The 144,179-nt window shown below is 39.4% G+C and overlaps 1 protein-coding gene across 2 annotated transcripts; it reads left to right on the forward strand.

Annotated features, from left to right (window-relative positions):
• The first annotated feature begins 18,449 nt into the window (after window positions 1-18,449).
• Window positions 18,450-96,087, forward strand: LOC124796251 (saccharopine dehydrogenase-like oxidoreductase). 2 transcript variants are annotated; one of them, XM_047260352.1, is made up of 10 exons: window positions 18,450-18,597; window positions 40,347-40,526; window positions 47,121-47,308; window positions 49,608-49,737; window positions 51,237-51,292; window positions 66,526-66,656; window positions 66,740-66,977; window positions 73,305-73,472; window positions 84,702-84,796; window positions 95,783-96,087. In XM_047260352.1, exons 1-10 carry the CDS (start codon window positions 18,498-18,500, stop codon window positions 95,886-95,888), a joined length of 1,392 nt encoding a protein of 463 aa, XP_047116308.1. In that variant the 5' UTR covers window positions 18,450-18,497; the 3' UTR covers window positions 95,889-96,087. The 2 variants fall into 2 exon arrangements, with proteins under 2 accessions (XP_047116308.1, XP_047116309.1); XM_047260353.1 differs by lacking the exon at window positions 18,450-18,597 and adding an exon at window positions 18,777-18,911.
• Window positions 96,088-144,179: the final 48,092 nt, after the last annotated feature.

Raw genomic sequence — 144,179 nt, forward strand, 5'->3', positions numbered from 1 at the left:
ATCATTTACAGGAAAAGTTGAACCCACTGGACGGGGCACGCGCTCAGTATTCTGTTTGCAGCCGCCCATGACGTTTCTTACAGGAATACATCAAATGCGTTTCGGTAAGACTTTATTTGTTTTGCATTTCTTTGCCATTCTTTTAGTGATTCTAATTTTATTCGATGGCCCCTTTTTTGGTCATTTTCTCAGCGTCCCGTTTTTATGATAACTACTATTTAATATCTCTGTTGTTCCTTAAAGTCCCTTTTTCCTGATTTTACAACTTTATTATTCTTGTCGTAACCGACGTGGCTCGCGACATACTTTAGAAGCTCACGCTCATATCAGAGGCAAAGCGGAATTTTGAGGTCATTTCTTGGTACGCAAGCGGCTGCGCACAGGGGTGAAACAGCTACGGGTTCAAGTTCAGATTTTTCAGGTCTCTTTGGTGGGAGACAGTACAAAATGATTCAGATTGCTTCATCGCATGATAGCAAGGAACATGCAGAAAAGCACAGACACTGGTTTTATTAAAACATAGATGAGGCTTACTAGATTCTGCAGATAAAATAGGGTATACACGGTAATGCAACGTACTACAGACCACGCAACAAGGAAGTGCAAGACTATTGTTCTAACCGAACCTTTTATGTTCAAATATTCTTCACAATGTAAGTTACATACAGACGAAAACATGAAGCAATGGAAACCAATAACCGTAGTCCAGAGATACATACAGACAAGCTTTTGCGAATCCTCCTTAGTGCACACAGTTAAATGAGTCTGACTGCTCAGCTTACATAACAAATGCTGTACGCTCGTTCCTCCTACGCCATTGTAGCTAGATTTCTCTAATTCTGCCGAACTCTTGAAATCTGCCTCGTTTGGCGTTTAAGTGCATCTGCATTTGGCGTTCGAGGCTGTTTGCTTGTAGCCGATACTTGACTGCGTCTATTTTTATCTCCAATTCGAATTCCGTGCGCGTCAATTGATCTGTTTCTCAATGCGTGTGACCTCTTAATGGACTGACGCAAGCTAGCACACTGCGTGCGCTACCTAAGTTACAGAACTTACAGCTAATATCCGTACTTGCATGATATTTTTTCTGGCAAATCTTCATGATTCGGTCATTACATTCTTTTTAGGGCTGATCTTTTTATGGCCGTCTTCTTCTCTCGGCCTGTTTTAAATTTTGCCTTTCGTCACTATTTCGACAAATTTATTAAAACCTGACTGGGAATGATGGGACGTCCAACGCACACTACTTGTTCCCGAAAATGTTCTTAAAATAAGTAAACTGCTAGGTTTAAATTTTCTTTTGTCAGTTACGAATTTTATGTTGTTGTAGTCTTCAGTCTTGAGACTGGTTTGATGCAGCTCTCCATGCTACTCTATCTTGTGCAAGCTTCTTCATCCCCCAGTACCTACTGCAACCTATATCCTGCTTAGTGTATTCATGTCTTGGTCTCCCTCTACGATTTTTACCCTCCAGTGCTAAATTTATGATCCCCTGATGCCTCAGAACATGTCCTACGGACCAGTCCCTTCTTCTTGTCAAGTTGTGCCACAAACTCCTCTTCTCCCCAATTCTAATCAATACCTCCTCATTAGTTATGTGATCTACCTATCTAATCTTCAGCATTCTTCTGTAGCACCACATTTCGAAAGCGTCTATTCTCTTCTTGTCCAAAGTATTTATCGTCCATGTTTCACTTCTATACATGGCTACACTCCATACAAATACTTTCAGAAACGACATCTTGACACTTAAATTTATACTCGATGTTAACAAATTTCTCTTCTTCAGAAGCGCTTTCCTCGCCATTGCCAGTCTACATTTTATATCCTCTCTACTTCGACCATCATCAGTTAATTTGCTCCCCAAACAGCAAAACTCCTTTACTACTTTAAGTGTGTCATTTCCTAATCTAATTCCCTCAGCATCACCCGACTTAATTCGACTACACTCCATTATCCTCGTTTTACTTTTGTTGATGTTCATCTTATACCCTCCTTTCAAGACACTGTCCATTCCATTCAACTGCTCTTCCAAGTCCTTTGCTGTCTCTGACAGAATTACAATGTCATTGGCGAACCTCAAAGTTCTTATTTCTTCTCCATGGATTTTAATACCTACTCCGAATTTTTCTTTTGTTTCCTTTACTGGTCGCTCAATATACAGATTTAATAACATCGGGGAGAGGTTACAACCCTGTCTCAGTCCCTTCCCAACCACTGCTTCCCTTTCGTGCCTCTCGACTCTTATAACTGCCATCTGGTTTATGTGCGAATTTTATACCACGTTACATTTTCTTTTCCCTAGATTCTTCCATTTCTGGAAAAAGAAATAATTTTATTGCTCTCGTGAATTATTCTCCTTTATTTAGTTGTACTTGAAGGTGCAACTCTATCGTTTTGAAACCATTAGTACTACTAAAGTATCATACAATAGCTGTGCACGGTTTATTTTCAAGACTATAGCTTTTTGTTGGCTAGAGATTACCCATAGGTACAGCAAATAGCTACCGACAGATAAAAAAGGCAACATTGCATTGATACCGACAGCAAACACTTCTCACAGTGTCAGTGTGTTTAGGATGCGTCCACAGCAGTACATCAGTCTTTTCTCGCCAGCAGTCTGTGAGTCGCCTTGTCTCGTCAGACCATGCATGTGCTGCAGTGTCCCCTCTCTTAAATGTACTGCTTAAATTAAGTAAACTGATACCGACAGCCTTTAGTACCCACTCCCCCAACATCGCTAACCCCATTTTGGGTCGCCAGCTTCACTATAAATAGTTCGTCCCGTGAGGCAAGGGAAGTCATTCTAAACGGGAATCATTGGTGCCTCTGTCAGTCCCGAAGACCCATCGTTCGTTCATAAGGATCGTCGAATCTTGGAGAACCAGCCCAGAAATGTAGACACTATACAAGTGTAACGTCTGTATTTCCGACTGTACAAGTATAGCGTATCATCATGTAAAAAGATTACAGCGGACACTGTAAAAGATACAACGGCGCGTAGGACACATAACACCTACGAACAGAGAGACTAACTGTTAGTGGGACATGGCAATATGAAAATGAAAAGGGCTTTATTTACATCCTTTAATAACCGTCTCCATCCTTTTACACTTTAGTATATATTGAGATAAACCGCTTCGGTTACTAAAAGGCTTTTATTTTTCCAATATCACGACCGATTTCGGGTAAACAGATGCCCCTTACCAGGATAACATTACTGGAAACTAGTGTAATGGCGAAGGTGCATAAAAATTTAAAAAAAACATATGGTGAGACAAACATCACATTGACTGTTTTAAAAACTACAAATTTGAAAAAGTGTACTATAAAGTAAACCACGGTGTGGTACGTCGCATTGTATCAGTTATTAGGCTTTCTTCCTGTTCCATTCACGTATGGAGCGCGGGAAGAATGATAGTTTGAATGCCTCAGTGCGTGTTGTATTCTAATCTTATCCTCACATCCCTATGTGAGCGATACTTGGGGGTTGTAATATATTCCTAAAATCATCATTTAAAGCCAGTTCTTGAAACTTTGTTAACAGACCTTCTCGGGGTAGTTAACGCTTATCTTCAAGAGCCTTCAGTTCAGTTCCTTCAGTATCTCTGTGACCCCCTGCCACGGGTCAAGCAAACCTGTGGACATTCGTGCTGCCCTTATCTGTATGCGTTCAATACACCCGTTAGTCCTATTTGATATGGGTCCCACACACTTGAGCAATATTCTACAGCTGGCCTCACGAAAGATTTGTAGGCAATCTCCTTTATAGACTGATTGCACTTCCTCAGTATTTTACCAATAAACCTAAGTCTGTCACCTGCTTTGCCCACAACTGTTCCTATGTGATCATTCCATTTCATATCTGTACAAAGTATTACACCCAGTTATTTGTATGATTTGACTGATTCCGGTAGTGACTCACTGATATTACAATGATAGGATACTATGTTCTTTTGTTTTGTGAAGTGCAAAATTTTACATTTCTGAATATTTAAAGCAAGTTGCCAATCTTTTTTCAATCTTTGCACCACTCTGAAATCTTATCAAGATCTGACTGAATATTCACGCAGCTTCTTTCAGGCAGCACTTCATCACAGATAACTGCATCATCTGCAAGAAGTCTGAGCTTACTATTAATGTTGTCTGGAAGGTCACTGGTATACAACAAGAACAGCCAGGGTCCCAGCCCACTTCCCTGAAACACGCCTGAAGTTGCTTCTACATCTGACAACGTCTCTCCTCCCAAGATAATACGATGCGTCCTCCATACCAAAAAGTCCTCAATCCAGTCCCAAATTTCAGTTGATACCCCATATGACCGCACTTTAGACAGTAAGCATGGATGTGGTACTGAGTCAAATGCTTTTCCAAAATCAAGAAAACTGCATCTGCCTGACTGGCTTGATCCAAAGCTTTCAGTACGTCATAAGAAAAATGCGAGTTGGGTTTCACATGATCAATGTTTTCGGAGTCCATGCTGGTTGGCACCGTGGAGATCGTTCTATTGAAGATACCTCATTATATTTGAGCTCAGACTATGTCAAGGATATTGGACGATAGTTTTGTGCATCATTTCTACTACTATTCTTGTAGAAGGGTGTGACCTGTGCTTTTTTCCGAGAAATGGTCACGGTTTTTTGTACGGCGGATCTACGATATATTATAGTTAGGAGGGGGACCAACTCAGCCGAAAATTCAGTATAGAATCTGATAGGAATGCCATCGGACCCTGGAGCTTTGTTCAATTTGATCGTTTTCAGCTGTTTCTCAACACCACCGACACTGATACTTATTTCATTCATCTTTTCATTGGTACGAGGATTAAATTAGGGCAGTTCTTCTGGATTTTTCTTTATAAAAGAACATTTGAAAACGGAATTACGCATTTCACGTTTTGCTTTGTTATTCTCAGTTTCAGTGCCTGTCTCATTCGCTAGGGACCGGACACTAACTTTGGTGCTACTCACAGTCTCGCCGCTGCCCGCTACGGTAAACAGCAAGCTAGTAACACGTATTTCGTATCTGAGGAATACGCACGACCTTCCGTGTAAGTTTTTAACTTTTCATTTGTATTATTTATTGTTAAATATTTAATAGTTATTAGTAATTTAAAGTAGTGTACATGGTGAATTTACACGTGTCTCGAATCGACAATGAAATTAAACTAAATTGTATGTGTCAGAGACGCGCGATCTTCAATGCTTGTATCACGTTATTTATTCAGCTTCGTTTCATATTTATTTCTTAGGTACTATGGGAGACCAAGAGATGTATAATTTAAATAATCCTTAGGATGTTGAAGTTGTGATAAATGCAATTCTGTGTGATACTGACTATTGGGATGATCAGGACAACAGATTTATAGAGGGCAGTGACACTGATGAAGAGGAGCACGTATTGGAAAGAGATGGAAATTCTGATAAGGAACTGAGTGCTCAGTCCAGCTCGGAAGACGACGAAGATGAGAGCACCAACTCGACATTTCAAGCTGTTCAAAGGAAAAATAAAAAAAATAATCGAGGTTTGGTTATGGCAAAAAAAGCTAAGGAACAAGCAAAGATGAGGTAAACAAAATATTTTACTTCATCTGTCCAGAGTAATTGGACCTGCGAAAATCTTGATTAATATTCTAGATTCATGGAAATGTCTTCTCTGACACAATGTATTGTAGAAAATACAAACAAATGTATTCTGACAATACAAGATAACTATTCTCGTTCAAATGACGCTCAACATACAGACACAGTGGAAATGAAAGCCTTATTCAGACTAGTTTATCTCACTGGAATGTACCACGCGAATCGTCTGAATCTCGACGACAAATGGCGGATGGATGACTTCCTAACAGTAATGAGTATAAAAAGATTTCAGTTTTTAAGATTTATTCGGTTTGATGATGTGGAAACAAGAGGAGAACAAAGATAAACTGGCCGCCTAGCTCCTATAAGAATTATTTTTGAAGATTTCGTTGTGAACTGCCAAAAATGACATTCACTTGGTGAAAATGTCACAATCGATGAAAACTCGAGGCTCTTCGAGGTAGATGCGGTTTCATACAATATATGCCAAACAAACAAGCAAATATGGCTTAAAATTTTGTGCTATAGTCGACTCTCGGCTATTTTATACATACACAATGAAAATAGACGCTGGAACCCAACCAGAAGGACCATTTAGTGTAAGTAATAAACCTTCCGACGTTGTGAAACGGTTAGCCGCACCCATTTTTTACAGTGGGAGAAATATCACGGCCGTCAGTTTACGGATTACTATTTGGTAAATGAATTGGCATTAAAAAAATTTCATACGTTGGCACTTACGTAAAAATCAGCCTCAAATTCCTCCAGAGTTCACAGCGACCAGAAAACGAGAGCCCCACTAAAGTCTGTTTGGTTTTCGCAAAGAGGCAACATTTGTTTCAGATGTGCCAAAAAGTACAAGAATGTTTTGTTGATATCCAGCCTTCTCAACGATGGAAAAATCGATGAAGGAGCAGGTGATTTCAGGGAACCAGAAATTATTACTTTTTATAATCACACAAAAGGAGGCGTTGGTACTGTCAACAAACTTCGTGGGTCTTGCGAGAAACACAGAGCGATGGCCTCTGGTGGAGTTTTTTTCGATGATGAACGTTGCTGCCATAAATTCATTTATAATCTGGAAAGGAAACACCAGCAATAATCTCAAGAGAAGAAAATATCTCAGATATCTTTCGAACGAACTTGTGCAGGAACATTAAAAGGAGAAGTACTGAAGTAACAGGAGACCTCCGTGCATAAGTTTTAAATGTGCCGCACACAGAAGATGATCACCAACAGCAACAAAGAAGAGGAAAAGATTATCAACCTCAGGAGCTTCTGAAGAAAAGATGTAGGCCATGTTTAGTCAGTAAGAAAACGAGAATCACCCGTTTCAAACGTGAAATATGTGGACAGTTTAGTTGTTTACAGTATTCAAGAAATGTTTGCAATTATTGTATTTCAGATTCTAAATAATCACCCGTTTCAAATGTGAGATATATAGATGGTATGTTTTGTTTACACCATTCAAGAAATGATGCATTCATTGTATTTCAACTTCCAAATAACTTTAGTATATTGAGAAACCAAAATTTCAAGCACAATCCTGTATAAATTTGACATTCGTGCACGGAAAGTAAGTATTAGTACCTCGATAGGCTGTGGGAAGAAAATGTGTGTTTTGAAACATAACTTTTGTTTAAATATTTTTTACCTTGCTTTTGTTTGTATAACCCATTAATAATACCTAATATTACTTTTAAGATAAAAATTTAATTTTTAAAAAGACATAAAGTTTATTAACAACAAGTGGTATCAGCGAGATACGCGTGACCACCTTTGTCCGACTAGAAGGCGCGCCTATTGGAAGGTTGATAATTCTGGGTGCAACTTGATATAAACAATGAAGAATTGGTGCTTTGATATTCTATTGTAATGTGTGCGAAATTCCCCTTCTGTACCAAGCAATGACATCATTTTTCAGATCCACCCTCTTTTTTGCATTGTTTTCCACTTCTGTCTTCCTCCTCTAGTATACAAGCTATTCCTACAAGCTGTAAACCACATGAGTCCAATAAATGTCATTTTCACAAAAATGCGGATTCCAGCATCCATTTATATAAGCTACCAAGTTGTGTATGTGCACTTCCTGTGTAAAAACATTTGAGAATGTAAGACCATAATCTCCACAAGAAAACGATTGGAAACCGTTGTTGCCTACGACATTGTTAAAAGTCTCTGCATGCCTGCATCCACACCCTTGCCGTTTGTCGTAGTTCAAATTCTGCCGATAGTTGTCACATTAAACCCCTGTAGTTTAAAGCTGGAATTATATGATTCCTGTGTATGCTGCGAATCTTATAAGTGATATTTTTCTGGTGGATGTTTAATTTTGCACTTGAACAGCTGTGAAAAGACAAGAAGATTATTAGTAAGAAAGTTGTTATATAACAATCGATTTCAGACATTCACAATACATTTTTAATATGAATTACTATTACTGTCATCACAAAAGGTATATGGGGCCAAAATGTATGTATTTCTGACAAGAAATCCAACATTAAACACTTTAAGTATACATTAAATATATTAACTGAAAAATGCAAATAGTGAGGTAAGGTACAATTTACTGAATGCCAAAAAGCGTCTTAGTTCTGATTTGTCACCTGCTAGTTGAATAAAATGGTTTCTGTCAAAAATCACAGCATCTGTCCACCATGTGTGTCATGCGAATAAAAACGTATTCTTACAATACAATACACTACGTGTATGTAGATATTTAATAAGGTTGGAACTACATCGCTCATTGTAGAATCACAAGTCTTCCTTTTCTGTACATTTATTGCATGACAATACTAACACATACAGCCATTAAACGACTGATCAGGAAAGAATAAATAGTGGTCTATTTTTGAGTTACACTGTGTAAAAAGGAAGACTCAAAAGTGCTCGAAATTTCATTCCATAAATTTCCAGCAAATGACGACTTGCTTGAAAAATGAGTGAAGGCAATATCACCACAGGGACCAGAAGAAAACAGTATTTGCCAGCCTTCCAAAACATCGGCAGCATGTAATCAGCACTTTGAAGATAGCTGCTTTAGTATTTCTACCAAGACTAGGAAACTTCTTTCCAACTATATCTCAACAATGTTCCCTGGATACTCATCAAGAATATTCACACAGAAAGCAAAATTACTTCAAGGCTTTCTTCGATGTGCACAAAACTAGTCTCGGGCATATCCCCCAAGCTGCACCTGATCATGTGACAATGAAAATTGCAGGTGACATCACCAGCCATGTTCCCAATAAAGCAGAGGTGGGAATTCAAGTAGATATGTCTTGTAAGAGTCACCATTTTTGTAATAGGAACATGGGGAAGTATTATTCATGAGTCATTGCAAGAAAAAACATAATCATAGCTACACAGCATGTAAAAAATACAACACTAATGGTAAAACTCCAAGCTATAAATAAAAAAATCAAAAGCGGATGAAACGTATCATGTTCTACTACGATCCACTGAAGGAAAGAACATGAAACCTATATTTCTATTAGAACAGTTAAAAGCATTTGGAAAAAAGAAAGTCTAGAATAGCAAAGAAGTTATATCGAGTTTTGTTCTCTGGCAAAGAAAGTCTCCAAAAAGATCTGCATCCGACAGAGAAATGGAAATCTTGCACCTGCCCCATAAAAACGCTTTGAAATAAAGTGCCTTGACGGATTTTATGGTCAGAGAGGAATTACCGAAAACATGCGGAAGAGATTGAAAACTGAAACTGAGGAAGGCCCCTAGTGTCTAATGGACAAGAGAAAGTAGGTTCATTAAGAATTGACAGAATGTCTATTCAAGCAAAATTAAGCAACTTGACCAATGACACAGTACAGATGAACTTAATGATGAACCTCTCAGGATGGTGAAAAGGTGTAAAACAGTCTGCTACATTTTGTTTTCAGAGCATTCTCAACTAAATACTGATTACCTATGCCATTCTACTACTACAGCAACTTAAATGGGCTTCTGTTACATGCAAAGAAGCTGCAGGTAATCGTTGCGGTTGATGACACAGGATTTCATGTTTTGAGTATTCAAGAGTTAATGCAGCAGAGTTTGAGAGGATGTGTAATGGCTCAATTAGACCAGAAATAACTCATCCTTTAGATCAGAATCGTAATTTGTTTTTATGTTATGCTGAAAGCTAAATATAATAAAAAATATTTGCTCATAATTTCTAGACAGAACAGTCAGAATAGATAGGAGACACATATGTGAAAAAAATGTTATAGCTCTCAACAAACTACAAAGTAACCTCGTGTTCAGATCAGTATGTAATTTAACCAGAGAAGTGGTGTATCCACCTAATTTGCAAAAAACTGATGTCAAATGGGCAAAGTTGATGTTTTCAGAATTCATCAGAGCTGCTCATGAACCCTGCACTTCTGTTGCAAGTGAATATTGTCCTGATAACCAAAGTCCTCAACCTACTGTGGAATTCTTGAAAATAATACACAGATGGTATGACTTTCACTATATATGCGGTACTATATATCAATATACTGCTTCATACAACCACGACAAACTGCTCTTCTTTGCAGTAAGTGATGACCGAAGTTCATCGCTCACCAAAACGTTTCTTGCTTGCATGAAGAAATACAGGAATCTGGATGAAGCAGATAACAGGATTTTAGTTTGGAGACGTTTAATGCCATTATCATCACAACAGAATCGGCAGTAGGATACATGCAATATTAACTGAAAATAGGATTTCACGAAGTGTTGACAAGGAACTTTGCGAGTGATGACACTGAGTTGCTTTTTTAGTCATCTCAGGCAACTTAGAGGCTTCAATGATATGACAGATGCGTGTTCCTGTATGCAAGCAGTAGAGACATCAGCCAAATCTGGTCTGTTATGAACATCTTTGCATGCAAGTGTGGAAACCTCCCCCCCCCCCCCCCATTCATTCTTCTGAAAAAATGCTTCATAGGGTATCATCTTCAACACTGATATCGGTGCAACAATTGTCTGAGTCTGTGTTGGAAATACTTAGTCGACCATAGAATAGTAAGAACTCTTTATTTTGCATACTTTTTAGATATTGTTTCCAACATTTTATAGTCATGAAAAGAAAAAACATTGTCTAGTCCTAATACATGAGGAAATTATTTTCAGATTAACATAAGAGTGATATTTATAGTATTGATACTAAATCTGTCATCAGCATATTGCTCAGTTGTTTCTTCCACTTTGTGATACACTTTATTTATTCATTTCTTTATTTCAGCTTTCCACATGATGACAAAATCAGCCTCTGTCACTTTTGAATGTGGCTATCTCGTAAAAGTTGTAGAAGAAAAAACGACGTATTATGACTGTAGTGACATGTTAACTACATATAATAATTGTTCACCACTGAAGATGTGAATAAAAACACGAGATCATGGTGGGCTATGATATTTCTCACTTGTGCAGCTGGTAGTCGATTTCTGCACAAGTACTATAAGGTACCTTATCTGCCTAAAGAAAATCTCTAAGCTCACTTTTAGTTAATGTTGGAAGAAAAGTAACACAGAACCATCTTTGCACAAAACGACTTGTTGCAAGCAATTAACTAGGAACATCCTGAAGATATAAACACATGAGTGCATACTCAGATTTTTGTTTCATTTGCTTTATGGTTGTTATACTGTGCACTATCAGCAGTTTAAAAAAAAAAGAGTGAACTCATATGGAGCAACAAAGATAGGGTTTCAAATTATAGTCAGTGTTATGTAGGAAGGTGGACCAATTTTCGGCCGTTCTGCACATCTCACTCCATTAACTGTTTGCAACCAATAAAATTAATTTTCTTTCTGTGCTGCTAGCTGCGCGTTACAATTATAATCCATTTCACATATGAAGGCGCTTCTGCACAAAGAGATAGAACAATATGGTAAAGTTTGTGTGTGGCGGCATAGGCCATGCAAATAATTTCCAGGCTGCCAGACCAGATTGCTACTGACAATAATCAGATTCGTTTGTCTATAATACATCGTATCATGTGTTCAACTGTATGAGGGGATTCATAAATTGTAAAAACGACTTCGATCAATCATCTACATAAGAGACATGCTAACGTCATTTCTTCCCCTGCTCCACAGCTACTGTGACCTGTCAGAAGGTGAGAACAGATGATGCAACATTGTTAACATGTCAAATACAATTTTTGTCAAACAGGCGAAAGTTTAAAGACAAGGTAATCGAAAGTGGCTACAATATTTGTTATTTTAGTGCAAATTGGAGTGTATTAAATGTAAAAATGTAATAAACAACAAAATTAACTTCAAACCCAAACTGAAATCATTATATTTGCTTAACTTCTGCTTCTATTCGATAGAATTTTTAAAAATATGTAGTTTTATAATGCTCATGAATGGGTGTGTTTGAGTGTAGTTGTATGCGAATCACTGTGCTAAAAAGGAATTACTGCTAGCAAAGACTAAAGCAAAAGACTATCGTGTAAATTGTGTGAATGTGATATTTTTAACGACAATTATAGCGTAAACTAACTCAGTCAATATTATGGAGAGATCGCATTTATGATCCATGAAACAAGCAAGCAACTAACTATCTTTTTGAGAAAATCTCGAGTGAACGTTGCCCGATAATGCCAAAACAACCAATGTCTCGAGAGGTAACCCCCTCCCCCCCCCCCCCCCCCACCCCCATCATTTTAAGGAATTTTTCAGTTTGTGCACTGAAAATGATGGTGGGTTGTCAGAGATATTTATGAACGCAACCAGACGAATTCTCGCTACTTATTGGAGGGTAGTGCACTCTGAATAAGGCTTCAATTTCAGAAATACCTAGCGGATTCTCCTTGGACAATATGTTGCCAATTATAGTTATATCACTCTTAACAAGTTAATGTCTGCATACTTCTTAGCAAGGCGCCTGTATCCATAGGGAAAGGGTCCCCCTACCCCAGTCTCAGGGAAAGACAAAAATGTAGGGCGCAATTTAAAAGTCGATATATGCAGACTTTCAACAGGGTCGGCACTGAGGGTTTTCTTATTGCTGCTTAAGTCGCTATGCGTCGTACAATCCCCCTCCCCTCATCTGGATCCCCCCCCCCCACAAACTATTGTATGGGCACTCTTGCTTCTTAGGGTACAAATTTCCAATCAATGAAGGCTAGATAGTTCTCATATACTATTTAGGCAACTCATATGTTCTTTAAACCATGAATTTCGAAAACGATGAACTGTTATTACCTCACATTGTTCCAAAGTTTACAATGTAACACGATCAGCAATGTACTCGAATCTGTGTCTGAACTTTATGATTACAAATTAACAATGACAGCTCCGAGGTCTGTATCCATCTTCATTTCAAATTAAGTTTATACGTTTTGTTGCATGACTTGTATAAATTAACGAGCTCCAGGAGTTCGGCACATGTCTGGTTTATGATGTGCGGAATATTTTTTTATATTTTTGAACCAGAGTACAATATTCGCTTTTCTCATTTTTATATTTGGTGTTGTCACTGCAGCAGCTGAGTGATAACGCATTGTCCATTACAATGACTGGCTTTAGAGTAAGGTATGTCAACAACTGTACAGTTAACCGCTTTATGAAACTGACAGTGCTCATTACCGAATGGCAGTCACTGCTGTTTTCTTACATTTAATGCAAGTTTTGTCAGGAAAAAAAGCAGAAGAAAAGCCAGCATACACAGTAATTACCAAGAACTTTTTCGTATGAGAGCTTTAGAACCACCAGCACCATTACTCATTTTCCAGCACGTTCCCTTCAACAGACTGTGATCCATCCATGTTTCATCAATATAATGCAGTGTTAAACTACCTTTTTCTCTTATTTCCTGCACCTTTCTCATCAATCTTGGCTCGTGCCACAGCTATGTCACTTCTTTTCATTAGAAACTTTCTTCCATCATTACTTCTAACATATATGAAACCACCAACTTTTAATTTCGTTACATTGATGGAGCATTTGCTTTGAAGCCCATTTTCTCGTACAAGTTTTTGTGACGTCGCATATTCATCATACATATGCATTTCAAACATGGAGTGCTTTAAAATATCCTTGCCAAAGCCACCCATTTGTGGTATAAGAGTTTTGAGACAAGAAACCAACTTTTCTGACGTTTCTACAGCTCTGTTACTTTTGTTTACTATTTGTTTATACTACATTTGGCGATTCATCCTTCTGCAACTTGTTCTTGTCATCAAAATGTTAACCATAAGAGTCCCGCTTTTAGTTTCACGTGTGAGAAAATTATAAACGCTGTAAATAAAGCTCTTCGCCAGCTTGTGAAGCACTTCACATATATTGCAGTCACCTGACGTATTTATGTGGAAGTCAAACTAACACAATTACGACACACTTTCACAGCTACACCGCTACAAGAAAATAATGTCGGTCTCTGAATTAATAATTCAGTTAGACTGTGAATGAAACTGAATCGTCGAGAAATCGAAATCATGTAGGAGAGAGATTCTTGACATCTATAGTCTGTGTCATGTAGGAGGGCAGCCCAATTATTAGCCATTCTGTGCATTGCCACCCATTAACTGTTTGCAGTCAATAAAATTCATTCTTTTTTTGAGCGCCTAGCCACACATTAAAACCAAATGGCTAGGATCTCTCTCCCACATACTGTGTTGGTTTCAAACATGTTAGAGTAATGATAGAAGAAAGTTTTTAATGAAAAGAAGAGACATAGCTGTAGCAGGAGCCACACTAGTGAGAAAGATGCAGGAAATAAGAGAAGAAAGCACTTCAATAGTGTATGACCTTGATAAAGCATGGGTGAATCACAATCAGCTCAGGAAGACCTGCTGGAAAATGAGTGATGGTACTGGTAGCTTTAAATTTCTCAAAGGGAAAAATTCACGGTAATTGTTGTGTACATTGGTTTTTCTTCTGCTTTTGTTTCTGACAGAAAACTTGTATTTAAGTGTAAGAAAACAGCAGCGACTGCCATTCAGTAATCAGCACTTTCAGTTTCAAGAAGCGGTTCACTGTACAGTTCCAGCCAGAGCTTACCCTAAAGTTGGTCATTGTAATGGACAATGTCGTTCATCATTCAATTGTTACAGTGATAACACCAAGTACAAACATCAGAAAAGCGGATAGTGTGCTCTGGCTTAAAAATAAAAAATATTCTGCACATTATAAATCTTGCAGTTTATTAATTTATACAAGTCATGTGACAAAACATATGAACTTAACTTTGTTGCGCATGATGTGGCACATAATTTTACATTTACCCCCTCGCCACTGCCATTATAATCCGATTGAATTAGTTTGGACACTGTTTGAAGGTAATGTGGCAGGAAAGAGCAAAAGAGAGACACTTGAGTGTCAAACAACAGACAACATTTCCCATTCAGCACTGGCAGATTTCTGGCGGCACACTGAAAGAGGACTTCGATAGGAAGGTGAAGATGGATATAAGCCTTGAACCTATCATCATAAATCTGTAATCATAAATTCGGATGTAGACTCAGACGGCAGTGCAGACAGCATTACACTGTAGACTTTTGAACAAAGTATGTAATAATAGTTCAGCCTTTTCAAGATTCATGGTTAAAAAATGTTTTTGTTTGTGAACATATCAGTTGTATGTATATATGAAAACTTTCTAGCTTTTATTGATTAGGAATTTATAGCCTAGGAAGCAAGAGAGTCCATATGATAATTTGTAGGAGGGGATGGTCAAACTGGGGAGGGGAGGGGATATGAAATATGTTTAATACTTTGGAAGTCCAATGACGACTTGTAAATAGCCATAAAAACACTTTGTAGTACCGACTTTTAAATCATACACTACATTTTTTCCTTTCCATGAGTGCTGGGTGGTGGGGGAGGGGGGGTGGACCTTGCTAAGAAGGATGCAGACATTAAATTGATATGTGTGACATAACTATAATTTTCAACATATTGTCCAAGGAGAAGCAGCTTGGTAGTTCTGAAATTTTAGCCTTTTCCAATGTGCACTATACTCTGATAATTTGATATTTCGCGAGAATGTGGCCACATACATTTGTAAAGATCTCTGATGTTTCGACAGGTAAGCACGCGCCATTTTCAGCACATAAGTTAGCAAATGTATTAAAATGACAAAAGGGGGGGGGGGGGAAGTGCATTACCTTTTGAGATATCGATGGTTTTAGACGTTATCAAGCAGCATTCCCTCGAGATGATATTCGCAGGAGGTGGTTAGTTGCTTGCTTGTTTCATGGATCATAAATGCGGTCTCACACTGTAATGTCGACTGAGTTAGTTTACACTATAGTACACATTAAAAATATGACATGCTCACCGTTTACGCGACACAGTTTTGCATTAGTCTTTGCTAACAGTAATTGTTTTTCATACGCAGTGACTTACATGTAACTATGCTCAAACATGCCCACACATATGCATTATAAAATTACACTTCTTTTTTTAAGTATTCTGTTGAGCAGAAGCAGTTGTTAAGCAAATATAGTGATTTCAGTTTATGTTTGAAGTTAATTTTGTTGTGTATCACGTTTTTACCTTGAATAAAGTCCAATTTGCACTAAAATGACAAATATGTAACCAGTTTCGATAACATTGTCGTTAGACAATCGTCTTTTTGAGAAAAAAATTGTTTGATATCTTAACAAAGCTGTATCATCTGTTCTTACCTTCCGACATGATGCAGAAGTTGTGGAACAGCGGAAGGAACGTCGTCAGTACGTCTCTCATGTGGACGACTGATTGAAATTGGTTTTAAAATGTATTATTCACCTAACAGATTTGAATCTATAATATGACTTTTGTGTAGGCAAACGAACGAGATTTTTGTCAGCAACAACGCGGTTTGGTGACCCAGACATTGTTTTTGGCTGCTATATGCTGCCACACTCACCCAAACATCGTCACCTCCACAGTACCCTGTTGATTCATCTCTCTGTAAGGGAGTGTCTTCCTACGTGGCATGGACTACAGTACAATATTATCCTGCAGTTTGTCTGTATTTCATATTAAACTAGTCTCAGTGAAATACTATACAAACTGTAATGCTAGTGCCTCTGTCGAAATAACAGAGATTTCCAATATTATGCCATTTAGACGCATAATAAAGCTCAGGGAAATAAAGTGATATGTAGCGGTCGTGTCGGAACTACAGGGGCAGTGCCAACTACGACTCCAAAAATCAGCTCGATACGGAGGCCTTAGGCCAAGGTAACATTGAAATGGCGGGACCACAGACGTCTGTTTCGCGCAACGTCCATGTCAACAAATTGAGCAATTCACACAGAGATAGCGTGTGGTGCCGCGTCGCTTAGTCGTCCCCACCACGACCTTTTGTAGCCCCGAATGGTGCATTTGGTGCGTTTTAGGACTTAAGTTGCTGCATACGAAATATGGCTAACATTTAGCAACTGTTTTTAACGATGGAAGGAGAGCGCTACCCCTTTCTAGCTCCAAGTAAATAAGTGACGTTTGGCTGTAACGCGCAACATTCGACGTTATGGCCGCTGAAAGCGGATTTATGGCTCATGTTTCTCTATCTTATGTGATTTATGAAGTCAGTTAAAATCCCATTTTAAGTTAATATTGCATCAGGTGCAGAAGATACGGAAAAATTTAACACTAGTCCTATTGAAATTAGGCTAAACATTAGCATTACGTCTTCCATCCTCAGTCAAAGGGTTTTGCCAAACATGTGTAAATCCACTATTCACTTGTACTTGCTCACAGAAATTCTGCTTCTCAGTTGAGTCACACTGTCACAGTCCACGTATGGATTTCTTCTTGGCACTTTTAACTTATCGTATGAGATAGCGAAAACTGTAATTTTATCTATCGGTAGAGTTCATTTCCAGCAGCTCTCGGATTCTTCAATGCTTTGACAAATTCACGGTTACAAAAGAACCATTGCAACAATATTTTCGTCTGATTAAGACTACGTATTCTGATCCATTCATACCGCGACGTCCCGCGTCTTTGACAGCGTCACTTCAGTGTGAATTTTTCACGTTCTGTCCGTGCCATGTCCCGAACTCGCCACCGCCATGCGTCCGCGACACGCCTTTTCTGTTTTTTTTTTCTTTATTGAATTTCGATTCCCCCCCTCCCCTCCCCCCCTCCGGAGGATGGCGAAAAAGTTGTGAAGAAAAATAAAAAACAAAGAGGTCAGTGATCCTGATTAAAAACACTTAGGAAATAGGCAGGCACAATTTAAAAACACGGCGACAGTGTGGTTTTTGTTCGCAGCAGCGTAAAAAGGGGACGCACAACACTGAACACTCACGGAAAACACTGCACTATATAGTACAAAGGCATATGGATATGGGGAGGGGGGGAAGGGGCCTTTTCTGTGTGAACTGGCGCTTACGTATTTCATTGAAGGAAGTGGGCGCTATAGACGATCAAGGTCTCCATGTGACGGACTATGTGAATACACTCTGACGTGACGGTCAATGTGATTTGACCTTAACATGGTACTTTCAGATTAACTTTGTTTTATAGAGAAATTTTACAGTCTATACAGCATACAACGTGAGTTTTGAAAATGATTGATCTTGATTAACCTTTAAAATCCAAATTCCTAATATCTGATTTTACTGAAAATGCTTCAATTCCGAAGCAATGATTTCATCTTTAATAATGCGTCATCTATGTGAAGTCTGCAGTTAAGCCACAGAGGATATAGTTACAGACTAAGGCTTTACTGTACTGAAAAAATATGGATTACATGAAGAGCGGTGATCCAGACACATTTCTCTGAAGAAGATTTAAAATTATTTGTTCCTTGTATTTTGTATTCTGTACATTTATGTTTCTAATTCGTTTATTTAAACTAGTGACATATCTTCTTATTGTTTCCAGTCCGTGAGCTCAATACTAGTATTGAGCTCACAGCTGGCTTTTACAGTGGTTAATGTGATTTCATACGAATTCTCAATAACTAAGAATTGGAATATGTGCAGAAATAATGTCTTTACTGCTTCTTCGATCATGTGGACAGCATATTACTTTAAGAAGTGAAACTGTGTTCGGAAGATTAAAACAGTTGCAATCCGTTATGAAATATGGTAAGATATACTTGTTTAATTATGAAAAAAATGCTAGGAAGATACAAGTTTTCTGTTTTCTAATTTAAATACTGTGTTTTAGATATTTCCAAGATTTTCAATTCCTTTATTGGCCACTGGATAATTTTTTCGGTGACATTAGCTTTACTTACGTTGTGAAGAGTATAATCTCTGAGATTGCAACAGGTGCTGTGTAGTGTGTACATTGTGGATGAGGTCGTAGAATCGCAGTTATTGACAGTTGGGTTGACGCACTGGTGACGCGAAGTGTGAACACAATTTGTACTTTGACGTCGGTGACGTGTAAACAAGCGGTGCGTATTTATTTTCAGAACATTTCTGTGGAAATAATTCTTCGTGACAAAGACAATACTTATTATGACATTGGTGCGGCTTGCTATATATGTGTTGTACGTAAAGCCGGTAATCAAGTAGATTCGAGTTTTCTCTGTAATTTTAGCTTTTTGGGTATGATTGTTTATTTAGCAGTACAGGTTTTAATCATTTGACGAATTATATTAAACAATTTATTTTCACGTGCTTCTAGTTTGGCGATATCCATCAGAACGTAAGGCATTAACACTGTCGCAAACAACAGTCTCCTGTGTTTAGGAGAGGTGAGCTTTCGCCAAATATACGCAACGCCGGTGACAATTTGTGTCATATGTAATTGTCAGTGCTTGTGCAGCACATAGCATCATAGACTTACTTTGCGTCTTTTTTTTGTCAGTTGTGTTGCACGAAATAGTTCCTGCAAAGTAAACCCGCAGTTAAATACCAAACGAAGTGGCGCAGTGGTAATGCACTGGATTCTATTTAGAGAGTAAAATCCCTTCACGTTGTTTCCCTAGGTCGCTTAACCTAAGGTAGGCACCGGTATAATTCCTTTGAAAATGACGCAACCAATTTCCTTCCCAGTTGTTCCCTATCAGGGTTTGTGCGTTTTCCCTAATCTCGTCGTGGACGGTACGTTCAACCTTTGTCTTCCTTCGAACCGGATAGAATTTTTATTACTGTAGAGACCTGGAAAGTCACATGAGGCGTTACAAGCGACAATACAATTACGTTCGTCTCTCTCTCTCTCTCTCTCTCTCTCTCTCTCTCTCTCTCTCTCTCTCCTCTCTCGAATAGTTATTGTTTTTTGTCATTACGTATGACAGAGTATTGCATTATTTTTAATACGTGCATTGTGTTACTATTTACAGACCGCATTCCAGTTTTCAAAGTACGTTAATACATATCACTTTCTTGTCCTCAATTAAGAATTCATCAACTTCTTAGGGATGTAAGGACTCGGGAATAAAATCATCTGATTTTTATTTTGAACTGTTGATGTGATAGCTCCCTGAAAAACAAATGTGTGGCAATGAGTATAATTGATTTATTAGCAAAACAGTTTTTTTTTAGTTGTACAATGGAATGATGCCAGGTCACAATTATTTCTGGTACTGTTTTTAAGGCATATGTTGTATTGCTGGTGTCTTCAATGCGTCTTCTTCACGAGAATTGTGCTGCAAAAATGTCAGAGTGATGTTAATGATATCTGGATGGCATGCTGTTATATTATCCTCAGATACATTGCTTGCATTCTTTCGGTGGTCCCACATACTGCCACTGTATGATATGACTATATTTAGGCACAATAGACAATTTTCATCTCTGGATGCGAACACAAAGGTGAAAATATACTGCTGTTAATTTCTCTCAGACTACCACTTGTTCTGTGTTATCCCAAGGAAGTTTAGAATTGGTGGTTATCTCAAGGGAATTAACAGCCCTCAATCCTTATTACACGTAATATTTCAATCGTATGCCATATTTTGATTGATTCATAGGAAGTTTTCATTCCACTAAGCTTCAACATTGTCAGTGGTTTGATCTGTTTCATATTTCAACTTCTCTGTTGTTTCTGATGTTATTCAGACAGCTGTATCTGAGAGTAAATGACTACAAGTAGATGGTCCTATTTTTATGTGGCAAGCCATTACTATAAATAATACTGGGTCGAGTAAAAACATGTAAGGAATGTCCACACGTGCTTGCAAGTGGCCAGATTCTGTACCGTTAACAATAACTAAGTTCAGTCTACTATTTAAATACATCTTTACTAATGCAACGGTGTTTCAATATTTAAGTGATACCACTGCAGTTCATTTTGTAATGTCTTGGGAGAGTGTCACTAGCTTTTGCCAAATCAAAAAAGTCTGCTCTGAACCAATGTTTGTTCTCTAGTTGATTAATGCACTATGACAAATGACACAGCAGCCCTAACAGCACCCGTACCTTATCTAAAACCAAGTTTTCAGTAAAGATCTGGGTTTCCCTTCATTTATGTTTAATTTGGTTGCTGTAGTATTTGGAGGAGGAGGGGGAGGGGTAAGTCTTACATTCTATTTAGTCTAGTCATTCAGATTTTTGGAAGAGTGACTTTCTAAAAGGGGGCTGTTTTCGCTGTTCAGTGTCTGCTACTTGATATGTTCCCATGTTCCGTGGATCATTTGTGCAAATAGTATTGCAGTGAAATGGAATCAGTCATTTGACATTCATTTTTACCCATTTTTCTTCTGGTTCTGTAACAATATTAAACATTGTTTCTTCTGAACTACTTTGAACTATTTAAACAAACTTCAAGAGGGGATAAATGTAGGCTACTGTGAAGTAGTAGTCAAAATGCATAACTCCTTAAACAGGTGATCATGTGTTTGACCAATGAACATTTTCTTTCTTAAAGCTGATCTACTCCAGAACATTATTGCTTATGACATCATTGAATGAAAATACTCAAAATATGTCAACTTACTAATTTGTCTCTCCCCAAGATTTGCAGTGATTCTAACAAGGGAACCTCGCCATCGCACCCCCCTCAGATTTAGTTATAATTTGGCACAGTGGATAGGCCTTGAAAAACTGAACACAGATCAATCGAGAAAACAGGAAGAAGTTGTGTGGAACTATGAAAAAAATAAGCAAAATATACAAACTGAGTAGTCCATGCACAAGATAGACAACATCAAGGATACTACGAGCTCAGGAGCGCCGTGGTCCCGTGGTTAGCGTGAGCAGCTGCTGAACGAGAGGTCCTTGGTTCAAGTCTTCCCTCGAGTGAAATTTTACTTTCTTCATTTTTTCAAAGTTATGATCTGTCCGTTCGTTCATTGACGTCTGTGTTCACTGTAATAAGTTTAGTGTCTGTTTTGCGACCGCACCACAAAACCGTGTGATTAGTAGACAAAAGGACGTGCCTCTCCATTGAGAACTGAAAACATTTGATCGCAACGTCATAGGTCAACCGATTCCTCCACAGGAAAACACATCTGATACATTCTATACGACACTGGTGGCTGCATGTGCGTCACATGACAGGAGTATGTTATCAACCCACCTAACTTGTACACTTGGCGAATGGGTAAAAAGATTCTTCTACCTTGCCCACTTTAGGTTTTCTTGTGGATGTGATAATCACTCCCAAAAAAGTGATGAAAACATAAAAGTTTGTCACATAAACCGCAACAAATGAATGCAACAATTTCAGTCGCACAGTTTTCCCTATGCTCTGTCAAAACATATGTTTTTAAGTTTTCAAATTTTTCAGTGTGTAGACCGTCAAATCCTGCATATGTCCAAGCAAATCTGAACATGTCCTGGAATTTTGGAGAGCAAAGTTGATTATGTGTGAGTGCCGGAACTTTGATAATTGACACATGATCACATAAACAATACTGCTGTGTGTACCTGTGCAGCTTTGCAAAATAATTGTCTGGAAAAAAAATTAAGCTTTTCACTCGAGGTAAGACTTGAACCAAGGACCTCTCGTTCCACAGCTGCTCACGCTAACCACGGGACCACAGCGTTCCTTAGCTCGCACTATTCATGATGTTGCCCATCTTGCGCATGGACTACTCAGTTTGCATATTTTACTTATTTTTTTTATAGTTCCACACAACTTCTTCCTGTTTTCTCAAGTGATCTGTGTTCAGTTTTTCAAGGCCTATCCACTGTGCCAACTTATAACTAAATCTGATGGGGATGTGATGGGGAGGTTCCCTCGTAAGTGCAAATGTGGCCGAACTAATTTGTCTCAAGAGATCAAGAATGTGTTTTTTCCACATTAAATTCTTATCAGTAGATACCTAAAAATTTTGGCATTCCCACCATGGTTATTATTTCCTCGCCACAAATTACACTTATCATTGGTGCAGTATCTCTAGATGTGTAATACTGAATATGTTGTCTTTTTGAAGTTGAGGGTGAGGCTATGTGCAAAAAACCACTCAGCAATCAATAATACTCTTTGAAGAACATTAGTTACCATTTCTTCTTTTGCTATGTATGTATGCGAGCATGGATTGATTACAGTACTAGTGTTATCTGCAGAAGTTACTTATTTGCTGCACAGTATTTTCAATGGAAGGTCATTTAGATGTATGAGAAACAGTAGTGAACCTAAGATTGAGACCTATGGAGCTCCATAAATGATTTCTCCCCAGTCAGAAGAACCTCCCCTGCTTACATTGGTTGAGTTGTTACATATAACTTTCTGCATTCTTTTAGTTGGATATGATACTTGAAAAAAGCCAACTCTCTCTCTCTCTCTCTCTCAGTGCCTGATACAAGTTGCTCAAATATTTGCACACATTTCATACAGGGTGTTTCAAAAATGACCGGTATATTTGAAACGGCAATAAAAACTAAACAAGCAGCGATAGAAATACACCGTTTGTTGAAATATGCTTGGGACAACAGTACATTTTCAGGCGGACAAACTTTTGAAATTACAGTAGTTACAATTTTCAACAACAGATGGTGCTGCAAGTGATGTGAAAGATATAGAAGACAACGCAGTCTAAGGGTGCGCCATTCTGTACATCGTCTTTCTGTTGTAAGCGTGTGCTGTTCACAACGTGCAAGTGTGCTGTGGACAACATGGTTTATTCCTTAGAACAGAGGATTTTTCTGGTGTTGGAATTTCACCGCCTAGAACACAGTGTTGTTGCAACAAGACGAAGTTTTCAACGGAGGTTTAATGTAACCAAAGGACCGAAAAGCCATACAATAAAGGATCTGTTTGACAAATTTCAACGGACTGGGAACGTGACGGATGAACGTGCTGGAAAGGTAGGGCGACCGCGTACGGCAACCACAGAGGGCAACGCGCAGCTAGTGCAGCAGGTGATCCAACAGCGGTCTCGGGTTTCCGTTCGCCGTGTTGCAGCTGCGGTCCAAATGACACCAACGTCCACGTATCGTCTCATGCGCCAGAGTTTACACCTCCATCCATACAAAATTCAAACGCGGCAACCCCTCAGCGCCGCTACCATTGCTGCACGAGAGACATTCGCTAACAATATAGTGCACAGGATTGATGACGGCGATATGCATGTGGGCAGCATTTGGTTTACTGACGAAGCTTATTTTTACCTGGACGGCTTTGTCGATAAACAGAACTGGCGCATATGGGGAACCGAAAAGCCCCATGTTGCAGTCCCATCGTCCCCGCATCCTCAAAAAGTACTGGTCTGGGCCGCCATTTCTTCCAAAGGAATCATTGGCCCATTTTTCAGATCCGAAACGATTACTGCATCACGCTATCTGGACATTCTTCGTGAATTTGTGGCGGTACAAACTGCCTTAGACGACACTGCGAACACCTCGTGGTTTATGCAAGATGGTGCCCGGCCACATCGCAAGGCCGACGTCTTTAATTTCCTGAATGAATATTTCGATGATCGTGTGATTGCTTTGGGCTATCCGAAACATACAGGAGGCGGCGTGGATTGGCCTCCCTATTCGCCAGACATGAACCCCTGTGACTTCTTTCTGTGGGGACACTTGAAAGACCAGGTGTACCGCCAGAATCCAGAAACAATTGAACAGCTGAAGCAGTACATCTCATCTGCATGTGAAGCCATTCCGCCAGACACGTTGTCAAAGGTTTCGGGTAATTTCATTCAGAGACTACGCCATATTATTGCTACGCATGGTGGATATGCGGAAAATATCGTACTATAGAGTTTCCCAGACCGCAGCGCCATCTGTTGTTGACAATTGTAACTACTGTATTTCGAAAGTTTGTCTGCCTGTAAATGTACTGTTGTCCCAAGCATATTGCAACAAACGGTGTATTTCTATCACTGCTCGTTTAGTTTGTATTGCCGTTTCAAATATACCGGTCATTTTTGAAACACCCTGTAAATGTCCAGATTGACACAATATGTATTTGCCCCAGGTTTTATGTTACTCATGGTTTGCATCTTAACAGATCGGGTAAGTAACTGATAGCCAAACAAATTGTCAACATTGTTACAACAACAGTAAAAGCAGCTATACCAAGGACAGTATTGGTAGCAACAATATCACCAATCTCACAATCACCTGCAACAGCAGAATAATCTTCATAACTGGTGTCAAGTAAGGAACACCACCTTCAAAACCCTACAGCTGATACATCATCAACCACATTAGTTGCAAATTAAGAATCACCTGAGGATAAGCCAGCACCTCCACCAAGTCCAATAAAAACACCAGCATCTGTAGCAAAAGCAGCACCAACAGTGGTAACAGCAGCAGTACCATCAAAAGGAGGGAAGAGTGCTATGGTAGGGGAAGAAATTAAAAGTAAAAGAAACAGGGTCAACTATTGTGCACAGGAGGAAAATAGTGCTGTCTGACAGTTTGAGCTTTTACCTGCCATGTTTCCAATGGGTGTGAACCATTCACCACCTTGGCTTCTTGCAGTGGCCAGTGTTCATCTTAGACTTCATTTGCTTCCTAAGGAAACTCTACTCTGGGTTTGATCTATCACTGTGTCTCAACATTTACACACAACTTGATGATAGCACCTTTATGTACACTGATGGGTGTAACACACTATGGCGTTGGTTATGCCTTCATCATTGACACTGACCGTTTTCAGTATCGGCTTCAGGAACATTGCTCAATATTTACAGCTGAGCTCTTTGCCTTTTATGAGGCCATGCATTACATCCAGTGACACAGGCTTATTAATTGTCGTATGCCCCAATTATCTGTCCCCTTCAGAGTGTCTGTGTGTTGTACACAGTCAATTCCTTAGTGCAAGGGGTCCAAAAAAGCTTCCACATGCTCACTTTTGATGGACCTGATGTGATTTTTGTGGGTGCTTGGTCACTTCGCTCTGACAAACAAGGCTGCAGTCCTCCTACCTTGGCCCTCTAGCTCTTCCATTCCTTCGAATGATCTCCATATTGGCATCTGTTGACGTCATTTGTTAGATGGTGATCTTCCACCACTGTGTGCTCATTGTCATCAACCTTTGATGGTCTGGCCATTTTTTAAAAACCACTTACATTCTAGTGTATGCCTGCTATCTGAGTTACCAGCCATGTCAGTGAATGATACTCAGGCTGTCAACCGCATTTTACTTTTTACCCATTGTAGCAATATGGCAAAGGACATTTAATCTCTAGTTCAGGATCTCCACTGTCTCTACAGTGTATTTTGTGGACCTTCCTCCAAGAGGAAGATCCTTGTTCTTGGTTCCCTTGCCCCCTGTCAATTTTGGTTAACATGTAGTCATTTTTAACTTCTTTCTCGTATTAGTGTTCTAAGGTTGACATGGGCACTAGTGACCTCAGTTGTTTTTGTGTCCTAAAACAAACCCAAAACAGTTTGGTTTTTTAGTCGTAGGCAGAAGGAAGGGTAAACACACAAGGTAAGTGGTTTGTGTGAAAATAATATATTGAGTAATGGAATTACTAATTTAGACACTGGTATAAAGGTGCCATCTGTATTACAAAGGACTACATAAACAAATCTCAGATAGATACACATCCAATGTAGCTGACAGGAGAATCGCTGGAAAAGGTTTTGAAGTTAAAGTACTTCACCAAAATGTGCAATATGCCTCCATTAAATCAAATGAAATTGATGTATTATTAGCTACTGAGATGCCAAACATTTTTATAGCGGCAGAGCTACAGGAAAATAAACTAATCTGAAAGTACCGGGTGATAAATTTGAAAACTGAATAAATCACGGAATAATGAAGATAGAGAGGTACAAATTGACAGACATGCTTGGAATTACATGAGGTTTTATTAGAACCAAAAAAATACAAAAGTTCAAAAAATGTCAGACAGATGGCGCTTCATCTGATTAGAATAGCAATAATCACCATAACAAAGTAAGACAAAGCAAAGATGATGTTCTTTACAGGAAATGCTCAATATGTCCACAATCATCCCTCAACAATAGCTGTAGTCGAGGAATAATGTTGTGAACAGCTCTGTAAAGCATGTCTGGAGTTATGGTGAGGCATTGGTGTCGGATATTGTCTTTCAGCTTCCCTACACATGTCGGTCGATCACGATACACTAGAGACTTCAGGTAACACCAAAGCCAATAATCGCACGGTCTGAGGTCTGGGGACGTGGGAGGCCAAGCATGACGAAAGTGGCAGATGAGCACACGATCATCACCAAATGACGTGCAAGAGATCTTTCACGCGCCATCTGTCGGACATTTTATGAACCTTTTTTATTCCCCTAATAAAACCCCATGTCATTCCAAGAATGTGTGTCAATTTTTACCTCTCTATCTACATTATTCCATAGTTTATTAAGTTTTCAAATTTATACTGACTTTTTGATCACCCGGTATATAAAATATGGCACATTATTGTAGAAGTAAGAAACAAAAGTGATGGTGTAGCTATGTGTACTGAGATGACAAGTCATAGAATATCTCCTAATATTGTGTTGGACCTCCTTTTTGGCCGGCGTAGTGCAGCAACTCAACATGACATGGATTCCACAAGTCACCGAAAGTCCTCTGGAGAAACAGTCATGCTGCCTCTATAGCAACCCAGAACTGCAAGAGTTTTGCTGGTGCAGGATTTTGTGCACAAACTGACCTCTCAATTGTGTCCTACATCAGGAAGTCTGGATGGCCAAATCATTTGGTTGAATTGTTTGGAATGTACATCAAACCAAACAAATGGTGTCAAAGTAGCTGAACATTTCCAGTCAATGATTGATTCAGTTGGACCAGAGAACCCAGTCCAATCCATGCAAACACAGCCCACACCATTATGGAGCCACCACCAGCTTGCATAGTGCCTTGTTGACAACTTGCATCCATGGCTTTATGGGTCTGCACTACTCTGGAACCCTGCCATCAGATCTTACCAACTGAAATCAGTACTCATATGACCGAACCACGGTTTTCCAGTCCTCTAAGGTGCAACCGATATGGTCAAGAGCCCAAGAGTGTCATAGGCGATGTCTGTTGGGCTCTTAACAAAGGTATTCACATCAATCACCTGCTGCCATAGCGCATTAATGCCAAATTTTGCCACACTATCCTAATGGGTACATTTGTTGTACATCCCACATTGAGTTTTGGTATTATTTCACATGATATTGCTTGTCTGTTAGTACTGGAAACTCTATGCAAACACTGCTGCTCGTGGTTGTTAAGTGAGCGGCATCAGCAACTACGCTGTCCATTCAGAAATGGAGTGCCCTATGCGTCTATCTCCAACTATCAGCCCACATTCAATGTCTCTTAAGTCCCATTGTGTGGTTATAATTACATCAGAAACATTTTCCTTGACTTACTGAGTATGAATGACAGCTGTGCCAATGCACTGCCCTTTTATACCTTGTGTACACGATACTACTGCCATCTTTATCTGTGTGTATTGCTATTTCGTGACTTTTTTCAACTTTGTGTATGTTGATGGTAATATAATTGATGGTACTGCATATCATATACTTAACTGTACAGAACTAGTGATTGAAGCAGTAGCTGCTAGGAAAAAAGTGTGTTGTGCTGTGTCTGTATCACTCACCAATCTCAAGAGTGGATAGTTTCCTCTTTGAATTTGAGATATTACTAGGCAGACTTACCAAAGAATTCACTTTTTTAATGGTAGATGACTTTAATATTAATGACAATGAGGGGGAATATTTGTGCAAGAGCTTCCTTGTTATCTGAAGCTCATTCAACCTGCAGACACACAGAAAAAGTCCAACATGATGTACAGATACTGTACACACTATTATATGTTGTGTAATCACTAACATATCAGAGAACATATTGAATTTACAGTACATGAACACGATAATTGCTGACTATTATGGCCAATCAATTGAAGTGCATGGTAATGTTACAATGAAGGTATAGTGATAGAACTGAAGCAGACCAGACCAGGAAACCTGTCTTGGAAGTTTCACTGAAAACAGAAAACTGGGAGAAGATTATAGTGAAAAAATTAGAAGAGTCGGAAAAATTTTCTGTGAAACTAAGTTATTTTATAAATATTAGCTGTCCAAAAGTACCTAGTAAAGTACAAGAAAAGCTCAGTAAAAACTAGATCACAGCAAAAATTTGGAGTAGGGAAGAATTAAAAGAAGCATATAAATATTAATATTAATCAGGAGGATAAATGTTTAGTGAATGGTGGGGTCTGTAAAGACATGAAGCAAGCCTACAGCAGTTCTATAAGGGAGAGAAAAGCCAGCTCTTATAAACATATAATAAAAACTTTGTCAGATATCTCTAAAACTGTGTGGGCAGAGGCAGGTAAGAGACAAAATACCAGCTCATGTTATCACACTTAACAAAGGAAGGAACACAACTAAAAGATCGATATGAAGTATGTGAAATTTTCAGTCAGTACTACATGGCTGTAGTGGATGGATTGGTCAAAAACCAAAACACTGAAGTAGTAAATAATATAAAAACTCCAGAAAATTAACAGGTTGTTTATTCCTATCACCTACAGATGAGTCATAAGCCATAACTAAATACTTAAAAAGGCAGATGGATTGGATGGCATATCTCTTTAAAGTATTAAGCATATTTCTAAATACCTAACAAAACCTATCATGTTCCTTATAAATCAAATACTGCAGGAAGGGATATTTACAAATTGCTTAAAGAAAAGCAAAGTAATCCTTCTATATAAAAGAGGAGACGAAGGGAATTCTGGCAAATACAGACCTATCAACATCACATCTGTTCTGTTGAAAATTGTAGAAATAGTCATAAAGGATAGAATAGTAAACTTCATAGAGAAACATAAAATGATAAGTAGGGCACAGAATGGTTTCAGAAAAGGCCAATCTACAAATACAACTGTTGTGTACATAGTTCCGCGTAGTCAGCACGTACACAACTTTCCCACTATAGCGCGCCCCGCTAAGCACAACAGCGCAGGCGTAGCGTTCGTCCATCTCTGCACTAGGAGATGGCACTGCCTAAGAGACGGACCAAATTCTGCTTCCGCCGGTCCGCGTATTAATATGTAATGCAGCCTATGAGATCGCTGCAAACGTAGAACCTTTTCTCCTCACGGATCACACTTGCGCAGTGATACCTGAACGCGCGAGGTATTATAACGAGTGTACAGACCTCCGATTAGTCAGTCTGCATTTCTTTGCACCAGTCTGCATTTATCTGCACCTGTCTGTTACATTAGTCTCCACCAGTCTATAGTCAAGTTTCAGTTTGCACCTAATAAGATTACCGTATTCCTGTACATAGCCATGAAGATAAATGAATAGACACTTTGTCAAGTATCAGAGGTATGTGAGAATAAGATTAACGTACCAAGACCAAAGGAACTTCAGATTGTCAATTGTAAACAGCATCCAGAATCAAGTTACCTAATGTCTATGCTTTTTATTATTTTAATAAATGTGTGTGAAAATTAATCAAGTTCTGTTTAAAGTTGGTCACCGTCAATCTGCTACTCTAAGCGTGCAATTGGCATTTCTATCGTCTGACCTAACGGCAGAAGATAAACACGCCACGATAAGACCACGAGAGATATCACTCACAATACAAATGTATTTTGTGATTCGTTTCTGAATCATGTACCGAGTGAGGTGGTTATGCCTCTTAATGTACGGGACACGCTTTTGTGAGGACTGGGCTTTATTACCTGCCCAACCATCTTGATGTGGGATTTGCATGGTTTCGCCTTGTTGCTAAGGTGAATACTGGGATGGTTCCTTTGAGTAAGCCATTTCCAACTTCTTGCCTTATCCTCCCCTTACCCTATCCTACTTTGTTAACTTTTTATACATATGCTAGCGAACATGGAAATGCTCTGCAATTGCTAAATGTGTGTGGGGAATTTTATATGCATCCTAATCTCCTTCTTCTCTCTGTCCATCTCCTCCTGCCATCCTCCCCCCCTTTGTCCTTCTCACCATCTTCCTTAGCTCTTTGTCCATCTTGTCCCCCTCCCTCCCAATCTTTCTCCATCTCCTCCTTCCCCCTCTTTCTACTCATCTCCTTCTTCCCCTTCTCTCTGTCAATTTCCTTCTCCTACACCTCTCTGCCCACCTCACCTTCCCCACTCTCTCTGACCTTGAGCCTTGTTTATTGTTATTGGAATTGAAACCTTGACTAGGAAAAGAAGTCACTTAACATTAATGGGTAAATTGGTTGGGATCATTAATGTAAGGGCTACAGGAGAGACCTCTTCAGCTGCTAGATCTGTGAGAATAGCAGCTTTAATGACTGTATTGCTCATATTTTTAATATATGAATGGGTAGTATTGCAGTTTTGATGCAATTGTATCCATTTTAGTGTTTATTGCCCGTCTGTCATTCTTATGGTTTTCTCCTTTCTTCCACCTGTGTTTTGTAAGTCTCGATTATTTTACTCCCACCCTTGTGGAATTATTTTAATTGGAACGAGGGCCTGATGATGTAGCAGTTTGGTCCCTCCCCCCTCTTTCAAACCAATCAACCATGGACTCAGGCTAATGTCTGAAGTAGTTATGGAGGGAATTGACACCATGAATACTGCAGGTCTGTCCATAAATCCGTAAGAGCATGATGGGGTGGATATCCCTTCTGAACAGCACATTACAAGGCATCTCAGATAAGCTCAACAGTGTTCATGTCTGGGAAGTTTGGTGGCAGTGGAAGTGTTTAAACTTGGAAGAGTGTTCCTGGAGCTGCTCTGTAGCAGTTCTGGACATGTGGTGTTTCACATTGCCCTCCTGGAATTGCCTAAGTCTGTTGGAATGCACTATGGACTTAAACAGATGCAGGAGATCCGACAGGATGCTTACATATGTGTCACCTGTCAGTCGTATTTAGATGTATCATGGGTCCCGTATCCCTCCAACTACACATGCCCCAACCATTACAGAGCCTCCACCAGCTTGAACAGTACCCTGCTGACACACAGGGTCCGTGGTTTCATGATTTTGTCCTCTTAGCTGTACACGTCCAGCTGATTGATAAAATTTGAAACGAGATTCATCCGACCAGGCAACTGTTTCCAGTCAACAGTCCAATGTCAGTGTTGATGGGCCCAGGCGAGGCAAAAAGCTTTGTGTCATGCAGTCATAAAGGGAACACGAGTGGGTCTCCGGCTCCGAAAGCCCATATCAATGATATTTTGTCAGATGATTCAGACACTGACCCTTGTTGATGGCGCCACATAGAAATCTGTAGCAATTTGTGAAAGGGTGACACTTCTGTCACATTGAACGATTCTCTTCAGTCATCGTTGGTCCCTTTCTTCATGATCTTTTACCACCCGCAGAGATGTTGGAGATTTGATGTGATACCAGATTCCCGATATTCACGGTACACTCATGAAATGATCATATAGGAAAATCCACACTTTATCACTACCTGTGTCCCATCGCTCATGCGCCAACTATAACACCACATTCAGATGCGCTTAAATCTTGATAACTTGCAATTGTAGCTGCAGTAACAGATTTAACAACTGCCCAAGACACTCGTCATCTTATGTAGGCATTGCTGACTGCAGCACTGTATTCTGCCTGTTTACATCTCTCTGTGTTTCAATACGCATGCCTGTACCAGTTTCTTTGGGACTTCAGTGTAAATTGAGCAAGAACATAACATGATTTTTGCTAACAATGTTTCCTCCTTATGTATTATATATATTTATTTACCTCATACATTGAAAAATTAGTATCCTATGTCTGTCAGTGTTTATTAGAGCAAACTATAAAAAATTGAAGTAAATTGGTCAAGAACTTTTGAAAAATTTTGATAACAACTTTTCTCTGATAAATAGTATGAATATATTTACATACCACATATTTTTAAAAAGTAGTACATATCTGTCTGTTCATCACTTTTGTGCAAAAATCTGTAGTAATTTTGTCAAGTACTTTTTGAGATTGTTGTGAATCTTTCCCATTTACATATTCTATACATAGTTACACATTGTTTCTATTTTAAAAGGGTGTAGCATATGTGCATCTGATTGTTTATTGGAATATCATGTAAAATTTTTAAGTAAATAAATCATGAACTTTGACGTTTTTGGTAACAACGTTAAACTAAAACTTCTCTTTGTATAGTAGTATAGATGATATGTCTTCAATGTCTGACATGTTCGATGTTATTGTACTAAGTGGTCTATGGATAAATAAATAAATAGACCTGTCAGACTTTTTATTGTGTGTTCAGAGTCCTGTTAGAAAAATTAAACCACTATGGCATAAGAGGCCGAGCAAACAATATTATCAAGGCCTTTACTGAAAATAGGCAGCAGTTTGTAGAGATAAAATATAAATAGTTTTATGTCTGCCTGGAGAGGCAAACATAAGTTGGAATTGGTAGCAGGTCGTGACCGGGGTGTGATGCAAGATCTGATGACCGAGAAAGATTAGTCTCCAAGTAAGGCACCAGCGATCAGGAAGCTTACTTATCCTTATTCTCCACTCTGAAGCAGGCACCGTCTATTGCTCTCGTAGCAAGTAGCTAGATAATTAAGTTCACAATACAATTCACAAATCCACAGTGCAATTCCAATCATAGCTAAGTTCTAAGCACAAGGTTGTCATATAAGATCTATACAATAACAGTTAAATATTAACACAGCTAGTGAGCAAGAGCGAGTGGCCGTGTCGTCAGGTCTGTGCTCCTGTTATATCTTGTGGCCATAGAGGGAGCTGCAGGCAAAAATTATTGAATGGCCCGACGTCTTCAGCTGGAGATAACACCTCGAACCTACGGCGGCCGTGACTTGAAGCTAAGGCTGACCACCGCGCATGTGCGGCCGGTCTGAGCTGCCTCAGGGCTTGCGTGATTCGTTTAGGTCTGCGGACATAGCAAATGGGGCAGCTGATGGGGGAATGTGCTTTCAACATTCAAAGAGGTAAAACATGGTGTACCCAGAGTTGGGTGTTGAGGCCATTGCCATCTATTTTATATGTAATTGATATGCCAGAATGTGTAAATGAACACACATGTTGATGACATACTTCAACTAATTATCAGTAAATGTGCAGATGACCTTGAAATGAGGACATATTTAGAGGTGGATAGGGCTTCAAATATTTTGGGGATCCAAACTTTTTATAAATGGAAGTACGGGGGGCGTTTGAAAAGTCTGTGCAAAAATAACAACTGCTTACGTGTTTGGGGTAAACCTTTATTATTTTTCGACAGTGTCTCCTTTCAGACTTACACACTTCGTTCAACGCTGTTTTAATTTGTGGATCCCTTCCGAATAATAGAAATGGTCAAAGTGTGAAAAATAGCTATTAATTGCTGCAATCACCTCCTCATGTGACTAAAATCTTTGTCTCGCCAGCCATTTCTTCAAATTGGGGAACAAATAGTAGTTCGAGGGAGCCAAGTCTGGAGAATAAGGGGGATGTGAAACAAGTTGGAATACTATTTCCATTAATTTTGCGACCACAATTGCTGAGGTGTGTGCTGGTGCATTGTTGTAATGGAAAAGGACTTCTTTGCGGTCCAATCGCCAGCATTTTTCTTGCAGCTCAGTTTTCAGATGGTCCAGTAACGATGAATAATATTCACCTGTAATAGTTTTACCCTTTTCCAGATAGCCAATAAGGATTATCCCTTGCGGATCCCAAAAGACAGTCGCCATAGCCTTTTTTGGTGCAGATTCTCCCTTGGTAACCCATTGTTTTGATTGTTGTTTGGTCTCAGGAGTATGGTAATGTATCCATGTTTCATCCACAGTGACGAAACAATATTTAAAGTTCTGCTGATTCTTCCTAAATAGCTGCAAACCATCCTTGCAACACTTCACACGATTCCGTTTTTGGTCAAGCGTGAGCAATCGCGGAACCCCTCTTCCGGATAGCTTTCTCCTGTCCAAATATTTATGCAAAATATTTTGTACCCATTCATTCGAGATGCTCACAGCACTAGCAATCTAACACACCTTAAATCTTCTGTCGTCCATCACCATATCATGGATTTTATCAGTGATTTCTGGAGTCATAACCTCCACATGGCGTCCAGATCGTTCAGCATCACTTGTACCCATATGGCCACCCTGAAAATTTTGAAACAGCTTACAAACTGTTCTAATTGAAAGTGCAGAGTCACTGTAATGTTTATCAAGCTTATCTTTAGTCTTCTGAAGTGTTTTGCCTTTCATAAAGTAATGTCGAATCACCACATGAAATTCTTTTTTCATCAATTTTTTTGACAATCACTCAACTTCCTTGATTCACATGGATGCCAAACACAAAGAAATAGACAAATATGGCTGAAACTTGGTGTGCGTTCTTTCCAAAGATGCTACTAACTAAACACGACCTCAATACATGCTGGTGGTGCCATCTCTTGGACTTTGCACAGACTTTTCAAACGCCCCTCGTAAAACAACTTTCATGAGAACACAAGCAAATAGGGCAGTCAAAGCAGATGATCTAGATATCAAGCTTTGGGGATTAAGGTATTTCAGAAATTCGTTGCAAAAAGTCTCTGGGATTGATGGACAGTTTCATGACAAGGAAGATTCATACTGATAAAACGTGTTCAAAAATTAGCACAGATATATTTCTCGTGAGAAAAATGTCACAAACTGTTGATCAAGATGCTTTACTAACAATTTATTGTGGACTAATTTTCCTGCATACCTCATACTCCAGATCCTCTTGATCCCCCCCCCCCATGAACCATGGACCTTGCCGTTGGTGGGGAGGCTTGCATGCATCAACGATACAGATAGCCGTACCGTAGGTGCAACCACAACGGAGGGGTTTCTGTTGAGAGACCAGACAAACATGTGGTTCCTGAAGAGAGGCAGCAACCTTTTCTGTAGTTGCAGGGGCAACAGTCTGGAGGATTGACTGATCTGGCCTTGTAACACTAACCAAAATGGCCTTGCTGTTCTGGTACTGCGAACAGCTGAAAGCAAGGGGAAACTACAGCCATAATTTTTCCTGAGGGCATGCAGCTTTTCTGTACGATTAAGTGATGATGGCGTCCTCTTGGGTAAAATATTCCAGAGGTAAAATAGTCCCCCATTCAGATCTCCGGGCGGGGACTACTCAAGAGGACATCGTTATCAGGAGAAAGAATACTGGCGTTCTACGGATCGGAGCGTGGAATGTCAGATCCCTTAATCGGGCAGGTAGGTTAGAAAATTTAAAAAGGGAAATGGATAGGTTAAAGTTAGATATAGTGGTAATTAGTGAAGCTTTTGACAATGTTGACTAGAATACTCTCTTTCAAATTCTGAAGGTGGTGGGGGTAAAATACAGGGAGCAAAAGGCTATTTACAATTTGTATAGAAAGCAGATGGCAGTTATAAGAGTCGAGGGGCATGAAAGGGAAGCAGTGGTTGGGAAGGGAGTGAGACAGGGTTGTAGCCTATCACCGATGTTATTCAATCTGTATATTGAGCAAGCAATAAAGGAAACAAAGGAAAAGTTCGGAGTAGGTATTAAAATCCATAGAGAAGAAATAAAAACTTTGGGGTTCGCCGATGACATTGTAATTCTGTCAGAGACAGCAAAGGACTTGGAAGAGCAGCTGAATGGAATGGACAGTGTCTTGAAAGGAGGGTAAAAGATGAACATCAACAAAAGCAAAACGAGGATCATGGAATGTAGTCGAATTAAGTCTGGTGATGCTGACGGTATTAGATTAGGAAATGAGACACTTAAAGTAGTAAAGGAGTTTTGCTATTTTGGGAGCAAAATAACTGATGATGGTCGAAGTAGAGAGGATATAAAATGTAGACTGCCAATGGGAAGGAAACCGTTTCTGAACAAGAGAAATTTGTTAATGTCGAGTATAGATTTAAGTGTCAGGAAGTTATTTCTGAAAGTATTCGTATGGAGTGTAGCCATGTATGGAAGTGAAACATGGACGATAAATAGTTTAGACAGGTAGAGAATAGAAGCTTTCGAAATGTGGTGCTACAAAAGAATGCTGAAGATTAGATGGGTAGATCACATAACTAATGAGGAGGTATTGAATAGAATTGGGGAGAAGAGGAGTTTGTGGTACAACTTGACTAGAAGAAGGGATCGGTTGGTAGGACATGTTCTGAGACATCGAGGGATCACCAATTTAGTATTGGAGGGCAGCGTGGAGGGTAAAAATCGTAGAGGGAGACCAAGAGATGAATACACTAAGCAGATTCAGAAGGATGTAGGCTGCAGTAGGTTTTGGGAGATGAAGCTTGCACAGGATAGGGTAGCATGGAGAGCTGCATCAAACCAGTCTCAGGACTGAAGACCACAACAACAACAATATCTGTGTTGGACAATGCAGATAGTATACACACAGGTACACTACTTAAACTGCAAAAGAAAGTTATTAGGTGTGTCGGAAACCTTTCGCTGCACAAGGTGTACAGAAACATACCACATGTATGCAGACAGACTTAAGGCAAATGACAAAGAATCTGAAATAGCTGGATGTATATTTTATAACAAACTTTCAAGTAGTATAAAGAACTTCAAAACACTGTCTGCTTTCAAACAAAAACCAAGGTGTTATCTGGTCCCAGCGTGTTGTTACAGTGTAAAGGGGTTCCTAGATAAAAGTATAATGGTGTAAAGTTCTTACATGCTATTATACAAAATTATTAAATATGAGATTCTTCTGCAAATGTTGTGTAAATAATGCAAAGACATTGTGCTGGGCACTGTATCTACGCACAATTGTATATACCTTTCTTAACTCTGATTCTACACTGTGTAGGTATGTTTGTAATCTTATTTATATTGTATAAACTCGAAATTTCTTGTACAAATACCTGAAGACTAGTGTATACCTTTTTTATATACATACCAAATACTTGGTTACACATCCATGCATATCATTACATATTCAATATCAAAACCAAAAGTGATCAAAGGATGGATGGATGGATGGATAGATAGTAAACATTATACATTGGTTTATTATAACATCAGTTTCATAAAACCTCAGTTTAACCAGGATAATATTGTGATTTATGCCGTCAAGTGCCGTAGATAGGTCACAGCAAATACCAACTGATGTATTTTGTTATTTGGTGAGTGAATGTGAAAATGGAATTTTCAGGTGCAACTTTTATGAAATCCAAACTGTGATTTACTGAGGATCTTACTGTTGTGCAGTTAAGATGTGTTCTGGAATACATGACCTCAAAAATTGTGAAAAATGTCATATGGAAATGAGTCAGTAGTTATTTAGATTTCTCCTACCACCTTTTTTATAGAAGGGTTTAACAATGGGATATTTCAATCTCTCTGAAAAAGTGTGCTGAATTAGTGCTGCATTACGTATTCCAGAAAAGAAAGTGCTTATTATATGGAAACAAGTGTTCAGTGTTCTGTTGGAAACTCCATTAAATCCAAATGAGCTCTTATTTTTGAGAGAATACGTAATTTTGTTAATTTTAGAAGTGTGTGTGACACCACACAAATTTTCTCCTGAACTGTTTGCCCCCATATTTTCTGCTATATTTGAGAAATAATTAATAAACATATCCACTACCGGTGACTGACCATTTATAGCCATTCCATTTAAATTAATACTCCTTACGAATGTTGAGGAACTTCTGTAGTGTGTAACTACTGCAAGATCTTTACTTGTTCTTGCCAACAGATAAAATTCCCTTTTCTGTTCACAAGTTCCATAGCTTTTTTTACATAGCTGTTTGTCATTTCCAAGTAGTATATGTGGAAAGCCATTTTCAAATAGTAATATGAATTTATCATGGAAAAGACTAAATTTAATATCAGGATTTGGTCCATTAGCTATGAATGTCATACCAGATAACTTCTTGTAAACTATTCTTAAAAACATTTGTGCTGGAGTCATTAATTATTCTTACATTTCCACGGAGGTGTATCTATAGTGTGTTATCCCAACAATGCAACATGGTCAGCAAGAGCATTTGTTATTGGGTGTACACCTATTTTCTTGTTTTGAGCTTCATCAGAGAAAATATTATCAATTATAATTTCCAACCATCTTTCTCCACCAATGTTGGAAAGTTAATTAATGAGATCAAATTGTAGAATCCAAATAAGGTATCCAGATCATTTTCCCTATTAGAATCCTTTAGAAAATCTAGAGCGAAATCACTGTGAACTGTTAGACACTTGCTGCTGTCTGACAGCTTGCATAGTGGGGAATCCATATTCCTCATAAATATTGTAGTTCAAAATTTCGTAGTGGGGATCTATAATATATAGTTACAATTAAAAGTTAACTAATTTTCAGTATTAATCCACAAGCATACACTTATATGCGCTGATCAGTACAAAATCTACTTGTCTCTGTATTTTTGAACCTGTGTTCTGGCTTGATATGTGTAACAAATCTTCCTCTTCCCGTGTTAGTTTTACCTGAATAAGACACTAGGTCATAATCTTTTGCATTTAACCTTGTGTTTATGTGGTGCTTAAACAGGCATGGGATATCTAGCTTCTCAGAGCCCACTGAATTTTCCAAACAGGCAGAAGCTCTTCTACCTTACTATTCAATCCTTTAATATTCTGATGAAGTAAGCTAACCTTACTTCTGTGTGTATTCCTTGTGGGACTCTTCTGTTCTAACTTATTTCACAAGAGGGTGCCTGATTCCTGACTCAAACCTTAAAAAGAAAAAAAGTTTCCCCTCGGTCGCCATCAGCCATAGGTATATTTGACTTTGTATTGCTCCCATCCACCCCACCTCACCCCCTCTCGTACATTTTCTACAAGAAGTTCAGCTAACACATCTTTCACTCTATTATTCAAGTGTATACCATGTCCATTATAAGCCCATCTCAGATTGTAGCCAACAGCACTGCACTTGAGAAATTTCAGGCAGTAGCAGCTTGCTCAGCTCTGTGATCACAAGGCTCACAGCAGTGTTAACACAGCACTGATCATGATGATGTAGGACTACCACAAGACTCAAAACTTGTGTGTGAAGCTGCTGCTCCTATTCCATCCAGGTTACCTGTAATGCTATTGTTGATAATAATTTGATAGTGTCTTACGGTATACTAACTACTGTACATGGTAGCCAGGCTAGCCATTTAAATCGCAACAGTACCCAAAAATAGTTCCCAATTGAAATATCATCAATGGATAATCATACAACTTGTAAGTTTTTTTTACAGTAAGTATGCTGTGTAGAACAATTATATAGGCAAGATGTGCTGGACCAAGACTCGAACTCGGGACCTTTGCCTTTTGCGGGCAAGTGCTGTACCAACTGAGCTACCCAAGCACGACTCGTGCCCCCTTCCTCACAGCTTTACTTCTACCAGTACCTCAGCTGTGAGGACAGGGCATGAGTCGTGTTTGGGTAGCTCAGTTGGTAGAGCACTTGCCCACGAAAGGCAATGGTCTCGAGTTCGAGTCTTGGTCTGGCACACAGTTTTAATCTGCCAGGAAGTTTCATATCAGCGCACAGTCCACTGCAGAGTGAAAATCTCATTCCAATTATATAGGCATTTTGTTAAACAACTATTAGTTTTCTAATGTGGTAATGAAACTTTTCAGGAATGTCTACAGAAGACAGAAGACTAGACCTGGTTGTATTTGGTGCCAGTGGATTTACGGGAAGATATGCTGCTGAGGAAGCTTTCAGATTATCAAAAGACAAGAATTTTACATGGGGAGTTGCTGGAAGGAGTGCGACAAAACTACAGCAAGTTTTAAAAGATATCAGTAAAAAGACAGGTAAATGTATTTTGTTAACTTATTGTGACATTTCCTCTTGTTGCTGGTGTATAATTCTGCCTTATGATTTATACATACAAAGGCACAAACACTTCTGCTTCTTTTCAGTTATTTAACTTCTGGTATATTATATATTGAAAGTAACTTTTACCTTAAGTTGCAGAATTCAGTAGTTGATGGCTTATATTTTCAGGCCTTCAGTTGCCAGAAAAATATTCTTACTAAATGGCATTTAGTGTAATTGTTTTCAATTGTTTTTAAAGTAAATTAACATTCACAATTGGTGACATTCCCCAGCAAAATGAAAGATGTATTGGGAAACTGTAATGGTCAAATACTAATAAAATTTGTTTTGGAAAATTATCATAGAGATAACGATTTTTAAGGTTGTGTAACTGTATGTGAATGTCTTATATCTGAGTATGGCTTGTATCATCACATAAAGTGTAAACCTATCAATCCATAATGTTTCTTCAATAGTAGCGGGTACAGTACAGGTGGAATGTGATGTCTTTACATGAGAATGTTTTACTATTGTTGTTCAGATATATTGGGGAAAGGGGGGCGGGGGAAGCTGTTCCATGGTGCTCATGTATTTAAATCCCACCGCTTGAGAATGAAACATCCCACTTTTAATTTGCTGCAAGGAACAGTTGCTTTTACTGCTTTGCTGTCAAGTACATGAGAGCTGTTTTGGTGGCCATAATGATGGCAGTGAAAGTGATTCTCTGTGTCATTGAAGTGCTGTTGTTCTTGGTATAGTCTCTAGACAGTCAGTTACAAGTTTTTTTTTTCCTTATTTATTAGGAAATCTATTTCTTAACATTTGCCGTGTGAGAATGAGCATTTATTTAGTGGGGGTTACTCACCTGTAAGTATGTAATTATCTCATCTATGTATAAATTGTATTGACAGCTGCTGCTGTACTGCATACCAAAGCCCTCCTTGCCACAAAAAGAAAAATGGCAATGATGAAAATAACGTAGATGTGTGATTTGTTACATTTGTGGTAAATGTGCTGCATTACTTACCAGCCACATAGCCCTCCTGCCAGAATCATCTATCAGTCAGCTGTTTTATTTGAATTATAACTTTACGCTGATACAATAGCTCTCTACTTAGCAATCGTATACAACCGCTCGCTCACCGATAGATCTGTACCTATAGATTGGAAAATTGCGCAGGTCGCACCAGTGTTTAAGAAGGGTAGTAGGAGTAATCCATTGAACTACAGACCTATATCATTGACGTCGGTTTCCAGTAGGGTTTTGGAGCATATACTGTATTCAAACATTATGAATCACCTCGAAGGGAACGATCTATTGATACGTAATGAGCATGGTTTCAGAAAACATCGTTCTTGTGCAACACAGCTAGCTCTTTATTCACACGAAGTAATGGCCGCATCAACATGGGATCTCAAGTTGATTCCGTATTTCTAGATTTCCGGAAAGCTTTTGACACCGTTCCTCACAAGCGACTTCTAATCAAGCTGCGGACCTATGGGGTATCGTCTCAGTCGTGCGACTGGATTCGTGATTTCCTGTCAGGAAGGTCACAGTTCATAGTAATAGACGGCAAATCATAGAGTAAAACTGAAGTGATATCAGGTGTTCCCCAGGGAAGCCTCCTGGGACCTCTGCTGTTCCTGATGACCTGGGTGACAATCTGAGCAGTTCTCTTAGGTTGTTCGCAGATGATGCTGTAATTTACCATCTAGTAAGGTCATCCGAAGACCAGTATCAGTTGCAAAGCAATTTAGAAAAGATTGCTGTATGGTGTGGCAGGTGGCAGTTGACGCTAAATAACGAAAAGTGTGAGGCGATCCACACGAGTTCCAAAAGAAATGCGTTGGAATTCGATTACTCGATAAATAGTACAATTCTCAAGGCTGTCAATTCAATTAAGTACCTGGGTGTTAAAATTATGAGCAACTTCAGTTGGAAAGACCACATAGATAATATTGTGGGGAAGGCTAGCCAAAGGTTGCATTTCATTGGCAGGACACTTAGAAGATGCAACAAGTCCACTAAAGAGATGGCTTACACTACACTTGTTCGTCCTCTGTTAGAGTATTGCTGCGTGGTGTGGGATCCTTACCAGGTGGGATTGACGAAGGACATTGAAAGGGTGCAAAAAAGGGCAGCTCTTTTTGTATTATCACGTAATAGGGGAGAGAGTGTGGCAGATATGATACGCGAGTTGGGATGGAAGTCATTAAAGCAAAGATGTTTTTCGTCGTGGCGAGATCTATTTACAAAATTTCAGTCACAAACTTTCTCTTCCGAATGCGAAAATATTTTGTTGAGCCCAACCTACATAGGTAGGAACGATCATCAAAATAAAATAAGAGAAATCAGAGCTCGAACAGAAAGGGTTAGGTGTTCGTTTTACCCGCGCGCTGTTCGGGAATGGAATGGTAGAGAGATAGTATGATTGTGGTTCGATAAACCCTCTGCCAAGCACTTAAATGTGAATTGCAGAGTAATCATGTAGATGTAGATCATTTGTCACCCAACAGAAAATGGATAGATTACAGGTCTAACAGTAACACATTGCATTGATCATAGAACAAATGTAAAGATGTTCAGCTGTGGATTTAAGCACTTGGTTGGGAGCAGGTAGTTCTTGGAATAATAATACATGTAAGTGAAGGCTTGTTTATTCACTTGAATTACTTTCTTTGCGTGTTCTCAGTGGGGCCTCATTTCAAATAAAAGTTCAGTTTTCATAAACAGTGGCTGAATGCCACTGTAAGTTGTTAGCCAGAGCACTGCTGGAGGTAGTATGCCTTGAAGAGGAGACTAAATTGTTACTGCTAGTTTTAATGGCATGGCAAAATTTGTAACTTCCATTCTGTTGCTAACAGTGTGGGCTGGGGCAGTAGTATGGCTGTGAAGGAGACTAAAGAGATGTAAGTGAAATAAAAAGGCACTTGTATGTACTTTCGGCTATGAAGACTTTACTGTCTGAAGCCATTCAGAAAGTTGTTACAGTAGACTTGAAGATGTCCATTAGCTATATGAACATAATTGCTATATGAGCACTGTAGGAAGGATAAGCTGTTGAAAAGTGCCAAAGAAGAAATATTAGTAATACTGGATTTGGAAATTGTAGTGATAAACTCAATTGGCTGGTTACGGGTTGCTTTTCCCTTCTACATTTGAAAGAGGTGGTGGCGGGCACACAGATACAGTAGATGAAATTGTTCAAAAATGAAACATATTCTGTATATATCTTTGTTAATTACATATTTTTCTCATTGCCTTTAGTATTCTTCAAATAAATTACCTCCTTATAAAGATCTGTTCTTCCTCTGCAAAGACCAGTATATTAAAAAAAAAAACCTGTAAAGATGGCCCAGTAATTGGCCAGAACCACTTTATCTAATGAAGCGTGAATAACGCCAGAGTAAAATGTTTGGAGCATCTGTCACAAAATAATAATGGATATAAGTTGTCAGAACAAAATATGAATCACTTCTTAAGAGCACAGTAGTCACTTTTGCAAAGTGGTGTGGAACTGGTACCAAGCAGCCATGTGATCTGTCCACCGCTGATGTAAAATGTATCTATGAAGTGGCATTTATGTGCCGGTTAGTTGTATAGAATTGGTTCAGTGAGTGGGTCGATGTGGAGATGTAAGAATGGCTGAGAGGAGATATCATATTCGGATGTGCCCGTAGCCATAGCATGAATGAAATTGTCTGATTTATTGGTCTGTTAACATGGCCTGTCCCAGTTGTTCAAAAGGAATGGTGTACCACTCGCAGCCATGTAAAATGGCCTAAGAAAACACACACACACACACACACGCACGCACGCGCACACACACACACACACACACACACACACACACACACACACACACACACACACACACACACACACACACAGAGAGAGAGAGAGAGAGAGAGAGAGAGAGAGAGAGAGAGATTGTAACTGGTTGTGACCAGAGATGTCATGATTTGTCAGTGACAGTTCATTTCACACCGAACAATTATTGCTATTGTCAGTGAATGCAGGTCCATCTTAACCTGTTCCTAAGGAAACATTGTGAAGGCGAACTGCATGCAATCAACATTTAGAGTTGGCTGCCTTGCAAAAGGCCATTTCTCACTGTGTCACATAAAGCTGCACGCCTTTAATGGGCTGAGCAATAAAGAAACAGGACAGGACCTGACTGAAGGCATGTAGCTTCGTCCAGTAAGTCATGATTGTGTGTCTCTTCAAATGCTGCAAAGAGTTGAGTGCACGGATGGCTCAGTAAGGCATTTAACCTGCTGTGTGTGGGGTGGGTATGATGTCTGAATCTTCGGTGTACCGTGACTTGGGCCTTTCATCATGTTTGGAGACTAGCTATTACCCTTTCTTCTGTCTTTGTGGCGAGTATGCTGTGGACACATCCATCTTCAGAGATGACAGCTCTCTTCACTGGTTTCCATGTGTATGTTCATGGTAAGGTGAACTTGGGTACTCTATTGCCTTTTGAGTGGCTTGCCAAGTCACCTGATCTTAATCCTATGTCTGTTTGAACAGTGTATGAAATGTTGCAATCAACATCTCTGCAATTTGGTAGCTATATTGTGTCTAATCATAAAGTGGCTTCAGCTGAATATAGCAGACCTTAAGAAACTTGTGGACACTCTTTCTCACTGAATCTAGGTTGTTATTGAGGCTGCAGATGGTTACATGGTGTGGTGGTGGTGGTGGTGGTGGTGGTGGTGGTGGTGGGGGGGGGGTGCAGGCTAATAGTATGTGTGTTGTTTTTATAACAATGTTAGTAATACTGGATTTGGAAATCGCAATGATAGACTCAATTGGCGGGTTATGGGTCGCTTTTCCCTTCTACATTTGAAGTGATGGTGGCAGACGCATAGGTTAAAAAGAATAATTGGTAACTACTTACAGGCTCCTGTGAGCCATCTGAGTGCACTCCTGACATCAACTATTTCAGTCAGATTCAGAGACCTCTTTACCCAAGCAATTAATTGAACTTTTGTCTGTTAGAAAGTCATCTACCCCAGCAGAACAATCAGCTTGGACATAGTCAGGGAAGAAGATACTGTTACATTAATTCATGATATTGTGGACTCCAGTGAATCACCCAACTCCTGCACTGTAGCAAATGGCACCTCAAACAAGTCTTCAGAATGGCACTTTGTGATGAGTAATTTTGAAACTGTGTACCATGTCCCATCTTACACCAAAGTATGCAATGATTTTACCAAACAAAACAAAGCTCAAATGGTGTCTTTATGACATTATATTCTAAACTTCACTGAGATGATATGGATGTGATAAATTGTGTTTTAATATCTTCGGATTGCAATCATATTTGCTGCAAGGGAGTAGCCTTGTTCTTTACAGCTGTAGTAGGCTATTGAAAAATATTGACACTAATTTTCAGTGATTGTTTAATTTTTCTATTTCCATATTCAGGTGTACTTAATTTTTGGGACACTTATGTGAAAGCCATTTAAGGACTTTGTTTCCTGATGATATCAGTACAATATTAAATTTCAGATTACTAGCCTGGTGTCACAGTAAAGGTAGTAGATTTGCGGAGGATGTAGACGTAAATATTCATTATTTTTAAGAGGATATTGACCTCTTGTCAACCGTATTTACATATTTTGCGTGACATGCATTTGATAAGTATGTAAAATCAAATTTACATATTTTGCATGACATGCATATGATAAGTATGTAAATACAGTTGACAAGAGATCAATATCCTCTTAATGTTAAGGAATATGCATTGACACTCTTCAATGGCTGTTACCTGACAAAGGGATAATAGCCAAAATTACAATCATAAATAAATAAATTTAATAGCATTCCAGCCAGAACAGATTGTCATTTCTAAAATATAGAAATAGCACACTTTTTATTCCATAGTTTGCTGCAAAGCATTGTTATGGGCCTCAGATTTGTATTTTACTCAGAGAGGAAATTGCAGTAGCTTTCAGCTAGCAATTTGCTTGGAACACAGACAATAAGCGACAGGATCAAGCAATGTCGGAACCCAGTGTAATCGCGATGAAGAACTGCAAACATTTGTTGGGATAATGTAATTATTTGTGTTCGTCCATTCTTTACTGTAATCGCACCCACCTTTCATTTTGTTAGTCTTTCTTTTTTCTGACTCATCAGTGTTTCTTTTTTTAATATATATATATTTTTTTGGGGGAGAGGGTGGGGAGTCTTTCCGCTCTCGGGATTGGAATGACTCCTTACCCCCTCCCTTAAAACCCACATCCTTTCGTCTTTCCCTCTCCTTCGCTCTTTCCTGACGAAGCAACCATTGGTTGCGAAAGCTAGAATTTTGTGTGTCTATCGACCTGCCAGCACTTTTGTTTTATATACTAACCTGGTCATTATTACTTTGTTCTTTTATTGTTTTAATACATTACTCCATGTAGATGATGGGACGTGTTATTTAGGAAGGATATATCATTATTGAATCGTAAAGAAGTGAGAAAGATGAAGTTCCAAACATTGTGTTTGTTTCTGTAAGTTAGATTTATTAATTTTGCACTTTTCTGTTTTTGCCGAATGTCACTATCACACATGTTAATAATTGTTACTGTAGGTGCAGACTTGTCGGAAGTACCAGTCATAGAAGCAGATGTGAAGGATTTTGAGTCTCTGCTTCGTCTAGCCTCGAGAGCTCATGTGATCGTTAACTGTGTGGGCCCTTACAGATTTTATGGTGAACCAGTTGTGAAAGCTTGTATTGAAAGTGGAGCACATCAGGTTGATGTTACTGGTGAACCTCAGGCAAGTAAAATATTTCCATGAAATGGAACTTCTTATCAGATATCTATAGGATAGGTTATCGGATAGAATAGGCATTAAGCTGGAAACCACTGTACAGTGAAGGCCAGTGACTAGCTGAGATATTCTCCCAAAGCTCCAACCTTTGCAGACGTAATATTTGCATTCCATTCACATTTTTTTTACCAACTTCTTAAGTCTTACAACAGGGATTTAAAAGTGAAGAACTATGCAGTGGATATTTGTACATATTACACATTTACTGTAGCCCTTAGTACTCTTCTGTGCATTGTATTCTGTTGTTTACATTTCAGTGGTTCGTTCAAGTCTTATGGTATTTATCTGGTTACAAGATGAGGTTTTTCCTAAATTTGTCACTCAAAAAATACAGGGTTGTCTTACATTCATAGCTTAAAACTTTTGCTGCTGAGGTCACATTTTTACATTGCTTAAGAGTATGTAGGGGTCATCTTACATTTGCAATTGAAGTTCTGGCTGCTGACGTCATATACAGATTTATTTTGAAAAATTCAGAAGGGCAAGAGTCAGCAGATTATATTTGCACTCAAACAGGCTCAAGATTTCCAGATACACCTGATCACTCTATACAGAATCAATGTTACTCGAACAGTCACATGACATTTGACTTACATGGTGCTAGTGCAAGGAATATGTGAGAAACTGTGAACTAGCTACTACAACAATCTATTGCTCTGCTTACAATTTGACAATTTTGTGAAACACAGGAGGAAATAGAATTTAGTGCTATTGTATTAGAGAGTCTTGTTGTATCTGAACAGGTTTGCAACAAAAGGCCTCATACTAAGAGATTGTATTGATGTATCAAAGTGATGTGCAAATGAGAAATTCAGTCACTGTTAATTCGGGATAAAATATTACCAGCTTTCAATCAGCTTTAGAATACGATGGTCATATTAAGATAAAATAAGAAGGAAAATTAATCCAGAATGAAATGTATAACAAATGAAATAAATTATATTACAATGACTGATTGTTGTCATGAGAATAATTACAGCGGCAAGACCCATAATAGAGATACTACCATAAGGCATCACGAGATACTACCATAAGGCATCACTAGATCACAAGATGAGAATAAGTTCAAAAATTGGACTGTATCGTTATCGTGAGCTGTTCTTTATGTATTAGTTGCTGTTATTACTTACGACTTGCACCCTAGAAAATATTGCAGTCCCTCTCGCACTTGCTCAAGCACAGCACTATGGAAGGGTTGCAAGGGGAACAGTGATACCAGCTTGACCAAAATCTAGATGAGAATGGGGAGGGGAGTATGAGTGGGCTGCAAATTATGTCATGTTGCCAACAGTGGGAATCTATACAGTGTACTTCAGTTTTTTAGGAAAATCGACCATGTTAAAACTGCTGTTTGCTTGAATGGATTTATAGTCAGCATTGAATTGACTTTAAAATTGGACAACAGTCTTCATTTCTGCACTAGACAGTAAAAGTCTAGATAGGAGCCAGTGGAATACTTAGCAGTTTCATGCTGCAATATCATCGACAGTCACTGTGATGTATGATGGGAACGAAAGGGTGTGTGTGGCCCTATGCAGCCAATGAGTGAGCAGCGGACAGACAATAAGTTTGGAAGTGAGATATATTGTCTTATCCTCACATCAGCACAGAAGCGAAATATGATACATATTCAGACAGAAACAGCTGTGTTCTCACATGCCACAGTAACCACAGCCTCAAAAATCACTACATATTCAGAAAAGAGGGCCAAATATTTGCAACAACAAAGACATGAATTTCATAGCTGTGATATTAGGATGATGATGATTAAAAACAGTGATGCCAAAGACGGTAGGGTTAATAAGTGATAAATGTAGAAAAGAAGTCATCAAATTAATGTAAAGCATTTCTTATCATTTATTTCATTTCTCGCTGTATTGTAAAAATGTGGACAATACATACATGGCCTAAATTTAGAGTAGGTGAAGTGTTAATTTTTTCATTAGATTCTTTGTCAATAAAATGGTTTGCAATTTGGATTAGCCAAAATATGTTAAAAATAATTTTTTCTCAAGAAGCCTCTGAAAAAAGTGGGTTGTCTTATAATCAGGGCCTTCTTATACTTGGGTAAATATGGTATTTTTGAAATGTCCTTTCCCCAGGGGAAGTTTAGAAAGTTGTATACTTCTTTTCTGTACCTTAGGTATTCTTCTGTAGATAATCACATATTTATAATTCTTTGAACTCTGTGTTCGACTATTAAATATGGGAGTTTTAATGAAATGTTTCTTTCTTTCTGAAACAGTATATGGAAAGAATGCAGCTAGACTACAACAAGTCTGCAGAAGAGAAAGGTGTTTACATTGTAAGTGCTTGTGGTTTTGATAGCATTCCAGCAGACATGGGTGTTGTATTTTTGCAAGATAAATTTGGAGGTATATACACAGTATAATTCTTATGGTCTAAAATGTAAAATTTTAATTCACATCCACTTTGCATTCTGTAGTGTTTGTTTGCCCATTTTATTTTTAATTTTTACTTCATAGCTTTCTAAATCAGGGACATTTACCATTTCATAAAATTGAAAATAATTGTTACACAGTATTTCAGACTTACTTTCTAATGTGGTAATCTGTTTGTATGTGGAACTAAAATGCTCCAGTTGTAGATTTTTGGTGACAAACTCAAGCTGTAAATAAAATAACTGTTTAATATAAACATATTTAGAAGCCAATGATACCTGTCTGTTGTTTCAGATTATATTTTTATGTAGGTTATTAAGCATTTTTACATGATGTTAGTTGTTTGAAATAGATTAGGGTGACATCATGGGATTTAAAAAGGAAATCTTTTTCAGTGTATTGGTTAGTTCCTGGTGGATGATTTTGTTATTCTTTGAGTCATTTGTTTGATGGTGGATAGAAAAGACACACATCAAATTCCTCCCCCCCCCCCTAAAAAATATTCGCTCTTAAAAGTTTCATTTCCATTTTCTCAAATAATGTTAGTAAACTATTACAGGACCTCTAATCTTACTTTTGAGCCAATAAAAATGAAATAGTTTTCTTATTACATACTGAACTCATCCTTAAGAATTATTTTGTCGTTATCATCTTGAAGGTAAAAATTAAATCACAGAACGTTTTTTTCATCACAAAGAGTGATTAACTGTATTTTGAAATGAGATTTCATGAAATGTAAAGTGGGGACTTCTTATTCAGAATGAAAGTAAAATAGAATGACTCCATTAGTCTGAAGAGGGTTTGATACACATCTGTAATGTAATTGTTGAATACTGCAATTACTGCTTATTGCTGTCACATTTCGTTATTTATTATAACTGCAATTTTAAGCAGTCCTCATTTTAAAGAAAATATGCACACAGGCATAAAGACAGTTGCTATTCCAAACTTCAAGCAAGTGGGAGCTGTGAAAGTGGCTGACCTGGAAGCAAACTGAAATAGTTTTAAAATAAATTTGTTCACTCTTGACTTGTTTTTGAATTCTGTACTCCAATGACTCCTGAATGCTGCATAGTCTCCACCATCCCTCCCTCCCCTCCCTCCAATCGCCTCCCCTCCCTCCAGTCGCCTCCCCTCCCTACTTTCCTTTGTGCTTGTACTCCAATGACTCCTGAAGAGAGCAAATGAAGTTTCTAATTTTGCTTATGTGGGATGTTGACATGGTGACACCCATGAAGTATGCGTGTTTATATATTTTTCTCATTTATTAATCACATCTTATCTTCATGTAGACTGTACAGCTTGCATAAAGATCTTCATATTTCACATAACTATGTTTGGATCTTTTCCACTGGCAGCAAAAGAACTTTGTTATTGATTTTCAATTCAGGACAGTACCAGTATATACTTTCATTATTTTAAATTTAATATGGTACATGTATTTACATTTACTTTTTGTTTTCCTTTTTTAGGTGATGTCAACTCTGTGGAAGCATACCTAGAGTCTAAACTTGATTGTGCTCCAAAGGTATACTATTCGTTTTTGCTGAAATATATTTAGTTTCTCTATGTTAATATATTGCAGTTTTGTAACATGTAAGTTACTAAATTCAGCTTTTAGTCAAGTCGTTTCTCCTTTTAGCCCTTAGTTCTCAATTTATTTTCTAATTTATGTATCACAGCAATTTTGTTTCCTTGACATCTAGTTTCAAAGATCACCTCGCACTGCAAGATAAGGGGCATTTAATTATAAATATTTGGACTAATAGTATTGCTATTGGACAAATAAATGGTTCCTACCTAGACATTCATTAGTTACCTCCTCCTCCTCCTCCTACTACTACTACTACTACTACTACTACTACTACAACTACAACTACTACAGACACCTAAAACTTAGGGCAAGACATTTACATCTGTTAGTCTCTGTCAGTGTCCGTTGATGTTTGAAATTTGCCCTTTAACTGTACATGGGAAAAGACTGGCATCATTTGGCTTTATAGTAACATTTTAGTTGAGGGAAACATTGCAACCAGTTGTTGGGTGATGAGACAGCTTTACAGGCTTAGACAGTCATATTGTTGGGAATTGGCAAGGTAATAAATAATATACACAGAGAAGCAGCATTCTTGAAAAAATGCACTTTGATCAAATCATAATGTATTATTAATCACAACCTTCAGTATATTCTACATTTGTGTACTCAAGGCCATAGTTTGCAACTTAATTTTCTGAAATCAATTACCATAATAAAGAAATTGTGGCATATGGTGTACAAAAGCTTTAGCTGTCTGCTTTCCTACAAATTGGAAAAGAATATAGCTGGGATGTTTGTCACCTCTTTTGTGCATGTACTTTCATGGATAGTTTACCCAGTAGTATAAGGATATTGATCTTACGTGACCACATTGTTGATCCTTTTATTGTGTTTTCCTGAGATCATATAAAGCAAATGGTTTACTTTCTAAAACCGGAGTATTGAATTTGTGTGTCTAGGATATATGAATTTACTGATTTCATTTTGCTTGTTCAAAACTTAATGACATTGCTTTGCTTCTTTCAGTAGGTTTTATTTATATTTTTACTAGGAAAAAGAATGTATTAAGTTTGCTTTATGATGTGAGTGGCTAGTCATTATATTTTGATTTTGTTTTGTTTATGAATAAAAAAGTCTAGAAAATGGTAGTCTTTCTGGATAAACAAGAATGGTTAAAAGATTGAGAACTATATAGTGTTAAGAATCCAATCAATGTCATGAATTGAGACTTGCTGTAGCTTGAGAATATCAGGCTTGAACTTGCTCCTTGCAAAAGTGGGGCACGATGTAATTCTGATAAAGAGCACCATGAATTGTCTCGCTCCTCAGAACATTTAATTAACAGACTTGGTTACCTATCTCCCTTTCAACAAATCATCATAGAAGCGTAAATTTTAATTGGAATTGGCACAGATGAGCGAGTTTTTATACACCAAATTAATTTAACATTTTGCTTCAACACTTCGAGCACGGCGCCCATATGCCATACGGGTGTGCTCAGTGGGGCGTTGCCAGCAGTGCCCATATCCCATAGGGGCGAGCATCTACCAGCCACCTGAATGTCATTTAGTGCCTTGCGGAAGCTGTTTCCTCGCTTGGTGTGGAGATGTTCATTTTTTTGGTGCCAGAGGTCAGCACTTACTATCTCAGCCTAGTGGCAACTGAGAAAAGTACAAGATACGAGTGTTTCGAAGTTCATTCACGCATGTTTATAAAGGTAAAAATGGCACTTATCAAGCTGACAAGAGTTTGATATCTTGGATATTTTATATGGGGATCTGCGCTCAGAAATTGAAGACTGACAGAGAGGATACACTCTCTCCAGAAGAAAGTAAGAGTGCTGATTCAGTCACATGTCTATTTCAGTTTCTGTAGAGTGAGTAGTTTATTCCCGCATTTTGTAGTGTAAGCATTGCTCACTACTTCTTTTCCATTTCTGATGTTTGACTGTTGATGTACGCATTTATTTCATGTAGACTGTGGTACAGACCATAAGTCACCATCTGTGGTACTGGTACCTGGCCATATGCCTATCAATAAGGAAGGACAGCAAGATTTTTGTTGCCCTTGGCAGCTACAACTGGTACCTGGTTATGGGATACTTGATCGATAATACAGACAATTAAATTTGCGTTCTTTCGTACACAAATAATTCTTTAGAATGTACCCCTTATGAACACTGACATAAAATTTATAAATAATGCCTACTTATGACATTAAAGAAACAAATTTTTTTAGCCCTTTACTAGCTTTTTCAGTTATGAATGCCTTTACCTAAAAGGGAAGAGCACGACTTGGGAAATTCAGTTTGGAATGAGGCTTGATTGGCTTGTAGTTTGCCTAAAGGGTGGTATTTTGTAACAGTTGTAAAACGCCCTGGCCAGCCAGTTCCCAGAAAAAAGGTTTAAAAGTTTTATTCTCACTTTATATACTAATTTAATAAACACCTGAATTGTGTAAAAATAGCTCATTGGAAGCACGCTTGATTTTTAATTTGCTGATCTGTGATCAAGCCTAGCTTTTTAATTTTTTTATTTAGTAATAATTAGAAGTAGTTTTAAAAAATGAATAACCAAACCTACTGGAAATTAAGGCATCAATGATTTTATTTTATATATGATGCAATGAAATGAGTTAAAATTAATATTGTGTTTTAAAATAGTTAAGTAGTAGTACACCCATTTTTTAGAGGAGAGGTAAATATTAATACAGTACTGTTCACATTAAAAATCGTTAATATTGCCAAAAACTATTATTCATAAGATCTAACAAATTATTGCATTATATATAAAATAAAATCATTAATGCTTTAATTTATAATAATTTTGGTTATTCATTTTATTTAAAATCCTTCTAATTATTACTAAAGAAAAAAAAAGGAAAAATTCGACGGAAGCTGGGATTTTGCCTGGATGAGCAGATTAAAAATAAAGTGTGTTAACAATAAGCTATTTTCACACAGTTTCAAGCGCTCATTAAACTATTATATAAAGTACAGGTAAAACTTTGAAGCCTTTTTTCTGGCGACTGGCTGGCCAGTGCATTTGAGTACTGCTACAGGATAACACCCTTTAGGTATATTACAGGGCAACCAAGCCTCATTCCAATCTGAATTTCCCAAATTGTACTATCCCCTTTTTTGTAAAACACATGTCCCAACTAATTGTGAAACAAGAAAGCAACTCGGTAATTCAAACAACTCATCTTCAGATAGCTTTGTTGGGCTACAGAGAACACACACAGAATTGAGAGGGAGAGGACATTTTCTCCTGATCACAATAAATTTTCTCTCAAACAGAACAAGTCCCATTACATATAATGTGTTTATTACCATAACAAGAGGAGGAGGCACATATCAACCTCCCACTTCCCCCGTCACCTTCTTTCATTTGTATCTACAGAAAGTGCTTAAAGGAATGAAAGGAAGGATGAAATCCATAAAAAGCTCACAATTGATTTTAGTGTAATCACAAAATGGTTTTAGTCTAATTAGAATAATGAAGTATAATCAAACAGCACTATTCTAGATATACATCCCTACATTCTGAAAAACACTACATTGAGTTATTGTAAAGGGGTAGTAATACATCATGACACCTCAGTTGAAATCAGTGAATTAAAAGAATGAAGGAATGTTTGAACTAAGAAATATCACAAATGAAATGAAAGGAGACCAGGAGAATACAATCAATGTTTTACTTGCGGTTTCTTCACTGGAACATGCTGGAGTACATAAATAAAAGATTTTTTGTATGTGAAATACCGCAGTTAATTCCTGTTCCATTGCTTATCTACAAATAATAATTCTTTGCCCATATGACCTTGGAATGTAAGGGCCTATTGGTGTTCAGTAAATCTAAAACTGGAGGGAATGTATTGTGCCTAATTTTTTAGAGAAGCCATCTGGTATGTACAATGAGGCAACACCATCACCTTAGTCAATTTATTTGCAGAAATAAGTAGAAAGTGGGGCACAGTAAGTTTCCTTATACAAACGTAGGGCATTAATGTTAAGTCCTGACACCTGCAAACTATCGGAAAGTAATTCATTGTCTCCAAGTATCACCTGAGACAGCTGATAGAAATGTTAACGTTATGCGGACTAGTGGTTCCTTGCATCCAAAGCAATATTTGGTAGCTTCAGGTGAAGCAAAAAATCATTTTACACTAGTTCTGTTATGCCCTCATGAATTTGCAGTAAACAGAATGAGGAAAATCACTTAGATGACTCTTCTCCTGCAGTGAAGCAATGGTGGATACAGGAATTGTGTGAAGGAATCGGAACTCTGTAATACAGAACATGCACACATATGAGGGTACTAAAGACATTCTTCAGTTATATAAATTTGGGCCAAGGATTATTGTCTCCAAAATAAGGCTGACATCACTGGCAACAGAACTGAAGGTGGAATGGCTATTTCTGTACAGGTCTAATTTCACTCCATACTAACTGCCCTTATTACAGATGTGCAAGCAGTTTGTGACAGTTCATTTTCCAATTAATCAAAATTTGATTTATATTGATGTCGTTACTAAGTTCTCTTCAATCCGTCCCACACAGTCTTCCTTGTACTTTTTGACTATAATGTGCACCATATGTAACATGGCTCAAGATCTACTTCTTCAAGGGGTTGCATTGTGAACGAGCTCATAATGTGTAGGGAAGTGTGTGTTCTCTGTAATGGACAAAATGTAAACTTTCAGTCATATTACACTCTCCTGCCTTCACTGACACTGCTCATTTGGAAGTTAGCAGCAAATTGTCTTCCAGTTATGACTTCCCAAACCGGATACAACTAAAATATCAAGCATGGTCCAAAATGAAGCCAACTGGACACTTAACAGCCAACTGTATGCTGTGGCAGTGTCCAGGAGTGAATTACTCATATTATAACCTTAATCCACTATCTCACTCGTGTATGTATGTCAAAGACATCTGTTGACTGAGTAACGTCCTTTGTGATCAGGTGGAGGCTCGCAACTCTGTGCAAGTTGAAGTGCTGACCACTTGCTGATAATCTTGCAATTATTCTGGTGATACAGACCAAATGTCATGAATCATTAATACAAGTAAAAATAAAGTGTGACTGAGTTCCTGAATTCCATAAATCTTTCCACAAGCTTGGCATTAGTGTGAGGACCATTGGCAGCATTTGATTTCTAAGCATGGTGGGAAATGCCCAGTTTCTATGTGATATGGAACTTGTTGTGTAACATATCATTATGGGGAAAATGATGTTATGCAGTATCTGTCAGACCAACAAATGATGGTTTGCAAAATTTGAAAGCATTTGTTTTGTTAGTAAAGTAATTTATAATCGCGTACAGTTCAGAAATTTGTTTCTTAATTGTGCATGTACAGGGGTTTGGATGGATGCAAAGTGCCTGCAAGACAGGATGATGACAGCAGCTTTATTACACTTTGTGGCACCTTCTGCTCTGGCAATTTATTGTGTGCTACAGTGCCCTGGCTTGGAGATGTGCTTTGAACAGGAGTGCTTTGAGCCTAAGCTCACAGAAGAGAAAGCTTAATCAAGACACAGAAATAAAAATAAGTGATCGTAATCTAAACATACTATCACACAAAAGTTAAAACACTTCAGACTATGCTCTCCAGACAAACTGTAGTGGCATAGTGCAGGCCATGGCTGTATGTTGTTTCACACCAATAATCACCATTGCCTGTCTGGATCCAGTCTACTGACAACACAGAAAAATTGCTGAGGGTGGCAGTTGGGACATTTCATCCAACAACTGAGCGACTTGCAAATGCCCTTTGTCTGCTTAAGGTGTAGCTTTGGCATGATCAGTTGCTCCTGACATGGCACCTGATAAAGAGAAGTGCGTTGCTTCATGTTGTTATACTTACTAGGATGGAAAAAGGAATTATCCTTGCACTGTTCAGCTGACTCTAGAAAACAGGACAATTCCATGCCATGTACAGAGCCAGCATAATCCTTCTGAAAACAGCAAAGCACTATGTGTGTGTGTGTGTGTGTGTGTGTGTGTGTGTGTGTGTGTGTGTGTGTGTGTGTGTCATAATGCTGTATTGGAAAGACTTTTGTGCAGGTGGTTATCTGTTGTTTTGTTTATTAGTTTTTTCAGTGGTATCCTTATACTATTGATAACCTGGTCTGCTAGAGGCAGATGTCAGACAAGATCTCCTACACATTGTAGGTGTTGGCTATGTTATCATTTGGCAACACAGAATCCTCTGACAGTTTCCCGTGTTTATAATGACTTCTGAAATGTTGCCAAGACAGGAAGGATAAGTCAGGGAAGGCTTTTCAGACTTTTTTTGACAGAACAACAATGTCCCCTAATGGTCACTACTTTTGCCATTGCCTCCATTGCATAATATTCACAATAAGAATGCCAGTATCATTTGTAATTTTCTCCTTCTACAAGCCTGCAACATCGAGCTAGTTCAAACTGCCATGGAAGTCATTGACAGAGTGAACTGCACATTTAAGCTAAAAGTTCTTGGCAATTGTATGTGGATCAGCAGGATCTGGTCATCTGAAGGTCATACTTGCTACCTACCAAGAGGAGATATTATTAGTAGTTACAGACAAACACTATACCAAGCATCTGTCTGGAGGCCTTGTATTACACAATTTCCCATCTTGTGTCAGTATTACACATTGTTGTCTGATATACAAGCAGTATTCAACCTGTTCGAGCACCCATCAATTTAAATGACTACCATAAATTGCTAGACTCATTGGGATCTACATCTATACTATGCAAACCACAGTGAGGTGCATGGCAGAGAGTCCATCCCATTGTACTGGTTATTAGAGTTTGTTCCTATTCCATTCACCTATGGAGTGCAGGAAAAATGATCGTTTGAACCTCTGTGTTATTCTCATGATCCCTGTGTGAGCGATACGCAGGGGTTGTAGTATATTCCTAGTGTAATCATTTAAAGTCGGTTCTTGAAACTATGTTAACAGACTTTTTCAGGATAGATCACATCTGTCTTCAAGAGTCTGCCATTCCAATTCCTTCTGTATCTCTGTAACACTCTCCCATGGATTAAACTAACCTGTGACAATTCGTGCTGCCCTTATCTATGTACACCCAATATCCCCTGTTGGTCCTATCTGGTAGGGTCCCACACACTTGAGCAATGTTCTAGGATGGGTCGCATGAGTGATTTGTAAGCAATCTCTTTTGTAGACTTATTGCAGTTCCCCAGTATTTTACCAATAAACCAAAGTCTACCACCAGCTTTACCAGTGACTGAACCTATGTGATCATTCCAACTCATATTCCTGGAAAGTGTTACATGCAGGTATTTGTATGAGTTGGCCAATTCCAACAGTGACTCATTGATATTGTAGTCATTTTGTGAAGTGCAAAATTTAACATTTCTGAACATTTAAAGCAAGTTGCCAGTCTCTGCACCATGTTGAAATCTTATCAAGATCTGATTGCGTATTTATGCAGCTTCTCACAGATAGTACTTCATTATAGACAACTGCAACATCTGCAAAAAGCCTGATTTTACTATTAATATTGTCTGCAAGTCAATATACAGCATGAACAGCAAGGGTCCAACACACTTCCCAGGAGCACATCCAAAGTTACTTCTACAATTGACGATGACGCTCCATTCAAGATAACATGCTGTGTCCTGCCCACCCGAAGGTCCTCAATACAGTCACAAATTTCATTTTATACCCTATATGATTGTACTTTTGAGAATAAACATAGGTGTGGTTCTGAATCAAATGCTTTTTGGTAATCAAGAAACACTGCATCTATCTGGTTGCCCAGATCCAAAGCTTTCAGTGTCTCATGTGACAAAAGTACGAGTTGGGTCTCACATGATTGATGTTTTTGAAAACCATACTGGTTGGCATTGAGGAGGTAATTCTGTTCAAGATACCTCATTATGTTTGAGCTCAGAATATGTTAGAAGATTCTACAACAAATTGATGTCAAGGGTATTGGATGGTAGTGTCATGTATCACTACTACTACTGCTGCTGCTGCTGCTGCTGCTGCTGCTACTACTACTACTACTACTACTACTGCTACTACGCCTCTTCTTGTAGGCGGGTGTGACCTGAGCCTTTTTTGAATAACTGGGCATCGTTTTCTGTTCAAGGGATCAACGATAGATTATAGGGAGAAGAGGGACTAACTCAGATGCAAATTCAGAATAAATCTGACAGGAATTCCAGTGGGGTCTGGAGCTTTGTTCATTTTTAAAGATTTCAGCTGTTTCTCAACACCACTGACACTAATAGTTATTTCATTCATCTTTTCAGTGGTTATTGTTGTTGTTGTTGTTGTTGTTGTTGTTCTGATCTTCAGTCCTGAGACTGGTTTGATACAGCTCTCCATGCTACCCTATCCTGTGCAAGTTTCTTCATCTCCCAGTACCTACTGCAACCTACATCCTTCTGAATCTGCTTAGTGTATTCATCTCTTGGTCTCCCTCTACGATTTTTACCCTCCACGCTGCCCTCCAATGCTAGATTTGTGATCCCTTGATGCCTCAGAACATGTCCTACCAACCGGTCTCTTCTTCTCGTCAAGTTGTGGCACAAACTCCTCTTCTCCCCAATTCTGTTCAATACCTCCTCATTAGTTATGTGATCTACCCATCTAATCTTCAGCATTCTTCTGTAGCACCACATTTCGAAAGCTTCTATTCTCTTCCTGTCCAAACTATTTATCGTCCATGTTTCACTTCCATACATGGCTACACTCCTTACAAATACTTTCAGAAACGACTTCCTGACACTTAAATCTATACTCGATGTTAACAAATTTCTCTTCTTCAGAAACGCTTTCCTTGCCATTGCCAGTCTACATTTTATATCTTCTCCACTTCAACCATCATCAGTTATTTTGCTCCCCAAATAGCAAAACTCCTTTACTACTTTAAATGTTTCATTTCCTAATCTAAAGCCCTCAGCATCTCCCAACTTAATTTGACTACATTCCATTATCCTCATTTTGCTTTTGTTGATGTTCATCTTATATCCTCCTTTCAAGACACTGTCCATTCTGTTCAACTGCTCTTTCAGGCCCTTTGCTGTCTCTGACAGAATTACAATGTGATCCGCGAACCTCAGTTTTTATTTCTTCTCCATGGATTTTAATACTTACTCCGAATTTTCCTTTTGTTTCCTTTACTGCTTGCTCAATATACAGATTGAATAACATCGGTGATATGCTACAACCCTGTCTCACTCCCTTCCCAATCACTGCTTCCCTTTCATGCCCCTCGACTCTTATAACTACCATCTGGTTTCTGTACAAATTGTAAATAGCCTTCCGCTCCCTGTATTTTACCACTGCCACCTTTAGAATTTGAAAGAGAGTGTTCCAGTCAACATTGTCAAAAGCTTTCCTTAAGTCACAAATGCTAGAAACGTAGGTTTGCCTTTCCTTAATCTTTCTTTTAAGATAAGTTGTAAGGTCAGTATTGCCTCATGTGGTCCAATATTTCTACGGAATCCAAACTGATCTTCCCCAATGTCTCCCTCTACCAGTTTTTCCATTCGTCTGTAAAGAATTCGTGTTAGTATTTTGCAGCTGTGACTTATTAAACTGATAGTTCGGTAATTTTCACATCTGTCAACACCTGCTTTCTTTGGGATTGGAATTATTATATTCTTCTTGAAGTCTGAGGGTACTACGCCTGTCTCATACATCTTTCTACCAGATGGTAGAGTTTTGTCAGGACTGGCTCTCCCAAGGCTGTCAGTAGTTCTAATGGAATGTTGTCTACTCCCGGGGCCTTGTTTCGGCTCAGGTCTTTCAGTGCTCTGTCAAACTCTTCACGCAGTATCGTATCTCCCATTTCCTCTTCATCTACATTCTCTTCCATTTCTATAATATTGTCCTCAAGTACATCACCCTTGTATAGACCCTCTATATGATCCTTCCATCTTTCTGCTTTCCCTTCTTTGGTTAGAACTGGGTTTCCATCTGAGCTCTTGATATTCATACAAGTGGTTCTCTTTTCTCCAAAGGTCTCTTTAATTTTCCTGTAGGCAGTATCTATCTTACCACTAGTGAGATAAGCCTCTACATCCTCACATTTGTCCTCTAGCCATCCCTGCTTAGCCATTTTGCATTTCCTGTCGATCTCATTTTCGAAACGTTTGCATGCTTTTTTGCCTGCTTCATTTACTGCATTTTTATATTTTCTCCTTTCATCAATTAAATTCAATATTTCTTCTGTTACACAAAGGTTTCTATTAGCCCTCGTCTTTTTATGTACATGATCCTCTGCTGCCTTCACTACTTCATCCCTCAAAGCTACCCATTCTTCTTCTACTGTATTTATTTCCCCCATTCCTGTCAATTGCTCCCTTATGCTCTCCCTGAATCTCTGTACAACCTCTGGTTCTTTCAGTTTATCCAGGTCCCATCTCCTTAAATTCCCACCTTTTTGCAGTTCCTTCAATTTTAATCTGCAGTTCATAACCAATAGATTGTGGTCAGAGTCCACATCTACCCCTGGAAATGTCTTACAATTTAAAACCTGGTTCCTAAATCTCTGTCTTACCATTATATAATCTATCTGATACCTTTTAGTATCTCCGGGATTCTTCCATGTATACAACCTTCTTTTATGATTCTTGAACCAAGTGTTAGCTATGATTAAGTTATGCTCTGTGCAAAATTCTACCAGACGGCTTCCTCTTTCATTTCTTAGCCCCAATCCATATTCACCTACTATGTTTCCTTCTCTCCCTTTTCCTACACTCAAATTCCAGTAACCCATGACTATTAAATTTTCGTCTCCCGTCACTATCTGAATAATTTCTTTTATATCATCATACATTTCGTCAATTTCTTCATCATCTGCAGAGCTAGTTGGCATATAAACTTGTACTACTGTAGTAGGTGTGGGCTTCGTGTCTATCTTGGCCACAATAATGCGTTCACTATGCTGTTTGTAGTAGCTTACCCGCACGCCTTTTTTTTTATTCATTATTAAACCTACTCCTGCATTACCTCTATTTGATTTTATATTTATAACCCTGCATTCACCTGACCAAAAGTCTCATTCCTCCTGCCACCGAACTTCACTAATTCCTACTATATCTAACTTTAACCTATCCATTTCCCTTTTTAAATTTTCTAACCTACCTGCTTGATTAAGGGACCTGACATTCCACGCTCCGATCCGTAGAACGCCAGTTTTCTTCCTCCTGATTACAACGTCCTCTTGAGTAGTCCCCGCCCGGAGATCCGAATGGGGGACTATTTTACCTCTGGAATATTTTACCCAAGAGGATGTCATCATCATTTAACCATACAGTATCAGTGGTATGATGGTTAAATTGGGGCAGTTCTCCTGGGTTTTCCCTTGTAAAGGAACATTTGAAAATGGGATTAGACATTTCAGCTGTATCTTTGCTACTTTCAGTTTCAGTTCCTGTCTCATTTTCTAGGGACTGGACATTGACTATGGCCACTAACAACCTTTACATACTACCAGAATTTCTTTGGGTTTTGTGAAATGTCATTTGACAATATTCTGCTACGTTACTCATTGTGAAGGCATCACCCATTGCTATCTTGACAGTGAAACACATTTCATTCAGCATCTCTCTATCTATAACTTAACCTTTTACACATGTTATGCAGTAACCTCAGTTTCTTTAGAAGATTATTTATGGTGAGTGTATGCCATGGAGGTTTCCTTCCATTATGAATTGTTCTACTGAGTACATATCTATCCAGTGCATGGTAAACTATTCTTTTAAACTTGAGTAAGAGTTCTTCTTACATGCTCCTAACCTGTGCTGGAAGTTCCTGGTTCCTCATTGAGACATGACATTACTGATTTTTTTTATTTTTTATTTAGTTTACTAAACATATATATCTTTCTGCTTGTTTTATTAGTCTTTCGTACTTTGGTAATCATTGTTGCCACAACCATATCATGGTCACTGATACCAGTTTGGATGTGGACATCCTCAAAATGGTAATGCCTGTTTGTTGCCGTTAGATCCAATATACACTGAAGGGCCAAAGAAACTGTTAAACTTGCCTAATATTGCATAGGGCCCCCGCGAGCACGCAGAAGTTCTGCAACATGACATGGATGGACTTTACTAATGTCTGGGATAGTGCTGGAGGGAACTGACACCATGAATCCTGTAGGGCTGTCCATAAACCCGTAAGAGTATGAGGGAGTGGAGATATCTTCTGAACAGCAAGTAGCAAGGCATCCCAGATTTGCTCAATTATGTTCATTTCTGGGAAGTTTGGTGGCCAGCAGAAGTGTTTAAACTCAGAAGAGTGTTCCTGAAGCCACGTAGCAACTCTGGATATGTAAGGTGTCACATTGTCCTGCTGCAATTGCCCAAGTCTGTCGGAATGAACAATGAACATGACAGGTCACCTGTCAGAGTTGTATCTAGACATTTCAGAGGTCTCATATCACTCAAACTGCACATGCCCCACACCATTACAGAGCCTCCACCAACTTGAATAGTCCCCTGCTGACTTTCTGGGTCCATGGATTCATGAGGTTGTTTCCATACCTGTGCACGCCCATACCCTCGATACAATTTGAAATGAGACTCGTCCGACCAGGTAACACGTCTTCAGTCAACAACAGTCCAATGTCGATGTTGACAAGCCCAGGCAAGGTGTAAAGCTTTGTATCATGCAGTCATAAAGGGTACACGAATGGGCCTTCAGCCCCGAAAGCCAATATTCATGATGTTTTGTTGAATGGCTCACACGCTGACACTTATTGATCGCCCAGCATTGAAATCTGCAGCAATTTGCAGAAGGGTTGCAATTCTGTCATGTTGAATGATTCTCTTCAGTCATTGTTTGTCCCATTCTTGCAGGATCTTTTTCCGGATGCAGCGATGTCGTAGATGTGATGTTTTACCGGATTCCTGATATTCATGGTACACTCATGAAATGGTCATACGGGAACGCTACCTCAGAGATGCTGTGTTCCATCACTCATGTGCCAACTATACGACCATGTACAAACTCACTTAAATCTTGATAACGTGTCGTAACAGCAGTTACTGATCTAACAACTGTGCCAGACATTTTTTTGTCTTGTATAGGCATTTCTGACCATAGCACCGTATTCTGCCTGTTCACATGTATCTGTATTTGAATATGCATGCCTATATCAGTTTTTTTGGTGCTTCAGTATATTTACGTCATGGGTGGGGTTTGTAACTATCTGTTCTAGTTAGTTTTCAGAGAAGGCACTTAGTGCTCACCACTAACAAAATTGTAATTTTTCCAATTAGTTGTTGGATGATTTAAGTGTCCACCAACGATTACAGTATGTTTGGGGAACTTACGTTCAGCTGAACTAAGGTTTTCTCTAAGTTTTTGGTTACGCCAGGAGGCTCCAATTATCATTTTATGCGCACCTATGATACTGATTCTTGCCCAACCAATCTCACATGCAGCTTCAATTTCTATCTCTGTGGATTTAAGTTTTTTGTCTGTGACACACACCACCTCCATTTCCCATTTGTTTAGCCTTGGGTACACACTTAAATTTTCTCCAAAAACCTCACTGGTGTCAATTTTGGTTTAATACTCTCATCTGTGGAAGGCATTTCTTTCGATCTTACATGGATACTTCTGAATTTCCTATAGCTATTGTTATCGGGAATGGTTGGAGATGTGCCTAATATGAAAAATCCTTGTGTGCAGCCCACATACAGCCTCTATATGCAAAACCTCACCTATTTAGGGGAACCTTACAGTTCTCAAGCCTATGGCACAAGTCAAGGAAGTTGCTGCCTACCTTGGTCACAGAACTTTCAAAGTCTCTGGTTCAGTCCTTCCACTCGATTCAGAACCAAATGGCCACAATCACTTTTGAGGACAATGTTGCAAATTGTGAGCTTAACTGAAACTCCATGTGCAAGCCTGGTCTTCTCAACCTTCTCTGCTTCTCTGCTTCTCTGCCAGTTGCTGGAATGGCCCAGGAATGACTTCGGAGCCCAGACGACGGGCATCATTTGTTTCAACATGTGCCACAATCTGCAGTTGGTTGCACACTGTTCCCTCAATGGGTGCTGGAAAACCCTCTTCAACATGTTGTATGAGGTCCCCAGTTTCAGTGGAAGACAGCACCTCAAACTAGTTAGTTAAGGGGGATTAGTACAACATCCTGAGTCTGTGCAAAAGTGGCATTGGTGTGCATTGTATCTTTGTCCTTGCACACGAGTGACTGCTGTTGGTCATAATCAGTTGTTTGACATCCACTGCTGGAAAAAGCTACCTCCAATGTCACCCTCCTCTACACGATAGGACAAACTGTGGTTGGAGTTATGACAGTTAACATTATTCGACAGATAGCAGCTTCAAAGATATTACATTTTGACTCAATTGTAAGCAAAAACTGCTTTCACACAAAGTATTTATCACCTATTGGTTGATGTACAGTGTAATTTTTATCAATCGGTCTGCCTATGCTTGCAGACCATGTATATATCTTAAGTGAATTTGGGAGGGACAGAGGAGCAGAAAACGTACATGCCTTTCCCTACTCCTGCTCTCCCCTCCCCAAGACTTTGAAGTGGGGGTGCACAAGTGCCCCTTCTGTCCCACCATGGTGATATGCTGTTGCACTGGTATCATCATTAGTCATCATTTATATTAAATTACAACCTATATGGAAATAACAGTAATGAAGTGGAGTGGTATACCCATCCCAGGAAATGTACGTATCAACTGTTTCAGTTTTCTGTAACGGAACAAGGACTTCCGTGTTATTTTCTTTAAAGCACAAACTGCACTTCAGAAGGCCCATGACTTGCCACCACATCTGCTTGATGGCTGCCTGCTGACCCTCAATTTTGTGAGCTTCAAGACTGCTGACCATCAATTCCACAAGCTACCAAACTGCTTCACAAACTCAAAGGTGCAGGCCTTTGGGCCAATCGACGTCCAGAGAATTTCCTGTTAACCCTCCAGACCACCACCCACCTATCTGGATTAAGGGAAGATGACCTTATCATATCCAGGTTGAAGAATAACCCCCGTCTCCCGGGAAACAGAAAACTAGAACTGCTGTTCACTGTAGCGACCAGCACTAACCGACGGGAGTAATCTGAAATAATGTGTTACCTCATGTATCTGATCCCTCAAGTTTACCGCTTTTTCTGTTAGGGACCCTCTGAAATTAATTTTTTGCGTCAATAAATTCTTTATTTTATAATGTAACATTGAATCAAATTTGGTATTTCTTTTCAGGGAGCTTCAATTCACTATACTACATGGGAATCAGCTGTTCATGGAATAGCCAATTATGGAGAACTTCGACCTCTACGGCAGAAGCTTTTTCCTAACAGATTACCAAGGTTCTCTCCAAGAATGAAACGCCGGTAACTATTTATATAAATTTTTCATAAAAGATTTCATTGTATTGCCTTTGTTTTTATACTTTCGAATTTTTTTCTTCTTGTAGGGTACTGCCACACAAACAGACTGGTGTCAATGGTTGGTGCTTACCGTTCCCTGGAAGTGATCGCACTGTCGTCTACCGTTCCCAGAGACATTTTTATGAGCATGATAAGAAACGCCCTATACAGTTTGAAGCATATGCTGTATTTCCATCGTTAATAGTTTCATTTCTTGTGATAATGGTGGCTTTCGTATTTGGTATTTTGACCAGATTCAAGCTTGGTGTCAAATTACTGCTTGATGTAAGTATTCATCTAATAAAGTCAATGAGACTTTCGCATAATGACACTATTAATTGTTGCTGTTTCTGGGTATTAGAAAGTTAGTGGAACAAACCCTGAAGCACTTGCCATATCACAGTTATCAACTGCCCTTGTCTGCAATCATATAAGTGTGTGGTACTGTGTCTTTAATTTGTTTTCATGTACATGATAGAAAGTAGAGCAGACAAAATCTGAAGCTAAATTGGAATATCATAATGTTTCAGTTGGCAAGGTACTAATGAAGATATTGTGCCCTCATTTTCCTCCTCCTTCACAAATCTCACCTGTTCAAAAAAATATGACACAATAAAATCATTTTAAGGTCATTTGTAGCTGAATTTCTGTGAATAATTAGCAGCTTCAGCTAATTCCTTAATAGACTAAAACTGTTTGCCTCATGCGAACTCAAATCTTTGTGCAACATGAAAAAATTTCAATCTCCAGTACCTCTCAGTCTGCAGCTTGTAATCTCGCAGTCGCATTCTCACTCCCCGAGCACAGGGTCCCGGGTTCGATTCCCGGTGGGATCAGGAATTTTCACCTGCCTCGAGATGACTGGTTGTTTGTGTTGTCCTCATCATTTCATCATCGTTCATGAAAGTGGCAAGTTTGGACTGAGCAAAGGTTGGGAATTTGTACCGGTGCTGATAACAGCGCAATTGAGTGCCCCAAAAACCAATCATCATCATCCAGTACCTCTCTTTTACACTTGACGTTGTTACATGATATGCAAGAACCATTTTATAAATAGATTTCATTGCACTGTTCAGTTTATTTTCTAATTTTTTTTTTTTTAGGACGCTGCCATCTGTATTCACTTCCTATTTCTGTTTGAAATGTATTGTGAAGGTACATAAATTCTTACTTCTGGATTATTAATTTTCATGTCGACACGTAGTCTGAGGCAAATTATGAGAGTTTTATTTGTGGGTGACAAGTTGGTTCCACTGTCAGAAAAGTGAGTTATATGCAACTTCATCAGGAAAATTTTCATTTGCTCCTTCTTACTTTCCTTCTGCATATTACGTAGGCCCTAACAACCCTGCTTAATAATAATTGTCTGGTTTACTATGATGTGTTTTATCACATCAATCACTATTCTTCCAGAGATTGTGGATGCTGAGCTACATTCTTTGCTGTATGCCTGCTTAGTGTGTATCAAGGTAAAATTTTATTGCATCATAGAATCAGTTCATGCAATGCCAGTGAATGCTTCCAGATGTTCTTCATAAGTCAGACGTATTGATGCATTACTTCTTGGCTTTCTGAAGTTTCACTAGTGGTCATCCACTTGAGGAATCTGTTATGCTCTAAAATTATTTCATCTGAACATGCATATCACAGCACCTAATTAAATGTTGAGAGTCACTTTATTTGCAATGGAACACACAAAATTTATGTAAATAATAGGCTCTAAGATGAAAATAACAAGATCATATGCACACAAAAGTCCTGTTCCAGATAACTAAGTATTAAGAGTGTGAGTGAATATGAGATAACAAACAGCTATCAAATGTGCTACAGGTAAGGAAGTTCTCAGTAAGTATGTAAGGAAGTGAGAGGATATACATGGAAAATTGAACACCAATTGGGTATCACTTCTGTTAGAAATTACTGTTATCACTTCCTAGAGGATAAGCAGGAGTAGAAGAAGAAAGACTCTTTGCTCAACACATAACAAATAATGAAAGGATTGCGCTTTCTGAAACACTGATTTGTATAAAATTGTAACTTACAGTTACGAAGAGAAATAAAAAGAGAGTAAAGTATAAGATGGACTGTGCGTGTAGTGATCTGATCATTTTAATTTAAAATGTTTGTTTGGTCAGTAAATAGTTCTGATAGGTAAATTACCCGGGACTGTGTGTGTGTGTGTGTGTGTGTGTGTGTGTGTGTGTGTGTGTGTGTGTGTGTGTGTGTGTGTGTGTGTGTGTGTGTCGGGTCATGTCTGTTTTTAGCAAAGGCCTGGTTGGCCGAAAGATTATTTTGTGATAGTCTCTTTGTTGTTCCTATCTGCAACTCAGCATCATCTTCACTATATGGCGGATAGCAACTATCCTTTTCATAACATTGTTACATTCCATCCTTAATTTTTTAAGGCTCTAGATTTTTGTTTCAGCCACTTGATAGTAATGAACAATGTTAATAATGAAATGGCAAAGAGTCTGCTATGTGTAACAAGAATATATAAAGTTTCAGCCATGTAAGATATTCTAAAGGGATACAAAACACTTCATAATTTAGTGGGAAAGCAACTTCCTATGCCAGCAGCACATGTGAATAGTGTCAAATGTCTTATGGTGTGCTGACAGCAGTTTATGTTCAAATTAAGACTCCAGATGGCTTTTTTTCACACTACAGTGAAATAGTGATTGATCAGCAACATAATATCTCAGAACAGAACTTTAAATTATGCTAATGCTTCTTTTCCCCCAAAAGCTTTATCTATGTATGGTTGCAAAGTTTCTTTATTTGATTTGATTAGATTTAATGGATTTAATATAAATCATGTCTTTCTTTCAATAATTTGTCTATAAATATACTGTAACCAATGGGTATATTTTCAACATAATACTGAAAAACAAAGAAATAAGACAAATTATGGTCACATGTTACTTCAAAGATAAGGTGTCAGTAACTGACACCAAAATGGCAGAAAATAACACTAAAATTGTTAAAAAAACACTAAATCAAACAATGGAAAATCCAGGATGGAATGTAACAATACAAGAGAAGGAAAGTTGCTACTCACCATATAGCGAAGATGCTGAGCCGCGATAAGCACAATAAAAAGATTGATTGTGTGAATCTTTCTATTGTGCCTATTGCGGCTCAGCATGTCCACTACATGGTGGGTAGCAACTTTCCTTCTCTCCATTGTAAAAAAACACTAAAATTGTTAAAAAATGCCAAAATTGGCAATTAAATAAAATATTATTTTCTGTCCTTTCTTCTCAGAAGCAACATATGTATGTAGTATGCTGTCGCAACAGACAAGGAAAAAGTTTTTCTTTGAGACCTTAACCTCTGAGTCGTAAATAACTGTATTTCTTCAATATGACAGTTTCTGGCTATGCTAAACATAACTACTGGCAAGTCAGTTTGTAATTCTGTAGTGAAGTGTAATGTGACAGAACCTCCACAGTACAATGTTGATCAAGTCTACAACATTTTTATCATCAGAGGCTAGCAGGGGATAGGGGAAGGTGGGTGGTAGGAAGGAAAGAAGAAAAAGCTGACAGTCTTGCATATTCTCCATTTGCAGATTATATTGTGAGCTGCACCTACTAGTCCATATCGAAATGTGCAGTTTGGAGTGTCAGTATATAATCTTTATCGCATAGAAGGCTTTGGACTTTTAACTCTATTGTTCCAGAGATCACGAAGAGAATTGTAACACTTCCATGCTGTGTGTGTTCATATTTTTTAAATGACTGTTGTGTGCACCAACATGAAAGAGTATACAGTCATATTGTATGGTGTACATGAAAGGGTTTTCATAGCAACAAAGTCACTCTGGGTATGGGCCGATCGTCATCAGGTACTGATATTGGAAATGGAAATGTCGTGTGGCTAGGGCCTCCCGTCGGGTAGACCGTTCGCCTGGTGCAGGTCTTTCTATTTGACGCCACTTCGGCGACCTGCGCGTCGATGGCGATGAAATGATGATGATTAGGACAACACAACACCCAGTCCCTGAGCGGAGAAAATTTCCGACCCAGCCAGGAATCGAACCCGGGCCATTAGGATTGACAGTCTGTCACGCTGACCACTCAGCTACCGGGGCGGACAGGTACTGATATTAACATGATGGTTGGTTTGGAAATTAATCATGTACCACAGACATAAAATTCTGTGGAGAATGTGCGGTCATTTTCCATTAAATAAGCATTACTACCTTGACTGAAAATGTATCTGCAAGAATGGGATGTCGCGCAAAAATAAGCAAAGGACCCATCCCATACTGGATTCCGCTACATGAGACGTACTTATGGGTGAACATGAAGTGCTAGACACTTCAGTCAGATAATGTTTGTCAAATTGGAAGTGTACATTAGGTGTAGGATGTCATATGCTGTATTTTAAGTGTGTGTCAGTTTTCTATATTTAAACTTTCCTTGGTTGTTATTGTTATTAACTTAGGTGAAACAATATACACTTTGTAACATAGTTTCCGTTACGAAGTTTGGTCTATGGCTATACAAGGCTCCCAAAAAATACAAAAACTCAAGATCATTCAGTGCGAAAATGACCGGAAAGAAATCTAACTCTAACTTCCTAACCAGCCAAATATGTTTCATTGAACTCTTTGGTAACCAATCTTCTATTTCGGTTATGTGAAGAACATACATTCTCTCTGTGTCAAAAACACTGTTTTTTGCATGCGGATATTTCTGTTTACTTCCTGATTAAATTTCATTAAGTCTCTAAGGAGGAGGTACATACTCAAAAGTGTACTTATCCAACATCCACAGGAGGAAAACTTCATGTTCAGGAGAGAGAGAGAGAGAGAGGAAAAAAAAAAAAAACCCATGGAAACTTTACTTAAAAAAATATGAGTAGTTTCATAATGTTAGTTACATCTTGAGGTGAAGTCCTGAATACAAAGAAACCATGAAATAATACCAAGAAGTGACAACTGTGGATTAAAAAAGTTAGATCATTGTCAGAAATGTCTGAAGGCAAGTAATACAAAATGTGACAATCGGTACTTACAGTTACCCATGATGCTCGAGTAGAGTTGCTGTTAAACTTTACCCAATTCCTAGAATTTAATTCAATTCTAAAAACAGTGTCACAACCCACAACAGGCTAATGTAGACAGGGGCTCAATAGCTGGAACCTAAAAAGGAATATAAATGAACTATTAAAGTATGGTACAGTGGAGGAAATGGAAGAAAACAGAGGAAACCATATCGTGTACTAGTGTATCAGTGAGTACAGGACAGTAGTGAGTACAGGGCAACACCGCAGCTGACTGCAAACTAATGCAGAAACTTATGATGGGCCACTAGACACGTGGTGCATGCGCAGAAGAGATAAGACTGACTCATTGTGAGAAAAATATAAGGAATCAGGTGCGCACAGGATTATAAAGGCAAATACTTGCAATAGAAAATATGAAGTAGATTCTCTGAAAAGACCCATACAGGGGGGACAAAGGAAGTGGCAGTGCACAAACAGGTAAATAGTTTGGGTTATCCACTGAGATAGTCAAAATTATCCAAGATCTATTTATGTTTCATTTCATCTTGGTATTGAGAGTATGACTAGGAGATTGCTTGAAGGCATGCTAAATCTCTTTCTAGAACATTTAGAACATTGCCCTTAAATTCCCTATGTAACACTGAATGGGTGGATGAAATACTAGGAACAGTCACCCGTCTCAGAAAAATGGGTACCTAAAGCTAAGTTAGAGCCTGCGCCAGATGAATGTTTCCCTAAATCTGACCCATCTGGCTGATATATTTGTACAGGCAGTCATTATGCGTGATTCTGTAAACCCCCAGAGACTAAAAAGTATCATCCCTCATTTTGTCACCATGTCTGAATCTCTGGCTGTTATTCCTAGGAATGAAATGTGCTGGGACAATCTTGAGTCGAAAGCAGTTTCTCAGCATGAGATGAAATCCTACCATAGTATGGAACTCTTAAGATACAAAACCATCTGAAGGGTACATGTACTTAATGGAACTATTGTAATTAGACACTCTTGCCAGTCCAAGGATGGAGTTGAGAAACCTTTAAGTTTCTTAAGAATGCTTGTATTAGTATCCTATACAAAGTCATTTCCTGATATTATTTCACAGTTTGTTTCTATTCAGGTTTTAGGCTGATAATGTAACAAACATTACAAAAGATGTCATGCTTTTTAAATAAAGTAACCATTCAGCTGCAGGGCTGTTTTTTACTCAACAGAAAGTGTATTGATAAAAGTGAAACTATGAAATTTGAATGATAAACAAAAATGCTGCAATTATGTAGAAAAAAAGTGAAGCACCAAAACCAAATTAAAATAAATGCAAACAATGAATATTGAGTTAAACAAGTCATCTTCCTTCAAATATAACCAAAGTGAGGGGAGAACAATATGTAGTAGTATCTTGAAGTAAGCAAAACAATATCAGGGTGCAATTTTAGTGAAAATTTTTTGTCACTGCTGTGAAATTTAATTTTATCATAAATGTAAATATGTTCTAGGCTCCGGATTTTTGATTACTGCTAATATTATCACATTATTTACTTTTCTAAAATGGTTATTTCACACAACTACATTTAAACTCAGTGTTTGTACTTTGTTTCTAGTACCCAAAAGTATTTTCGTGTGGTTTTGTAAGTCACGAAGGCCCAACTGAAGAGATGATGAAAAATACTCATTTCAAATTTACACTTTTTGCTGAAGGATGGAAGGAAAAATTATCAGAGCCAACAGATCAACATGCAACGCCCATGAACAAGAAAGTAACTGCCCAGGTACAGTAATGTAGCACTGTTGTTTACAGTAAGAAAAGTTCTGACAGAAAAAGAGCGAGTGCACACACACACACACACACACACACACACACACACACACACACACACACACACACACCTTTATTCTTTAAATTGTTATTTGTTTATATCCTGTCAGGACTTTCTAGTGTCATATGAATGTGCTGTATCATTGTTTTTAGTATAAAAATATGATAACCAGTTTCATTTAAATATTTGTTTGAAAAGAATGGAATTCTGTTATTATTTAATCAATAACTGCCTAAAAACTTTTGTGTTTATTTATTTATTTCGTGTTCTGGTGATCCGTTTTGCAAATATATCACAGGTTTGTTGCAGTTACCTTCTATGGCATTATGTAAACAGTGCCAATCAGTTTTAAATTAAAGTATCCTCAACTTAAATTTTATTATGGAAAATAAATATTGTAGAAATAAATCTATAATGGAAAAATATTTACGTTTACGAAAGTAAATGGACATGCCCACAAATAAGGATTTGGGAATGCATCTGATTCTTAAAAGTACATGGATACTAGACTTCGTCATTCAGGAACCCTTTTGTAGCATAAAATGACCCTTAAGAATCCACTAAACACTTAATTTTATGAAGGACCAGGGGCATTAGCAGTTCTAATGCTGCTGAAATGGGGGCCCCCTTGTGAAACATACTAAGATTTGCAAGCTTGTAATTGATAACATATTTTCTTTTAGTATCATGGCTGATACACCCTATTACCTTCAAAAAGGGGGTTTCCTCCCCTATGAACCACACCAGGGAGAATATTTAATATGCAGTGGATGTGAGGATTTAAAGTTCTGTAGAAAGATTTTTGCACATGGCTGTAGAGTAGACTCCACTCAGGATCCTTATTGCTCATTTCTGTGCATATAGCACTTTTCTAGCTGATGGTTGATTTCCCCAAAATGATTCCATGTGCTATAATAGCATGACAGTAACCATAAGAAGCTGATTAAATAGTTCCCAGCTGGCCGCAGTGGCCGAGCCGTTCTAGGCACTACAGTCTGGAACCGTGCGACCGCTACGGTCGCAGGTTCGAATCCTGCCTCGGGTATGGATGTGTGTGATGTCCTTAGGTTAGTTAGGTTTAAGTAATTCTAAGTTCTAGGGGATTGATGACCTCCGATGTTAAGTCCCATAGTGCTCAGAGCCATTTGAACCACATTTTTACAGGATCAAATTATGCACAAACTGGAAGTTGCAGGATGCAGTCTTTTTACACAGATCCAAGATTTGGTTTGTTCCTTCATCTTTAGAGCTTGTGTGAAACTGAACAATGTAGTGGCTTTCAGAGTATGTATGCAGGTGTAAAAAATTTATTTTTGTGTGATTGACAGAGGGATCAATTTTATTAAACCAGTTCACAATATTCCTAAAAACCATATTAGCTGACACCTCAAGTTTGTGTAATGAATTATCAATTACTAGCATAGTCTTACCATTAAAAATGATGAATTTACAATAGTCTTTACAGAGAGGTGCATCATTAATGAAAATAGTAAAAGCCAATGGATCCAGGACTGAGCTCTGTGATGTGATATGACATTATTTCATTCCGGTATCGAAATACGTTTTAGAATGTCCAGTGCAGCTTTCTGCTAGAAAGGTAGAAATAAAGGCATTTCCATGCTGCTCCAATTATACCAAAGTATGTACCATTGTGTAAAAGTATTTAGTCACTTGACACAGACTTTCGTCTCCAAAACATTGACAGAAAATGCAAATATCACACATTCTTTTGATAGCCGTTTCTGAAATTCTAAATTATTTTCGCTGATGACACTGTAGTTACTAAGGTGCTTCACAATTGTGCCATGCATTAGTCTCTGAAACCTTGGAAAAACTTAACAGTAGTGAGATTGGCCAATAGTTAGCAGTATCTGCCTTATCTCTCTCTCCTTAAACAATAATTTTTGCAACTGTATACTTAAGCATTTCAGGAAGTATTCCTTGCTTAAGTGATGCATTGAAAATATGACAAAGGATTTTACTTACATGGTTGTAGCAGTAGTTTAATAATTTACTATATAGGGTGGTCCATTGATAGTGACCAGGCCAAATATCTCACGAAATAAGCATCAAACGAAAAAACTACAAAGAACGAAACTCGTCTAGCTTGAAGGGAGAAACCAGATGGCGCTATGGTTGGCCCGCTAGATGGCACTGCCATAGGTCAAACAGATATCTACTAATTTTTTTTTTAAATAGGAACCCCCATTTTTTATTACATATTCATGTACTACGTAAAGAGAATGTTTTAGTTGGACCACTTTTTTCGCTTTGTGATAGATGGCGCTGTAATAGTCACAAACATATATAAGTATGTGGTATCACGTAACATTCCGCCAGTGCGGACGGTATTTGCTCCGTGATACATTACCTGTGTTAAAATGGACTGTTTACCAATTGCGGAAAAGGTCGATACCGTGTTGATGTTTGGCTATTGTGGTCAAAATGCCCAACGGGCATGTGCTATGTATGCTGTTCGTTAATCCTGGACGACATCATCCAAGTATCCAGACCGTTCACCGGATAGCTAAGTTATTTAAGGAAACAGGAAGTGTTCAGCCACATGTGAAACATCAACCACGACTTGCAACAAATGATGATGCCCAAGTAGGTGTTTTAGCTGCTGTCGCGGCTAATCCGCACATCAGTAGCAGACAAATTGCGTGAGAATCGAGAATCTCAAAAACGTCAGTGTTGAGAATACTACATATAAATAGATTGCACCTTTTCTATGCACCAGGAATTGCATGGTGGGGACTTTGAATGTCGTGTACAGTTCTGCCACCGGGTCCAAGAGAAAATACGGGACGATGACAGATTTTTTGCACGCGTTCTGTTTAGCGAAGAAGCGTCATTCACCAACAGCAGTAATGTAAATCGGCATAATATGCATTATTGGGCAACGGAAAATCCACAATGGCTGCGACAAGTGAAACATAAGCGACCTTGGTGGTTTAATGTATGGTGCGGCATTATGGGAGGAAGGATAATTGGCCTCCATTTTATCAATGGCAATCTAAATGGTGCAATGTATTCTGATTTCCTACATAATGTGATTTCCTACGTAACGTTCTACCAATGTTACTACAAGATGTTTCACTGCATGACAGAAAGGCGATGTACTTCCAATATCATGGATGTCCGGCACATAGATCGCGTGCGGTTGAAGTGGTATTAAATAGCATATTTCATGACAGGTGGATTGGTCGTCAAAGCACCATACCATGGCCCGCATGTTCACTGGATCTGACGTCCCCAGATTTCTTTCTGTGGGGAAAGTTGAAGGATATTTGCTATTGTGATCCACCAACAATGCCTGTCAATATGCTTCAGTGCATGTGCGAACATTACGGAAGGCGAACTACTCACTGTTGAGAGTAATGTCATTACACGTATTGCCAAATGCATTGAGGTTGACGGACATCATTTTGAGCATTTATTGCATTAATGTGGTATTTACAGGTAATCACGCTGTAACAGCATGCATTCTCAGAAATGATAAGTTCACAAAGGTATATGTATCACATTGGAACAACCGAAATAAAATGTTCAAATGTACCTATGTTCTGTATTTTAATTTAAAAAACCTACCTGTTACCAACTGTTTGTCTAAAATTGAGAGCCATATGTTTGTGTCTATTTCAGCGCCATCTATCACAAAGCGAAAAAAGTGGTCCAACTAAAACATTCATATTTCTTTACATACTACACGAATATGTAAAAAAGAAGGTTCTTATTTAAAAAATCGCAGTTGATATCCGTTTGACCTATGGCAGTGCCATATAGTGGGCCAACCATAGCGCCATCTGGTTTCCCCCTTCAAGCTAGACAAGTTTTGTTCTTTGTAGTTTTTTCATTTGACACTTATTTCGTGAGATATTTGGTCCGGTCACGATCAATGGCCTACCCTGTACAAGTTGTCAGGTTTGGTACATTTTTTATTTTTCAGGTATTTAATGATTCTTTAAATTTCCTTTATAGTTGACTGTTCTTACTATGATCTGTTGTACTGTACTAAATACACTGGTTTATAGAAAATTCATGGCTTGATTTATGTAGCCTTGCAACTGTACTAAATACACTGGTTTATAGAAAATTCATGGCTTGATTTATGTAGCCTTGCAATCTGTTTGTAATGTCACTGTTAAAAAATGTTTGCTGAATATATCAGCAACTGTTTTTGTATCAAAAGTTGAACCTCATTTTTTAACACATTATTATTTGGTTGATTTCTTGTCTGTGTGCAGTTCAAATTTTGCAGATAATTTTAAATTAATTTCCTGATGAGCTAGAGACTTGATATTTGAAATATATCTCAGAACTGGATGACAGTGCAATATCAACTCGTTTTCTTGCCTGTCTGATCCACTTAGTTCCTACAGGGGTGAGATGGGGGATGAAAAGGATTGCAGGACTGGCTTGCTGTGTGGGTAGTATTGGAATGCATTCCAGACATTTTCTGTGTGTTAGGCTTTTGCTCTTGGATCACTCGCTTGAACATTGTTATTCTGTTGTGCCATCTCCATTGTCCATTTTCCTCCTGTTCCCACTTGGCTAAATGCTGTTGACAGCCTCTGGCCAGTTAGTCTGTCTCTGCTGGTTCTTTAAGTTGTTCCCAATCCTTGGCAATTTCTGGTCACAATATAATAATAATATTAATAGTGCATTAGTGACCATTTTTATGTCTGTGGTTGAGGAGAAGGCACCTCATGCAAGCTTCATTTAGAGAAGGAGAAGCAAGAACAACAAGGGAATCTTCAGCAGGAACCAGAAGCAAATAAATCCCCAAGATTAGCCAAATGGTGTAGGTGAGCTAAAGGAAGTTTCTTGACTTCCTAGTGATGCACTTAGTCATGCTCAAATAAGACCAACTGAGACTACTGAAGCACCTATATCTCAGCTGGAATGAGGTATATTGAGACACTCTGAATTACAAGCTAGACAGACAAGTCAGGGATGTGAACAAAACTATGAAGTCAATATGAGGTGTATGCTCAACGGGAAGCTGTTGAGGCAGATTTTCACTCTACCATAAACAGGTTTTGTGACAAGATCTTTGCTATATGCCAGAAAAAATGTTGCCCTAATCAGGTAGTGAAATAATGTCTGTCTGCACCAAAGACATACTTAACACTGAAACTTGCCACTATAATTTATTTGCTTGTTTGCCATTGAAGGAATAAACACTTGAAGAGCTCAAAGATGCGCATTAGAGTATCTAGCTACCAGGTGATATTCCTGATGAAATCGCAGTACTAACTGAACCAGGATGGCATTTGTTTCAACATTCCATTCCATACATCAAAGCAGTCAAATTTTCAGCCAGATATACTAAATACAGTTTCAAAGGAAATGCAATATTCTCAAACTCTTCCATAAACAAATAGGCAATAATAGGTGATAATGGGCTTCCCATCACAACTCAGCCTGTGTGATCATAGCACTGGTCATTGAGTAAAAAGTAAGTGGAAGTCAACATGTGTCACAATAGGTTTGTTAATTCATCACGAACCTAACCGCGGTTAACCATAATGAATGAGAGGGACAAGAGTGGCAGGAGAAACCACATCGAAACAAGTGACAAAAAAAGGTGACACGACATTTGCCATCTTCTGAATGCTCTGTGTCAGTGAATTGAAGACACCCCCCCATCAATTGGGGCTATTGATGTCGACATTGCTAACGAAGGCTTGTACTGATTTGGATTTGGGTAGAATAATTCACACATATCCTATTCGAGCACAAGTTGATGCACATAACAAAGCTGTCTTTGAACAATATCAAGGGCAAGGAGTGTGAACTTCAGAAATGCGTGATCAGGATGTGCTAGTGAATACAACAAGAAATACTGACAATGTATGCTTGGACAACATTGTATTAGGTGTTATAAGCAAGCCCGGATGATTACAAAAGAAGTTAAAAATTTTCAGTGGAATGAGAGTTAAGCTTTGCTCAAATATTAACATGAAATAAGGAGTTGTGAATGGTGCGATGATTACTGCCACCGAAACTGTTTGGTCTTTATCCTATCGTGATCAGATGTATGACACCAACATTCCATCTGTTCGTATCTACATTGGCAGAGATGGAATTGATTTAATCAGTCCACAATCAATACAGTTTTAGGCACTCCGAAACTTAAGGATGTGTAGTGAACCAAGCTGTTTTAAACCTTTCTAAAGGCCAGGAATATGTTGCATTAAGTTGTGTCAGCACATTGGATGGATTACGAATAGAGCGACAGCTATGGAAAGGATATATTGCTGCTCACCGTAAAGATGACACCTTGAGTTGCAAATCGGCACAACAAAAAGACTATTACACATTAAGCTTTTGGCCAAAGCCTTCATCAGAATCCACACAAGCAAGAATATTTCACACACATATGACCACTATCTCTGACTGCTCAGGCCAGTCTGGCCAGAGCAGCCAGAGATAGCAATCGTGTGTGTGAGATGTGCTTGCTTGTGTGATTGTGTGCGTTTTTTTTCTTTTCCGGTGAAGGCTTTGGCCAAAACCTTAATGTGTAATATTCTTTTTGTTGTGCCAGTCTGCAACTCAACGTGTCATTTTAGTGGTGAGTAGCGGTATGTCCTTTCCATAATTGTTGATATTCAAACCTGAACTTTCCATTATGAATAGAGCAGCTAGATTGTTCAAGAATAAAGATTACAATGTTACTAACATTTGTTTTATTTAAAAAGCTTTCAGAGATTTCACAATAAAAAAAGTGGAGGTATTACACCCTGGTACTGTGAATAAAAAAGGAGCATCAACATTGTCTGGGTGTAAAAGTCACTGTCTTGTTGTGAAAAGTACAGCATTTGTTGTGGAAAAATTTTGCCCATTTGTTTTCAGTAAGAAATCACATTTACTTTAATCTTTCATTTTTGTTTTAAGTATCTCTGCAACTCATCTGTTGCAGTAAGAGTATCTTACACATATGCCGACAAAGCAAACTTCTTTACTTTTGCTGGTACTGGAGATTTGTGGAATCTGATGAAGAGTTGCCTTTTTGTGGCTCATACATGCCTCTTTCACTGTAATTCTTTGACATGATTGAAAAAATTCCAAAACTTTTTAATATATCGTTTTACAAATCCATGTCAGTGTGAGCCCTACTCTAAAGGTGCAAGTTTATTGAAAAAACACCAAATGTTCTGATATTGAAGGTATTTGAAGTATTTCATTGAATTTAAGTGCTCTGCCCAAGTCACTCACTTTTGATCAGGTGATTTGATAAAGTATTTCCATATATTCAGGTATTCTTTAGGCAAGGGAACATTGAATCTGATCTGACGTTGTGTATCCTCGATTCTGTGACAAGCCTCGGTTCTGATTGAGAGTTGGCAGTTCCCTTTGGAATCGACCAGTGGGGAGCTATTAAAATAGCAGTGCACTGACTGACTGACTGACTGTCTGTCTGTCTGTCTGTCTGTCTTACCTGTGCCATGATTTCATGTCTCTTACCTGAGATATCATGTTCTATGACAAAATGGTGGCCAGAGAAAAGTTGCTACATCATGGCACCTCTGGATAATTAACTTCACCTCCAAGTGCAAATTGAGGTGTTTCCATAAAAGTCCTATTTCAGAGGCTTCTTTGTTCTGAGGCACCTGACTAAGTTGCTGTAATAATGTAATTTTTCATGGCAGCAGAGGGTTCAGTATAGGTGATCCCTCCAGTTCTAATATTTTAAAAGGCTCATTGTAAATTAAACACTAATCTATAAGATTTATAGTACTAGAATAATATATAAACCATGAGAAGAGAAATTAGTTCATTCATCAGTGTGATATCACTTACTCCAATTCAAGCTATTTCTCCTACAGCTGTTTGCACTAAATTGTATTTTGGCTTTCAGCTGATACTAACAATTTTAGCTGTGTGTTCCAGTGAGTATCTTCGAACTGTTTTAGTGATCAAGGGCAATGAGAAGGCTACTTTTCTTTTTGCCGCAGTCAAAAGAGCATTAACTGGTAGACATACATAAAAAGCATTTCATAGCACTATATTTAGCATATGACAGGGACAGTTCAATTGTGAATAATCACACAATGCAGCGACAATGTTGCCATGTTGATCAGTCATAAAAGGCATATCTTTCAAAGCAGTCTTGTGGATACAGAGACAGAAATGGTCTCAACAATTCTCTTAAAGTGTTATTGCCTGGTTTTGCTTCATCTGTAAACTGGGTTCTAAACAAAAATGGAGAGTGATTAAAATTCTTCTGGGTATTATGCCGCGTCATTGCTAATAAACTAACAACAATAATAAACTAAAACCAAGGTTTCAGCCGAATAGCTACGGCCTTCCTCAGGGCATGACTGGTTTTGGATGGGGATAGGTGCTTCTATTTATTACAGACTATCGATGTCTGACGTCACTGTTGTAAAACTTTTAATTGGCCCTATAATATGATTGGCTAGTCATAACATAAGGGAAGATCGAAGGAAAGAAGCTATTCGTGGATGTCCATGTCATCAACGATTGGTAGCTGTCCGCCAATCAGCGTTCGGCTTTTGGTCGGCAAGTTTTCCTCCTGGTGTGCGTGGAAGTGGACTGACAGTTGCTCTACAGCTGTTTGTGCAGATACATCCGTGTCCCGTGTAGCTTCTGCCCCGCAACCGCTCATGGCCCGTTGGACCGGGATAGCCAGCAGCCAGGATGCCGGGAGTTTGTAGCCATCTTCTCTGTTGATGTTGTTAGGCTGCTTAATAATTTCGATCACCTCCCGTATTTTGCATTCTCGCATCCATGATTCTTTCGCCAGTACTCGGGCTTCCTGGAACCTGATAGGTTGTCCACAGTCACAGTGGTGTTCCGCTGTTGCCTATTTATTATGTTGTTGTAATCGTACATAGCATTCGTGTTCTGCTACTCGTAAGCTGACGGGTCACCCTGTTTCTCCTATGTAGGCAGCTCTGCACTCACACCGTAGTTTGTAAACACCTGCAGTGTTAAGATTGTTGACTACATCCTTCGTGGAACCTATCATTTTGTGGATTCTGTGACTGCTTCAAAAAATTGGTTTGAAACCTTGTCGGCGGAGGACGTTGCCTAGTCGTTCACTGACGCCTTTTACATATGGTAAGTGTACCAGTGGAAGCTTCTCTTCCTTGCCTTCTTCTCGTGTTCTGCTCCCTTTGGTTTTAGCTACCTTTCTTATGATGTTGTCATCAGAGCCATTGGCAAAAAACGTGTGTTGTAGCTCCTTTAATTCTTCTTTGATGTTATTTTTGTTGCTTATCCGGTAGTATGCAGAACTGAATACTTTTGAGCTGGATGGTGGTGGCTCTCCGCGTGCAGGTACAGATAAGTGTGCGTTGGTTTCCGGTACACTTTGTGTCCCAGTTTACCTTCGGCAGCTCTGTATACTTCCACATCTAGAAATGGCAAGGTACTATTGTTTTCAGTCTCATGTGTGAACTTTATATTTTTGGGTAGGCTATTTAAGTGCTGGAGGAAGTTTCCCAATTCCGCTTCACCGTGAGACCAGATAACGAATGTTTTGTCCACAGATCTGACAGTAAAGACAACAAAATGACAGTACATGTGATGTTGTATCCTGTCTACTCGTCAATTGTGGTGTGCCTAGGAAACCTACCTTCTCGGATCACTAGACAACAATTCAAGCAAATCGTATTAATGATTTTATTTACAGAAAATAAATGACAATATTTAACTTTGAGAAATTTACAGTGATGTGTCGCAAGCAAAGGTCAACATGCAACACAAGCAGTCTCTTCGGTATATACAGTTCATAATATGAGAAGTAATACAGTTCCTAAGCCGCTGCTGTGGAACTCTGCAACTGGCTAGTCTTCAAACTGGGTCGTGGCCAAGCGACACAGCGCTTGTATCCTCTTCATGTCATGGGCACTGCTGTTGGTTTGTCGTCCTAGAGAAGGGTCGGTCCACATGCAGTTGGCTGATGTCTTCTTCACAGCCCTCTCTGCTCTAATGTTCCCTACCACTGTGCCAGCACTTGACTTTGTCGGAACATGTTAGATAATGGTTTCTTCTTGTGCTACATGTCTGCATATCTGTAGTTGCTGTGTATTCACCTCTAGTTATAAGCAGTTACTTAAGACATAATTATACCTATTAGGCTTTTAGCACCTTCTTCCATGTGCTGCGACAATTTGAGAGATGAGGTGTAGTAGCATTTGCAGATACTTTACCATAAGTGTCAACTAATGTCTGAACAAGATCCAAAAAACCTTTCCTCCTATGATGCCATGTGCACACAGTCACACAGTTATCATAAATTATCTCCAGAGCAACCTTAGGAAGGCGTTTCTTGTTCAAACAAGACTCTTGTGTATTAGACATGCATAGGCAGCCACACGTTACTATGAGCATTAATTTCAGTACACAGTAAACAAAATTAACTTTCTACTCACTGCCGTCCACTATAGGGTTAAATACCATCCAAACTGAACTTTTAAGATCAGTTTCAGGCTGTGTGCTTCTATATTCACTACTGATTAATTTTTCTTTCACTTCCCTTTTCTTAGTATGCTTACCTTCCTTTCCAAACCGTATTTAGGTTGCGTATTAATTGTCTGCGATAAGAAAAAATGGAAAAGCCATGACACTCCATTAAGCACTGCTCACCTCGGTGCTCATAGACGGTAGCTTACAACGGTGGTCAGTGCCACCACGAACCCCTAGGCTGCAGCACACCAGTGCTTGTGCATAGCACTGCCCAGCCCATGCAGTGACGTCATGGGCTCCCTCAGTGCATCCGTGGTCTGTGCGCAACTCTGCTGAACCCGTAGCACATTGGTGCTTACAGCATTGCTCAGCCCATGTGATGACATCACTGGCTTGCTTCATCAGAGACTGTGGTAATCTATTGCAGCTGCAGCCAGCAGGTCAGGCCTCTGATCATGATTGTGATACAGACTATTTCACTGATACCTGATGACTGTATTTTGATATTACTATGTAGAATGGAAGAGAGACTTTTTTAACCAGGCAGATATTGTCTTTGGGAGCCACAACAGTGATAAATTTTATCAAAATAAGAATTTTAATTCTGCATGTTGGCAGACACACTAACAAAGACTGCCAGATAAGTTGTACAGCCTGCATACAAAATTTCAAGAAATGTTTTTAAAACCATTGACAATCATTGAATACTGGTGTTGTTTATAATGAATGTTGTTTTTCCAGATTAAAGGACAAAATCCAGGCTATGGAGCCACGTGTACTGCACTTATTCTTTCAGCAGTAACTATTATTAAAGAACATGACAAAATGCCTTTCAGGTAAGTTTTTTTACTCTTGAAGGTTTCAAAACATTACATTCTCTTTGTAAATAATGACATGTTTGTTTTTTTTCTGAGCAAAAGTGACTTTTTTCAGTTTTGGATTCTGTTTCTGATAAAATGTGATAAAAATTATGGATAACAATTATAGGTCAGATTGTTTTTTTAAAGAAAAGATAACAACCATTATAAATAGAAACAAAATTTCACATTTTAATAGCTCAAAAATTCTAAGTCCAGTTTTTTTATTTGTGTGTTCTGTGATCGTAATTGCAATATCTTCCTGTGATGTGAAAGAAGTCAGTTTTACAATGTGGCAACTTTCTGGCTACGTTCTAGCTGTGGATCTATTTTTACTCTCCATCTTGCATGTGTATGATCACTTGCTGCTCAGAAGTGATTTAGGAGCCACTCTGTAGCAATTCTGGGCGTATGGGTGTCGCATTGTCCTGCTGGAATTTCCCAAGTTCATGGGAATACACAATGGACATGAATGGATGCAGGTGATCAGGCAGGATGCTTATTTATGTGTCACCTGTCAATCGTACCTATCAGGCGTCTCATATCACTTAAACTGCACACACCCCATACCATTATAGACCCTCCATAAGCTTGAACACTCCCCTGCGGACATGCAGGGCCCATGGACTCGTGAGGTTGTCTCCATATCCGTACATGGCCATCCACTCGATACAGGTTGAAATGAGACTCGTCCGACCAGGCAACATGTTTCCAGTCATCAACAGTCCAATATCGATGTTGACGGGCCAAGGCGATGTGATCCATTTTTGATCACAGCATGGGATTTTATCCAGGGTATAGTTACTATAACCTGATTTTTCATGCGTACAAACTGAGTAGCCGATTTGGATAGACTTGTATAGGTTGGGTTCTCATTATGTAAAAGTGCACACTTGAGGCTGTGTTGTAGTATATTTCCTTACGCCCAGTTCCATTAGCACTCCTTGTACATTCTTACACAAAACAAATTTGTTTTCTTATGTGAAGAATGGCAAAAAATTTATCTTTTTCTCTGTTATGATAGATTGTGATTTTTCACACTCAGTAACAATCATTGTTTCTCAATCAGCCCAGAAGCTAATAATTTAACTTCTTTGAGAGACTTGTATTTTGAATGAGATAGTTAAATTTGTCTTGATTGAAACTGGGTGAAGTTGATGACGGTCAGTCAAAATCACTGTCACTTTTGCTTGGCTATAGTTTGGTCCTTAGCAGCTTATTCATCTTCCTCTTCAGATAACTCTGGGAGAAAGGTAAATATGGGAACAGGTATCTTCTCTCAATATTGAATAGGGCTTTAGCATAGTCTAGGTTGGAATATTCAGTTAATGTGCTTATTTCTATTGATGAATTCACTGAAATAAGAACATCCTTGTGGTTTATTTGTCCTCGCCATACCATTGGCAATCTAAATTTCATGCATTTCCATTCGCCACTTGACCACTGTCGCAAATGTTCTTTGCAATGTGTTGCGCTCAAAATGGGGAGCCCAAGCCATGTCTTGATCCCAGTTTTAATTTGTAATAGGTGGAATATACTCTTCATACAAAGTTAGTTACATGTTTCCTTTGCTGAGGAAGTGTATACTCACCTCAAATGAGAGAGAGAGAGCGAGAGAGAGAGAGAGAGAGAGAGAGAGAGAGAGAGAGAGATATGTCATTATGTACAAGAGAGTTGAACTATCCACTAAGTCCTTACTGGAGTTGTTGTTGTCAACAATATTTTGAAAAAGATAGATTGCTACTCATCATGTAGTAGAGACCTTCAGCTGCAGACATACACAATGAAAAAGACTGTGAAAAGGAAAGTTGCTACTCACCATATAGCGGAGATGCGGAGTCACATATAGGCCCAAGAAAAGGCTGTCATAAATATAGCTTTCGACCAGGAAGGCCTTCATCAAAATCACACACACACACACACACACACACACACACACACACACACACACACACACACACACACGACTGTTTCTCGGACAACTGAGGCCACACTGCAAGCAGCACCAGTGCATGATGGGAATGGCAACTGGGTGGGGTAAGGAGGAGGCTGGGGCAGGGAGGGGGGAGGGATAGTGAGGTAGGGGTGGCAGACAGTGATGTGCTGTTGGGAGAGAGCAGGTACGAGGTGGAAAGAGAATTGGGCCGCTAGGCACAGTCGGGGAGTCAGATAGATGGCAACAGAGAAGGGGGGAAGGGGGTGGGGATAGTGGAAAAGGAGAGAAGTAAAAAGACTCAGTGCAATGGAGGAATTATGGCTGTGTAGTGCTGAAGTTGGAACAGAGAAGAGGCGGGATGGGAGAGGACAATGACTAATGAAGTTTGAGGTCAGGAGCGTTACAGGAAAGTTTGTACCTGGTCAATTCAGAAAAGCTGGTGTTGGTAGGAAGGATCCGTATGGCACAGGCTGTGAAGCAGTCATTGAAAGGAAGGATGTCATGTTTGTCAGTGTGCTCAGCAACAGGGTGGTCCACTTGTTTCTTGGCTACAATTTGTCAATGGCCATTCTTGTGGACAGTCAGCTTGTTGGTTGTCATGTCCACATAGAATGCAGCAAGGTAGTTGCAGCTTGCCTTGTAGATCACATGACTGGTTTCACCGTAGCCCTGCCTTTGATGGGATAGATGATGTTTGTGATAGGACTGGAGTAGGTGGTAGTGGGAGGAACCGTGGGACAGGTCTTGGATCCAGGTCTACCACAGGGATATGAGCCATGAGGCAAGGGGTTGGGAGCAGGAGTTGTGTAGAGACTAATGATATTGTGTAGGTTTGGTAGACGGCAGAATACCATTGTAGGGGACGGAGGGGTGGCTTGGAAGGGTAGTGGGCAAAACATTTCTCATTTCAGGGCACAACAAGAGGTAGTTGAAACACTGGTGGAGAATGTAATAGTTGCTCCAGTCCTGGGTGGTAGTGAGTTACGAGGGGAATGCTCCTCTTTGGCCTCATGGTGGGACTTTGTGAGATGGTGGGAGACTGGAAAGATAAGGCGATTTGTTTTTGTACAAGGTTGGGAGGATAGTTACGGTTGTGGTGTTTCACTATTTGCCACCTGCAGTTTGATTGTGGTAGCAATAACTGTTTCAGCTACAGCTGCAGTTTTGTACTGAACATCTTTATATACTCCTTGACAACATGCAATATTGAGGTTACTTTGGCATAACAACAATAGCTTTATCATTTTAAGAAAAACCTTGATTTAAATAATTCGTAAAATGTTTGTTATTTGTATAGGTCTAAAGCAACTCAGTGTGTAGTGTCTGTTACAATAATCATTATATTCCACATTTTAAGTTGTGTGCTCGAACAGATCTGTATCGTTCATGATACTATGGAGCTAATAACATTAGAGGAGATTAAACTGTTCACAGTAGCTTGCGTAACAAAACACATTTGCACAGACAGCAAGCTGTGTGTTGTTGAAAAACATTATTTCAGTCAAAATGTATAATGGAAACTGACTGATAACACAATAAATGCAATTATGGTAGAGGGTGTGTGCCATTCTGTTCATTCGTTAATGCTTCTGTTAACAACTTGAGAACACCTGCTACACTAAACATTTTATTATTGTCGCTCTCAATGCTTTATCTTCTTCCAAATCTTTCAGTGTTATTGAATAGCAGTGAATGGGGGAAGCCAGACAATGATCTGACTACACTTTTGCCAAGTCATCAACAGTGTACCAAGGAAACTGTGGCTTGTTTTGTTTCACAAGTTCCAAGAGCTCTGTCTCCTCCATATCATCCTTAACATGCAAATTGTGGTACATTAACCCAAATGGTGACATATTAACCAATCAAGTGTCACCTTATTTTTTGTTGTTGTTGTTGTTGTTGGTGGTGGTGGTGGTGGTGGTGGTGAATCTTAATAACTGAATGAAATGGGGCATTATCCACAATAGATACAGGTGGCATGTTTGTTTTCCATTAATTGTCCCTTGAACCAATTAAAAAAGCTCTAGTAATTCAGCTCTTTGAATGAGTTGCTTGATTTCTTTGATTTGTAAACAAGAAGACACTTTGGTAAAGATCCAGATGTAGTTCTAGTGTGTGGTAATGTTTGCACTTTGCTATTCCTTAGGTTTTCCCGGCAATCTATTGACGTGTTTAGCTCAACATGTTTGCACCTTGTTTCCCGAAACAAAGTACCTCAGTTAATATTGTACCCACCTAAATTATATATATATATATAAAAAAACAAAGATGATGTGACTTACCAAACGAAAGCGCTGGCACGTCGATAGACACACACACATACACAAAAAATTCTAGCTTTTGCAACCAATGGTTGCTTCGTCAGGAAAGAGGGAAGGAGACGGAAAGACGAAAGGATGTGGGTTTTAAGGGAGCGGGTAAGGAGACATTCCAATCCCGGGAGCGGAAAGACTTACCTTAGGGGGAAAAAAGGACAGGTATACACTCGCACACACACATACACAGACACAAGCAGACATTTGTAAAGGCAAAGAGTTTGGGCAGAGATGTCAGTCGGGGCGGATGTACAGAGGCAAAGATGAAGTTGAAAGACAGGTGAGGTATGAGCGGCGGCAAATTGAAATTAGAAATTAGCGGAGATTGAGGCCTGGCGGATAGCGAGAAGAAAGGATATGCTGAAGGGCAAGTTCCCATCTCCGGAGTTCTGACAGGTTGGTGTTAGTGGGAAGTATCCAGATAACCCGGACAGTGTAACACTGTGCCAAGATGTGCTGGCCGTGCACCAAGGCATGTTTAGCCACAGGGTGATCCTCATTACCAACAAACACTGTCTGCCTGTGTCCATTCATGCGAATGGACAGTTTGTTGCTGGTCATTCCCACATAGAACGCTTCACAGTGTAGGCAGGTCAGTTGGTAAATCACGTGGGTGCTTTCACACGTGGCTCTGCCTTTGATCGTGTACACCTTCCGGGTTACAGGACTGGAATAGGTGGTGGTGGGAGGGTGCATGGGACAGGTTTTACACCGGGGGCGGTTACAGGGGTAGGAGCCAGAGGGTAGGGAAGGTGGTTTGGGGATTTCATAGGGATGAACTAAGAGGTTGCGAAGGTTAGGTGGACGGCGGAAAGACACTCTTGGTGGAGTGGGGAGGATTTCATGAAGGATGGATCTCATTTCAGGGCAGGATTTGAGGAAGTCGTATCCCTGCTGCAGAGCCACATTCAGAATCTGATCCAGTCCCGGAAAGTATCCTGTCACAAGTGGGGCACTTTTGGGGTTCTTCTGTGGAAGGTTCCGGGTTTGAGGAGATGAGGATGTGGCTCTGGTTATTTGCTTCTGTACCAGGTCGGGAGGGTAGTTACGGGATGCAAAAGCTGTTTTCAGGTTGTTGGTGTAATGGTTCAAGGATTCCGGACTGGAGCAGATTCGTTTGCCACGAAGACCTAGGCTGTAGGGAAGGGACCGTTTGATGTGGAATGGGTGGCAGCTGTCATAATGGAGGTACTGTTGCTTGTTGGTGGGTTTGATGTGGACGGACGTGTGAAGCTGGCCATTGGACAGGTGGAGGTCAACGTCAAGGAAAGTGGCATGGGATTTGGAGTAGGACCAGGTGAATCTGATGGAACCAAAGGAGTTAAGGTTGGAGAGGAAATTCTGGAGTTCTTCTTCACTGTGAGTCCAGATCACGAAAATGTCATCAATAAATCTGTACCAAACTTCGGGTTGGCAGGCCTGGGTAACCAGGAAGGCTTCCTCTAAGCGAGCCATGAATAGGTTGGCATACGAGGGGGCCATCCTGGTACCCATGGCTGTTCCCTTTAATTGTTGGTATGTCTGGCCTTCAAAAGTGAAGAAGTTGTGGGTCAGGATGAAGCTGGCTAAGGTAATGAGGAAAGAGGTTTTAGGTAGGGCGGCAGGTGATCGGCGTGAAAGGAAGTGCTCCATCGCAGCGAGGCCCTGGACATGCGGAATATTTGTGTATAAGGAAGTGGCATCAATGGTTACAAGGATGGTTTCCGCGGGTAACAGACTGGGTAGGGATTCCAGGCGTTTGAGAAAGTGGTTGGTGTCTTTGATGAAGGATGGGAGACTGCATGTAATGGGTTGAAGGTGTTGATCTACGTAGGCAGAGATGCGTTCGGTGGGGGCTTGGTAACCAGCTACAATGGGACGGCCGGGATGATTGGGTTTGTGAATTTTGGGAAGAAGGTAGAAGGTAGGGGTGCGGGGTGTTGGTGGGGTCAGGAGGTTGATGGAGTCGGGTGAAAGGTTTTGTAGGGGGCCTAAGGTTCTGAGGATTCCTTGAAGCTCCGCCTGGACATCAGGAATGGGATTGCCTTGGCAAACTTTGTAAGTAGTGTTGTCTGAAAGCTGACGCAGTCCCTCAGCCACATACTCCCGACGATCAAGTACCACAGTTGTGGAACCCTTGTCCGCCGGAAGAATGACGATGGATCGGTCAGCCTTCAGATCACGGATAGCCTGGGCTTCAGCAGTGGTGATGTTGGGAGTAGGATTAAGGTTTTTTAAGAAGGATTGAGAGGCAAGGCTGGAAGTCAGAAATTCCTGGAAGGTTAGGAGAGGGTGATTTTGAGGAAGAGGAGGTGGGTCCCGCTGTGACGGAGGACGGAATTGTTCCAGGTATGGTTCAATTTGGATAGTGTCTTGGGGAGTTGGATCATTAGGAGTAGGATTAGGATCATTTTTCTTCGTGGCAAAGTGATATTTCCAGCAGAGAGTACGGGTGTAGGACAGTAAATCTTTGACGAGGGCTGTTTGGTTAAATCTGGGAGTGGGGCTGAAGGTGAGGCCTTTGGATAGGACAGAGGTTTCGGATTGGGAGAGAGGTTTGGAGGAAAGGTTAACTACTGAATTGGGGTGTTGTGGTTCCAGATTGCGTTGATTGGAATTTTGAGGTTTTGGAGGGAGTGGAGCTGGAAGTGGGAGATTGAGCAGATGGGAGAGACTGGGTTTGTGTGCAATGAGAGGAGGTTGAGGTTTGCTGGAAAGGTTGTGAAGGGTGAGTGAGTTGCCTTTCCGGAGGTGGGAAACCAGGAGATTGGATAGTTTTTTAAGGTGGAGGGTGGCATGCTGTTCTAATTTGCGGTTGGCCTGTAGGAGGATGCTCTGAACAACAGGTGTGGATGTGGGAGAGGAAAGATTGAGGATTTTTATAAAGGATAGGAGTTGATGGGCGTGTTGATTGGCTGAGTGGATGTGTAGGTGAAGGATTAGTTGGGTGAGGGCAATGGATTGTTTGGTTTGGAACTGGTATAGGGACTGATGGAAAGAAGGGTTGCAGCCAGAGATGGGAACTTTAAGTGTGAGGCCTTTGGGGGTGATGCCAAATGTCAGACAAGCCTGAGAAAATAAAATATGGGAGTGTAATCTGGCTAGGGCGAAGGCATGTTTGCGGAGGGAATGTAAATAAAACTTAATGGGGTCGTTGTGAAGGTGTTGTGAGGGTGACATGGTACTAGAAGGTGGAAAGTGGAACACGAGGCTGAAATGAAAATGAAAATAAATATGAAAAAATATATGGGGAGAGATAAAGGTAAAATTAGAAAGCAAATGGAGATCTGGTGTGAAGAAAGGCGAAAAAGGGTTGGTTAGGGCTGGGCTATGTTGATCCTGTGGTGAACTTGTGTAGGTAGATAATGATGTGCATAAAGGTTAGGTGGTTGTGTTGCCGCCAAAACACGTTAAAGGGTGGAGAAATTCGGGAAAATTTCGAAAAAACTACGTGAGGATGTATTAAAAGGAGTGGTTTGGTGGTGGCAGATTATGGAAATGAAGCTAACAATTGTTTGATGAAGAAATAATGACGTTAAAACCTGTGGGAAGCGGCTAAAAATGATCGGTGATGTGAGAAAAACGGAAATGGAAATAAAGCAAAAGTTATTAAAACTGCCGAAAGGGTTGTGTAATAGCTAAAAGGAACTGTTTGTGGACTGGAAACGTTGGATTTTATAGCAGCAAAGCGGAAAATTTTTTTTTTTTTTTTTTTTTTTTTTTTTTTTTTTTTTTTTTTTTTGTTATGGTTTCGAAGTGATTTACGTATTATTACGTATTATTGAGTGTATATCGACGGGATAAAATTGGGATAAAATTGTATACTGGATTACGGTAAAAAAGGAGAAGGTGAATAGAAAGTGAAACTGCTGGCAAAAACAGAAGGAGGAAATAAGACGACAGAAAAGACTTCGAAATGTAACAGTGACAATAACAATAACGATAACAATAACAAACGTGATTGTTGGCTTCAAATTAATGATATGAATATAATAGAGGGAAATATTCCACGTGGGAAAAATATATCTAAAAAGAAAGATGATGAAACTTACCAAACAAAAGCGCTGGCAGGTCGATAGACACACAAACAAACACAAACATACACACAAAATTCTAGCTTTCGCAACCAATGGTTGCCTCGTCAGGAAAGAGGGAAGGAGAAGGAAAGACAAAAGGATATGGGTTTTGAGGGAGAGGGTAAGGAGTCATTCCAATCCCGGGAGCGGAAAGACTTACCTTAGGGGGAAAAAAGGACAGGTATGTGAGTGTGTGCGAGTGTATACCTGTCCTTTTTTCCCCCTAAGGTAAGTCTTTCCGCTCCCGGGATTGGAATGACTCCTTACCCTCTCCCTCAAAACCCATATCCTTTTGTCTTTCCTTCTCCTTCCCTCTTTCCTGACGAGGCAACCATTGGTTGCGAAAGCTAGAATTTTGTGTGTATGTTTGTGTTTGTTTGTGTGTCTATCGACCTGCCAGCGCTTTTGTTTGGTAAGTTTCATCATCTTTCTTTTTAGATATATTTTTCCCACGTGGAATATTTCCCTCTATTATATATATATATATATATATATATATATATATATATATAGACACAAGCAGACATATATATATTATATATATTAGAATGATTGTCATTAATCTGTTTTTCATCTAACAAAAGAATGTCATCAGTGGATACTTTTATGATGTCTCAAAAATTGAGGGCTCCTTGCAGTGATGCCACTTCATTACAGAACAGTTCTGTGACTGTTATTTTCTTTGCCTCTGAAACAAAGGTATTGCACAACTGCTAATAAAGAAGTCTTCCTGGCATTTAATAATCTGACCCCACGAACAGTAACATACAATTGTTTTAGAGGTGAATGTTCAGTTTTTTCATAATAACCGTGTATGAGATGACAAACTGCGTGTTTCTGAAATATGTCAGAATTCATAACTCATTGTTATGTCTTCCACATTACTGAGTGTCCACATCTTAGATGAGCTTGCCTTATCTTGTTCTGCACTCTTTCTCCTTTGCTAACCATCAATAGGCTGTTTTTGTGTACCTTCAAGGCATCTATATTTCACTACACTATCATTGTTCGGGGCACTACAGTCATTCCATTGCCTTTCTCTTTTGAAAGATTCCCACAAGGAGGACACACACTCTTGCACCTGACCATACAAAATATGAACAGATTGCTGAACTTTCCATTTGGCAACCAGAAAAAAATTCACATTGAAAATGGGTCATTACAGTTATTTTATTGACTGCAAATGAAGTCAGCTTCTGACTTGCAATGGGCACCTAAGGTGACAGAGGAAGGCAGCATGACAACAGTGTGCAAAAAGATGGAATTGAGAGCATTCACTGATTGGTTGTTTCTTTGGTGACTGCCCTGTAAACAAGTTGCCATCAGTTCACTTGTGTGTGTGTGTGTGTGTGTGTGTGTGTGTGTGTGTGTGTGTGTGTGTGTTTTATGCATTTGCCACAAAATCTAAATTTCCCACTATGAAGGAATTAGTTTGACCACTATTGCATACACAATTAGCTCCACATCCTCCTTCAGTGCTAAGGCTCCATAACTGCCATTAATCACCTGGCAGCAGCTCCATGTACATTTTTAACTCTACATGTTATGTGATTTTAAACGAGGGCTGCTACTACATTTAGACCCATCTGAAACATAGCCTTGGTGCAAATATGTGGATGCTCTACATTTTTAACTCTACATGTTATGTGATTTTAAACGAGGGCTGCTACTACATTTAGACCCATCTGAAACATAGCCTTGGTGCAAATATGTGGATGCTCTAGTATTTTTCCTGAATGTGTTTTCAAGATATGTTTGCCAAACAATTTATTGTGTTTGAACCGGTCTGCACACTATCGTGAGGGGTCTAAAGCAGATCATTCATTCATCCTGCCAAACTCGACCATTCAAGCTATACAGTACATATACATAACAAATTAACCAGTCCAGACTGTCCATGGCAACCTACTGCGCCTACAAAAGCCAGGGAATGGTGTATGATTATGCTGGGTACCAGGTAATTCATAGTAACAAGTTATCAGATGTAACAGTGAAGCAAACAGATACTGAAAATTTCTTTGGTCCAGGATGCTGTCTTCTTTTCAGAATTATCTCACTGTTGAAGTGCTGAGCAGTGCATCAGTAGGAAGAAACATGACTTGAATTAAAGTATAAGAAGTTGATAAAATAAGCTACAGAGCTGTTGATTGATGTGAGATAATCCAACAGCACATGCAATCTTATTTTAGTAGATGAGTAGAAGATACTAATGTCATAAAACTAGTAAGGCTTTGTAAACAGTCAGGCCTCCTTGGTAAATTATTAGAGAGTAACTCTAGAGTGTTGTCACATAGGCTGGCTCGTATAAATTTTTTTTGAGTGATCAGCCAGCCAGCAGTACATTTCTGATATTTACTCTGTCTCCTCTCCTTGTCAATGTTTTTAATAGTTGTAGCAAAATGACCATATTTGCACTTTGTGGTGTAGATGAAAGTGAGTAGTAATTTTTGACAAAGAATATATTTTATGCTTTTATACTTCCGTAAAATAAATTTTTTACATCTTTTAACCAAATATATCAGACTATTTTAACATGGGTGTTAATAATGGGCACATGCAACGCACTTGTTTTTTCTTATAAATCAGACACTATTACTCATATAGTTGTTACAGACCTAAAATGTTTAATTTATTCTTATTATCTGGTTTTGCATTTCAGTGGTGGTGTGTTTACTCCAGGTGCTGCATTTGCAAAGACTTCATTAATAGAAGAACTGAATAAACATGGCCTCACATTTGAAATAACTTCAACAGAAGAGAAGTGAGGTTCACTTTATATATGCATCTACTTCTTTGGAATTTGTATGCATTTATCAATTTTTTACTATCTTGTCATCAAGAGAGGGTGCAGAAGTTTAACATTTTGTCTAAGGAAGCTGAGAGCTATTTTATTCACATAGATAATTCTTATATTTTGTACTGCTTGTAGTTGAGCTCTATTAATAAATATATCTCTGATAAATAGTCAATATTTTATTCTCCTAGTTAAGTGCTCTAAGCAGTTGGTCTCTTGTGGTTTCATCACGTGGTAAACAAATGTCTTGGTTGCCACCTCCATCCCCCCTTTTCAACTATGAAGAGCCCCAGAAACCAAATCAATGGACTCTGAGCAATCTCCTCAGCAGCACAGTTTAAACATGTGTCTCCAGCTATTTACAGACTTTTTTTTTTCGTGTGCCTCACAATAAAATGTGACCATATGGCAAAATATAGTGATGTGAATTGTCCTGTTTCCTTTCACAACTGTTACGTTTTTGTGCATGGAGTGCTAGTATCCAGTGTATAATTTATTTGTTATTGTGACTAAAGTGCTGCAAATCTCTGGATGCTAATTTACTAAAGTTATGTCTTTCTCTGTGCTGATAAGTTGGTTCAGTTACCTATTGAAGGTACATAATCAGTATTTGGATAGACAGCAACAGAATTAATAAAATGTGTTTAGTTATTTATTTATTTTGGGGTAATGTTGTGATTACTTAGCTCCATAAGAAAGGAGACAGTATGTAAAAATCTATAGACCTACCAGCCTTCTGTTTTTAATGTACAGGTTTTGGATTAAAATTATCATCAACTTCAAAATCGCTATTCAATCAAGTAAAGAGACACTTTATCATCGAAACTATTCTTAGCCTTTCTAGAGAAAGTGTTTAGGTCCTTAAACTGTGAAAATAAAGATGAAATGCATGTTACTGGATCATAGGTGAACACAATTTTGTTCATGATATCACACTATTGGCCTTTAGTATAAATGAACTTCAACAACAAATGGAACAATTTAATAGTACAAGTTTGACAGAAGTCTCAAAATAAATTACAAAAAGATTAAAATAATTTGTAATGGACACACAATAACGAAATTAGTAGAACTTAACAATGAACTTGTAGAAGGAGTTCATTTTTTTAAATTCAGGTCATTGGAAGACACCTGAACTGACAGGAAAATAAGTAAATACCCACCAATGGATGTCAAGTGGCTGACAGTGTCTGAAATGGAAAAATGTTGAAAATGCTTCAAACTCATATTCTGAAATTTTGATTTGTACATTTCAGACTGCTCCCTTGAGCTGCCCAGTGCCGAAATGACAAATCAGATCTATTGTAGTTTACGATTACATAGGTTTCCGTACTGTTTGTATTGGCTCCAGCTCATTTCATAAGCTTGTAATGCAGTAGAAACACTCAGAACATGGTAGTCTTGATGTATGGATTTGTGGATAGTTGAGTCCAAACACAGAAGAGCTTACATACACAAGATTGTTGGAGATGAAACAGAGTACACTTTTAGTTCAAGGCATCACTGATGATGATTTATGGTGACCTTATGGCATAAACTTGAGGAATGAAAACACATCAGTTTCAAATAAAACACACCCCAATATTGACCTCTCTGCTGGTGCAAAAATTCATGTCTTAGTTGACGGTGGGTGCTAGTCCCTTTTCAAATACCTCCTCAGGTGACTAATAGGATAATGTTCTTCAGATACGGTTGGAAATTGATTGGAGAATGTTCTTCAGATACGGTTGGAAATTAGTGATATAAAATACACAGGGCAAACCAAAATTAACATAATTATTACTTACAAAGAGATAGAGGGGCTGGCCAGTACTTACCTCAGCTCAGTACAGCCAATAGATACACATAAAACAGAACTGAAAATTTACATTCCTAGCTTTCGGAACTTTGTTCCTTCATCAGGGAGGAGAGAGGGGAAAAAAGGGAAGAAGGGAAAGTGGATTCAGTTACTCACAACCCAGGTTATGAAGCAACAGGGAAAGGTAAACAGGGAGGGTAGCATGGATGGAGGCATGGTTGTCAGAGGGAAGCCAAAGATATTCTACTGTAAGTACTGTGCCAGCTTCAAACCAAAGAGGATGCATACAGAAGTAAAGAGGTATATAGTATAAAGATAAACACAACTATGTAGGATGAAAAGATGCGTGAATGGCTAAAGAGGAAAGGGAAAGAGGAGAAGACTGAAGAGTGAATGGGAGTGAGGTTGTTTAACGTAGGTTCAGTCCAGGGGGATGGCGGGATGAAAGGATGTGTTGGAGTGCAAGTTCCCATCTCCGCAGTTCAGAGGGACTGGTGTTGGGTGGGAGAAGCCAAATGGCACATACGGTGTAGCAGGTGCCTAGGTCCCTAGAATTATGCTGGAGGGCATGCTCCGCTACTGGGTATTGGGCATCTCCTAGGCGGACAGTTCGTCTGTGTCCGTTCATGCACTCAGCCAGTTTGGTTGTTGTCATGCCGATGTAAAAGGCTGTGCAGTGCAGGCATGTCAGTTGATAAATGACATGTGTAGTTTCACACGTAGCCCTGCCTTGAATTGTGTATGTTTTACCAGTAGCGGGGCTGGAGTAGGTGGTTGTGGGGGGATGCATGGGGCAGGTTTTGCAGCGGGGTCGGTTACAGGGGTAGGAACCGCTGGGTAGAGAAGGTAGTCTGGGAATATTGTAGGGTTTAACAAGGATGTTACGGAGGTTAGGGGGGCGACGAAAGGCAACTCTGGGTGGTGTGGGGAGAATTTTGTCAAGGGATGATCTCATTTCAGGGGTTGACTTGAGAAAGTCATATCCCTGGCGGAGTAATTTGTTGATGTTTTCGAGGCCAGGATAATATTGGGTGACAAGGGGGATGCTTCTGTGTGGTCTGGGGGTAGGAACATTGTTGTTGGACGGGGAGGAATGTATTGCTCGGGAAATCTGTTTGTGGTCAAGGTCTGCAGGATAGTTGCGGGAGAGGAAAGCACTGGTCAGGTTATTGGTGTAGTTGTTGAGGGATTCGTCACTGGAGCAGATACGTTTGCCACGAATACCTAGGCTGTAGGGAAGGGAGCGTTTGATGTGGAAAGGATGGCAGCTATCAAAGTGAAGGTACTGTTGTTTGTTTGTGGGTTTGATATGGACAGAGGTGTGGATGTGAGCTTCAACAAGATGAAGGTCAACATCCAGGAAGGTGGCTTGGGTTTTGGAGAAGGACCAGGTGAAATTCAGATTCGAAAAGGAGTTGAGGTTATGGAGGAAATTAAGGAGTGTTTCTTCACCATGAGTCCAGACCACAAAGATGTCATCTATAAACCTATACCAGGCCAGGGGAAGCAGCTGTTGGGTCTTCAGGAAAGCCTCCTCCATGCGGCCCATGAAGAGGTTGGCATAGGAGGGAGCCATCCTGGTTCCCATGGCCGTTCCCCTGATTTGTTTGTAGGTCTGGCCTTCAAAAGTGAAGTAATTATGGGTGAGGATGAAGTTGGTAAGTGTGATAAGGAACGAGGTTTTTGGAAGATCTTCGGGTGGGCGTTGGGAGAGGTAGTGCTCAAGGGCAGAGAGACCATGGGTATGTGGGATGTTTGTGTAAAGGGATGTAGCATCTATGGTGACAAGAAAGGTTTCAGGTGGGAGAGGAGTGGGAATGGATTTGAGGCGTTCTAGGAAGTGGTTTGTGTCTTTGATGTAGGATGGGAGTCTGCGGGTGATAGGTTGTAGGTGTTGGTCTACCAGAGCTGAGATACGTTCAGTTGGGGATTTGAAGCCTGCTACAATGGGACGGCCAGGATGATTCTCTTTGTGGATTTTGGGTAATAGATAGAAGGTAGGGGTACGTGGCTCAGGTGGAGTGAGTAAGTCTATGGAAGCCGTTGTGAGGCCTTGTGAGGGACCTTGGATTTTTAGGATTTTTTGCAGCTCAGTCTGGATGGAGGGAATGGGATCCTGGGTAACAGCTTTGTAGGTTGAGGTGTCAGAGAGTTGACGTAGTCCTTCTGCCACATACTCCACACGGTCAAGTACGACAGTTGTGGAGCCTTTATCCGCCGGGAGGATGACAATAGAGCGGTCTATTTTCAGCTCCTTAATGGCACAGGATTCAGCTGGGGTGATGTTGGGGGTTGTCGGGATGTTCTTCAAGAAGGACTGGGAGGCAACACTGGATGTGAGGAATTCCTGAAATGTCTGCAAGGGATGGTTTTGGGGGAGGGGAGGAGGATCCCTTTGAGAAGGCAGTCGGAACTGTTCTAGACAGGGTTCAACACTGGGTCTAGTACTTGGGGGCTGTGTTTGGGTAGTGAAGTGATATTTCCAGTTGAGGTTCCGGGTGAATGAGAGGAGATCTTTAACCAGGGCAGTGTGGTTGAATTTAGGTGTGGGGCTAAAGGTTAAGCCTTTTGATAGAACAGATGTCTCTGGAGGAGAGAGGGATCTGGATGAGAGGTTTAGGACTGAATTGGGACTGGTGATATGTGGCATTTGGCTTCCCTCTGACAACCATGCCTCCATCCTTGCTACCCTCCCTGTTTACGTTTCCCTGTTGCTTCATAACCTGGGTTATGAGTAACTGAATCCACTTTCCCTTCTTCCCTTTTTTCCCCTCTCTCCTCCCTGATGAAGGAACAAAGTTCCGAAAGCTAGGAATGTAAATTTTCAGTTCTGTTTTATGTGTATCTATCGGCTGTACTGAGCTGAGGTAAGTACTGGCCAGCCCCTCTATCTCTTTGTTAGTATTTGTTTCACATCTTATATGAGATTTTCCATTAATCATTCATAATTATTACTTCTTTACCCAGACTAGATGGCCAGTATTTGCAGGCCAAGAATTGAAGATCTGACGTGAAAGAAGGCAATGAGATATCATCTACATTATCCTTTCCATGACTATTGCATTGAGTACATTCAAATCAGAAATTTCTGGAAGTTTAAGTAGATACAAGTTGTATGTCAACTAGGTCTGCAGATGATGAAGAGACTAAAAGATTGTATGATGGGATAAAAGAAATTATTAAGATAAATGAAGGAGAGGAAAATTTAATTGTGATTGGTGACTGGAATCTGGTAGTAACAAGAGGAAGAGAAGGAAAAGTGGTAGGAGAAGATGGACTGGAGGAAAGTAACGAAAGAGGAATCCACTTGAAAGAATTTTGCACAGAGCATAATGTGATCATTGTTAACACTTGATTTAAGAATCGTGTAAAAAGATTAACTATATTATGGTAAGACAGAGATTTCAGAAGCAGATTTTAATCTGAAAGACATATCCAGGGTCATATATGGACTCTGACTGTAATTTGTTGGTTATGAAGCAAAGATTAAAACTGAAGAATTTGAAAAAGTCTAAAATTAAGGAGATGGGTCTTGGATAAGTTGAAAAAACAAGAGGTTGTTGAGAGTTCCAAAAGGAGCCAATGAAGTAGTTTCATGAGATAAAATGGTGAAGGCAGCAGAGGATCAAATCGGTAAAAAGATAAGGCCTAGTAGAAATCCTTGAATATCATGGGACATACTGAATTAATTTGATGAAAGGGGAAAATATAAAAATGTAGCAAATGAAGCAGGTGTATGGGAGTACAAATATCTAAAAAATTAGATTGACAGAAATTGCAAAATGACTAAGCAGGAATAGCTAGAAAACAAATGTAAGTCAATAGAAGCATGTATAATTAGGAGCAGATAGATACAACCTACGAGAAAATTAAAGATTCCTTTGGAGTAAAGAGAAGTAGCTGTGGATGGATGGATTTTACTTTCATTCCAATTGATCCATAGTGAGGAGGTCCTCCAGGATGTAGAACATGTCAGAAAGACAATATATGACAAATATTTACAACTAAAACAAATAAGCTAATGTACCATTCCACAGGTTGCAAGTGGAATGATCGTCATTTTGTAATGAACACTATATGAAAGTCATTTTACAAATACTAATGCACTGAATTTAAAATAAAAAAGTTTTTTTTATTATTTATAAGGTGATAAACGTGCAATACAGCTACTATAATACTTATTTACATTGAACACATTACTGCACTGAAATGGTGCAGAAGTTAGATTGTACTTACTCTTACTTACACACACACACACACACACACACACACACACACACACACACACACACACACACACACACACACACACAATGAACACATTATGGTTTGAAAAAGTGATATATTTTTAATGACAAATTTCATTAAGGAATAAATATGTATCCCTAGTTCCCTAAACAGGCTTCTGCAGGATGTTCTTGAGTTCACACCACATATAACTCTCACTGCATGTTTTTGTGCCTGGGAAACTTTAGCTTGGCTTGATGAATTACCCCAAAAAATAATCCCATATGACATGGAATGAACGTAAGCATAGTATGCCAGCTTTTTCATTTTTATATCCCCTATGTCCCACGCAATTCACATTGCAAATAGAGATTTGTTAAGACGCTGCAGCAGTTCGGTGATGTGCTCCTCCCAGTTGAATTTATTATCGAGCTGTAATCCCAAGAATTTAACACTGTCCACTTCTTCTATCTGCTTGTCATCGTATGTTAGGTATATACTCGTGGGACACCCCTTACAAGTTCTGAACTGCAAGTAGTGTGTTTTTTCGAAGTTTAGTGACAAATAATTGGCTAGGAACCAGTGATTAATGTCCACAAATATTTTATTAGCTGATCTTTCTAAGACTACACTTGATTTGCTATTTATTGCAATGTTTGTATCATCGGCAAACAAAACGAACTTGCCATCTGGTAATGTTACTGATGAAAGGTCATTAATATACACAAGAAAAAGTAAAGGCCCCAAAATGGAATCTTGTGGGACCCCAAATGTAATTAGTTCCCAGTTGGATGATGCCTGATAGCTTGATACATGTCTATTTCCTAATAACACCCTTTGTTTCCTGCCAGAGATATAAGATTTGAACCATTTTGCAGCATTTCCTATTACACTATAATATTGTAATTTATTTAAAAGGCTATTGTGATTCACAAAGTCAAATGCCTTTGACAGATCACAAAATATACCAGTTGCCTGCAATTTTTTGTCTAATGAATTAAGAACATTTTCACTGTAAGTGTACATAGTCTTCTCAATATCAGAACCCTTTAGAAATCCAAACTGTGACTTTGACAGTATGTTATTTGAGATAAGATGGTTATAAATCCGAATGTACATAACTTTTTCTAAAATTTGAGAATGCTGGCAACAGTGAAATTGGATGGAAATTTGATGCCATTTCTTTATCTCCCTTCTTAAGCAGTGGCTTAACTTCAGCATATTTCAACCATTCAGGAAATATTCCACTGATAAACGACTGGTTACGCAGATAGCTTAATATGTTACTTAGCTCAGAATCACATTCTTTAATTAACTTTGTTGATATTTCATCATACCCTCTAGATGTTTTTGATTTTAAAGATTTTATGATGGACACTATTTCTGCTGGGGTAGTGAGGGTCAAATTCATATCATGGAAGTTATTTGAAATGTCTGGTCTGAGGTATTCCATAGCAGCATCTACCAAACCTGACAACACCATCTTTTCAGTAACAGTTATAAAATGTTTGTTAAAAAGTTCTGCAACACTATACTCATCTGTCACCAATGTATCATTTACTCTTAATGCTATTTGTTCCTCTTCATGTCTGGTTCTACCAGTCTCCTCCTTCACTATATCCTATATCGTCTTTATTTTGTTATCTGATATGACTATCTTTTTCTTGTAATATATTTGCTTTGATGCTCATATTAGAGTCTTTAATATTTTGCAGTATTTCTTGTAATGTGCTATAGCATCAACATCGGAACTGTTTTGGATTGACAGATACAGTTTTCTTTTTGTTTCAGAAGATACCCCTTGAGTAATCCATGGCTTAATTCCTTGAGTAATCCATGGCTATATGAATATCAAAAGCTCATATGGAAAAACTTGTGCTAAGCAAAGAAAGGAAAGTTTAAAGGTGGAAAGAATATGTGAAGGGCTATACAAGGGAAATGAATGTGAAGACAGTACTATCTTTGTGTTAGAGGAAGTAGATGGCATGGAGTTACTATACTGCAAGAAGGATTTGACAGAACACTGAAAGATGTAGGCTGAAACAAGGCCCTTGCAGTAGACAACATTTCCTCAGGCTTGCTGATATCCTAGGGAGAGCCAGCCATGACAAAACTTTTATGCCTGATCTGTAAGATACGAGATGGGAAATACTCTCAGAAAGTTAAGAAGGATGTAATAATTCCATTTCCAAAGAAGACAGTTGTGAGTTTTACCAAACTGTCACTTCAGTAAGTCATGGTTGCAGAATCCTAATATGAATTATCTATAAAAGAGTGGAAAAGCAGATAGAAGGTGACTTGGGGAAAGATCAGTGTGGATTGTGGAGAAATGTACCCAAAGCAGTACTGGCCCTAAAACTTATCTGACTTAAGATAGATTAAGGGAAGGTAAATCCACGTTCATAGTGTAGATTTTGGGAAAGTGTTTGACAATGTCAACTGGAATACAATCCTTGAAATTCTTAAGGTAGCAGGGGTAAAATACAGGGAGTGAAAGGTTGTATACAACTTGTACACAAACCGGACTGCAGTTATGAGTGTCTAGGTACATGAAAGGGAAGCAGTGACTGAGAAGGGGGTAGACAGTTGTTGCCTATCACCGATGTCATTCAATATGTACATTGAGCAAACAGTAAAGGAAACTAAATAAGAAATTGGAGAAGGAATTAAAATTCATGGAGAAGAAATAAAAATTTGAGGTTTGCTGACGAATTTGCAATTCTGTCAGAAACAGCAGTGGACTTGGAAGAGCAGTTGAACGGAATGGGAAGTGTCTTGAAGGATGAACATTAACAAAAGCGAAACAATGGTAATGGAATGTACTCAAATGAAATCAGGTGATGCTGAAGGAATTAGTTTAGAAAATGAGACAGTAAAAGTATTAGTAGTTTTTTTTTTTATTTTTTACTTTTTTTTGCAGTTAAATAACTCATGATAGCCAAAGTACAGAGGATTTAAAATGTAGAATGGCAGTGGCAAGAAAAATGTTTCTGAAGAATAGAAATTTGTCAACATATAATATAAATTTAAGTATTAGGAAGTCGTTTCTGAAGGCATTTGTCTGGAGTGTAGCATTGTGTAAGGAAGTGAAATGTGGATAAGCAGTTCAGACAAGAAGAGAATAGAAGTTTTTGGAATGTGGTGCTAAAGAGGAAAGTTGAGGGTTACTTACAGTCTTGTAGGCCCTTATAATTTGCATTTTAAGCTTATGCTTCGCACATATTTCCTACATCTGTTTCAGTGTAAGCTTCTGAACAATGTGTGTGTGTGTGTGTGTGTGTGTGTGTGTGTGTGTGTGTGTGTGTGTGTGTGTGTGTGCGCGCGCGCGCACTGTCACTGGTTAATATGGAGTGAAAGTCAACAAACACTATTTTGTTTTCCTTCCCATCTTTTTTCTGATTTGGCGGAGACAGTTCATTCATAGTTATCTTCAAGATCAGAATATTTCCATCAATTAAAGGGAACAAAATTATATGACGAGATCCAGAAATACCAGTCTAGTAATCTTCATAAAGAATGTTACTTGAAATGGTGAAACTTTCAGATTCAGTACACTCTGATATTATATTCCAAAGAATTGAGAAGCAGAATGAAAAAGAATCTTCTGTTTGGAAACCAGTACTAAGATGATTACTTAATGTGACGCTATTTCTTGATCGAAGTGGCTTGGCTTTCAGAGGTACATCTCAGAAAATTGGAGATCCAAATTATTACCTTAGAGTGTTACAGCTCTTGAGTCACAATGATCCAGTTCTTATAAAGCACATTAGCAAGGTCAGAGACGTACAAGAAGCTGGAAAGCATTAACAGTTGCATTATCTGTTTAGCGATACTCAGAATGAATTTAATTCTAGTTGTGGCTGTCATGTTAAGAGTGCCATCTTGGAACAGACAGAAAATGTGAAGTATTATTCAGTTATTGTTGATGCAACTCCTTATTCTGATCATGTTGAACAGACAACATTCCTCATGCATTTTATGTACTTCTATAAGGAACTAGACAAATAAGAAATAAATGAATTTTTGGAAATCATAGATTGTAATCAGAAAACAAGAGTTGCTATGGCACATTTAATATGACCAACACCTGTAAAACACTCAATTCCTGTCTGTGAATGCTGAGGACAAGGTTATGATGATGGAAATAATATGAGTGGGGCTTACAAAGGAGCTCAGACAAATTTCCTTCTATAGGTTCCACTTGCAAAATGTTCTCCATGTGCTTTTGACAACATTCTCTTTGAATCTAAAGTGGCTGCCATTGCATTTAATATTGATTCTTAATTTTTGGGAGTGCACACAAAGAAAAGGAAATTTCATGACGAAACCATGGCTGAAGTGAATTCAGAAGGTTAATTCAAGAAAAATGTTTTTTTATGTCATTACTGACAATCTTCTGTCTAATTAGAAAACCTGATATGAAGCATTGAAGATTTTAGATGACACATTTGGTTTCTTACGGAAATACACACAGATGACTTACAATCAGGTCACTGAAACACACAAGTTACTTATCAATGTATACCATAACAATTCCACAATAGAATTAGAAGATGAAATCAGATATTTGAAAAAAAAAATCATGCTTCAAACTTTAAAGACATCTTGCATAAAAGGCATGAATTTAAAATTTCAATCTAAATTCCATATGGAGGTATAGCTTTGTGCATCATTTGCACTCTTGCAGTGATCGTAGCTCAAGGAGGAAGGTTATCCAGCACTATGGTCATGTTAAAAACTGTCTCAGATCAACTAAACATCAGTGCCATCTCACAGAGTTGGGGATTAGCATGGCAACTGAATCTAATTTGGCAAGGCAACTAGACTTTGATAATGTGAGTCAAACATTTGAGGAATGAGAGACTTGCAAAATGTCATTGATAGCATGATAGACAAATAGGTATAATATACTACCCCTTGTGTGACTCATTGTGGTTTACATTTTAATGCGCTGATGTCTGTTTTTCAATGTGTGGGCACACCAGTAAATGAATGCAGAAAGAGCACTCCACATTGCATTGTTACTGATGCTGGACATTCCTCAACGTACAAATCAATATAATACTGAGTCTTTTGTTTTAAAGTTAAAGTAAATTAAGCCCATTAAAAAAAAACAGTGAAATGGATCATACATACATTTTACAATAACTCATTGTTGATTAGCATTTGAACTTGAATTTGTAAGTACATCAGACATATTAGTTTTCTCTCTTCCTGCACAGGTCTCAGTTAGGCTATTATCCAGTTCCCTAGTTGTTGTTTCTTGGGTTCCTGACAACTGTTTTCGTCCCGACTATCCAAACCAATACTCATTACTATTTCTTCAGTCTCTTATTCCATTAAAGCGTAAGGGAGCAAGTATTCTTTCTTGAAATATTTAACCTTTACACATTCATTTATGCTTTCAAAGCTGCAGTGAGGAACTGGAGACATGATGATATTCTTGTAAGCAGCTGCCAGCAATCTCATGCGCACATGCAGAGCTAATTTAAGACTGTGTTTTGATTTACTAAATCCCAAATTATTTTGATTTTAACAGAATGTTGCACAAGGCATTTCATAATAACTGTTCTTAATTTTCTGAAATAATAGAGAGCATGAAAATAAACATTTTTCTTAATAAAAAAAGCTAAGAAACGCATCATTTTGAACATACACTGGGATAAAGGATACATTATATTGTAATAAAAATTTGGAAGGACTTCATTGCAAAATGACTGTGAAATTTATGAGTCTTTATTAGCCGTTCAGTATTTTCTTATACAATGGGCTTCGTCAATGAGTTCAATTACAGTATTTTCTTATAACAATGTATATATAAATCCTATGAATGTTAGTGTAGTACAATAGCACACATTTTATATATTGTTAATTGTACAATAAAAAAGAAAACATTATACAAATTTATATTAAGTGGGGAGAATTCATGTTGATGACATTGTCATTATCATATACATGTTGATAACACTATGTCATTATCGTACGATATTGATACAAATATATAGCACTCAAAATAGGTCTATTATGCTTATATGTTAGATATTGTATTTCCAAATTTAGGTCCTGCTACAGGCACAGGTACCTTTCTCTATGTTAAAACAGCAAATCTGCCATATTACAATCTTTATATTCATAAAATATGCTTTGCCTTTGAGCCATTGACCCAATGTTGTCTTAAATTTATTTTTAGATACTGTTTGTTATAGTACAATCATAGAATGACACACCGTGCAAGTGTGCTGTGAACTGTTGTCTTTGTACAAAATTAATATAATTAAATATAATGAAAATTGCAGTTATGTTTATAAATATTATCTTGATTTGTAGCTACCACAATCTGTTCAAATTCTGAGTGGAAATATGGATGGAAATCAGAAATGTGACTGCAGAAAATGTGCTCTGATAAAGTTATGTGCTGGAGCCAGGAAATTAAACTTTCAGTAACAAGGGATTCTATCTTTCTGCACTTCAATAGAAAAACAATGTTATGAATTTTAACATCCAAAACTAACTAAGCAAATTTTGTAGAAGATATTCTGTCTCTTATAACAACAAATTAATTTCAGTAGCTCACTGTTTCCACAGTTACGACAAGAACCAAAACAAAATCATATAAAATGTGAGTGATCAGCACTAGATGTTGTTTATAAAATGAAGCTTTTGCAGACACTGTATTACTGATAAGTAATGTTTATGTTGATATCCTTTGACATCAGTAAATTAGGAAGAGTTATTCAGATACAACTGTATACAAACTGTCTACACTGTGTTAAAACATTGCATACAATTTCTTTGGTTGTGCTTGCTTTCTAGGTACAATGCAGTGATATGTTATTGTTCACATAATTTCCTTGAATGTTTACGGGCTGTGTAACACAGTAACACTGCATCCAACATATGACCAAACTTCTACAATTTACAGTGGCTCATCAGTACACTACTGCATTCTCTGATTGAGCATATTGCACATGAAACAACTGTAAGTTTGCTCGAATTCTGCTGGCACTGTTTTGTTCAACATATGATACCCTAGTATAAACTGCGTTTGTGAACTCCTGTCAACTGTTAATAAGAACTATATTCTTTCTGTATCACATCCTAATGGGTATTTGCATACTGCCAATTATTTCCCCCCCCCCCCCCCCCATTATGTTAGGTTTAAATCATGTCAAACCTTCTTTAAACTATCAATAAAATTGCAGATGGGGCCCAATCACACATCCTGCCTCAGACCTAGTACTGGCTCTCTGTGGTGCTGTTCTGCAGTCAAGGCGGATGTGGATAATAACCAGCTACAATGCAGAGTCCAATATTCTTAGGTTTGTGGATTTTGGGCAGATGAAGATGTGTATGCAGGGTGTCATGGGGTTGAGGAGGGAAATCAGTTCAAGGGAGAGGTTCTGGTCTAAGCTAATGCTTTAAGCAGGAATTGATGGTTATGTTGTACTTGTGGCATGGGATCAGTATGGCAGTGTTTATAGGTGGAGGAGTCAGACAATTGACAGATGCCTTCTGCTAGGTGGTCACTGTGATTTGTAATGACAGTGGTGGAACATTTGTCTGCAGGTAGGATGATTAGATCGGTACCTGTTTTGAGGCTCCTGAAGTTACCTCGCCTCAACCTATGATAACCTACTTTTCCCACACCATCCACCCAACAGTTTCCACTCCCTCTCTCTGTGCTATCACCTCCTCAGTTCACTCCCTCCCCCCCCCCTCCCCCACACACATTTATTGTGCACTGATCTCTGGTAATGTCCCCCCCCCCCCCGCCCCGCCCCGCCCTCTCTTTGCCCCTTATCTCCTCTTATTGTTTTCCACTCCCCATTCCCCACACTCCCACTCCCATAGCCTCCCAACACTGATCTTGCACCCTTGTCCTGCCACCGTTTAGCTTCTGAACTCTTCCAGGCAGCTCTAACTTCTTTCCTCCCACCTATATTCTGCTATCCTCTCCCCTTCCCTGCCCCTCGCTGGATTGGGTGTTGTCATTCAACCCAACAGGCGCATTCTGGCCATAGCAGCTTCAGGTAGTGGTCATGTGTGCATGAGGTATGCATGCTTCTCTGAATATGTGTGTGTGTGTGTGTGTGTGTTTTCTTTTCTGAAGGAGGTTTTGGCCAAAAGCTCATGTGTCTTCTCACTGAGCCTGCCTGCAGCTCAACATGTCATCTTCATGGTGTATAGCAATCTGTCCTCCTCATAGTATTGATTATATTGTCGATAGTCCAACCTGGACTTCCCACAGTTTGATATATGAATAAATAAATATAATTTTCTGAATATTTTCCAGTTTTATTTGCTGACTTGTTGGATATCTTTAATTTCATCATATGAGGGTGTAATTTCAGATCTTTGAATTAAAAAGATGGCATAATAGTATATTAATAATAATAATAATAATAATAATAATAATAATAATAATAATAATGACATACATTCTGCATATACTGATGTGTGCACTCTTCAGTTGTCAAAACAATCTACCTCAAAAATATTGAGTGAATAACAATCGGTCATTTAAGATAAAATAAGTTTTGAGCACTTTCTGTAAAACTTAGTTCTTTGGGCATCATGAGTTTTTAAACGCACCCAATAAGTTATATCAATATGGGCAGTTATAAAATCTTTTTCACTCAATGATAAATTTCTGCAGAGACCCATTCCTGACCAGCTGCAATTTCGAAGAAGAATGGTCTAATGACGTCTCCAGCCCAAAACCTGCACTGAACAGTGACACATTGTCGATGTATTTGTTTCTCAAGAATCACTCATCTTCTAACCCCAAATGTGACACTTTTATTGATTAACCAAGCCAGCAAGATGAAAATAAGTTGTAGGTGGTTGTGTTAAAAAAAATCATCATTCTCTTCTTGTTGTTCTGTAATCCATTCAATGGACTGAATTTACTGTGCGGGATCAGTAGGCCTCATTTATTGAGTCAGTTGAGCTCTGTAGGCATGAGATGCAAATCTTTCATGAGAATGCACTGTAGATAGCTTCTTAAAATGTCCAATTTTCGACCATGGTGCTAAACTGATGTACCTGGACTTTCAGCAACACACTCACACACTGCTTTGATGTTTCATGCTGAAAAACTCGTTGGAAGATGGCCAAAGTGTTTAGGATCACAAATTGGTCCAGTCTTCCTAATTTTTGTAAATTAATATCTTCACAGTTGAAGTTAAATCACATACATTTTGTATGTAAATAGTGAACTGTAGCTTCCAAACCTTCATTTTTTAAAATATTGCTCAACAGTGAGCACATGTTGTTCTTTCATGTAGGGCACTATTTTTAATAGGAAAACGGTACATTAGTCAAAGTGCTGAAGCACAGTGTTTCAGCAGTGGAGCCCAGGTTGTTGTGTATGGCTTAGTAGGATGTTGTTCCTATTTCACATCTTTGCAGTGGTGATTTCCATACACTTTTTGTAGGACAGTGCCCAGACCAGTGTAACCCCCGGATATTTTGGATGCCAATTATGGTGAAGTAGTGTGTGATAAAAATAGACCTGGAGCTGCCTATTCACCTCCCTGTTGGACAAATGAAAGCAAGCCATCTCAATCTTATTACAGTTTGGTTTCAGTCTCCATCTTCAAAAGTATGACTTCATTTTCACCAGATCAGATGTTAAAATGGTTTCTGGTTCTTCAAAATTTTGGAAGCCATCCTAACATCTGATCTGGTGATAATGGAGACATGCTTTCAGAGATGGAGACTGAAATCAAACCACATCAAGACAGAGAAGGTTTGCTTTGATTTGTGCAGCAGAGCAGCGAGAAGACAGCTCCAGGTCCATTTTGGTGACAGACTACTTCACCACAGTCAGTGCCCAAAATATCTGTGGGTTGTATTGGACTGGACACTAATCTACAACAAGCATCTGGAAATGACCGCTGCAAAGATACAAGCTAGGAACAACATTCTTCATAAGTTATGCGAAACAACCTGGGGCTCTGCTGCTGAAATTCTACACACTTCACCACTTGGACTAGTCTACTCTAATGCAGATTATGGTGCTTCTGTATGGCTCAGTGGTGTTCGTACACAAACTTTTGATGCATAGCTGAAGAACACTATGAGAATTATCAGTGGTACACTAAGATCAACACTCTCAGATGGCTGTCCATATTGAGCCACAACTGCATCACTAATGACCAAAACACAGCAAAGGATATAATGGTATCTTGGATTTTCTTTGATGATATGAGCATGAGTACCACTTCTTCTTTCCCTTAATGTTGCTTCCATTGTCGTAAGATTGTCCTGACAATCTGGAATTGGTATGCCAAAGTTATGTACTATTTCTGCGAGATCTTTTCCAGTAGTGTCACTCCCGTAAGAAAATTTGTCAATTTGCAACTACTGAAATCCACACTTAATTGCTCCTTGTGACTTAAATCTGGCATGCAGTCCAATATTATTGAATAATATTTATTTTTGAGAGTGGTGTTCTTCAGGATGAGACCCTAGATACACTTTCATCACAAATTATGGTAATCATTTCATTTTGTATGCATTTACTCAACTAAGTAACCAATCTTCCAGGTCTAGGAATAGGGCTAATATGATCATTTAATATGGGACTGGATTTACCAACATTTCACGGTCACCTCTGAACAGATGATTTCTTTCAGCAAGGAAACATACTATGGAAAACAACTGTAACAAAACCAATCTCCAGCTCTTTTCTTCATGATCAATTTCACCTTCAGTTGCCTGATCTATTAATATTGAGTTTTTAATTCTCTGCAACATCTTGCACATCTAAATAGTATGGTTGACAACTCAGGTAAGAGAGAATATTTGGACAAGCTTTGCCAGTCTCTTAAACCATTTCTTGTGAGAGAATCAGCACTTGAATTAAACAACTTCCAACAAAAACAATACACAGCATCTTTTGTTCAAAAATATATGAGCCTCATTTTCTTAACTTTCTCATCATTTGAAGTGACAATGGAAGTAGTTTAAAACAGTAAACGACCTCTTGTCTCTCGATCAAGTTGAGCCCACAGGCAACATTAATGTAAACGATTACATATAAGGTTGTTATCAGTAGGAGTCATCTATTTTATTCATTAAAATGCTGTACCTTTAATCTAATTTCTTGTTTTGTTTAATTAAAGGCAACCTGAAGGTGTTCAAAGGAACTAAACTGGCTGTAACACAATAAATGTGTAAAAATACAGCTGAGATGGTTTTCATTAACATTAATGTCAACTGTGGGCTCAATATAATCAAGAGACAAGAGGCCTTTCACTGTTTCTCATTGTTTCCATCATCATTTCAAATGACAAAAAATTTAAGCAAATATGACGTGTATTCTTGAACAAAAGATGCTGTGTATTGCTTTGGTTACAAGTTGTTTAATTTGATTGCTGAGTCTCTCACAAGAAATGGTTTAAGAGACTGGCAAAGCTAGTCAAAATTTTTCTCTATCCATGAAATGTCCCACAACCGTATTATTGAAACATGCAAGTGGAAGTGGAAAGAGCTTTTACAGAGAATTAAAAACTCAAAATTAATGGATCAGGCAACTCAAGATGAAACTGATCAGGAAGAAAAGAGCTGGAGATCAGTTTTGTTAAGGTTATTTCCATAGAATGCTTCCTTGCTGAACAAAATCACTCATTGACCATGAAATATTGGATGCAGTGTTACTGTATTACACAGCCTGTAAACATTCAAGGAAATTACATGAACTATAACATATCACTGCATTGTATCTAGAAAGCAGGCACAACCAAAGAAATTGTGTGCAATGTTTTAACACAGTGTAGACAGCTTGTATACAGGTGTATCTGAATAACTCTCCTAATTTACTGAAACTATTTAGGACAAGTATGATTAATGGCCAAGACTAACCCCATATTAAATGATCATATTTACCCTGCACGTCGCGTTTTTTCACTAAGTTGGGCAAAAGAAGGACTGACATGATGTTAAGAGCTATTCCATGATGTTTTTCATCTCAGTGTAAATCTGGCGTACAGTCAAATATTACTGAATATTTATTTTTGAGTATTATATACTTCTGGGTAGGCCTTACATAAAATCTCATCAAAAATTATAGTAATAATTTCATTTTGTGTTTCTTTACTTAAGTGAGTAACCAATCTTCCAGGTTTAGGTGCAGGCTATGTAGTGCTGTTGGAAAAGGCACTTGCATTGTGCATCTGCTGCCATAGCCCAATAATATTGAATTTCACTGCACTGTCCTAATAGATATGTTCATCATATTTCCCATATTGATATCTGTGGTTATTTTATGCAGTGTTACCTGTCTGTTAGCACTAACAACTCTACGCAAACGCCACTGGTCTCGGTCATTAAGTGAAAGCCATTGGCCACTATGTGGTCTGTGGCGAGAGGTAATGCTTGCAATTTCGTATTCTCAACATACATTTGACACTGTGGATTTCAGAATATTGAATTCCCTAACGATTTTCGAAATGGAATGTTCCATGCATCTAGCTATAACTACTATTCCATGTTCAAAGGCTGTTAGTTCATGTCATGCAGCCTTAAACATACTGGAAACCATGTCACATGAATCATCTGAGTACAAAGAACAGCTCCACCAATACACTGCCCTTTTATATCTCGTGTACACGATACCATTACCATCTGTATATGTACATATTGCTATTCCGTTAGTTTTGTCACCTCAGTGACCCCAATTAAGTGTAGGTTTAAGTGTGATAGATGTTTCCCAAGAAAGTTGCAATTGAATATATATATATATATATATATATATATAATGGAAGGAAACATTCCACGTGGGAAAAATTATATATAAATACAAAGATGAGGTGACTTACCGAACAAAAACGCTGGCAGGTCGATAGACACACAAACAAACACAAACATACACACAAAATTCAAGCTTTCGCAACAAATTGTTGCCTCATCAGGAAAGAGGGAAGGAGAGGGGAAGACGAAAGGAAGTGGGTTTTAAAGGAGAGGGTAAGGAGTCATTCCAATCCCGGGAGCGGAAAGACTTACCTTAGGGGGAAAAAAGGACAGGTATACACTCGCACACACGCACATATCCATCCACACATACAGACACAAGCAGACATATTTAAAGACCATTTAAATATGTCTGCTTGTGTCTGTATGTGTGGATGGATATGTGCGTGTGTGCGAGTGTATACCTGTCCTTTTTTCCCCCTAAGGTAAGTCTTTCCGCTCCCGGGATTGGAATGACTCCTTACCCTCTCCTTTAAAACCCACTTCCTTTCGTCTTCCCCTCTCCTTCCCTCTTTCCTGATGAGGCAACAATTTGTTGCGAAAGCTTGAATTTTGTGTGTATGTTTGTGTTTGTTTGTGTGTCTATCGACCTGCCAGCGTTTTTGTTCGGTAAGTCACCTCATCTTTGTATTTTTTTATATATATATATATATATATATATATATATATATATATATATATATATATATATGTGTGTGTGTGTGTGTGTGTGTGTGTGTGTGTGTGTGTGAGTGGCACTATTGGAAAAGATCTAGCAGAATTGTTGCTTCCAATAGCACATAATTTTGGCATACCGTTCCCAGATTGCTGGGGGACAATCTTACAACAGCAGAACAACATTAACGAGAAGTGGTACTCAAGTTTGTACCATCCAAGGAAATCCAAGAATTCATTATATCCTCTGTTGTGCTTTAGTTGTCATTTGCAGCCCCACATTGCTATCTACCCTATCCAAAAGATCATTTATGTAGATAGAAAACAACAGCGGACCTACCACATTTCGCTGGGGCACTCCAGATGATACCCTCACCTCCGATGAACACTCACCATCGAGGACAACGTACTGGGTTCTATTACTTAAAAAGTCTACGAGCCACTCACATACTTGGGAACCAGTCCCATATGCTCATACCTTAGTTAGGAGTCTGCAGTGGGGCACCGAGTCAAACGCTTTCCGGAAGTCAAGGTATATGGCATCCGTCTGATACCCTTCATCCATAGTTCGCAAGATATCATGTGAAAAGAGGTCGAGTTGCATTTCGCAGGAGTGATGCTTTCTAAAGCCGTGCTGATGCATGGGTAACAACTTCTCTGTCTCAAGGAAATTCATTGTATTCGAACTGAGAATATGTTCGAGAATCCTGCAACAAACTGATGTTAAGAATATTGGTCTGTAATTATGAGGATCCGTCCTACCCTTCTTATATACAGGCGTCACCTGTGTTTTTTCCAGTCGCTCGGGACTTTGTTGGGCAAGAGATTCGCGATAAATGCAAGCTAAGTAAGGAGCCAATGCAGTAGAGTACTCTCTGTAAAACCGAATTGGAATCCCATCAGGACCTGGCGATTTATTTATTTTCAACCCATTCAGCTGCTTCACAATCCCAGGGATGTCTATCACTACGTCGTCCATACAGGAATCTGTACGAGACTCAAACGGCGGTATGTTTGTATGAGATACTCCTGCGTGAAATATTTCTCAAATGCTAAATTTAAAATTTCAGCTTTCGTTTTGCTGTTTTCCATTGCCAGTGAGTGACTGGATGGAAGCCTTCGACCCACTTACCGATTTTACGTAAGACCAGAACCTTGGGTTTTCAGCAAGATCTTTTGCTAAGGTATGATGGTGGTAGTGGTTGTATGCTTTGCGCATCGCTCTTTTTACAGCAGCACGAATCTCTACTAACTTTTGCCTGTCCTCATTCTCCCGATCTTTCTTGTACTGCAAGTGCAACTGCCTTTGCTTCCAGAGCATTCTCCGAACTGTGCTGTTAAACCACGGTGGGTCTTTTCCGTCCATAACCCACTTTTTCGGCACACACTTGTTCAATGTGTGATTTAAAATGTGTTTAAAATTTGCCCATAATTCTTCCACGTCCATCGTACCGGAAGTAAATGAAGTCGATTCATTTACTAAGTGGGATGCTAAGTACTGCTAATCTGCTCTTTCTAGTTAGAATACTCTCCTAGCCTTCTTGACCAACTTTTTAACTTTGGTAACCATAGTCGTAATGACATCATCATGATCACTAATCCCTGTCTCAACACTGACACCGTCGATGAGGTCTGGTTTGTTCGTGGCTACCAGATCTAAAATATTTCCATTACGCGTTGGCTGTCGATTTAGCTGCTCAAGACAGTTTTCGGATAATGTGTTCAAAAGTAATTCACACGACGGCTTGTCTGTACCACCTGTAATGAATCCATAGACATCCCAGTCTATACTAGGTAGGTTGAAGTCGCTTCCGACTAATATAGCATGATCCGGGTACTTCTGCGATACAGAATGTAGACTCCATTTGAATGATTCGAGAACTGTTACGGTGGACCTTGGTGGCCGGAAATAACACCCCACAATTAACTTTATTTCCCCTAGCCCTGTTAAACGTGTCCAGATAACTTCACAATCACACTCTACTTCGACCTCAGTAGACACAATATTTTTGTCAACTGCAATGAAGACACCACCTCCTATGGTGTCTAATCTGTCTTTCCGAAACGTGTTCCAACCCTCACTAAATATTTCAGAACTTCCTATCTCAGGGTTCAGCCAGGTCTCAGTCCCGAGAATAATTTACGCGCCTCACGCTTCCTGGGGGGCAGTAAATTCAGGAACTTTATTCCGAACACCCTGAAAATTTACTGCTAATATCTTGATAGCTGAAGTGTCTTTACACTGAGCGCGTCCTGATTTCCCTGCCTGCACGCCGACTGGTGAGTGTTCATCAGGACACCTCGCACTACTGCCTAGCCTAAAAAAAAACCCATGTGCACGTCTTGTTCCCATTGACGGCGCTTTGAACAGTGGACATTACATTTCAGATGTGTTACGACCCATGGCTCTATCCTTCATTCGATCCCTGCAAAACCCTACATTTCAGCAGGATAATGCACGACCGCATGTTGCAGGTCCTGTACGGGCCTTTCTGGATACAAAAAACGTTCGACTGCTGCCCTGGCCAGCACATTCTCCAGATCTCTCACCAATTGAAAATGTCTGGTCAATGGTGACCGAGCAACTGGCTCGTCACAATACGCCAGTCACCACTCTTGATGAACTGTGGTATCATGTTGAAGCTGCATGAGCAGCTGTACCTGTACACGCCATCCAAGCTCTGTTTGACTCAATGCCCAGGCATATCAAGGCCGTAGTTACGGCCAGAGTTGGTTGCTCTGGGTACTGATTTCTCGGAATCAATGCACCCAAATTGCGTGAAAGTGTAATCACAAGTCAGTTCCAGTATAATATATTTGTCCAATGAATACCCATTTATGATCTGCATTTCTTCTTGGTGTAGCAATTTTAATGGCCAGTAGTGTACTTTATAGCTAAACCGGACAAGTGGCAACATGAATGCAGCCTACCGAGATCCTGCAAATTTTCTTGATGCCTGTCAGCGTGTTTGGGAAAAGGTGCTCCCCAAAATTATCAATGACCCGTAGTGTCCTTCCATTAAGTGTAACACAGCTCTATACAGTGAGCTCATGCTCCCCTCCTGAAAGAAGGGAGAGAGGCTGGGGAGCAGAAGAACACTGTCCAAATTTGTGGAAATACAGGCATGATATCATGGGGTGATTAATCACAGAGTTGTTCAGAACTTTTTTTTCAGGTGTATGTTACGTGACTGGTTTTTCCAAAACTTTCAAGTAACATATATAAAATCAGAGTATAAAGATCCGTTTGACTGGAACAGTTAATCGATACTGAGAAATGTATTGCATAACAGTACCAGTGACTGTCAGTAGTCAATTATTGTAACTTACATTTTTATTCCAATTCACATGCTTTATATAAGTAAGAGGACATTGAGCAGACTGGAATGAGCCAACAGTGCTCAGGCGAACAATGAAATCACACATGCAAATCGAGGGACCACCCCCATAGCATTTCTCAGGAGGATATGCTAGGAGGGGCACAGGTTAATGCCATGCAGTCCACCAGACATTGTAGTGCCACGCTGGGAGGGGGGCGACACATGTAGCAGGCAACACAGCTTCTTCATTCAGAGACTTCATTTTCTCCTGGAGCCTCCATTGCCACTGGACAGTGATGCCAGAGATGATGAGCTGAGGGACTTGGAAAGATTTCAGGCTCATTTGAAATGAGTCCCTGGTGAAGGTCATTGGCGTGCTGCCAATGACTGTTGCTGCTGTCATTTCAACCTTCACCTACAGTTTGATATGGTGAGATCAAGAAGCAACTGAGAGATCATACGTAAGAACAGTAAAATCGTTTTTCCAGAATTACAATAACTTCAAGCTTCACTTTGAAGACTTCCAATCAGATTCAGACAACCAGTTTGGTTTCAACTCTGACCATAGATGCAATGCATTCCATTTTCTAGTACTATCTGTCCTTTATACTAACGTCATGACAGCTGTGGTATAACTTTGCGACTGCAGTTGTTTCATTTATTGTATTATCAGAACTGTACTTCAGACCATTTTACCAAATGTGCCAATGTTTTACTTTAATATTATTATTGCTTGTCAAATGTTTAGCGAGTCACTCAGGTGGAAAGAACTGAATTAAGTGTAATTCTTGTTACATTTAGTAGCCATTTAATTCCTAATTTATTATTTTGAAGGGTGCCTAAATAATTTAGGTCAGATTACAGAGCCAATTTACATTCTTTCACTCTAGAAAGTGGCGACTCCTGCACGGGATTTGTTGACTACGATCTCCAGATGTCACGGTTAGATCTGCAAATTAATATTGGCAGAAAGCCTTGCATTGCTGTCTGAAAAATTAAATTCACTAAACCAAAACGCTGTTCTGAGCTGCTGACTTATAACTATTTTTGTATTCTTTTTGGTAAAGTAAGGCTGGTCTATGTCCATCGTTGTCCAGCTGAAAAACTATAGTTGAACTTTTGGGCTGGTTTCGTGCCATATGTTGTGTTCTAAATGTGTGTGCAAATGGACTGAGAAATTTTATATGTTAATTAGTTTCTTCTTCAAGGCAGGTGTGTTAAAATTTTAGTATTTGTGTACAGAAATGCCAAGGTTTATCGGAGTGAGGGCTGAAATTTAGCATGGTTGAGTGAGGTAGAGAGATAAGTTTCAGAAAACTTAGAAACAGTCGGCAGTGATTCAGTTATGGAGGCCCCACAAGAAAATATTCAAGGTGTCAATATTAACAAGCATTGTGAAGTAGCATCTCAGGACGAAACTAAAATGGATAATCGCTAAAGTCAGCAGCAAATTAATAATGAAGTATCTGAAATGGAGCTTAGGAGAGCAGAGGACAGTGAAACATTATCCGCAGTGGAAAATTCGGGAACTACAACCCGCGAAAGTTCTGCACAAACCGATGCCTCTCATAAGCCCATAGCTCCATCTTCGGCAGCATTTGATATAAGAAGCCCACGATTTTTCTAGTGGGACACCTTACAAAGAAATGGAGAAAGTGGTAGAGCAAGTCAAGGTGCTAACCACCATCGTGGAGCAGCTATCGAATCATAATGAAGCAGCAACTGATGGAAAGATACGAGTAAAAATAAATCAACATGCTGAGACAAGAGATTTAGTGCAATTTAAGGATGCATGGGTAGCCATTAATCATAAGAACAGAGAAACATTAGATGTCCTGATAAAAGGAAAGGAGAGTAGTAGATTTTCGACGAGTAATAACGGAAGATAGAACATAAAGATTGAAAGTGAGGAGGAGTGCAACAGGGAAGAACAAAAGATCCGAGATCTAACCAAAAGATTACGCTGCATCAGGGCTGTGCAATCACATTCTGGTCCACCAGTAATTATTATTGTGACTGCCGAAACTGTATCGTGTTCGATAGATGAAGAGGAAGTTAGGAAGCAGTACCGGTACGTGTCAGAACGAAAACTTTTATTATTTCCGGATGCTACAAACGACCTACACCTGAAGCTATGGATTGAAGAATACCATGAAACATTACCGAAATCTTGACCACATATCATAAAAATTAGGTTTGTTTGTGCTCACTTGTACATGATTCATGACAGATAAATAACAAAAATGGAGACAGGTTGACCAGAGACATTGGAAGAACTACTGCAGAGATTCCATGGAGTACATGTCCTTACACTGATCGATTTGCGGACTCGCTGCTGGCAAATAGAACTGTACCTGGACTGTTGCCAGTACACAGCATTTTTGTGTTTTGTTAAACGTTTTGTCATCCGCCTTTATTAGAGGCTAGGATCTGTAATCCCAGAGTCACTGAAGGATAAACTCGCACTGTATGTAATGATATACTCATTGCAGGGAGGACATGATGAAATTTAGCGTCAATTACTTGAAGCCTTTGAGAAACAAAGTGTCACCATCAACTTGGGAAAAATCAGAATTTTGATGCGAGGAAGTAGACGTCTTAGGGCATGGAATATCCGCTGATGGAATCTGATTAGATCTGAAGAAATTAGAGGTCACTGAGAAATAGTCTGTACCTACAACAAAGTGCCAAGTATATGCATTTTTAGGAGTAACGAATTTCTACAAGCGATTTATAAAGGACACTATAATTATGCCAAAATTGTACCGCTTGACAGGAAAGAATATCACAGGAAGTGTACGAAAGACTTGAAGCGAGCACTACTGATATCACCAATTTTGTTTCATCTCGGTCTATGCAAGGAATTTTGAATGCATGCTGATGTGTCAACATCAGGTGGTGTTGTGCATCTATTTCAGGAAATTGAACTAGATGGAGAAGTAGTAAAGAGAACAACAGCATTTAGAAACCACATTCTGAGTAAAACAGAGAAAAATTATTCCATGACAGAAGCTCTGGACGCTGTTTGGGGATCTTGTAAATTCAGATACTTTTTGACAGGACAGGTATCAGAAGTGTACACAATCCATAAACCTTTAGAATTTTTAATGACAGTCAAACAGATGGATTGACAACTCTCGCAGTGGGCAACTTACCTGTAAGAGTTTACACTGAGGTGATAAACGTCATGTGATATGTCCAAATGTTGTGCCGGACCTCCATTTGCCCAGTGTAGTGCAGCAACTCGATGTGACATGGGCTCAGCAAGTCATTGCAAGTGCCCTGCAGAAATATTCAGGCATGTTGCCTCTATAGGCAACCATAACTGTGGAAGTGTTGCCAGTTCAGGATTTTGCACACACACACACTGACTGCTTGATTATGCCCCATAAATGTTCAATGGGATTCACTTCAGGCAATCTGGGTGGCCATATCATCCACTTGAAATGTCCAGAATGTAATTCAAACCAATCACAAACAGTTGTTCCCAGAGACACGGTGCACTGACATCCATAAAAATTACATCATTGTTTGGGAACATAAAGTCCATGAATGGTTGCAAGTGATCTCCAAGTAGTTGAATGTAACAATTTCCAGTCAATGGTAGGTTCAGTCGGAACAGAGCACCCAGTCTACTCCATGTAAACACAGTCCACACCATTATGGAGCCACCACCAACTTGCACAGTGCCTTGTTGACTACTTGGGTCCATGGCTTCTTGCGATCTGCACCTCACTTTAACCATACCGTCAGCTCCCTCCAACTGAAATTTGGACTCATCTGACCAGGTCATGGTTTTCCAGTCGTCTGAGGTCCAGTTAGTATGGTCGTGAGCCCAGGAGAGGGTGCTGCAAGTGATGTCCCTTCTGTTAGGAAAGGCACTCCCGTCGTTTGTCTACTGCCACGGCTCGTTAATACCCAATTTTGCCACACTATCTTACTGGGTACATTCATCGTACATCCCACATTGATTTCTGCAGTTACTTCACGCAGCACTGCTTGTCTGTTACCTCTGACAAGTCTACACAAGTGCTGCTGCTCTTGGTCGTTAAGTGAAGGCCACTGCATTGTTTATGGTGAGAGCTAATGCCTGAAATTTGGTATTGTTGGCACGATCTTGACACTGGACCTCAGAATATTGATTTCCCTAATGATTTCCGAAATGAAATCTTCCATGTGTCTAGTTCTAACTACAATCGCGCATTCCATGTCTGCTAATCCCTGTCATGCAGCCGTAATCAGTTGAACACCATTTCACATGAATCACTTGGAGTAAAAATGACGGCTCTCCCAATGCATTGGCCTCTGATAGTGTCTGCGCAGAATACAATGTCCGGTAGGGCAAGCATAGGAAGAGCGCTAATGGTGGGGGTTGCAGGGGAAGTTCCATTCTAACCCGAAGCCTACGCTCACATTTTTCGTAAATATTAAATGGAGACGCTCGCTCCACGCCCACACTTTCGTGGAGACCATTCGGAAAGATCTACTGTCACCCCTGCTTTGGTTAGTTTCTAAGAAGAATTCCATTGAAAATACAACGATTTATTTTTGCATAGCTTGTTAACCATTTGTAACTTTCAGAGAAGCGTCATGAGTGGCGAATTTTCGGAAACCTACACATTTCTAATGTTGCCATGTTAAAATTTGTTTCATTTGCCACAACACAGCGGAGTTTAGACAAAGTGACCTAAAAACATATTGTGCAGATGCAACTGCGAGAGACTTCTGAAACAGTGGTTTATTTGGTTCATTGAGTGAGGAACTGAGGAAAAGTAATGTCAGTAGCTTATGAAGAAGCAAATCCTTCGTACAAAATAAACGTGTAATATCGACACACTTGTTGTTCTGGGATATTTCACTCAGACTTTATCGCTGGCGCGGCGCGTTCGCAAATGAGTGTGATACATCAGATCAATTTTCGAATTTCGCTCAGTGTACGATATCTGTTCAAAAATTCCGTAACTTCGTCCACAAAATTTTTCTGTGCTTACTTTACTTACTGTGCATGTTCTTCTTCGGAATACTGTCCTCCACAATTGATACACCGCTCCCAACACCATTTCCACTTCCCGAAGCAGTCTTGGTACACTGGATTGCGCGAAGCGCCGTTTGCGAATTTTCTGTTATCTCGTCTATCGTTGCAAATCTTCGTCCATTCAACGGGGCTTTATACTTTGTAGATAAAGATAAGTCCGCACGCGTGAGGTATGGAGAGTATGGAGCATGAGACAGCACAATTATTTCTTTTTTTGCGCAATAGTCTCGCATCAGTAGGGATGAATGTGCGCGTGCGTTATCTTGATGTAAGAACCATAAATTGTCTCCCCACATTTCAGGCCGTTTCGTTCTCATATTTTCTTGCAGTCGTCACAACACGTCTTCAGGCCCGGAACTATGGAAAGGGGGGGGGGGGGCAAACGGGAGTATCGGCCCCAGGTGGCAATTTCAGGGGGGCACCAAATCCATATCCTTGGAAAGGGGGGGAGAGGGTGGGGAGAACCATTGATTCACAAATCGCCTAGCATCCAGCGCACTTTGCTCTCGATTATTCATATGATTATGAAACGCATCCCTTTTGGTTTTTGAACATTTATGAACACTTTCTATTTTAATTATTCTGAACGAACCATATGTTGATTTTTGAATGCGTGCACAGTGTTCGTGATGTCTCTGTCAGGAGAATCCCCGTCGAATCAAGAAATAAAAGGCTTTCCCGCAGACATAAGGCGACGGGGCTATACGAGCTGAGGTGAATAAACCGAATGGGTAGATACCAATCGCTGTATATTTATGTGGTTTATTGGGTGTGCGAATGACAAACGTTGTTATAATTATTACCGAAATCCATAGATTCAGACTGCCAGAGAGGAAATAAACGACCAACAGGAATAACAGGCAAGAAAAATTACGTATTATCTTATAGGTATATCCAAGAAAATGAAGTTTTGGCAGGAAACTTTTGCCAGATCTTAACACAACTTCTCGGAACAGCGTGGAAAACACATTGTACGAACACGTAAAACGCCTAACAAGGGAATAAACGCGGGATAACTAAACCTGCGATTCCGGCACACTTAGTAAGTTAACTGGAGAATAAGTGATCGACAATGGCAGGAACAGTGACGCTATTAGTGGTAACAAAATTGTATGTTAGAACGAGGAAGGAGAAAAACGGGGAAATCACACAAAATATATGGACGATTCCAAATTTATATAAAAATTTTGTACTACTACTACTTTTCGATCTCATGCTTGAGGAACTGGAGTATATGAATGAAATGTGAACCTACTTCCCAATATAAAGCTGTTTGATTGTAATAGGCCTAATAGGCATTTGATATTGGTACTTCGTGAATTATATTCTGTCGTGTTATTTATGTAAATGCGGTAAATAAAAAGACCATTTGTGCCAAAACAGTCTCGCTTATTTGACGTGTGTTACAATTGCCGTATTAGAAAGGCCTGTTTCGTTTTATATAGCAGACTGTTTCCAAAATAGACATAATCAAATCGAGAAACCACACGTATTGGGTATTATTCGTATTAACAGCTTTTGCAGTAACCTATTAGACGACACTTTGATTTTTCCTGTAGCAAAACGTTTGGCGAACTTTGATGAGATAATAAATTCTTTCGCAGAAAGGAAATCACGCCTTGTAAAACTGTAGCAAGTTTAGAGAGAAAGAAAAAAATGCTGGGATCTAAGACTTGAAGAAATGTGTACTGTCTTGCTTGTCTTTACTGGTTTTATGTTTCCTATATTTAATTTTATATCACACAAAAGAGAAAGTTATTAGCTGATATTCAATAACGAGAACATATTTTCTGAAGAATTCTTGCTCTCCACCGGCCTGTGTGGCCGAGCGGTTCTAGGCGCTCCAGTCTGGAACCGCGCGACCGTTACGGTCGCAGGCTCGAATCCTGCCTTGGGCATGGATGTGTGTGATGTCCTTAGGTTAGTTAGGTTTAAGTAGTTCTAGGGGACTGATGACCTCAGATGTCAAGTCCCATAGTGCTCAGAGCCATTTGAACAATTTTCTTATTCTCCCAGTCACAAATAATCCCATCCAGTATTAATTGTGAACTTGGTTTTTTTATGGCTTCCTGGGAGTAAGAGGGCACCACATTTTAATATCCACTGTCCTGAGTACAGGTTTGAGGGCTTCCATTACAAAATATACATGTTTGAATACCACAGAGCGAAATACAGTGACATGCGATACATAGAAGAATGCTGTTTGAGACATGAATTGCACCTTGATACACTTAAGACCAAACAACATGTCTTACATTTCCTCGGACATATATGTTTTACTACAAAAAGAACATATTTTTGGAAAATCGATTATATTTTTATTTTTGACGTCCTGTCTCAATCGCTCAAGTGGGAGAGGTGGGGGCGCCACTATCAAGTTTTTGCGACGGTTCGGAAATGTCTTAGAATCGGGGCTTCACGTCCCGATAGTACCATCGACTAACAGTTTGTCCCTGTGGCACTAATTCATGATGAACTAAGCCTTTAAAGTCAAAGAAAACTATCGCAATGTCTTTGACGTTTGACCTGACCTGACGAGCTTTTTTTGGTCTTGGAGAACCTTCCCGACCCATTGTGAAGACTGAACTTTAGTCTTAACATAATAACTGTAGACCCATGTCTCATCACCATTTATGATTCTGTTAAGGTACATCTCGTTCTCATTTCCGCGATCCAAAAGCTCGTCACAAATTGCAAGGCGCAGGTTTTTCTGGTGTTGAGTCGTGAGCCGAGAGACGAACTTGGCAGCAGCACTATGTATTCCAAGATTCTGTGTCAGGATTTCATGACATGATGCAACTGAAATGTTACATTCTTCTGCAATCTCTCAGACGATCAGTCTTCGAATGGCACACACAGTTTCGTTGATGTTCTTCACATGAGTGTCGCCGGTAAACGTCGAAGGGTATCATGAACGAGGGTCATCTTTAACTTCCGTCCAGCCATTTTTAAACGGTGTGAATCATTCGTAACACCGAGTACGGCTTAAGAACTCATCGCCGTGGGTTTCCTGCATCATTTGGTGTGGCTCCGTAAAGGTTTTGCGCCAGTTACACATTAAACACAGGCGTGTGCAGGGATGCCATCTATATTTCGATCCTACACACCATTGGTGCGAAATTACAAATGTTCCGGAATTTCTTGAACAGACATCATAATAACTGTGACCATTAACGAAATGATGGGCGCATCGTTATGAGCCTGATATACTAAGCTGTCATAAGTCGATTGAAAACGACCGTATTTAGTACATCAAAGTATTTAAGAAAAGAGAAGTACTGGAAAAAAATGAAGAGGACTACGATATCTAGTTTCCAGTCTGTCGTTAAAAGAGCCAGCGGAATTATCTTGAAGTGATCCTAGGGAACAGAAGAGATGTATTTGAAGAAAAAGTTTTCACATGAAACAAACGCAATTTTTGGCAGAAGGCGTCAGGAAGATGACGCAGGACATACTCAGAAGCATTGGTTGTAGTTGTCCTGAAAAAGAGATGCGTGTTAATTAAAGATTAGATTTTGGAGGTAAACCACATGGCGATGTTGCACTGAGCAAGAAGCCACGATTTACTAGCAGACATGAAAAAAATGGTTCAAATGGCTCTGAGCACTATGGGACTTAACTTCTGAGATCATCAGTCGCCTAGAACTTAGAATAACTTAAAACCGACTAACCTAAGGACATCACACACATCCATGCCCGAGGCAGGAGTCGAACCTGCGACCGTAGCGGTCGCGGGGTTCCAGACTGCAGCGCCTAGAACCGCTCGTCCACCCCGGCCGGCGCAGGCGTGAAGAAACGCTACAAAGTTAGGGTTTAGCAGATGTAAAGGAACACTGCAGTTAGGATTTAAGAGACGTGAGGGACGCTGCCATGTTTGAGTGATTCTGTGAGAATTGATATATGAGAGTTTTGATACTCTGATTTAGACGAGTATTTTTAGGAGTTGATGAGAGTGTGAGGTAATGATATATCTCTTTGGACTGTTGACAGGTCAGAAAAGTGAATCATTAATCATAACCAATGTCGAAAGTAAAAAAAATAGAGAAGAGGATAAAGGGTTTCCGATCCATGCTGAAGGAAGGAACATTTAAAATTTTGTGGATCTACTGTTAAACAGAGAGACAGACTACGAATCATGGTAAAATATGGATTCAAGTAACATTTAAGAGTGACAAGAGGTAAGGTAAAGAACCACTATTTAAGGACGTAGAAAATAAAGTGAACCGATGTAGAATATATTTTGTATGTGTCGAGTGCCGAATTATTCTTGCGATCTTTTTGTTGCAGATTTACAATCTCCAATTTTAAGAGAACCTACAACGTGAGTAGCAAGTGAGTTGAGAAGATGGATAGAGGAAAGCCGCATTTTTAGAGACAAAATACACTGACGGAAAAAATCTCGAATGTAAGTAGTCCACTTCCTTAAGGTGTGTGGGGGTTCTGCTGGATGACTTTGATCAATTACCAGTGATTCCCCAGGGAAAGGGAGTGGGAGGTGACTTTGAATATAAGTCACCCAAGTTTGTAGCCTGACACCAGAAGTATAACCTTATACCTCCTTATCGTATCATTGGGCTTGAGATAAACGTCCCTTTAAATCTAGAATGCCCACTGATAACAAAATGCTAATCACTAACAACATTATTATATCACCATGTGCATTGGTTGCTTCTCCCACTTGCTCCTAAGATTGAACCGGTCCTTAATAACTACTAATAATTACACATGAAATGTTTTAATATAATAATTATCATTATTTACTTACGTCAGTGCTTAGTACATACCTTTAATTTAACTTCAAAAATTGCAATATAAAGAAGTCATTATAGAGCGTGATATATATATATATATATAAGTTAAATTAAAGGTATATATATATATATACGCTGCATTTTAAGTATATAGATATTACATGAAGCATAACAGTTATAGATATACAAGATACTCAGTTAGGACAATTAAAATGCACACATTTTGGTATGAAATACACGTAGTCGACAAGTGCAATAAAAAAAAACACAAAGTAAAAAACCTAACCAGTTATATCCACATCAGAGAGCAAAGCGAATGGTGCTGGAGAAGTGCAATGCAGCTCCATGATGCTGCCTGGGAGTGATCTACCAGGACTCTCATTTAGAATGTGGTCCCTAGTCTGATTGAGTGCTCAACAATTACACTTTGGTGAGCTTTCCATGCCCCATTTGAACAACATATCTAGACATCTACCAATGCCTACTCTAAATTGGTTCAGGCAGCTCCGTATTTGACAGGGTGATAATGTCGAAATTCCTAATTTCTTTATCACTGGCAACATGCTCAGTCCATTTGGCAAAAATGTCATAGTTGCTTTCCAAATCAGTGTCTACCCAGACAGGGTGATGAGCCTAAGACGATTTATTGGTGAAGGTTGGAAGCTTTATGGATGGGGTGATAATTTTCGCAGTGATTACTTTTAACCACTCCTTTTGAGCCACCGAGCGAGATGGCACACTGTACTCACATTCTGGAGGACGTTGGTTCAAACCCAAGTCCAGCCATCCTGATTTAGGTTTTCCATGCTTCAGGTAAATGCCAGGATGGTTCCTGTCAAAGGGCATGGCCGACTTCCCTTCCCATTCTTCCCTAATCTGATGGGACTGACGACCTCACTGTTTGGTCCCTTCCCCCTGAATCAAGCGACCATCCTTTTGAGCTGTGGCCATTCTGCGGATTTGAGGGGGTGCAATATTGGCTAGGATCAGAATCCAAGCAATAGGAGTGAATTTCAGTGTGTCTGTTAACAATCCTCATTGCTTCATTCAGCTGGACGTCGACCTTGTTGGTATGGTGGCTCCTATACCACACCACAGTATTCTGTGGCAGAATAGGTTAAGGCCAGCATAGTGCTTCTCAATGTCTTTCCATTTGCTCCCAATGAGGTTGCTGCTGGTTTGCTGAGAATGTTGTTCCTAGACTTTATTTTCTGGGCAGTTACTTTCAGATGTTGCTTATTCCTCAGTGATCTGTCCAAAGTGACGTCTAGGCATGTGGGGCAGTTGTTGTCCTGTACTCTTTCTCCGCTAAAGTAAACGTCAAACTTTTGTGGGCCGACTTGTTGCTAAGATGAAAATCACTTCACATTTTAGAGGATTGGGTTTGAGGCACCATTTCAAGTAGTATTTGTGCATTATTTCTAGGTCTTCTGTTAGCTGCTCACTTCCTTCCTCTAACGTTTGATGTTGGGTTGTCAGTGCCATATCGTCAGCATAGATAAATTTCATTGATCTTGTATGTGATACATCATTCGTATATATATTAAAAAGAGGTGGTGCCAGGACTGTCCCCTGGAGTATGCCATTTTTGGGAGTATGGGTAGAATTGGATCTTCCATTGACATGTTCTGTAACTCTTCTATTACTAAGCATATTCTGGATTAATGTGATGATCTTTTTACATGGAATTGCTTGTATAGTTTGTATATCATACCCTTTTTCGAGTCCATGTCATATGCCGAAGATATATCTATAAATGTGCATGTGGTTTTAAGTCCTTTTTGAAAAACAGCTCCTATAAATGAGGTTACTGCCAGAACATGGTTGGCACAGCATCGACCACTTCTAAAGTCAGCCTGTTCCTGAATTATTAATTTATCGATAGTGAGGGAAATTCTGTTATATAACAATCTCTACAGAAGTTTATAGCATATGATTGGCAGTGCTATGGTGCCGATAGCTCGATGGACTATCTGCTGGCTCTCCTGTTCAGAGAAGAGCAAGGATTTTGGATTTCCTAAAATCATTGGGGATGTCACTGGTCTGGAGGCTCTCGTTGTAGAAATTCAGCAACCACTGTTTGGCAGTCCCATCTAGGTTTTTCAAGAACTCAGGGAACACACTGTCTGGGCCAGCGCATTTCTGAGTTTCATTTGCTTCAGGGCTGAATTTAGGTCTTCCATGGAGAATGTTTTTGACCATAGGGAATCATGTGGGAGTGAACAAGCCATTAGAGTTACTGTCTGTATTCATTTCCCTGATGAACATTTTGTCTGAAGATGAAGGTTTTGGAATTTCCACTAGGCGATCAGTAATTTTGTTGAAGTTTAAATGATCTGCCTTCTCTGATGGGGGAGCAGCAGCACCCAAATGACTAAGGCAGCTCCATCCCTTCCTACTGGAATGCGTGAGGTTTATTTCTTCAGTAGCCTCTTTCCATGTCTGTGCCCTGGTGAAATTTATTAATTCTATTATTTGGTTTTCTAACAGCGGATCTCCAGTTTCTTCATACCTCTTTAGCAACACTTCCATATCCTTGACCAGCGCGGTATATAATCCTTATGAAAACCACGAGGTATATTCTTTTTGGCTCCCTTTTTCAGGATGGCTACAGATGTCTTATAGTTTCCTATAGTATTAAGAACGTTTGAATGTTCAAATGTACATCTTTACGGAATGTGTCCCAGTATTGTTTTTCTAAAATTCCATCACTTTAGTTTTGCTGCTTTAGTGGTTGGCACTTCGAAGGCCTATTCATGACAATATAAATTGTGAACTCATTACCGGGGCGTTAGCAAGTGTGTGTGTGTGTGTATGTGTGTGTGTGTGTGTGTGTGTGTGAGTGTGTGTGTGTGCATGCAGAGAGTGGGAGAGGAGGCATCTGACCCTTGTGAGAATTTATAAGAGGAGTTAAAAATTATACAGCTCGAAAAAAGGAAGTGAACTGTTTATTATTTCGAAAGGAATCGTCACATCTGTTATTACATTTATCCCACTGTGAGACAAACTGTTCAAGGCCTTGATGAAAAAATGTTTGTGGTTGCCTGCAGAACCATGACTCTACCCAGGCGTGCACGTCTTCTCCCAAAGCAAATAGATGGCCACGAATTTCTTTCTTCATGCCTGCAAAAATATGGAAATCATGTGGGGAGTGGTCGGGTTTCAATGGAGGCTGTGGAAAGGCTGCCCATGGAAATTTCTGCAGCTTTGTAGAAACAACCTTGGCTAAATGCGAACGGGAATTATCCTGCGACAGAATGACGTCATCTGTCAGCATTCCTGGGCGTCTGGACTTGATGGCACGCTTCAATTTTTGCAAAGTGTCCATGTATTGCTGGGCGTTAATTGAGGCGTAGTGTTACAGAATGTCAGTGACAAACAGCTGGAGACAGCGTCTGCCGCAAAATATCTAGGCGTAATTATCCAGAGCTATCTTAAGTGGAATGGCCACATAAATAAGATAGTGGGAAAAGCAGACATCAGAATCAGATTCATCGGAAGAATCTTAAGGAAATGTTAACTCATCCGCGAAAGAAGTGGCTTATAAGGCGCTTGTTCGCCCGATTCTTGAGTATTGTTCATCTATCTGGGATTCCTGCCAGGTAAGACTGATAGAGGAGACCCAACGAAGAGCGGCGCGTTTCGTCACGGGATCGTTTAGCTGGCGAGAGAGCGTTACGGAGGCGCTAAACGAACTCAACTGGCAGACGTTACAAGAGAGGCACTGTGCATCACGGAGAGATTTATTATTGAAATTTCGGGACAGCACTTTTCAGGAGTCAGATAACATATTACTTACCCTCACATACATCTCACGTATTGACCACGGGGAGAAAATTCGAGAAATTAAAGCCAATAAAGAGGCCTACCGACCATCATTCTTCCCACGTACTATTCGCAAGTGGAACAGGGTTGGAGGGATCAGATAGTGGCACCGAAAGCACCCTCCGCCACACACCATTAGGTGGCTTGCGGAGTATGATGTAGATGTAAATAGCGGGCTCTTGCGGTCAGACAAGAAGGTTATCGTGACTCCCAGTGCTGGGTGCATGACTTTGGATTTTTTCGTTGGGGGTAAATCCACTTGCATCCATTGTTAGCTCTGAAGCTTCTTCTCCGACTGAAAATGACATTACGGGACACGAAACAATATTCTTCATCGCGATACCATTCCAGGCACTGGAGTGATGTCAACATTCTGTTCAGCAGCTGCTCCTCCGTCAGGCTGTGGGAAACCCATTGCGCGCAGATTTTCCAGAACTTCAGATGGTCTGTCAAGGTGGCGTGAGTGGTTCCATGATTGATGCCCAACAAGAGCCCAATGTCGTGCGCCGTCGGGCATTTCTGACTGCAGCAAGCACCGCAGCAAAGACACAATGTGCCTGTCTTGGTCGACTGCTGTTTTTCAGTGACACCCGACCTTCTCGCAGTCGTTTATTCCAAACACACACACACACACACACACACACACACACACACACACACACACACACACACACACAAGTGACATACTGTCTTCGCCATACATAGCAGAAACTTGACCACGAATTTCACTTCCTGGAGTCAAAAACTGCACTACATTTCGCTGTTCCTCTTTTCCAGCCTCCATAGTAACGTCGGACGCACACACGATTCACTGACCTCAAGCGCGTCTAACTGGCAAGTGGTACAGCGGTGAACCTTCGACAATTCCTCCCAGAACCCAAATAGAGGGCACTTTTGTATATACACCTACCTGCGTTACCAGCATCTGCGACACGCTCGTTATATAATTCACCGCATTATCATTTAACTGTTCCTTACATTTAGTTTATAATAATGAAAAATGACGTCTAGCCTCAGTGATCGGACTTTTATGGCCTTATATACGTGGAGATTTATCACGAAAATGAACTGAAAATATGGATAAAATGGCTTAAAAATGATACAGAACATACGTAAAATGAGTTATAAAAAGGAACTAGAGTAACGAGAAACTTTATAAGAGTTTGGAACTGAAATTACAAAAACAATAATTAATGTAAAATCGCTAGTTAGTAGAGCACTTGCCCGCGAAAGGCAAATGTCCCGAGTTTGGGTCTCGGTCCGACACACAGTTTTAATCTGCCAGGAAGTTTCATATCAGCGCACACTTCGCTGCAGAGTGAAATTTTCGTTCTGGAAACATCCCCCAGGCTGTGGCTAAGCTATGTCTCCGCAATATCCTTTCTTCCAGGAGTGCTAGTTCTGCAAGTTTCGCAGGAGAGCTTCTGTGAAGTTTGCATGGTTGGAGACGAAGTACTGGCAGAAGTGAAGCTGTGAGGAAGGGGTGTGAATCGTGCTGGGGTAGCTCAGTTGGTAGAGCACTTGCCTGCGACAGGCAAAGGTCCCGAGTCGAGTGTCGGTCTTGCACACAGTTTTTAAGTGCCAGGAAGTTTCAGTTTTTTTGAAATCGATATGTTTTTCTTTAAGAAATTTCGTTTTACTTTTTTGTGTAGATGTACGAAAATTGTTGTTCAACTATTTTAGGATTATTGCAGCGTCTGGCAGTCACCATGCAGAGGTTTCGGAAGTAAGGGAATTTCTGTTGCCAGACAAAGAGCACTTATAGCTATAAAATTTGTCTACATTTACTGAAACAACTGAATAGTATCCTTCAGTTTCAAAACCGAATCTGCAAAATTGGCACACTTCACAAATGGACATTACGTTTGGTACAATATGGATACAAAAATCAAAATTTTTGTTTTAATAGCCCTTACCAGGTGTGTGTTACCAACGGCAAGTGATGCGACAAGGGCAACAAACACATGAACCATCAATTTATTTTCAGGCTTGAGTTCATCCTTGAACAATGTTGTTGCGTTTTTCCAAGAGATAAGTGACTTGCTCGTTGTTGTCAACATTAAAATTATGAACTGTGTTGTCATAAATGGATGATAAACACAAGTAGATAAAAAATGAAGTAAAATATTTAACTTGTACAGTTTTGCATTATCCTACAGATTGTCTCGAATAAACGCTTTTAGTCAAATTTTCTTTCGCACACTGGGGAGGGGAGGGGAGGTCATTATCTCCAACACAATCCATCCCCTTCTTCCTTTGAGTACACACCTGGATACTTTGAGAAAAAGCCAATCGCTCAGTCTCCACTGAGACCTGAAAATAGATCCCCATGCCTCTGGATGTCCAATGCGCAATGGATGCTGACCTCAGAGGATTTGGCTCTAGTCATAGCATTGAGGGTTCTGAACAACACAAAGCCAAAGAAAAGTTATCTCATTCACCAGCTCGTACAGTGGCTAGAACTACCTACTTCTTGTAAACACAAATGCAAGCACTGCCTCATCAGTCTCTTTATTCTTCTAGAATTTTTTACTGCCCGTACATGTAAAGACCCCTTTCAGATTTGGAAATTTGTGGTAAGAACTTACGGGACCAAACTGCTGAGGTCATCGGTCCCTAAGCCTACACATTACTTAATCTAACTTAAACTAACTTACGCTGTGGGCAACACACACACCCATGACCGAGGGAGGACTCGAACCTCCGACGGGACTCCTTTCAGATTGCGCCTTTCGGTCTTTTTGGGTTTAAAGTACCATCGACAACGAGGTCATGAACGAGGTACTTCATACTCGAATTGGGGTAAGGAAATCGGCAGTGTCATTTTCGAAGAAACTGTGCCAGAATTTGACTTCAGCGGTTTAGGGACCCCACGAAAAACGCGAGTGTGGATTGGTCGAACGATCTGAATCGTCATCTTCCCGAATCACCGCTAATCACTGCGACACCTCATTCAGTAGAGTATCTCAGAGCAGCTCTTTATGTCGAACGAACAGGCTGCAGAACTACACACCACCGTGCAGAATGACACGTAACGACAAGTGTCCATCACACGTTTTATAATTTGTTTAGAGTCTTAACTTGTGTAATATCCCATGAGAGTATTTAAAAACAAGTACGGTAGCAAATTATGGAATAAATTCATTATGACTTAGTCAGTTAAAATCACTCGGGGTGGTCGTCTTGGATACAGAGGGCAGCATAATCGGCCACAGGCTAATTTAGGGAAAACGTCGAAAGAGCGCTGCAGAATCTAAAGCGACAGGCATTTTAAGAAAAACGCCTGTACTCCCAAAAACGGCTTTTTAAAGAGTCGGCTTGCCAGGGGAGGAGGGGGAAGGGTGGTGTAGGTGGGACCAGGAATTTCTTGCTACCCCCTGCATATCACCCTTGTCGGAGACGCCCTAACCTACCTGTTTTCACCGGGGTGAGAACACCACGAGTGTAAAACCCTTATAGCGATTTCTTATAACAGGACCTTAGTTCCCTGCCAGGCCACTTGGAGTGCTGTAAGCTTATCACCCCTTCGTCATCCCGTTTTCTTATTGTGTGGTTTAAAGTCTTCCATATTCGATTTTATATCGTAGTAAAGAGAAGTTGGTTTCATCACGTTTCCAATTACAACTTCTGGTGTGTATTTCATTCTGAATAACATTGTAAATATGTTGCTTGTGTTCTACTTGATTTCTGCCCGCATCTGTAATACTGGGTGTAGTAAAATGATTCCATTTTAGTTTCTTTTTCATCTAATACAAATGCTGTTTTCGTCACAGGGATCTCTGTGGACTTACGTGTATTTGTTAACACTTACTCCTCGGTCAAAATGCATTTTATATAGAGTGCCTTTATTCTACTTCATTTTTGTTTGTATCCGTTTTCTGTACTTTCAAGCATTTAGTAGAACTCCATGTCAGCAGCTTTTGACAGAACTAGAATTCATCTTTATTACATCTTGTTGGAGAATGAGTTTATAATTCTGCTTCCAATAGTGCTCCTTCTGGCCACTCAGTACCTTGCATTTCACTGTTAGCCGCAGAGTAAGCTCGTAGATGAGTTTGCTTCATAGCCTTAGTGACTAGAGCATTCTTCCTTCACGCGTTATTAACAGGTACTACAAACAACACATTTTGGCAAAAATCAGTCAGCTAGACTCATCCTCTCATTCCAATGTAAATTTCAGAGGTCTCAGTTAAATGCAAGAAAGTTCGAGAAACGGATCGAACAAAAATAACGTAGATTGCGAAAAATATACGTAACAATAAATTTAAATCAGCATTTCAAACATGGATTCCTAAGCAATAACAAACAGACGTGAATCCACAAACGAAACCCCCTTCTGTCTTACATGGAGCGAAAATACTATGGATGCGAACAACATACAGGGCTATTACAAATGATTGAAGCGATTTCATAAATTCACTGTAGCTCCATTCATTGACATATGGTCACTACACACTAAGATACGTAGAAAAACTCATAAAGTTTTGTTCGGCTGAAGCCGCACTTCAGGTTTCTGCCGCCAGAGCGCTCGAGAGCGCAGTGAGACAAAATGGCGACAGGAGCCGAGAAAGCGTATGTCGTGCTTGAAATGCACTCACATCAGTCAGTCATAACAGTGCAACGACACTTCAGAACGAAGTTCAACAAAGATCCACCAACTGCCAACTCCATTCGGCGATGGTATGCGCAGTTTAAAGCTTCTGTAAGGGGAAATCAACGGGTCGGCTTGCAGTGAGCGAAGAAACGGTCGAACGCGTGTGGGCAAGTTTCACGCGTAGCCCGCGGAAGTCGACGAATAAAGCAAGCAGGGAGCTAAACGTACCATAGCCGACGGTTTGGAGAATCTTACGGAAAAGGCTAAAGCAGAAGCCTTACCGTTTACAATTGCTACAAGCCCTGACACCCGATGACAAAGTCAAACGCTTTGAATTTTCGGCGCGGTTGCAACAGCTCATGGAAGAGGATGCGTTCAGTGCGAAACTTGTTTTCAGTGATGAAGCAACACTTTTTCTTAGTGGTGAAGTGAACAGACACAGTGTGCGAATCTGGGCGGTAGAGAATCCTCACGCATTCATGCAGCAAATTCGCAATTCACCAAAAGTTAACATGTTTTGTGCAATCTCACGGTTTAAAGTTTACGGCCCCTTTTTCTTCTGCGAAAAAAACGTTACAGGACACGTGTATCTGGACATGCTGGAAAATTGGCTCATGCTACAACTGGAGACCGACAGCGCCGACTTTATCTTTCAACAGGATGGTGCTCCACCGCACTTCCATCATGATGTTCGCCATTTCTTAAACAGGAGATTGGAAAACCGATGGATCGGTCGTGGTGGAGATCATGATCAGCAATTCATGTCATGGCCTCTACGCTCTCCCGACTTAACCCCATGCGATTTCTTTCTGTGGGGTTATGCGAAAGATTCAGTGTTTAAACCTCCTCTACCAAGAAACGTGCCAGAACTGCGAGCTCGCATCAACGATACTTTCGAACTCATTGATGGGGACATGCTGCGCCGAGTGTGGGAGGAACTTGATTATCGGCTTGATGTCTGCCGAATCACTAAAGGGGCACATATCGAACATTTGTGAATGCCTAAAAAAACTTTTAGTTTTTGTATGTGTGTGCAAAGCATTGTGAAAATATCTCAAATAATAAAGTTATCGTAGAGCTGTGAAATCGCTTCAATCATTTGTAATAACCCTGTATTTACAATGCAATTCAATGAGCGCAGTGCACCAAAGTCGATCATAATCAGGGACAGAACACGACCAAACCATCTTCTGAGTCATGAGATACCAGATGATTTTTAGGTTTTGACAAGTTCTAAAGCAGAATTATTTCCACTTGATGATGGCCACATCGTCGAAATTGCAATATTGGCTTTTAAGGCTAAATAATTTTGTAGTCAAAAGGCGATCTTGTAAAGATGTCATTTGCAAAATTTTACACGACTGTGAACTAGGAGAAGTTCATCTTTGTTTTTGGTTGAGATTTCTCGAATATATTACTTTATCTTACAAAAAGGTTTCCAATTAAACACTTAACGCCAGACTACGAAGTCCACCCAAAAAATATAAATGAAAATTATCATAATCTTCTAATCGTATTTCGCAAAGCAAGAAACGAATCTTTCCCACATTCGAAGTCCATTGTCAGGCCACTAAGAGCACCACTATCGTTCTCTGTTTTGCATTTCGTAGCATGGGCCTTGCAGTTCTTATAATTTGGTGTGTTTTGGGAACACTACACTACCTAGGCGCCGTCACTTGATGTCAGATTGACCGCTACTCTAGCCATAGTATTAAAAACTTATGGAGCTATTGATTTTGCTTTAGGATTTACACAAAACCATTTTGTATTATCTTCATTTACTATCACTCATACAAAACAAAAACAACGAATTAGACATTCAGATTAGAAATTAACACAAATATTTACATAAAGTCCACTTCCCAGGATTTAGTATCCGCAAAGTCCTCGTCGATGTCACCAATTTCAATTAAACTCAAAGAAGTTTATAACTGAACAAGTGTTCATTAGCATGTAACTATTTATACTCCACGAATCCCTTTCTGATCCTTGTGATGAACATCAAGATAGGCTTCATCCATGTAAGGAATAGGAAGAAATTGAAGTGTATAGTAGGATAAATCCTACCCTCTGCATTACACTTCACTGTATTCTGCAGAGCAATAAACGTGCTTGTTGAAAACAGATAACCATCGTACTCTGTGTCTCAGCAGGTGTGCTGAAGAAAAATAAAATAAAAAATTTCAAAAAAAAGAAACGCTTTCACTCATTGTCCTATCGACAGACAGCAATTTTAAGTAGTGACGCGAACAGTTCGGAAAACTTAGAATGCAAAGACCATTCTGCTCTGTTGTTCAGTGCGATGAAATGAAATTAGAATGCTAAAATTATCAATAGTCGGTATTTACAGGTTTAAAGCGACAGTCTGTACGGACATCGGGAGATTATGTATAATTAACAGTTGTCTTGTATACACAGCGCAACAGCTGCGTCACAATAAAGCGGACAGAAACGAACAAAAGAAGAACCCTGAATCGCCATAACAAATCAGGGAAATCAGCTGTTTTACAATGCATGTTTTCCTCATTTTCTTGTCACTTTGAAGTACTAAAATGTGTGCGCGAATTATGAAGTGTCTCTTAAGCCAGTGATCGGCAGACTCACTACTGCAAAGAACGAAATATCAACAGCACAACGATTGAAATTACCTTTGAGAGGCAAATTTTTAAAATTAAACCGTGTATGCAGGTATATCATTATTTACTTAATTAGTGTACTCCTTAGCTGACCTTTGCTAAAAATGCCCTCGATCTGTACAGGTACTCTCCAATCAACAATTGTTTACACATAATTATTTCGTCTGTCTTCTTTCATTCATCCTGTCCGAATGTCCAAATCATCTTACAATACCTTTCTTAATACTCGACACTACATCTTCTTTCACTCCACAATACTCCCTAAAATTAACTTAATAAACTTTATTTGATGTTTTGAGTCTTGGTTAAACTTCGAGTACCTTGGATGAAACATGATGTTACACATAATAACGATAGTTTTTGTAGATAAAATTAAGCTGTAAGGTATCCATACAACATAAAAAGTAATGTGAAGAATGGCCTAGCATCTCCTTCAAAGTTTGTGTAATTAGGTTTGCATGTTGTTTTTAGTTTTACGCGCTATTCCAGATTTTCAGCAATCAGATGACTACTCAATTTACTCTTGACAAGGTTCATGTTTGAAAATGACTGTCCGCATGAATATGTAGCCCTAATAAGGAAACAACAGAAAACGCTATCTCACTTCAGAGCACTCGCCTAAAGATAACTGTACACCAACTATGTAAAAGCAGAAATAAGAAAACCAATCACTAGAAGCACGTGTATTCGTTATTCCTCACGGTTATATTTCTTTGTCATTGTCATCATCTGTTTCACTTATTCCAACTCAATTAATCGCTTTCCAAATAATCCATTGTTAGTTCATTAAAACATAATTATCTTCTTCTTTCGTCATATCGCACGATTTTTTCCACATTTCACGAGAAACTGTTCAACACCCTTCAACGGGATAGATATTCCTTCAACTGTTTCAACTTAAGGGAACGTTTACTATCTTTTGGTTCAAAAAATCGATTTTTTTAAAATTGCGTTTTGGATCCATAAACGTGTTTAGAATCCACGCCTGTAACGATTTTTCCGAATACGGAACAGAAATGTTTGTTATTCGCAGTTGCACAAAAAATCCGACGGCATTACAATTTGGTGGAACAGATGAAGAAGGCAATTTGGGAAACGTATGTCCACAAGTGTTCGACGGATGATCACCCACAACACCAAAATTGTCCGGCTGGGGAAACTAGTTGGTGCAAGTGGCGCTTTGTAGAGGCTACCGGACATCTGGACGAATGTCAACACGACCAGCCGCTCTCCAAAGAAGTGCAAAAAGTGATTCATCCGATCTACGAGGCCCTTTCGGAGGATGAGTCATTGTACCGATACTTGGGAGGAAACACAAAATTCAAATGAAAGTTTGAACGCGTGTATTTGGAAGTTAGCTCCCAAGCATTTGCATTCTGGTGCGAAGACTGTGGAGATTGCGACATTCCTGGCAGTGAGTAGCTTCAACGAAGGGTATTCAGCAATTCTGAAGACCATGACAACGATGGACGTCACCCTGGGACTCTATTCGACGCAGTTCGGCAAGCATTCGGACGACCACCGGATTCAAGGGGCCGAAAACCGCTTGTCACCGTCCGTACGAGCGGCTCTGGAGCAGCGCAAGATGGCCCAGATCGAGCAGAACGCCCTCTATGAGGAAGAGGAAGGGCTAGTTTATGGACCCGGAATAGCAGATTGAGCGTACGTTGCATAATATTGCATTTATATGTAGTAAAAGTTTCAAACTCATGTTTCTCGAAATGACTTTTTTTTATCGCGCGGTATGGTAACATCAAACTACTGAACCGATTGGCATGATTCTTTGTTTCCGACGAAGCTAACTAAATTGTCCTGCAGCTGTGCCACTTTTATTCCGATCCATCAGCTATAAATATATTTACTTGTCTGATGAAGTCGAAAAATCGAGGAAAAAAACCATCTTTTTTTCCAAATGGCCGCCATTTTGTTTCCTGTGGTCCAAATAACTTAAGCGAGGTACAACTCCTAAAGAATCTTATATACTTCGCTAACGTCAACTCAATTCTGGTTTCGGACGAGCCGGCTGACCTGTGACATACCGCGCGTGGTGGTCTACATCGAAATTTTGTTTCGTTCCGACGGCACTTCCGGCTTTGCTCTTCTACATTTCCGATCGAAAAAATTCCAGTTTGTAGAGGAAATATCAATAAACATTTTGACAAAATTTGACATTGATATCTATAACACATCCCAAGAAAAAAATTCTCAAAGAACATGTTTTTTTCGGGCCAAAGATAGAAACTTCCCCTTAAGCACGTTAAAAATTATCTCACGCACCTTACTTCGAAGTACTATCTGCCCCTCCCACCCCCCAATTTCGAGCTTACTTTAACAATAGTGAAGCACGTGCAAGCGAAAACTGACTTCTGTCTACGGGCCACAAAGTTTCGGCACTGTTCGCTGAGTGTCCGCCCTTATATTTTCTGGAAGAGCTTCACTCATGTGGCTCGCGGGCCCCGGTTTGCGGACAGATGTCTAAAGCCGACAAAATTAATTCCTTCGAAGTCGATTTTAGCATTTTGCAGTTATGTTTTAGCTCCTTCTTTTCTTTGGAAGTTCCCAGTAACCGTATTGGCTTTCGAATAACCGCCTCTCCTCTCCAGTACGTGCCGCTGCTATCGCGCAGCCGCGTGGCTCATTTGTTACCAGGGAGGCGAGTAGGGAGCAGGCAGCACGCGATGGGCCCGCCAAGGCCATTGGCCTGACAGTCGTGTAGCGGCAGGCATGGAGAACGGAAGGAGGTGGTATGAGAGCGAAGACGCTGACGCGTTCCTGGCGCGGGTTCTGCAGCTACTGCGAGAAGAGGGCGCGCTCAATCCCGGAACCGACCAGCCCGTCGTGCGCTTCAGACACCCCGCCGAGCTCCAGGTGCACACTGGCTTCTCTAACTGTCACCGGGGATTAACACCGCACGCTAAACGACGCCTTGCACTATTAACAAAAAAAGCCACAGCCTCAGACATTAAAGGCAACTGCATGTAAAATAGATTTGCCTTACCGCCTGTGAAGTCTGCTTTTAAAACTGATGTTTCCAATATGCTAATTATGGCTTCTACTTCTCCAGGAGTCGATACTTCAAGATATATATTTAGAATTTTTCTTGTTTTGCCTTCACCTTCCTTGCACCATCCATAATACCGCTATGCTTCAGATCAAAGGCACGGAAATATTTACCATCCTACCAAACTATTGATGTGTTTCAAGATCTACCAAATACAAAAAGGCAGAGTGTATTAGACAATAATCAACTTTAAGCGGAAAAAAATGTAGCTGTCGCAGTGGTAAGTATATTGTCTAACACGACGAACGTTGTTAAGAGCCAGTGTATAAAATAACTAGTACGTAAGTAGCGACTTTTATTTCTTGCAATTTTCTCGTCATTTTCGACTGAGAACAGTAGATCTTCTTCGGACTAAATACATCAACTTCAATGCCCAGATTTGTTTTTTCCGTATGTTTTGCTGTCCATTTAGACTATAGAAAACTCATCCTCTACATTTATTTTGATGCTGCTCTAATGAAATTTAGCGCCGATTGCTGCTGCCACCTATTGGAAAGCCGACAATAGGTAGTTTCAACAGTTGTATTTCGTACAGCTCAACTCGGCCTTAGTACGCAGTATCAGAAATAAATACGACTACTGCGGTGGGTATACGTCACGAGAATGTATTATTTTCTTTAACGTACTTACCTAAACATGAATAGCTGCAACCTCCATTTTCAACCGCTCGATTATGACCCAGGACCTAATGCCAAACGCTCTTCTAGTTTTCACGACAAAGAATTTCGTTTCGCGTTGATTTTTTTTGTACACTTACGCTACCAGTATGCGCGGGTTTAGAAGAGAAGCATCCGGATGCTATATGCCGTATCTAGAGCTTTTGTTTAGAGTGTTCTGACTTTCAGATGAATTTCCTAGTTCTGAAAGACGATTATAGTTCGCAGTTCTAAAAGTCTGACAAGTCATTTGCATCGCAGAATTATTCTTCCAGTCCTACAATCGAAACATTTTATTGTGTTTTTGGAATTAGGGGATGGATGGTGAACTTTGGTCGAGCGTTTATATTTCAAAGTATATCGTCTGAAAAAAGACTCCCGATGAGAGCAGTGCGTTTCGTATCAGTGACTTGCAGATTTACGATAAGTTTAAGCACTTAGTTATTGTTTGCTGTAATAAACCCTGTACTCAACAACGGACACAGTTTTACGCGCAATCATTGTTAGACTTAAAGCATTGGATGTCATATGATATCACTGAATGAATGGGAATCATAGCGGATGTGAACTTAGTGTCTTTCTCGTAACGCGGATGATAATTCCTGGGCGTAGACTCGTGTTCACAGTTAGTAATAAACGGCGTGTATATCTACGAATAACACCCAAAATCTACTAGTTATTGTAGAAGAAAAATCGATCTTGATAATCTGCAATGTATTCAGTACCAAGAATTTCGAGCTGATTTTTGGAATTCTAGTGTGACTATTTTTGTTCCGACAACCAGGTCAGCATAGCGCTGGGCTATTGATTGATGGAGCCGCTACCTTATAGCAAGCTGACGTGTCTCTTTTCGCACAAATCTGTTCTTTCACCCTTATTACGGAGAGGAGTCAAATGTTCTTCACATCAACCTAGAGACTCTACTGTGACTCCTCCCGTCATGTGCTAA

This window comes from Schistocerca piceifrons, chromosome 4, assembly GCF_021461385.2.
Source record: "Schistocerca piceifrons isolate TAMUIC-IGC-003096 chromosome 4, iqSchPice1.1, whole genome shotgun sequence".
NCBI classification, from domain to species: domain Eukaryota; kingdom Metazoa; phylum Arthropoda; class Insecta; order Orthoptera; family Acrididae; genus Schistocerca; species Schistocerca piceifrons.

Excerpts from the sequence above, each read along its gene's own strand:
- LOC124796251 (XM_047260352.1), top strand. The coding sequence starts at position 18,498 with ATGTCTTTACTGCTTCTTCGATCATGTGGACAGCATATTACTTTAAGA. Across the intron at positions 49,738-51,236 it reads TTTGCAAGATAAATTTGGAG|GTGATGTCAACTCTGTGGAA; the intron begins GTATATACACAG and ends TTCCTTTTTTAG. Across the intron at positions 66,978-73,304 it reads GTGTCAAATTACTGCTTGAT|TACCCAAAAGTATTTTCGTG; the intron begins GTAAGTATTCAT and ends CTTTGTTTCTAG.